At 43.5% G+C, this 144,179-nt stretch overlaps 1 protein-coding gene across 1 annotated transcript; it reads left to right on the top strand.

Annotated features, from left to right (window-relative positions):
* The first annotated feature begins 68,891 nt into the window (after positions 1-68,891).
* On the top strand, positions 68,892-128,151 carry EHD1 (EH domain containing 1). Its single transcript, XM_082270767.1, has 5 exons — positions 68,892-69,368; positions 90,918-91,015; positions 120,748-121,160; positions 125,131-125,295; positions 127,361-128,151. The coding sequence occupies exons 1-5, from the start codon at positions 68,965-68,967 to the stop codon at positions 127,883-127,885; spliced, it is 1,605 nt and encodes a 534-aa protein (XP_082126893.1). The 5' UTR covers positions 68,892-68,964; the 3' UTR covers positions 127,886-128,151.
* The last annotated feature ends 16,028 nt before the right edge of the window (positions 128,152-144,179 follow it).

Below are 144,179 nucleotides of genomic sequence, written 5' to 3'. Positions count from 1 at the left end.
GACACTGGCAGGGAAGGGTTAACTTTATTGGAGAAGGAGGGGTTAAGTGTGTCCCTAGGGGCGTGCTTCTAACTGTGCAGGGATGTGGCTTTTCATGTAACAGCAGAGATCTATGATCCTACATAGCAGGACCATATGATCTCTGCTGTTACACAAGGGAAAATGACAGGTGGCTTTGTTTACATTAGCCGCCTGCCTTTCTCCCTCTGTAACTGACGATCGAGAGTGACCGGCGGACATCGAGTCCGCCGGTCACACGCGCGGGGATCAGAGTGAGCGAGCGGGGGCGGGAGCGCGCCTTCGGCGGCGCGCGCTCGCCCCCTATTTGCTCGCAGGCGAGTTACGTGCCGGTACGTCACTTTGCCTGCACGGGGCTGACCGTTGGCAAGCGGTTAAGCTTTTTTAAGCTTTTTCACGCACTTTTGGGCACTTAGGTGTAGTTTCTGCTCGAAAGCTCTTCTCAAAAACAAGAGTTTGGTGGGTTTTTTCTGCCTGTAAGAGCATATGCCTGTAAACTCCTGAGAAAGTCATAGTCTACATGGACACATTGGCTAACATGGGGGAGAGTTTCCAGGCAGAAAAAAATGAGAGCTCAAAAGCCTGTAGGAGCAGCTTCTTTGAGATGCAGTGTGCATGAGCCCCTAATGGGGACATGTGCATTCCGGTGCGTTTCTGATGCATTTTACTGCGTTTCGGTACAGTTCAGTGCAGAAAAAAATGCAACATGTTCTACTTTTTTTCCTTGAACTGAAACATACTGGAACTGACCACACTATGCCATTGTTAACCATATAGCCTACTTTCCATGCATTTCTGATGCAGAAAAAAAATTGCACTGGACTGGATGTGGCGTGAACCTTAGTTTATACTTGAGGTTGGGTGGTGGTAAAAATAGGTGGTTGAGCCACATTTTAATTGCCCCCTTAAGCTGCAAAGGCAGCTGGATGGGGTTGCACACATAGCAGCACAGCCACAATGCCCTTTTCGTATTAGGCGAACAGAACTGCTGTTGAACTGCTGTCAAACATGCAATATCAAAAACCCAGTTTGGCTGTCAAGAGAAAAAAAAACTGGTGAGAATGCCACCTCCTGAATGCCCGCCAGCCGCACCTGCACCAGTTTCTTAAAAGTGATCCACGGTGGATCACTTTTCAGAGAACAGAACCGATGTAAACAAGCCCTTAGTAAGGCATTCTTTGTCCTGCATTTTTTTTTCACATATTGTCAATTTTCGTTACTTATAGCACAGTTGGTTTGCTGCTCTCTAACTAGCTGTGTCTACTGTAACACATTGTAAGCAATGGGCATTTATTTCAGCCATGCACTGTGTGAGGGCATAAAAGAGAATGGGGCCTCTGAAGACAAGTCTTATATACAGTAGCCTCTTGATATATGTCTGTTTTTCTATAGAGAATACCTAAACACAAATCATACGACCGTAGAGTTTACAAAAATGGTGAATGAAATGAAGGATATATTATGCTTTATAGGCTTTAAAGGTCTGCTAATTCCACAGCCCACGTTATTGTGTATATTTAAAACCATTTATGGTAATTAGTGTACATTTCCCAAGTAAAGGATCGCAGACTGAAATGGTTTTGCAAAAATGGTTTAAAGTGATTGTAAAGTCTCAGATTTTTTTTTTTAAAAATAACTAACACATTATACTTTTCTGCTCTGTTGCAGTGGTTTTGCACTGAGCAGCACGAATCCTCCTCTTCCTGGGTCCCTCTTTGCAGCTCCTGGCCCCTCCCTTAATTTGAGTGCCCCCATAGCAAGCAGCTTGCTATGGGGGCACCCAAGCCGAGTCATAGCTCCCCTTGTCTATTCAGACACGGAACTGCCATTCAGCCCCACCCCATCTCTCTCCTGATTGGCTGACTGACTTTGATGGACAGCCACGGGAGCCAATGGCGCTGCTGCTGTGTCTCAGCCAATCAGGAGGGAGAGGTCAGGATGGCCAAGGGACTCGTGGACATCGCTGGACAGAAATCGGATTCAGGCAAGTATCAGGGGGTGCTGGGGGACTGCTACACACAGAAAGCTTTTTAACTTAATGCATAGAATGCATTAAGATAAAAAACCTTCTGACGTTACAACTCCTTTAATCAATCGATTGGGATTTCACATAGATTGCATGGCATTCTTAACCCAGCTTGCAGAGTTTGATTGGTGGCACCTCCTATTCCTATCCCTATCCCTAAATATATTCCTTATGTACAATATTTACACTTAAAGTGGTTGTAAAGGCTCAAAGTTGTTTTACCTTCATGCAGTAAAAAACCTTCTGTATGCAGGAGCCGCCCAAACCCCCCTAATACTTACCCCAGCCCCCTCTCCATCCAGCGATGTCCACGAGAGCCTTGCCTCTCCAGGGACTTGTCTCCCGATTGGCTTTTGACAGCGGCTCCTGCTGCTGTCAATCACAGCCAGTAAACCAATCAGGAGACAGAGAGGGCAGGGCCAAACCACAGCTCCATGTGTGAATGGACATACAGAGTGGTGGAGTCAGGAGTGTGCCTGCTTGGGTGCCCTTAGAGCAAGCTGCTTGCTGTGGGGGCACCCGGGAGGAGGGAGGAGCCAGGAGCACCAGAGAGAGACCTGAGAAGAGGAGGATTCAAGCTGCTCTGTGCAAAACCAGTGCACAGAACAGGTAAGTATGACATGTTTGTTATTTTTAAACAAGCCACTAAATCCTCTGGCCTTAATAATGCCTTTCAAGCCATCCTTAAATTCTTACACCCATTTTGTGGGTGTTTTGGTAGATAATAAGCCTAATAATAGCATGCAATGCTAAGCTGCGGTTTCCAAAGCGAGAAAAGTCCTTTTTTATATTAGGAAAGGTATGGACTCCAGAGAGTGAGATATAATTTTGCCTCTGTACAAATCATTAGTAAGACCTCATCTGGAATACGCAGTTCTGTTTTGGGCACCAGTTCTTAAAAAGGATATCGGGGAACTGGATAAAGTGCAGAGAAGGGCAACCAAACTGATAAGAGGCATGGAGGAGCTCAGCTATGAGGAAAGATTAGAGGAACTAAATGTGTTCTCTCTTGAGAAGAGGAGATTAAGGGAGGATATGATCAACATGTATAAATACATAAGTGGTCTATATAGTAAACTTGGTGTTGAGTTACTCACTTTAACCACTTAAGCCCCGGAAGATTTTACCCCCTTCCTGACCAGGGGGTATTTTGCGATTCGTCACTGCGTGAATTTAACGGACAATTGCGCGGTTGTGCGACGCTGTACCTAAACGAATTTGGCGTCCTTTTTTTCCCACAAACTGAGCTTTCTTTTGGTGGTATTTGATCACCTGTGCGATTTTTTGATCATGCACTATAAACAAAAAAAGAGCGTCAATTTTGCAAAAATAACAATATTTTTCACATTTTTTTATATAAAATTCCCCCAAAAAAATGTAAAAATGAAATTTTTCTTAACATTTTCGGCCAATTTGTTTTATGCTACATATGTTTGGTAAAAAAATCGCAAAAAGCGTATTTTGATTGGTTTGCGCAAAAGTTATCGCGTTTACTAACAAAGGGAAAGATTTTTGTCATTTTTGTTGTTTTTTTTTTTAACGCGTAATGGCGGCGATCTGCGATTTTTTTTGCGGGACTGCGACATTGCGGCGGACAGATCGGACCCTTGACTGACATTTTTGACACTTTTTGGGTTACCAGTGACATTTCTACAGTAATCAGTGCTATAAATATGCACTGTTACTGTAAAATTACACTGGCAGTGAAGGGGTTAACTTTTTTGAGAGGGAGGGGCTATGTGTGTCCCTAGGGGCGTGATTCTAACTGTGATTGGCTGTGGCTTGAGATGTATGAACAGTGATCAACGGTTCTACTATGTAGAACCGTATGATCATCATTCATACACCGGGAAGAATGACAGGTGGCTTGTTTACACTAGCCGCCTGCTGTTCTCCCTCTCCACCGACGATCGTGAGTGACCGGCGGACGATCGGGTCCGCCGGTCACACGCGCGGGGGGGTCCGTGACTGCGCGGGAGCGTGTCTCCGGCGGCGCGCGCTCGCTCCTGAGAACCTCACAGGCTAGCGACGTAGATCTACGTCGCTCTGCCTGTTAGGGGCTGACTGCCGCAGTAAATATTTAAGGTATTTACAGAGGACAAGGGGGCACTCTCTATGTCTGGAGGAAAAGAGATTTCATCACCAAATACGAAAAGGCTTCTTCACAGTAAGAGCTGTGAAAATGGGGATAGATTCCCTCAAGAGCTGATTCTGTCCAGTTTAGTAGATTGCTTTAAAAAATGCCTGGATTATTTCCTAAATATACATACCATACTTGGATACTAATATTTATAGGTAAAGTTGACCCAGGGAATATCCGATAGCCTCTTGGGGGATAAGAAATTCATTTTTCTGTGCAGACTAATTTGTATTATTAAGTATGTAATGTATCGGGATTTTTACTTTTTAATATTGTAATAATAAAGACAATCTTTTTAACATACTCATGGTGTGGTACCAGTAAAGTTCTATCTAGTTCTGTTTTGTTTAGGGAATGTATTTTGTACCAATGTGACAATAGAGGATGTGGTACCAGTAAATCCATCGAGCAAAGGAGAAGGCTTACCCTTTTACACATTAATGTGAATAGGAGTGCACCACAACTGCAAGGCAAACGCTTGGCTCTCAGTTGCAGTGTGGTATTTTAACCAATTGAAGACTGGACTAGTTCACCCCCTAATAGTCCAGGCCATTTTTTCAGCGCTGTCACACTTTGAATTACAATTACTCTGCCATGCAACATTGTACCCAAAATTATTTTATATAATTTTTTGAGAGATATAATGTTTTCTTTTGGTGGAATTTAATCACCACAGGGGTTTTTTTAACCACTTAAGCCCCGGAGGATTTGGCTGCTAAAGGACCAGGGGTTTTTTTGCGATTTTTTACTGCGTGATTTTAACGGACAATTGCGCGGTCGTGCGACGCTGTACCTAAACGAATTTGACGTCCTTTTTTTCCCACAAACAGAGCTTTCTTTTGGTGGTATTTGATCACCTGTGCGATTTTTTGATCACGCGCTATAAACAAAAAAAGAGCGTAAATTTTGCAAAAATAACAATATTTTTCACATTTTTTTATATGAAATTCCCCAAAAAAAAAGTAAAAATCAAAATTTTTTAACATTTTTCGGCCAATTTGTTTTATGCTACATATGTTTGGTAAAAAAAATCGCAAAAAGCGTATTTTGATTGGTTTGCGCAAAAGTTATCGCGTTTACTAACAAAGGGAAAGATTTTTGTCATTTTTGGTGTTTTTTTTTTTAACGCGTAATGGCGGCGATCTGCGATTTTTTTTTCGGTACTGCGACATTGCGGCGGACAGATCGGACCCTTGACTGACATTTTTGACACTTTTGGGGTTACCAGTGACATTACTGCAGTAATCAGTGCTATACATATGCACTGTTACTGCAAAAATGACACTGGCAGGGAAGGGGTTAACTTTATTGGACAGGGAGGGGTTAAGTGTGTCCTAGGGGCGTGATTCTAACTGTGTAGGGACATTCCTATTGGTGTAAAAGCAAAGATCAACCGTTCTACATAGTAGAACGGACAGATCTTCACTTTTACACAGGGAGAACTGACAGGCAGCTTTTTTACACAAGCTGCTCTGTCTTTCTCCCTTCACAGGAGCGATCGCAGTGTGACTGGCGGACATCGAGTCCGCCGGTCACACGCACTGACTTGCCTGTGAATGAGCCGCGGCGGGCGCGCGCCTCGGCGGGCGCGCGCCTCGGCGGGCGCGCGCCCGCCCGCGATAGGCTCGCAAGTCAGTGACAGGCGAGTGACGTACCGATACGTCACTCTGCCTGGCCGGGGCTGACCGCCGCAGTATATAGTCGTGCGGCGGTCGGCAACCGGTTAATTAAAAATGGAAAAAAGACAGCAAACCTTGAAAAAAATATTTTTTTTGTTTCTGTTATAATACTATGCAGGAAAAAAAAAATCAGCGTATATTATTATTTAGTCTGTGTGAAAGTTATTGAGTTTACAAAATATGATATATGTATAATATATATACTGTATATATATATATATATATATATATATATATATATATATATATATATATACAGTATCTCACAAAAGTGAGTACACCCCTCACATTTTTGTAAATATTTTATTATATCTTTTCATGTAACAATGCTGAAGAAATGACACTTTGCTACAATGTAAAGTAGTAAGTGCACAACTTGTATCACAGTGTAAATTTGCTGTCCCCTCAAAATAACTCAACACACATAACTCTAAACCGCTGGCAACAAAAGTGAGTACACCCCTAAGGGAAAATGTCCAAGTTGGGCCCAATTAGCCATTTTCCCTCCCCAGTGTCATGTGATTCATTAGTGTTATAAGGTCTCAGGTGTGAATGGGGAGCAGGTGTGCTAAATTTGGTGTTATCACTCTCACTCTCTCATACTGGTCACTGGAAGTTCAACATGGCACCTCATGGCAGAGAACTCTCTGGGGATCTAAAAAAAAAAAAATCACTGCTCTACATAAAGATGGCCTAGTCTAAAAGAAGATTGCCAAGACTATAAAAACTGAGCTGCAGCACGATGGCCAAGACCATACAGCGGTTTAACAGGACAGGTTCCACTCAGAACAGGCCTCGCCATGGTCGACCAAAGAAGTTGAGTGCTGGTGCTCAGCATCATATACAGAGGTTGTCTTTGGGAAATAAATGTATGAGTGCTGCCAGCATTGCTGCAGAGGTTGAAGGGGTGGGGGGTCAGCCTGTCAGTGCTCAGACCATACGCCGCACACTGCATCAAATTGGTCTGCATGGCTGTCGTCCCAGAAGGAAGCCTCTTCTAAAGATGATCCACAAGAAAGCCCACAAACAGTTTGCTAAAGACAAGCAGACTAAAGACATAGATTACTGGAACTATGTCCTGTGGTCTGATGAGATGAAGAAAAACGTATTTGGTTCAGATGGTGTCAAGCGTGTGTTGCGGCAACCAGGTGAGGAGTACAAAGACAAGTGTGTCTTGCCTACAGTCAAACATGGTGGTGGGAGTGTCATGGTCTGGGGCTGCCTAAGTGCTGCCGGCACTGGGGAGCCACAGTTCATTGAGGGAACCATGAATGCCAACATGTACTGTGACATACTGAAGCAGAGCATGATCCCCTCCCTTCGGAAACTGGCCCGCAGGGCAGTATTCCAACATGATAACGACCCCAAATACACCTCCAAAATGACCTCTGCCTTGCTAAAGAAGCTGAGGGTAAAGGTTATGGACTGGCAAAGCATGTCTTCAGACCTAAACCCTATTGAGCATCTGTGGGACATCCTCAAATGGAAGGTGTAGGAGCGCAAGGTCTCTAACATCCACCAGTTCTGTGATGTCATCATGAAGGAGTGGAAGAGGAGTCCAGTGGCAACCTGTGAAGCTCTGGTGAACTCCATGCCCAAGAAGGTTAAGGCAGTGCTGGAAAGTATTGGTGGCCACCCAAAATATTAACACTTTTGCTTAATTTGGACATTATAACTTAGGGGTGTACTCACTTTTGTTGCCGGTGGTTTAGACATTAATGGAGTGTGTTGAGTTATTTTGAGTGTTTACACTTTTATACAAACTGTACACTCGCTACTTTACATTGTAGCAAAGTGTCATTTCTTCAGGGTTGTCACATGAAAAGATAAAATAAAATATTTTCAAAAATGTGAGGGGTGTACTCACTTTTGTGAGATACTGTTTATATATACTGTACTGTGCAAACGTTTTAGGCAGGTGTGAAAAAATACTGTAATGTAACAATGCTTTATATATATATATATATATATATATATATATATATATATATATATATATATATATATTAAATATTTTTTTGAAAAGCAAACACCACAAGGTATTTTCTGAAAGCTATAGTGAGTCTTTTGAAAATGCAATATTTTTAAAATGCAGGAAATAATGTGGAATGTATTCTATGCACAAAGTTATCAATTAATACGATATTTTTAACATACAGCATGGGCATACATATAATTACACCCCAAAACACATTCTGCGACTCCTTCTGAGTATGGGGATACCACATGTATGAACATTTTTACAGCCTAACCACATAGAGAAGCCCAAAATTCAAGGAGAACTCTCAGGCTTTATAGGGGCATAAATTACGCATGTCATTTCCTGACTATGTATATCATTTTTGGAGTACCTGAAGCACCAGGACAATGCAAACACCCACAAAATGACAACATTTTGGAAAGAAAACACCCCAAGATATTTTTTAAGAGGTATGGTGAATCTCGTTAAGACTTCATTTTTTTTGCGACAAGTTTTAAAAAATTAATTTCAAAAATGGATTTAAAACATTAATTCAAAAGAAATTTATTTTAGAATATTATCTTTTTTACACAAAGTTGTCAATTTAATAAGATATTTTTAACACTCAGCATGGGCATACTTAAAATTTTAACGAAATTATAAAACCTTCAGTGCAAAACAATATTATAAATTATAAGCAAAAAAAAACCTAAGAAAACATGTTGCGCTGTCCCTTCAAGTGCAAAATATCCCAATAATACAATCTCAATGCAAGATTCAAAACAACCACAAATGGAACAAATGAAACCGTGATAAACAAACTGCACACTTATAGTGTCAAACTCTAGTGTGTAAATATAATAAACAATAGTGTACACGCAAACAAGTGTCTATCAAAATAAGTGCAATGTCAACCAGAGCTGTGTCACTACTCAGTGTTAAAATTTGGTGTTCCACCACCAATTACACACAGTAGGCTGCTTACCACGCCTCTGAAGAAATCCCATTGGATGAAACATGTCAGGCGGGACATTTTGATGCTGGTACGTCTTTGGAGCCACGGCCACGGACTGTTACTTATATTTTGATTTTATCCTCCTATGCCTGAATTGTCAACATTCTTGTAAGTAAGACTTTAGTAAACTTTTGAACACTGGTAAACGGGGCTTCACTATCATCGCTTTATTGTTTTATGGTGATGGCCATCTTAGAGCTTAGGCAACATGCTACAGGTCTGTGGGGACTTTCTGATGAGAAGAGGATAAATGGAGCTTAGAGGTTGATGGAAGTTTGTCTCCTTCGTTGCGTATTCCCCCTCTTTCATATGCCTCAAACTCATGGAAGTCTGGTAAGCAGCCCCTACAGAGCACTGTTTGGTGTTGAGTGCTATCACCTTACAAGACTGATGGTGACGGGATTTCATGTGCTTGGATACTGAAGATTTATCATCTCATATTTAGCACTGCATTTGGACTTTTCATTCTATTTATCTGCCGTCAACAGATTTATGCTTGCTGCTTAATTAACTATTCTATTGTGCTTTCTTTGACTTGCACGGATTGTTCTCCTTTTATATTTTGCTTACCAGATGCTAAAACTCCAAAATGTGAGGTCTTAAAAAGCTTAGATATTTTTAAGGTACTCCAAACAGTGGCACAGATGCCGTCTCTTCCACCTAGAGCCCCATAGATTCATTTCAGGTAATATCCAACATAAAGGATAAAACAGAGGAACTCCATAGTGTAACATGAAAGCATACTGTTTATTTGTAAAAGAAAGGTATTCATATAATAAATACAGCTCAAAAGAAGAGTTCTGGCGCTACTCCAAAAGGTAGTCTCCTGGAGAATACATACGAATATGTGGAACACGAATGTCCATGAGAACACTGTTCGCCCAATCCTATGTATTGGATAGCTTGTAAACGTGATGAAGAAAAAATGAAGGATGGCGCTCAAGTGTATTAATAACTGATGATTACCCCAAAAGAGACATAGATAAATGGTCCAATAAAAGTTTATTCTGTGAATCCAAAAATAAAGAAGCAATATGTGTATAAAAGAAGTAATTCCTCCTACCAGTCCATGAAGCCTCTGTGTGTCACTGCTGCCTCAGCACGACTCCCTGATGTCAATCCCAGGGAAGGGAGAAAGCTGAAAGATGGAAATGGAATGTGGCATAAGTCAGTGGAGAAGAGGAGCGGGTCCCAGCGGAGGTGGGGGCTCACACGGTCCTGTGCGCAGCCGCTTCCTGGACCGGAGCCCACGCTGTACTACGCTGACGCCCGCTGTGAGCGCCGAGGGATCGCACACTGATGACGTCACCGCTGTCGGCCGGATGTGTGTCCGCAGCCGGCGGGGGAATCACCTGGAGGACCGGGAAACTGGAGGAAGATGTTCACTTGCTTCTGCAGAGCCTCCCGATTGTCAAGACAAAGCTATGTCTCTTTTGGGGTAATCATCAGTTATTAATACACTTGAGCGCCATCCTTCATTTTTTCTTCATATAATAAATACAAGAGACCAGAATAACAAAAAAAACACTGCTCAGCTGAATGGGCACGATGACATCACCACTAAGCTCCACCTGATGCATTTTGTCACAACAAACTTTGTCCAAGGGCATAGGAAACTCCTATGCCCAGATCACACCTGCTCAACAGTAGCAAGCTGTTTAATCCCTTCCTGTGGAGTGTACGTGTAGATGTAGCCTCACGGAGGTGGGTCTTTATCTGAGTGACACAGTTATCTTCAAGTTTAGAAAATCCCCCCGAGAGCCCAGAGTCACATACTAATAATGGGAACAGAGAGGCCTGGTTTCTGATCACCTTTTCCCTGTAATAGCCTTTGATTGGTTATCACAGTAATCAGTCACTGTTCAGCCTGCTCCTTTGTTTTCATCTCCTATTGAATAAAGAAAAAAAAATTCTAGAGAAGCAAAGTGTTAACAAAGAAGTGTGTGTAAAAAAAAGGAAGAAAAAATTGCTAGATCAGGGTTTAATCTAGGTAAGGGTTAGGGTCAAGGGTAGGGTTAAAGGTCAGGGTAAGTGTATTTTAGGTGAGATTAAAGTGATATTAAATTCAATTTTAATCGCTTGCCGACCGCCTCACGAGTATTTACTGTGGCAGTCAGCCCCTCACAGGCAGAGTGACGTAGTACTACGTCGCTAGCCTGTAAGGGTCTAGGGAGCTCCCGCGCGCCGTCACTGACCCCTCCCCGCGCGCGTGTGACCGGCGGACCCGATGTCCGCCGGTCACTCTGCGATTGTCGGTGCAGAGGGAGAAAGGCAGGCGGCTGATGTAAACAAGCCGCCAGTCATTCTCCCCTGTGTAGAAACAGTGATCATACGGTTCTACTATGTAGAACCGTTGATCACTGGTACTACACCTCAAGCCACAGCCAATCACAGTCATAATCACGCCCCTAGGGACACACACCACCCCTCCCTCTCAAAAAAAGTTAACCCTTTCACTGCCAGTGTAATTTTACAGTAACAGTGCATATTTATAGCACTGATTACTGTAGAAATGTCACTGGTAACCCCAAAAGTGTCAAAAATGTCAGTCAAGGGTCCGATCTGTCCGCCGCAATGTCGCAGTACCGCAAAAAAATTGCAGATCGCCGCCATTACTCGTTAAAAAAAAAAAACAACAAAAATGACAAAAATCTTTCCCTTTGTTAGTAAACGCGATAACTTTTGTGCAAACCAATCAAAATACGCTTTTTGCGATTTTTTTTACCAAACATATGTAGCATAAAACAAATTGGCTGAAAATGTTAAAAAATTTGGATTTTTACATTTTTTTGGGGGGGGAATTTCATATAAAACAAATGTGAAAAATATTGTTATTTTTGCAAAATTGACGCTCTTTTTTTGTTTATAGCGCATGATCAAAAAATCACACAGGTGATCAAATACCACCAAAAGAAAGCTCAGTTTGTGGGAAAAAAAGGACGTCAATTTCGTTTAGGTACAGCGTCGCACGACCGCGCAATTATCCGTTAAAGTCACGCAGTGCCGAATCGCAAAATAGGCCCTGGTCAGGAAGGGGGTAAAATCTTCCGGGGCTTAAGTGGTTAAGCAGAAGAAGGGCAGAGTTCAGGATATATTGATACCACAGTGCCAACAGGGCATTTGCTGCATCCACTGCCAGATCCTGCATTCTGGAAACAAACCTGTCCAGCGTCTTGTTAAGCCCAGACTCTAGAAAATCCCCAAACACACACATATACACTATATTACCAAAAGTATTAGGATGTCTGCCTTTACACACAAATGAACATTCATGGAATCCCAGTCTTAGTCCATTGGGTTCAATATTAAATCTGCCCACTCTTTGCAGCTATAACAGCTTTAACTCTTCTGGGAAGGTTGTCCACAAGGTTTAGGAGTGTGTCTATGGGAATGTTTGACCATTCTTCCAGAACCCCATTTGTGAGGTCAGGCACTGATGCTAGACAAGAAGGTCTGGCATGAAGTCTCTGCTCTTATTCATCCCAAAGGTGTTCTATTGGGTTGAGGTCAGGACAAACAAACAAGGTTCATAAAGACATGAAAGAGCGAGTTTGGGGTGAAGGAACTTGACTTGCCTGCATCTGATAGAATACCTTTGGGATGAATTAGAGCAGAGACTACGAGCCAGGCCTTCTTGTCCACATCAGTGCCTGACCTCACAAATGCACCCATAGACACACTCCTAAACCTTGTGGACAGCCTTCCTAGAAAGGTTGAAGCTGTTATAGCTGCAAAGGGTGGGCAATCTCAATATTGGACTAAGGCTGGGCTGCCATTAAAGTTCATGTGCGCGTACAGTCAGGCCTCCCAATACTTCTGATAATTTAGTGTATCTTGACAGCTCTTGATGAGGAGATTTTTCCCCTAGGTCCATATGTCCACTACTGAGGAAATCTGTCTGCAAAGTTTCCAGCCAAAAACATGTGCTGAAAACATGAAGCTCTGTCCATGACAGAAAACTCTACCTTCAATCCAATTGCAACACTTCTGGAGCCTTCTTCTACTGGATGCCTTTTCAAAGTTTAGAATCCATTTGAAGTTCCATAGCAAGGTCAGGTATGTCTGTTCTCACAGCACCAGATTGTTCAGGTATCTGATGTCTGGAATGAAACAAAGAGGACCTTGTGTGATTGTAGACTCTCTTGAAGCTGAGGTAAAGCAAAGGGGAATAACCGAGAGTGGTTGTGGCATACAGCAAAGCAAAGAATTGTAAAGACCTGGAAAGAGGGATCTGTAAATATGCATCCCTTTTGATGATGGATGTAAAGATGTTTCTACGATATAGGGGGGACAATAACTGACACTCAAGAAGTTTCCAATTGAAATTTTAAGGGCATACAAAGGCATTAAGAGGCTTTACAAGGAAAAAAGGCTCCTTGAGTTTTGGAACTATAGAACAGGTTTGAATAAACACTAAAACCTTTTGTTTGGGGAAATGGAACTGATAACACCCTGGGACAGCAATCTCTGAAGGACTGAAAAAATGTCCAATGGTGCTTATGTATTTGATACCACCTCCCACACCTATGAGTTGGCTATGTGAACTTCCCCAATCTCTGTGAAAGCCTTTATGTTCACCCCCACCTCTGATTAAAAACAGGTGGGGATGGACATTGGATTTATCCATAAGCTTGGATCCCTAACATTGCCACGGATGTTCAAAATCCTCAGAGCTTGAGTGTGTGGAAGAAGACTCATGGGTCCAGGCAGGGCTGGTACAAGAAACCACAGGGCCCTGACACTGTTGGGGGGGCTTTGGCGAAATTCCAGGGGTTTAAACAGACCCCTGATATCTCACTTTTGAGACAGAGAAAGGAATTGAGGACATAGATCCCCAATCCTTTCTCTGCCTATGTACAGAGGATCCTGTTCGTTCATAAACTGAAGTTATAGTAAACAATGTTTACTGTGGTCCAGTTATGAATGAACACAGTGAGTGATTGGTACTGATCACTCACTGTGCTTATTCAGAAAAAGGGTCTGGTAAATATGACATAGTTCTTGCCCCCCTGCTCTCCATCCTTAAAATGATCCCCCTGTGTCCCTGCAGCAGCCTGAAAGAGGGAGAGTAGGGGAAGTTATCAGTACTGTGGGGTAAAGATGCACACAGGGGGCAGCAGGGGGAATAGGATCATGGAAGGGGGGTGATTACTGCGGTGGGGGGAGGGTTATAGGAGCGGATCCCCTGTGTGGCTCTCCCTACAGCAGCTGAAAGCTGGCAGGAGGGAAAGGAGGAAAGCCAGCTTTTAACTGCTTCAGGGTGAGCCACACAGAGGATTGGTTCCTGTAATTACCCTCCCACCAATCACCCCCCTGTCCATGATCCCATTCCCCCTATTGCCTTGGCCCCCCTGATGAACTGACGGGGCCCGGACCCTATACAGGAGGCCTGGCTGTACCCTCTTATTGGCGGCCCTGGGCCTGGGAACTGGAATCTGAATTGAAGAAACATTTTAATGTACAACAGGAAGCTGCTGACCTGGGTCATTGAACCCTAGCTTTGTTGTCCAGAGAAGAGCAAAAAGGACAGTTTCCCATAAAAGGTAGGTGTAACAACAAGGTCTTCGTACACTGTTACTCTATGGATCCATTTTCACTATTGTAAAGCTCTTCCACCCATCTCTATTTACTTTATGGCTCTGCGCTTAAAAAAGTTTTGGAAAAGTGGTCATAAAACTGGAAAACATAAAACAATTTGATCACACAATTAAATCAAGTTTATCTGCAATAAGCGTTTGAACTTCGTTTTCCATCTAGAAGCACTCCTGTTCCCCTGCAATAATCCCTGCTCTGCTGAATTGACTCAACCCTACACCAGAAAATGTATGGAGACGTCCCTCTCCTTCTCTTCTTCTAGATGTACCATGCGTGTTCATGAGCTGAGTCAGTTTTGCTGGAGAGCCTCTCCAGTCCTAAGCCACACTCACAGATCGGCAGTTTTAGGAGGGCCGTGACAAGCTGAGGCTGCATTTTTAATGTGATTTATGTTACTTCTATAATATCTATTAAATATCTATTAAATGGTGCTAGAGGGTGTACTTTTTTAGATTTACAGTAGGTTTACAACCATTTTAAACCTCAAATGCATGTCAAGCACAGGAAAACAATGCCAGTTGACATGAGCCTGAATACTTGCAGGAGATAAGCAAAAAAGCAGCCACTGGAAGGTAAAGTATATTTCCTCTTCTGAAAATGGTAGTTGCCTAGCTGTCAATCTGGTGCCCTGCCTTTAATAATTTGAATCAATGACTCATAGAAAGTATGCAGATAAGGCCTTTTGTTTGACTTTCCTTAAATTTCTTACTGTTTAGGAACTCTCCTGGACAGGTGGGAGCATTATAACTAAATTTAACTAACTATAAATACTGTTGGAATGGTCATATCTATTGGCAATATCCTATGAGGAAGTCAGATGTGACGAAACGCGTCAGACCATGTTATTTGCCATCCGCCATCATTTCTTTATTCTATATGCTGGTTTACATGGATGTTTGTAAGTTTTTTTTGATCCCTTTTTAATACATTTTATTGTAAGCGGTATTACACTATGTTTGTGTTTTTTGGCTTACTTCCACATATGGACACCTAATTAGGAGATTTAGCCATCTTTGTTCAAGAATATATCGCTACTTTTGGGAACATCCTTGGATACAGCCACCTTTCGGAAAACCCATGGATAATATCAAGCTCAATTGACCCATTTGCTATACGGTACTTGGGTCCATAACCTCTGGTGAGTGCATTCATTATCCACTTCGTTGGTGTGGGGACTCTTGTTCATTTGATCACCTGCATAAGTTTTGATGGTTTCACACTTATGGTTTAACCTTCGAATACCTGGGACTCACTAATCTATATCAATTATTTTCTCCCCTTTTATTATCTTCGATTTACTATCACTGGATTGTATCTGTTAATTTAGCGCTGCACTTATTTGTATAATTAACTAGTGATATTGTGATTGAATGTTATTAAAAATTACCTTTCATTTTCAATCTGCAGCTCTGTAATTATTTTGTAAAATGCAGTGCAATATGGCTACCTGGAGGTCTTTTGTACACAGAATGTGTACTGACCACCCCCCAAAAACATTTTCCTGCTTGTGTGATTGGCTCACTGATTTTTCCAGAAGGCTGCACTAAGAAACAAGTCAGGTTTTTGGCATCCCCTGCAATACAAATGTAATTTTTGGTGCGATACTCCCAATAGAAAAGCACGTCTAAAGGGATGCACACCCAGCAATTTTCCTCATTAGAGCTCTGCAGGTGCAGCAGCTGGTTGATAATTATGAAACTATTCCCATTAGACCCACCCAGAACATGGGCACAGAGAAACAAATAGTGCTTTCTTCAGAATAACAAAAGGTAGGAATCTGCAACAAAGTATTTTTTTAAATCAATGTACATAGATTACCCAGAGGGTAATGTTTTTTTCTAAACAAAAGTGGAGGTGCTCTTTAAATGCTCCAAAGTGCCCAAAGACATTCCTTGAAATTCACAAAAACTGGCGCAGAAATATTTTGCGAAAGTATCTCGCGGGTGTTCTAAAAGTGGTGCAGCGTGCATCAAATTCATATACCTGTCTAGAACTTATACTTAAATTTGGCGCAATGCTTTTACAATTGTAGTAAATTAAGTTGGAACTAATTAGAACTAACTAAACAAATTAGAACTGCTTGAATTTCACGCACAAGTTACTGTTGGAACCGAAACTGTCATAGATGTTTCTTTAATTAGGTACAAACTTTAACCACTTTACGACCGCTCACAGTAATATTACTGCGGCAAAGTGGCTCGTTATCGTCTGACGACGTAGTTTTCATTCACAGCGGGAGTCGGGCCAGGGGAGGAGCAGCGGCGATCGCCGCTGCTCTTACCCGATCGTCGGGGATCGAGTCTGGAGATCCGCCCGCTGTGTGTAAACACAGCGGGCGGATCTCCATAGTGACAGGGAGTGACAGATCGGACTGTTCAGCATAGCTTGACATCCGATCTGTCCATGACTCACTCAGTCACCTCCCCCCCTACACGTCAGTAAGCACCAGGCATACATTAACCCCTCCCTCTCCAATAAAATTAACCCCTTCCCTGCCAGTGTCATTTTTACAGTAACAGTGCATATATATAGCACTGATTACTGCAGTAATGTCACTGGTACCCCCAAAAGTGTCAAAAATGTCAGTCAAGGGTCCGATCTGTCCGCCGCAATGTCGCAGTCCCGCAAAAAAAACGCAGATCGCCGCCATTACGCGTTAAAAAAAAAAAAAAACACCAGAAATGACAGAAATCTTTTTTGGGGGGAATTTCATATAAAAAAATGTTAAAAATATTGTTATTTTTTCAAAATAAACGCTCTTTTTTTGTTTATAGCGCAAAAAGTAAAAATCGCACAGGTGATCAAATACCACCAAAAGAAAGCTCTGTTTGTGGGAAAAAAAGGACGTACATTTCGTTTGGGTACGGCGTCGCACGACCGCGCAATTGTCAGTTGAAGTCGCACAGCGCCGAATCGCAAAAGGTGGCCTGGACGGAAGACAGCAAAATCCTCCGGTGGTAAAGTGGTTAAACAAAAGCCATCAGTACCAGAATAGCTGTGCAGCAGCTTTACTGATTCCCCTCATTGTGAGAAAACGAGCCTGCTTTCCATTTTTATGGAAAAAAAAACACTGCAAGCAATACATTTGAAATTTTAGATTTTTTTTGTGCAATTATTTAGGTAAGTGACTGGTTCACTTTAACCACTGGCTGCCAAATCATGCACCTTTTAGGGTTGCCACCTCATCCCTTTAATCCAGGACACATATTATTTACACAGGTTCTGAGGCTGATATAATGCACATAAGGCATTAAGTAAGTTTAACCTCTTAACGACCACCCGCCACAGTTTTACTGCGACAGGTCGGCTTTGTCCTGTGAAACGACGTAACTGTATGTTGCTTCGTGGGACTGCTAGCGGGAGCACATGCCCACGCCCATTCGCCACAGGGGAAGCCAATTGGCAGGTCGGGCAGCTGTGATTGCCGCCGGGCACCCGCGATCGCTCCTCGTGGAGACAGAACAGTGGACTGCCGCTGTAAACACGTAAGACCGCTGTTCTGTCAGTAATGAACACAGGTATCCTGTGTTCCCTTTATTTAGGAACACAGGTCTCTGTGTTCATGAAGAAAGCCCATCATTCCCCACATTTAGAAAGCACCCCTAGGGACACATTTAACCATTTGATTGCTGCTGATTTTAACCCCTTCCCTGCCAGTGTCATTAGTACAGTAACAGTGCTTATTTTTAGCACCGATTACTGTAGTAATGTCACTGGTCCCCCCCAAAAGTGTCAAAAACATCAGTTAGATGTCCGATCTGTCCGCCGCAATGCCACAGTCCTGCTAAAAATCGCTGATCACTGCCATTACTAGTGAAAAAAAATAAAATGATATGAATCTTTCCCCTAGTTTGTAGATGCGATAACTTTTGTGCAAACCAATCAATATACGCTTATTGGGATTTTTTTTTACCAAAAATATGTGGCAGAATACAAATTGGCCTACAATGATGAAAAATTTTGATTTTTTAATTTTTTTTTTACTGGGAATGTTATATAGCAGAAAGTGAAAAAAATAATGTTATTTTTTTCAGAATTGTCACTCTTTTTTTGCTTATAGCGCAAAAAATAAAAATCGCACAGGTGATCAAATACCACCAAAAGAAAGCTCTGTTTGTGGGAAAATAAGGACATCAGTTCCATTTTGGTATAGCCTCGCATGACCACGCAATTGTGTTGCAGTGCTGTATTGCAAAATATGGCCTGGTCATTAAAGGGGTAAATCCTTTCGGTCCAGAAGTAGTTAATTACCACCTTAATCAGCCACAGAGCCTGTGTAATTATTGTTTCCTGGTTTAAAGGGATGAGTACCTGTGTGTCATTGGCTTCAAGTGGTTGGTTTTTATAGCCAATGTCTGTAAAAACAACCAATGTGGCTAAGCAGCTGCTCGGCTGTTATTTTGGTTTACTCGGCAGCCAATGGTGCCAGTTTTAAAAAACCCAAAGTATTAAAAAATGCAGATCTTGGCGTTTTGACTACTTTCAAGTGCAGAGGAGGGGTTTGGGGTGAAATATAGATTAAAAACTCATAATTGGTAATTATGCCTAAGCAGTACTCTGAAAGTGGCCCTTCTCTTGTATTCCCCTTGAAAAATAGCAGTGCACTTCCTTGTTGTGAATGTGCCCAGGCACTTCTGTCCCTATAAACAAAACAAGAGAGAGCACACAAGCGCACATGTATAAAAATGTTTATCGACTGATTTATTAAAACCAGCATCCAATGCACTCACATTTAGTTGAATGGCATAGGCACATAAATGCTTTCCTTATGAAGTGGTCCCACTTGGCAGTCTATAGGGGAGATGCTCAAACTAGATGGTAACAGACGGCTGCTGGCACACAGCCTTGGACCCACATCCACTGCCGGTAAACCCGCCACCACACAACAGAGCGTGCAGGACCTAGTGCGTATGCCCCCGGCCCAGATCCAGGCAAGCGCCTTATGGAGGCACACTACGAGAGCTGTCGGCAAAGCAGGAATAGAACATATGTTTGATTGCTATAATGATGTGTTTCTGAGGCGTGGTCTCCTTCCGAAAGCTGAAAACGATAGGTTCGGCAGGTGCTGACTGACTTTCGGCCCATGTGTACAGCTCCCTTTTCTATAAAAGCTGGCCTCCTGATCTGTACTTGTGGACTCAGGCTTCCATTAAAGAACATGACACATGCAAGCAAAGCCCTGCCCCTACCAAGATGGCCTCCTCCACAGAGAGACACAGTACTGAATAAGGCATGATAAGTAGTAGGAAAAAGATCACCCGCAGGGAAACCACAGAAAATACTAATGACTAGTCCTTTGCCCTCTGCCAACCTATTTATAGGCACAGCTTTCAATGTTTACTTCCTCTTTAAACCAAAGATGTTGTTTGCATTTTTCTGATATTTCACTAACGTATTTACCCTAGTCAAAAGTGCATTATAAATGTAATTAGAGTTTTTATTGCATTTTCCATGTATTGCTGAAACAGTTTGTGCTGTATAAGGGTCATGTGGGCGTTGGGTCTAAAATACACAAATCCATGAGAAAAAGCTCCTGAAACTCCAACAGAACTTGAAGCAGCTGACTCTCAATGTTATTTTCCATTACAATTCTGCTTTAACAGACATACCATGAGCTATCCATATGCACATCAACAGAAATTTTTGTTCATTCATGCTGATTTATGAAAAATTTTCTATGGATACATCCTTCACACTAGTTTTTTTAGACTGCGTGTCCTTAACACACAAAGCATAGTCTGAATTTATAAGATGACCAAAACATTCCCATTGCTAATCAATCAGCTATGTTACACATATGCACCAACTAAAAAAGGGGAAAATTCCCATGAAATTGCTAAATGCTTAAATACAAGTGCCCAAAGACATTCCTTGAAATTCTTCTAAGTGTCCCGTGGGTGTTCTAAAAGTAGTGCAGCATGCACCAAATTCATGTACCTGTCTGGAAGTATGGCCTCATGCACACAGGACGTTTTGCAAACTCTCCTAAATGGCTTTTCCTCTTGGTAGCAGCGTTTTGGCAGAAAAAAAGCCTGAAGCCTGTAAAAGTGTGTAGGCATACAGGCATCATTCGCTTGGGCATTAATTTATTTTATTCGCCAGAATAATAATTTATCCTGGCCATTGAAATAAATCAATGGCAAAACTCTGCTGCTCTTCGACTGGCCAAGATTCGATGCATGGTATGGGCAGGCTGGTTGTACTTAAGTCAATTAATGAAGTCGATGGACTGCTGTCAGGAAGGGCATGTCAGTAAGCAAGATGTCCCTCTGGGTGGATTCCTGTGTGCAGTCGCAGGCCAATTACCTACCCTTCACATGCACTTAGGAAGTGTGCGCATTCCCATGTGGCCACATCAGTGTGTGCACGTATGTGCATCTGTGACATATAGTGGCGCCAAACAGGCTATTTAAACTGAACCAGTATTCTTCTCCGATGCTGTCTCATCTACAGCATTTCCATGCACCCTTTATCTTTTTTTCAGTTACTGGCTAATTTTGACCATTCCTTGAACTCTGCCTGCACCGACCCCGGCATGTCTCCTAATCTCCGCTTCTGCCTGCCCCCTTTGCCCCTGCACCTATGATCTGTTACAGACTCAGGCCTGTACCCTGACTGCACTTTTGCCTGAGAATTTGCATCTGATCTAGCTACCGGTATCTGACCCAGTTTGCCTGACTCTGCTACTGTCCTATCTGCTGCTGGTCCTCCACTGCAAGCATCTGTCTGCAACCTGTCAAGTGCCTACTCATCACCTATCTGCTACCAGTCTGCTGCCACCCGTACCATCCTGTTCCTGCCTACAGTTGACCTGCCACTGTCCAGCTTACCTGCTGCACTGTGGCTTCCTGCTGCTTGGCTTGGACATCCTATCAGCTCTGCTGCTAGCAAGACCAACAGGCACTCCTGCAACTCTGCGCTCCTGCGCCACCTGCCTATTCTATCTGGGGCCCTGAGCCAGAGGTGTAAGAGAGGCCTTCCTGGGCACATCAGGCTCTTCCGCCAGGTTTGTGTGAGCTGTCAATGACCAACCCAGAGTAGAGTGACCTGATTTTTAAAACAACTTTCCATTTACTTGTAAAGCGAAATCTGACAGATTTGAATGTTTGGCTATAAGGTCAAAATTTCTTTTAATAAGATGACTAGGGGCATAGCTTTGCTTCTTACAAAGGTCAAATCTCAGAAGAGATGGGAAATCTGTTTGTTCAAACCAGGTGCCTTGGGCTGCATTGATCAGCATTAGTTAGCACAAGGACACCAAGAAAACAATTGTTTTCTTTGTTCACACATACAGGTGCAACGCAACACACAACAAAGTTACAGTGCATCTTGAAAGTTTTCACAGCACTTCACCTTTTCCACATTTTGTTATGTTACAGCTTTATTCCAAAATGGATTAAAATATTTATTTTCCTCAAAATTCTACAAACAACACCCCATAATGACAACCTGAAAGAAGTTTGTTTGAAATCTTTGCAAATTTATTTTTATTTAAAAAAAAAGAAGAAAAAAATCACATGTACATAAGTATTCACAGCCATTGTCATGACACTCAAAATTGAGCTCAGGTGCATCCTGTTTCCACTGATTATCCTTGAGATGTTTCCACAACTTGATCGGAGTTCACCTGTGGGAAATTCAGTTGATTGGACATAATTTGGAAAGGCACACACCTGTTTAGTTTATATAGGGTTCTACAGTTAAAAGTGCATGTCAGAGCACAAACCAAGCCATGAAGTCCAAGGAATTGCCTGTAGAGCTCTGAGACATGTTTGCATCGAGGCACAGATCTGGGGAACGGTAAAGAAAAATGTCTGCAAAATTGAAGGTCTCAAAGAGCACAGTGGCCTCCATCATCCATAAATGAAAGAAGTTTGGAAACAGCAGGACTCTTCATTGAGTGAGCCACCTGGCCAAACTGAGTGATTGGAGGAGAAGGACCTTAGATAGGGAGGTGACCAAGAACCCGATGGTCACCCAGACAGAGCTCCAGAATTTCTCTGTGGAGAAGGGAGAACGTTCCAGAAGAACAACCATCTGTGCAGCACCCCATAAATCAAACCTGTATGGTAGAGTGGCCAGATGGAAGTCACTCCTCAGTAAAAGGCTTATGGCAGCCTGCCTGGAGTTTGCCAAAAGGCACCTGCAGGACTCTCAGACCATGAGAAACAAAATTCAATGGTCTGATGAAACAAAGATTGAACTCTTTGGCCTGAATGGCAAGCGTCATCTCTTGAGGAGACCAGGCACTGCTCATCACCTGGCCAATACCATTCTTACAGTGAAGCATGGTGGTGGCAGCATCATGCTATGGGGATGTTTTTCAGCGGCAGGAACCGGGAGACTAGTTGGGATCGAGGGAAAGATAAATGCAGCAATGTACAGAGACATCCTTGACGAAAACCTGCTCCAGAGCGCTCTGGACAGGGGCGTAACTACAGGGGTTGCAATTGCAAAAGGGCCCCATGCTCCAGGGGGCATTTGCGGGTTCCCTGTACACCTGGATAGGAGGGGCAGTGGGGGCAGCATGTAGAGAAATCACTGTCCTCCTTTTTCCTCCAGTAGCTGCAGTAGGAAAATGGAGGAGATTGGTTCCTCTGTATGCTGCCCCCGCCACTCCTCCTATTTAGTTCACTTGTGTTCAACTGTCTCTGGGCCCCTGTGTGCTACCCTGCCCCCCCCCCCCCCACTGAGCTCTCTCCCCTCTCCTGCCGGCTGCTGCAGGGGATGTGTCACAATAGAGAACCAGAAAGAGGTCGGTAAATATGTAATTTACCAGCTCCTTCCTTTTCTGAATGGACAGAGTCATAGTCAGTGACATTGTAAAAAAATAAAATAAAATGATAAAAAATAATACAATTAAAATACCAAAAAATAAATACTACTGACACCAGTGGGTGAACTTCCAGGATCACAAGGGTCACACTTGCGACCGGGCCCTGGCATTCCACCACCGTGGGGAGGCCCCAAGATGGCAGGAAGGGGGCCCATTGCAGAACTTGTGAAAGGGTCTCGCTGCAGGACCGTAATAAAGGGCCCTGCAACGAGAGTAAAGGGCCCCAAGATCAGCAGGAAGAGCCCCAGGCTTGAAGGGAAGGGCCCCGACCAGGTGAAGAAAAATGGGAGTGCTTCAAGAGCATACTTAACAAGGGGGTGGGCCAGTGCATTCCACAGGGAAATAAATTTAAAAGAGCAAAACTAAACCCTGGGTGGCTAAACTCCAACATAAAAATGTATATTAGAGCTAAAGAAAAGGCCTTCAAAAAATACAAGACTGAGGGGTCATTGGCAGCATTTAAGCACTACAAAGAGTGTAATAAGAAATGTAAAGACGAAATCAGGGCGGCTAAAATAGAACACGAGAGACATATAGCGGAGGAGAGTAAAAAGAACCCCAAGAAGTTCTTTAAGTATATAAACAGTAGGAAAGCGAGGCCAGAGCACATTGGCCCCATAAAAGATGATAAAGGAAAAATGGCCACTGAGGACAGAGAAAAGGCGGAAGTGTTAAATAATTTCTTTTCTTCAGTCTTCACAAAGGAATCGGGGGGCTACACGAACCTTGCTTGTAAGGCCGAACTAAATAATACACCTCAGGAAGTGCCGCCATGGCTAACAGAAGATAGACTTAGAGCTAAACTAGAGAAACTTAACATAAATAAATCCCCGGGACCGGATGGCTTGCACCCGAGGGTTCTTAATGAGCTCAGCCAGGTGATTGCCAGACCATTATTCTTGATCTTTAAGGATAGTTTACAGACGGGTATGGTGCCAGCTGATTGGAAAAAAGCCAACGTGGTACCAATATTTAAAAAGGGGCCGAGATATATCCCGGGTAACTATAGGCCAGTCAGCCTAACATCAGTAGTCTGCAAAATTTTGGAGGGGATGTTAAGGGACCACATACAAGACTTTAGTAATGAAAACGGTATTATAAGTAGTAATCAGCATGGATTCATGAAAAATCGTTCGTGCCAAACCAATCTATTAACCTTCTACGATGAAGTGAGCTGCCACCTAGATAAAGGGAAGCCTGTGGATGTGGTGTATCTGGACTTTGCAAAGACCTTTGACACCGTTCCCCACAAACGCTTACTGTACAAACTAAGGAAGGTAGGTATGGACCATAAGGTGAGTACCTGGATAGAGAACTGGCTCCAGGGGAGAGTACAGAGGGTGGTGATTAATGGGGAGTACTCGGATTGGGCGGGTGTGGAAAGTGGGGTCCCCCAGGGTTCTGTCCTGGGACCAATCCTGTTTAATTTATTCATAAATGATCTGGAGGAGGGGATATCGAGTACAATCTCAGTATTTGCAGATGATACTAAATTAGGCATGCCAATATCTTCTATGCAGGATGTGGAAACCTTGCAAGCGGACCTGAACAAAATAACGGGGTGGGCAACTACATGGCAGATGAGATTTAATGTTGAAAAATGTAAAGTAATGCACTTGGGGGCCAGAAACCAGAAAGCAAGCTACTCACTAGGGGGGGGAACCTCTGGGTGAGTCTAGGATGGAAAAGGACTTGGGGGTACTGGTAGACAACAGGCTTGGCAGTGGCATGCAATGCCAAGCCGCCGCAAGCAAAGCCAACAGAATACTGGGTTGTATAAAAAAGGGGATTCACTCCTAAATAAATAGATTATTCTCCCGCTCTACAAGACTCTGGTCCGGCCACATCTGGAGTATGCTGTCCAGTTCTGGGCACCGGTCCTCAGGAAGGATGTGCTGGAACTGGAGAAAGTCCAGAGAAGGGCAACAAAAATAATTAGGGGAATGGAGGACATCAGCTATGAGGAAAGACTACAAGCACTGAATCTATTCTCTCTGGAGAAGAGACGATTGAGGGGGGATATGATATCAATGTACAAATACTGTACTGGCGACCCGAGCATAAGGAACAAACTATTCAGAGAAAGGAGATACAATAAGACACGTGGCCACTCACTAAAACTTGAGGAAAGGCGGTTTAACCTTAAAGTGCGTAAGGGGTTCTTCACTGTAAGAGCGGTAAGGATGTGGAATTCTCTTCCACAAGCAGTGGTATCAGCAGGGAGCATTGATAGTTTCAAAAAACTATTAGATGGACACCTTAAAGACCACAACATACAGGGGTATACAATGTACGGTTAAAAGCAAACACACACACACATCATAGGTTGAACTGGATGGACTGATGTCTTTTTTCAACCTCACTAACTATGTAACTATGTAACTATGTAAAAAAGATGGAAGCCTCTGTAGCAGTGATAGCTCACTGCTGGAGGGCTTAACTTCAAGGTAAGTCTTTCATAATATGCTAACATGCATTGTATACTAGCACGCTATGCTTTTACCTTGCAGGGAGAAAGTTTTTTTTTTTTGTTTTGTTTTTTGTTTTTTTTACTACCGTTTTAACTAGAGGGATAAACGCCAGAAAAGTGTCGCAGCAGAATTATTGAATGCCCCCCATGTGTTTCTGCTGGCTGGAATAAGTAGATATTAAATGTTCATATACAATATTTTATATGTACTACATTCCCTAAGATGAATATTGTGTATATATTGTATAATCAAAATCCCGAGTGAGTATTCAGCAAAGTACTTGACCTAAAGCTGGCCATACACATATAGATTTTTTTTCCTGCTCAGCCTGGAAAAAAAATTAACAAATCCTCCATCCACACTATACTTCACGGATGGACAAATCTTCTGCCAGGGCAACTGTATTTTGACAGCCCTATTTGGCTGACATTTTTTTTCTGCCTGATTCCTTTGATCTTTTAACCAAGGAAAGTTGGGCAGGGGGTGGCCATCCTGGCCACCAACAAAGCCAATTTTACCTGGTTACTGTCTGTAAAAGAATGACGCTGTTAAAAAATGTGCCCAAATTTCAGCCATCTACTGTGTACACAGGATGTGTGTCCCAAAGGGTGACCTAGGCGAAGTGAAGTCTGTGTCATAACCGATTAGCAGAGCTTGAAAGTTCCATGTAATTCTTTATTAATCTCTGGTGATAAAAAGAAGATACACACAGTTTTTGTGGGTTGCAGTAGGGTAAATGTTTTATATATTTTGGTCAGTGACTCCTTTGCAGAGTTGTATAAAGTACTCGAAACCCATACTTGAGTAAAAGTACAAGTGCTCAATCAAAAAGTGACTTGAGCAGAAGTGCAAGTGGTCGATCAAAAAGTTACTTGAGTAGAAGTACGAAAGTATTCAACATTTTTTGTACTTAAGTACTGCAAGTAGTTTTTTTTAAAATTTTGCTACTCAAGTACTGAAAGTAAAAGTACTGTGTTATGTAGTTATTAAAGAAAGAAGTCAAAAGTTTGAACATCATATTGTTTTTTTATTATTTCAAATGCAGCTTTTATTTATACATACAGTAGCATTTATTTTCGTATGCGCTGATAATACACATGTTTTGAGCTTCATGAAACCTGCCATCTACTGTTCTGGCAGTGGTAATTTTTATAATTGTAACGAGTAACTATGCAGCACAAAAAAAAAATATCAGAGTAGAAGTATTGAAATCATCGAAAAAATGTAGTGAAGTAAAAGTGGAAGTAGGAGAAAAAAATTATACTCCAGGAAAGTACAGATACCGCCTTTAGGTACTTAAGTACAGTAGTGAAGTAGTTCTACTTAGTTACTATACATCTCTACTCCTTTGGCAACATTTTCTTGCAGTTCTTTATGTCTCTATCCCCTTCCAAAAGGCCATAAAGAAGGTTGGACTCTCTTGCAGCTGCAGTTTTATACTACTTTGTGTTTTACATTATAGAAATTCCACTTGGGAGCTGTAACACTCCTTTATTTGGCTTTGTAATATCTGCAGAAGTTCATTTGAGAGGCACTGAGACACTGGGGTTGATTTACTAAAGGCAAATAGGCTGCTCATCCTGTAAGGAATATTTCCCTTAGCTTAGGAAATGGGGTGAAGCTCTGCTGACTTTCATCAAGCAAAAATACTGTTTTTTTTCCCCTTGCGCATGATTGGGTATTCTCTGAAAAGTGAATTTACACCACATTCACATAGGAATGGGCAAATGCTTTTAGTAAATCAACCCCACTGCATCTGAAGTGAAAATATTGGCAATAGAAAGATAGTAGAAGTAAGCCATTTAATTGAATTTTGAGGTCATTTGCATGCTAGCGGACTGCAGGGAAGAGAGCGTCGGTAGCGATTCATGATATTTAAACCACAGGACGGATATCTGTTAATTGGAAGCCTTTTTTTTGTATGAGGAAAGAAGATGTTTTCACCACTGGGCTGGTAAGAACAAAGTGGAGCATTTCTGAGCATGTTGAGCTAGAATGCTGGGTGTTCATAGGTTCCATATTCAATCTCTACCGTGATGTTGTCAGATTGGAGTATCATACACTATTTTTAATCCTTATGCTGCTAGCACATTAGTAACTACATAGGAAGATATATTATATTTACTTGCTTTAACCTTTTTTTTTTTTTACTTCACTTGCTTTCTGGTTTTTGATTTGGGTCAAAATTATGTCATACATCCCAGGAGTCTTCACGGGTATTATTTTTTCCGTTCAACTGGAGGAGGGGCTAAGCACGCCCCCTGCCTGCATGCCTGAGCTAAGGGCAGATCAGATGGATTCCAGGAAGCAAACTGTGGTTGTGGGAAAGAAATTTGCTCTGTGTGAGAAATTTGCTCCTGATAAGCTGTTAGTAGGTGCATATTGCTGGAAACTGTTCTTAGCGTTGTGAATTTCTAATATTGTATATAAAGTAGTACTTCATGTTTACACATGCTTTCCAGAGTCCTTTGACATTGATTTTTTTATGCAACTGAACTCAGCAGCAATTACAGAAAAATGAAAAATTAGATTTCAGCAGAGTTTGCCTTTAAGGCAAAATAAAGAAGATGTCTTACCACTCATGTATTTTCTTTATGCTGTCCTCCATGGCACAAAGTGTATTTAGCACCTTGTACTGGGGCTTGCCTGAGGGAGTGACTGTCTGGTAGTCATTTACAGAGGTGCTTGCAACAGAAAGAAGTAACAATCAAGGCAACTCTGCCTGAGCTCCGCAACAGTCATGTTCATTTAAAACAGGGGTGGGGAACCTACGTCCCGGTGGGGCCGGATGCGGCCCTCAAAGTCATTTGGTCCGGCCCCCCGTGCAGCTGAGTCTGTGTCTCTCAGCTGATCTGTCAGAACGGAGCAGATGCTTCCTGCATAGTTCCAGCTCCATTGTAACAGTCTTAGTGAGTCACAGGTGGAGTGATATCAAATGCACTCCGCCTGTTATGAATACAGGAAACACCGCCTCTTCCTCCAGCGTGGCGCCGTTGCTAGCCAGCATTTCACGCCAGCAACACACACAGCAGTACCAGCCAGAGCCATCAGTACCAGCCAGAACCAGCATTACCCACAGCAGTACCAGCCAGCTGTACCCACCAGCAGTACCAGCCAGCTATGGTACCAGCCAGCTATGCCCACCAGCATTACCCGCCAGCAGTTCTTTTCAAAACTTACCACCACAAAGTCGACTGCACTTCAGACTGACCGACGCAAACCTGGAAAACCAGTTGCGAGTAGCAACATCATCAATACCAGCTAACATCACACACCTCACCAAAGAGAAGCAGTTGCAGCCATCACATTAGGGGTGAGTTAATTAAATGTTTGACCAAATATAGCAGGCACATTTTAAGTTGATCATTTTGTACGGCCCCCAAATGATTTTATAAATACCCAAATGGCCCTTGGCAGAAAAAAGGTTCCCCACCCCTGATTTAAAAGATATGCAGGGAGAGAGAGCCTGTGAGGGCCCTCCTCCCATTCTCCATTTAGACTGATATACACAGAACCGTCAGCAGCACGTCTACAATGATGAGTTTAAATGCAGTCAGTGCTCACCAATAGGAACACCCACAATTAGGGCTTCTGGAAGGGGAGGAGCTGATATTGGAGAAAGTAAAGAAGGTCTGATCTCCATAATCATTCAGCATTTCTTTGATGAAGCAAGGACAGGTATTTCAAAACACATCCATAGACCAGTACTGAATTTTTCAAAGCTAATGGACCTTCTTCTTTAAAACATCATTAAACCCACATCATTAAAATCTATCAATACATTTTGTATTACATGCTGTTCATTACTATGGGGTTCTTTTTCTGGATTCTGCAAAAAAAACCTGGTTGAACCCACTGTTCTCTGTCTCCCCTTCCTGTCCACGTCCACACTGCAGTTGGGGATTTTGCAGAACAATGTTGGCAGCTAATTAACATGCTCAATTTTCAATGTATTTTCTACCCTGAGCATTTCCTCCCTATCACATCTGAGCAGCCCATGTGACTAAAGAGTCAATTATGTGGGCATATACACAGTGGTAAATGACAGCCCACTTCCTCCCTCCTCCCCCATGCCCACTAACCAGCTAAACACAATGGGGATGGGATATTACATCTTGATTGATGGACGCTTCACCTCCCTGTTATTTTAGGATACAGGCTGGAGGTGCGTGACACAGACTGGGACTTGCAGAAATCTGCCCACACCATATTATTGCCAAAAAATAATAAAGATTTGATTTAAAAACATATATTTGTATGACAATTTAAAACAGTTTATTGATATAATGATTTATTTTTACCCTGCATTCCAAAGACTGTTTTTTTTTTTTTTTGAACATTTGACCAGCAGCAGTGGACTGGAAACTCCTCCTGCCACTCTTTCCCTGCAGACAGGCTGGGTAAGAGCTGGGTCATATTACAGCTGTATATCAATGAGGAAAACTTAGATTTTTACAAAAAAAATAAATTACAGTGTCGTCATCCACATACAGAAAGAAAAAAGGACAATGTAAATTAAACAGTGTGTGTGTGTCATTTTAAGCAAGTATTATTCAAATTTAGAACTGAGTAAATGGTAGCATGTGAAAGCATGCAACAGGTGCCTATAGAATTTTGAGGCTAGCTGTCAAGCTTGCAAGCCAGTGAGACTCACGAGCTTGAAATTCTAAAATTCCTGACCATCCCCATGTCACTGCCCTTGCCATAGCAGTCACTTAGGATAACTGCACAATGCTGTAATAAAACTCGCCTCTTAAGTGAGAAAGACTGCTGAGTTAAGCAATTTATCATTTTTTATATAATATACTTTAAGTATAGAAATATTAAATATACAGATTGGTAGCCCTTTAAAAATAGAGAAGTAGACCAAATGGTTATAAACTAAAGGTACAGAAATGATTCTTAGCAAAACTTGTGCACAGGAAATGTTTAGATTGCAGTCACTTCTCATTTCCAGACCTAATTTAGCAACATATGTGCAAAGAGACAGTGATACTTCAGACTTGGGAGAAAAAAAAAAGTATTGTGGTATGAATTCTTATTACGGAAACCACAGCTTGTCATCTGACTTGGCTTTGAACCTATCATCATTGCTGTTTTTGTGTACTACACCCTTGACAATCTCTGAAGCACCCTTATAACATACACATTCATATGGACAAAATAAGATGACTTTAGAGTACATGGACAGATTCTAAGAGCCATGTCACACTGGCAACTTTGTAGTAGAGACGTGTTTCACCTACACACCATTCTTTTTTTTTTTTTTTTTTTTCACCATTCTGATTATTTTTGTGGCAATTTGTAGCTAGATATATCATTACTCCTATACAGGGCTGCTGTTAGAAATCACGGGGCCCTGTACAGCCTACCTGGCAGCCCCCCCCCCCCCAATATATCAAGACAATATTTTTACTAAAAATACACTAAAATCGTTATTAGCAGACACAAACATAACAGTAAACTTGCGTGAATTAGCTCTTTTTTTATTCATTTATAATTATAATTTATTTTCAAAATGTTTACAAATATTTTTTTTTTACAATTTTCTAATTAATTTATTACAATATTTAATTGTTATTTTTTTTTTTTACAATTTGTTATTTTTTTATACGACAGCGAAGCCTGCAGCGCTGCAGGGCAGGGGGCGGCACAGTGAAAGGGGGGCACACGGGGAGAGGGGGGGATCAGAAGCAGGCAGAACAGGGAGGGGTATCGATGTCAGTGAAGCAATTACAGGAACTATGCCCTGTGTCTGTGTCTCTCCCTGCAGTAGGTGAAAGCCGGCAGGAGGGGGAGAAACTGTCTTTCAGCTATTTGGCTAATTGGGCCCAATTTGGACATTTTCACTTGGGGGTGTACTAACTTTTGTTGCCAGCAGTTTAAATATTAATGGCTGTGTGTTGAGTTATTTTGAGGGAACAGCAAATTTACACTGTTAGCACCCATTCAGACTGGCGCGACACGACTTGCTGGGGCGACCTGTGAAGTCGCGGTGCACAGCGTGCACCGCGACCTCGGCATGACTTGCAGGGACTTCATATAATTTAAGTCAATGCAAGTCGCCTCCAGGTCGCCCCAAAGTAGTACAGGACCCTTTTTCTAAGTCGGAGCGACTTGTGTCGCTCCTATTAGAACGGGTCCTGTACTACTCAATTGCGAGCGAGCGAGCGACCGACCGTGACTTGTCAGGCGACCAAGTCGCCTGACAAGTAACGCTAGTGTGAATGGACCCTTATACAAGCTGTACACTCACTACTTCACATTGTAGCAAAGTGTCATTTCTTCAATGTTGTCACATGAAAAGATATACGGTAATAAAATATTTACAAAAATGTGAGGGGTGTACTCACTTTTGTGAGATACTGTATATTCTCTGCAGGAAATGCATTTGAAAGGGTGATAATGCAGGGGAGTAATTAGGAAACAGGGACAGAGCATTGTCACCCATTTAACTAGAAGTGTCTGAACAAGGACATTTACAACAAGATTACCAGGTATTATTTTAATTAAAGCTGTAAATTTATATAAATGTGAAATTACTATCATTAAAATTGAATAACACATTAAAGATTATACGAGATTTTAGTCACTGGATTCAGGCCTACTTTTAATATTATTAACACTCTTAAAGTAGGTCAAATCCATTTGCCATTATCAGCTGTATGATGAAATTATCTTGCATGCTGTCATTCCTTTTTCCCTTATGACATGGGAAAATATCTAAAATTCTGCTTGAGAAGGACATTTCTTTATCAGAGGTCATGTCCCAGGGAAGCAGGATCAGAAAATAAAAGAGGAAGCAACAAGTGGTATAACCACATCAATTCCTGACACCAGAAATGGGAAGTGGTTTTCTACAAATTAGTAACCGCATGGAGTTCATACAATACAGGGAAATAAGACATGACACCAGACTGGCACATACCAGTATGCAGTGGCGGCTGGTGAAGTTTTAAGATGGGGGGGCGCAAGACCCCGCCCTTCCATTTTAATCCCTCCCATTTCTCAGAAGCCCCACCCATTATAGACTCCACCCATTTTGCCCCCTGTATTTTGCTTGCGTGAACCAATTCTCCCAATATATCCCATATTAAGGGGTCCATCAGTGCTAGTATATCCCATAATAGGGAACAGGGGCCCTATTATGGGATATACTGTGAGAGACATCCTATTATGGGATACATGGACTGATAGTGGCACAAACCCCACAGTACAAACCCCTCAAGCACAAACAACTCAAGCACAAACCCCACAGTACAGGCCCTCTAGCATAAACCCCACAGTACAGGCCCTCTAGCATAAACCCCACAGTACAGGCCCTCTAGCATAAACCCCACAGTACAGGCCCTCTAGCATAAACCCCACAGTACAGGCCCTATAGCACAAACCCCACAGTACAGGCTCTCTAGCACAAACCCAACAGTACAGGCCCTCTAGCAAAAACCCCACAGTACAGGCCCTCTAGCACAAACCCCACAGTACAGGCCCTCTAGCACAAACCCCACAGTACAGGCCCTCTAGCATAAACCCCACAGTACAGGCCCCTAGCACAAACCCCACAGTACATGCCCCCTTCAATATAGTGACCAGTATAAATGCCCCTTTTCAATGTAGTGACCAGCATACATGTCCCCAATGCAGTGACCAGTATACATGTCCCCAATGCAGAGCTATGCGTGCGTGCCTCCAGTGACCACCAGTATACATGTCCCCCAATGCAGAGCTATGCGTGCGTGCCTCCAGTGACCACCAGTATACATGTACCCCAATGCAGAGCTATGCGTGCGTGCCTCCAGTGACCACCAGTATACATGTACCCCAATGCAGAGCTATGCGTGCGTGCGTGCCTCCAGTGACCACCAGTATACATGTCCCCCAATGCAGAGCTATGCGTGCGTGCCTCCAGTGACCACCAGTATACATGTACCCCAATGCAGAGCTATGCGTGCGTGCGTGCCTCCAGTGACCACCAGTATACATGTACCCCAATGCAGAGCTATGCGTGCGTGCCTCCAGTGACCACCAGTATACATGTACCCTAATGCAGAGCTATGCGTGCATGCCTCCAGTGACCACCAGTATACATGTACCCCAATGCAGAGCTATGCGTGCGTGCCTCCAGTGACCACCAGTATACATGTACCCCAATGCAGAGCTATGCGTGCGTGCCTCCAGTGACCACCAGTATACATGTACCCCAATGCAGAGCTATGCGTGCGTGCCTCCAGTGACCACCAGTATACATGTACCCCAATGCAGAGCTATGCGTGCGTGCCTCCAGTGACCACCAGTATACATGTACCCCAATGCAGAGCTATGCGTGCGTGCGTGCCTCCAGTGACCACCAGTATACATGTCCCCCAATGCAGAGCTATGCGTGCGTGCCTCCAGTGACCACCAGTATACATGTACCCCAATGCAGAGCTATGCGTGCGTGCGTGCCTCCAGTGACCACCAGTATACATGTACCCCAATGCAGAGCTATGCGTGCGTGCCTCCAGTGACCACCAGTATACATGTACCCTAATGCAGAGCTATGCGTGCGTGCCTCCAGTGACCACCAGTATACATGTACCCCAATGCAGAGCTATGCGTGCGTGCCTCCAGTGACCACCAGTATACATGTACCCCAATGCAGAGCTATGCGTGCGTGCCTCCAGTGACCACCAGTAATGTACCCCAATGCAGAGCTATGCGTGCGTGCCTCCAGTGACCACCAGTAATGTACCCCAATGCAGAGCTATGCGTGCGTGCCTCCAGTGACCACCAGTAATGTACCCCAATGCAGAGCTATGCGTGCGTGCCTCCAGTGACCACCAGTAATGTACCCCAATGCAGAGCTATGCGTGCGTGCCCGACTGAGAGTGCACTTACCTGTGAGTCACGGCGGCTTCTCCCTCTCCTCTTCTTCGTTCGGCGGCGGGAAGGTGAGCGGCTCTTCTCCCTCTCGGCCTCTTCTGCGGCTGGTGACCGGCGCCGGCTTCTTCTCAGGACTGGACTCCTCTTCGGCGGCGGGAAGCTGACCGGGCGATGACGGTGAGTGACTGATGCACGCACCGGCACCGCCCCCAACGAGGTCAGCATGGATGTCCTTAATCATGATTGGTCCAGGCTGGAGTCTGGACCAATCATGATCCAAGACATCACAAAAGGGGGGTGGTGTAGCGCCATGCTCTGCGCTACAGTTACGCCCCAGAAGGCTGCCATTTGGCGCCTCTGCGGGTGGAAAACCCCACCCCCCCCATAGACACCAATGGAGCGGGCTCCAAAAGGGGGTGGGTGTGGCGCAGTGCTCTGCGCTACAGTTACGCCCCAGAAGGCTGCCTCTCAGCGCCTCTGCGGGTGGAAAACCCCACCCCCCATAGGCACCAATGAGGTGGGCGCCCCTTGTGGGCAAAAATTATTATTATTTTTTTTTAATCTTTTTTTTTTCTTTTTCTTTTTTTTTTTGGGGGGGGGCGCCCCCTATGGGCCGGCCGCCACTGCCAGTATGATCATGTTACTTTGTATAATCCCCTAAAATATTTATTTACACATAGGGCACAAATAAAACTGTATACCACGCACAAAGGAGTGGAAGATTCACCCCATGATTTCTCCTGTCAGCTACAAATCAGCACATCAGGTCATTCAATTAAACATTAAAATCTATAGTTTTTGTTAAGCTGGCTATAGATGGATTGAAATTTACTGATTTAGCAGGGAGCGGACAAATTTTGATCCATGTGTTTAACAATTGACTTCTAACAAATGGGCTTGTTGGAAAAAACAGGGGCTGCAGCCCCTGATCAGTGTATTCTGACAGCAGAGAGAATATAATGTCCCAAAAGGGAAGATTCCTTTATCCACCTTGATTGTGTTCATAGACAGATGCGATCCTCTCACCAATGAAAAAACAGGTGTAAAATGTTTATTTATTTTTTTCATGTACTTATATAGCACTGTCAATTTACGCAGCACTTTACATATACTGTATATTGTACATTCCCTGCCCTCAAGAAGCTTACAATCCCTAACTCACATTCAGTTTGAAGAAGTCATAGTATTTAATATATTAACCACTTAAGCCCCGGAAGATTTTACCCCCCTTTCTGACCAGGGCCTATTTTGCAATTCGGCACTGCGTGACTTTAATGGACAATTGCACGGTCGTGCGACGCTGTACCCGAATTAAATTGACGTCCTTTTTTTCCCACAAACAGAGTTTCTTTTGGTGGTATTTGATCACCTGTGCGATTTTTTGATCATGCGCTATAAACAAAGAAAGAGCGACAATTTTGCAAAACTAACAATATTTTTCACATTTTTTTATATGAAATTCCCCCAAAAAAATGTAAAAATCAAAATTTTGTAACATTTTAGGCCAATTTGTTTTCTGCTACATATGTTTGGTAAAAAAAATCGCAAAAAGCGTATTTTGATTGGTTTGCGCAAAAGTTTTTGCGTTTACTAAGGGAAAGATTTTTGTCATTTTTGTTGTTTTTTTTTTTTAAAAGAGTAATGGTGGCGATCTGCGATTTTTTTTGCAGTACTGCGACATTGCGGTGGACAGATCGGACCCTTGACTGACATTTTTGACACTTTTGGGGGTACCAGTGACATTACTACAGTAATCGGTGCTACACATATGCACTGTTACTGTAAAAATGACACTGGGATGGAAGGAGTTAACTTTATTGGAGAGGGAGGGGTTAAGTGTGTCCCTAGGGGCGTGTTTCTTACTGTGATTGGATGTGGCTTTGTGTGTAACAGCACAGATCAACGGTCCTACATAGCAGGACCGAGTGATCAGTGCTTTTACACAGGGGAGAGTGACAGGCGGCTTTGTTTACATTAGCCACCTGCCTTTCTCCCTCTCCACCCGACGATCGTGAGTGACCGGCGGACATCGGGTCCGCTGGTCACACGCGCCGGCTTCTTCGGGTACGAGCGGGGGCGGGAGCGCGCCCCTAGTGGCACGCTCGCCCCCCTATTCGCTCCCAGGCTAGTGACGTACCGGTACGTCACTTTGCCTGGGAGGGGCTGACCGCCGCCGTATATAGTTGGGCGGTGGTCGGCAAGTGGTTAAAGAGGTAGTATTAAAGTAGTATTGTGACAACACAAGAAATGTTTTCAGCTAGATATGATAACTTAAAGGGGTAGCACTGTGAGTAGTGTTTTCAGTAGTTTTAAATGTATGCCCTAGTAACAGCAGCAAACCCATCTTCAGATGAACATTGTATATACACATAAGCCACTAGTGGGGGTTTAATTTTTAACAGTTTTTTTGGATTTCACAATTAACGAGAGATATAATTTTAGGTTAACACATTGAAATAAGGGGTAGCGCTGTAACCATTTGAATATAAGAATACGATTACTGCTGCTAGTGACTACATGTAGAAAAATCCAACAGGCTGTTTGTACCAAAGTCAATCAATCGATCGACTTAGGTACAATCAGCCTTGCCATATATGGATCGAAATTCGACTAGTCCCTGCTGAACTGGCTAAATTCTGACCCATGTATGGCCAGCTTTATTAACATGCAAGGGCTCACACACTTGAACATAATTAAATCACTTATATCAATGCAGAGTCTAGCTATAAAAGACTGTCAGAAAGATTCTGTGTTGAAAAATGAAATGGTCCTTAAAGTGCTTTGCTTTTACATCTGTACATGTCCGTGTTCAGAAGTGTAAGATTCTTCTACTTTCTTTACACAAGAAATGCATATATGCATGTAACCACATTAAATATAATATTTGAAATCTGGGTACTCCTGCCATTCCTCTGTCTCTGGATGTTGACTATGGACATAGTAATAGATGTCCTCACTCCTGGGTTGAGAAAGCACCACCATGTCCATGTAAATGTGGTGCCTATAATACAACTCTATTAACAACATTGGAACTTCTTAGTAAACAGCAGACACTCCCAAATGTTTCCATATAGCTGTCTCATAAATTGTTAGGGTGCTCCATTTCCAAGAATTTCAACATAGCCTCTGGGATATAGGGGAACTCCAAGTCAGAACATTTCTGGAACCTACTGTATGGAGTCGGGAGCACCGCAACAACTGCTGTCCAGGCCCAGAGGACAAACATTAAATAGGCCACAACGCTCCTGTTTCCAAGTCCCCCGCTTCTTCCAATACCAATTCACACAAGCTAGGGGCACCGTCCAGTACCTTGAGCTTCCCTTAGCCCCTTTACATTCCTTATGAGGCTTTGCAGCCGCCACTGCACTGCTTGGGGTGTCCCACAATGCCCCCAGCCATTCCTCAGGTTCTGTTGTACACTGCAGTTGGGACAAGTCCTCCTTCCTCGGACCCGGTCTAACGTCGGTGACTCTGTCTCTTGCTCTGCTAATATAGCTGTGGGGGAGGACTCAGCTGGTGACTTACTATCCTCTTCACCAATAGTCAAGCGGTCAACAGTTGGCAAAAGAGTAGCTGTTTCACAATCCTCCTCCCCAGACTCTCAGCAGACAGGCTCAACCCATTGTCCTTGGGGAAACTCTGGTGTGGAAGGCCCACCTCTCGCATCACCAGGTTGGTAGAGCCCAAATACACCTCCTGTGGCTGCATCAGGTCCATGGAGTCTCTGAAAATCTCTCAAGTGGCATCTTCCTTCCATGGCACCCATTACTCACATAGAGGCTCACTGGCAGGGACGAGGAATGCTCGGCATCCTCAGCAATTGGCCCAAGGCGCCATCACAGATGTTAGGTAAACGCACTCTGCACAAACCAGTCCCCGACTGACCTACGGCAAGGCCTTGCCTAGTATCACTCGCAGCCCGATTGTCCACTGTAATGTCCTTGATATGCAAGGATGAGAAGTGTGGCACCTCAGAGCCTGAATCTTTACAGCCATCCACTTGCCAGCGACTCACAAGCATGTGCAGCAGACCATTCCCAATCCTTTGCTCTCCTTGTCTCGCCCCACCTTCTGGCTCTACTCCGACTAAATTGTCCAAACATGCCCACAGGCAGTGACGTATTCCATTCTGCTGACTACGCCAAGTCAAAGGGTCTCTGATTGGGCAGCTGTTTGCACCATGATGACTCTGGACCCACCTCGCTTTGAAAAGAAAAGTCACCTACCTGTTGTTTGGAGATACTCTGCAATGTCCAGTCCAAAAGCCTTTTCCGGGCTTTACTGCAACATTTGTGTAATACACACTGGCAAAATGACACTTCTTATTTACAAGACAATAAACAGTTGACAACTTCCTGACAGCAGTTTCTGTTGCAGAACACCATACCTCATTGCATGACTTCCTGTCAGTAGTCCTTTTAGTGCAGAACACTAAAAATCATCTCAGTGTGTCAACTTAGCTATCTTCCCCAAATGTTACAGTCTCCTTTCATAGATGTTTAACACACACAGGGTGTACTTTCCCCTCACACAAAGGTAGATCCTCACATAGTCCCTGAGGTCATCCTATACCAAGCCACGGGACACGCTAGATGAGGGTCAAGGGTGGCAATGTTTCTCTTTCTGTCCCCATAGTCTCCTCCTCTGGATACACCGGTGGCTGAGCCCCACAGAGGACCCTCTCTCTTTCCTTCAGCATAACTCTACATCATGCTGGTCAGGGGTGTCCTGCTCGATACCCGATCTGCACTGGACCCCACAACTGGTATATAAAGGGGCACTAACTCTACTCACCACATCACTACAGGACGGGCTACAGATAAAGGGACACATATTTATATATGTACATGCCTAAAATACTGACAAGAGTCACCGATGTTTATTTTTTTTATACTACCGATCCTAATACAGCACACGTTTATGGATAAAAATGCATTGGCCAGAACACATAATACACTTGTGTTAAGATCTGTAAAAAAAAACATTGAACTGATGAAAATACATTATTTTTCTATGTCTGTATGAGTCTTACTTATTGTATTTTTTTTTTTTTTTTTTTATACGAAAAGGGCTATATATCGAATAAAACATAGACAAACTCATCTATATATGCTTAGTGCTAGGTTTAAAATTAATCAGAAGAGGGTGTGGGATGGAGTCTTTTTTTTTTTTCACTAAGAGTTGTAGCATTTATAAGACAACAGCTGAAATTACATGAATTCTTGCTGATAAGTGACAGGTCTGTCTGGAATTTCCACCTGTTTGATAATGCTTCAAACTAGAGCAGAGGAATGTGTCTGTATATATATCTCTCATACGCTTCTTGACACGCTTTATTAGTTTTAGCAGTGTATAGCACACAGAGCTATTTACATCAGACCCTGTCCTCAAAAGAGCCTGAAGTTTAGTGTCCCTACCAAAGTCACACACATTAGGATCACTCAACTCATTCAGGTCCCCGCTTTGCAGAACCACTCATTGGTTGTGCAAAAAGCTGAACTTCGGGCAACTTTTTTCTCCCATGCAGTGGGGTTGTGCCTTCACTGCATGGATTACCTGCCCATTTTCGTCTATCGAATTGGAGAGCCGGAATATACTCACCTAATCCTATGATCCTCTCAGCGCAAGACCAGTCTCTGCCCACCCCGGTCTAGGGTGGTAGAATGATTCTGACGTCATCATGCTCATAGACCAGCTCTGTAGTGAAGACGTCATAAACAGTCCCACTGCTGAATGTGGGGAAGCACCTTTTTCCAGAGAATTGAATAAGGCTTTGTGTTATCACCCCATGCACATCCCCACCACATGGGAAAAAAGTTGGGCTTTACCTGCTCCTTCTAAGGCTAGCGATACATGGAGCAATTTTTTTTTCTGAAACCTTGAGCCAGAAGCTATGGGCAACAATAGTAAACTAATAGACAGAAACACTTGCCTTATAATCCTTGCTTCTGGCCTACATTTGTAGCAGCTCCTTCCTTGTAGGACGTGTGGTCTCAGACCCGCTATCTCTATTTCTACTTAGTTCCTCATTCTGTGGTTTCTAACCCAACTAGCAGGGACAAGAAAGATCTGTCTATAACTTTGTGAAAATTAACAAGCAACAGGTATTTATAAATACCAACAATAGAGGGCAGCAGCTGAGATCCCTACAGCTGAACTCCAGGAATTCAGACACTTTTAAAAATGTGCTGGATTACTATGGGTTAAGTCCAACATGGTGCATGCCACCTCGTGGACTCATCCCTTTAATATACAATTTACATTTTTACTAAGCGTGGGTGATTTGAAATGGATTCTCCAAAACAGGGGTGTTTCTCCATAAACAAAAATGTCCAGAAGAGAATACCAGCATGGGGGAGGGGTGAATGTACCACCTACCTGCCCTTCATGGGGGACAATATTTAGTCACTGTCTCCTTGGTGAACTGGAGGTAAAAGCATGCTGGTTTTTTTTTAATGTTTTTTAATGTATTAAAAAAAATATTCTAGAAATGTTGAACCTGTTCTTAAAGCTCGGGTTTAGCACTTCATATGCAATATTTAGGTTGAAAATATTTTATTGCATTTCATCATAAAATGATAAGCAAAAAGAGTAAATCAAACTAAATCGGGAAACAGAAAAGAAGAAAAGGGGGAGGGAATAATAACAAATAATGGAGATTTTCAGCAAAATTCAAAGCAGTAAATCTTCAGTTAGATACAATGGGAGTAAAGAATAGGACTATAAAGAGAGGAAAGAAAGAAAAGACATGATAATGTAACCACGCATATATAGATCAAAAGTTAGGTTAATACAGTGTAAATCGTGGGTATTATAAAGATCTAGATTGCTGGTCTAGGTAAAAATGTGAGTAAGGAGTCCTAGTGGGGAGAAACAAAGACGTACATAGAGAACAGATTTGATCAGGTCACACAGTGCCTATACAACTTATCTGTATTAGATTAATGTAACTATCCATGTACCATAACTTCATGTGCTTTTCCCAACTGTCGTTTACTCTGGCTTGCTTCTCTTAAATTAGCATATAATCATTCATAAGCTCAACGCACAAAGTGAGGGGGGAGAGACAGTGGATTTTGAAAATCGGGGAATGAGCTGTGTGGCAGCTGATAAGAAAAAATGGAGAAGGCTGGACTTTTGTATTTTAACAGACCCTGGGAGAATAGACAGAATTCCTATCTTTGGTGAGGGAGAGAGTGAATCATCATACATCTCATTGTATATGTATGTGGAAGATCTCTTTCCAAAAAGGTCTGATACGGTCACACTCCCACCATATGTGCATATAAGTGCCTCTCACCCTGTGGCAGCACCAACACGAATCTGATGAGTTAGGAATTATCCGGTTTAGTTAAACTGGGTCTCGATACCATCTAGATAATACCTTAAAATGTTTCTCCTGGGTGTAGGAGGATATCGAGGAATTGTGTATAAACCTGAACGCTGTATGCCATTCCTCAGGGGATATCTCCATCTCCAGTTCCCTTTCTCACACCTTGGTATATATAGGCAATGGACCATGAGTGTAAGACATGATCTCTTTACAGATTATGGATAACGTATGGCGATGAACCCTCGGAAATGTACATAGTCCATCAAACGCAGTCAAGGACCTACAGTATGTGTTTGTCTTGAAGCATGTAAAGTGTTACAATACTTTGTCAGGCTCTTATTTGTGAGCCAGTCGATGGGCACAAATTTTGAGGACGTATGTGGCTGAAAGGGGCAAGAGGTAGGGTGCACGAATTTACGTGCAGTAGGTTAAGAAGATCTCTCATATGAGGCATAAAATGGAGTATGATTAAAACATAAGTAATGCACAATTGCTACAGGTCTCATAATGAATGTCCATAAGGAAGTCCATAAACTAAATAAAAAGCACTAATAGTCTATTAACTTAGGGCTGCCATCAGTAGGAGCAGAAGCCAGATTTCCAGCAAGGCTGCAGGTAAAAAACAAGTTGGAGAGGCACCTCTAAGTGTATGCTTTAAAATGATTTATTACAGTTTAAAATTGGCAACTCACATGTTGGGAGATAAAAACAGGCACTTCAAAAAACGTAAGACTGTCCCAAGGGTCATCAGTAGACGTGATGTCCATTCCCTGACAGCGCCATGCAGGGTTCACCTTGCTGGTCACCGTTTGTGTAGAAGCTAGCTGTGCGGTGGAGGTAGACTCAGATCAAGGCTTGAGGTGCAGGTGGCTCAGCGGCATAGGACAATGACGTCACCGGCATGCAACGCGTTTCCGAGCATGTGCGCTGCGGGTATTGCGGCAGCTGCACTCCTTCTTCAAGCCAGTGTTAATTTTGGCAGCAAATTTCAATTTAGTTTTAGTCTTAGTCTTAGGACTAAAATGGCATTTTAGTTTTAGTCCTATTTTAGTCTTCTGCAAGTGTTTTAGTTTTAGTCGTATTTAGTCGATTAAAACTCCAGTATATTTTAGTCGACTAAAACGCCCTACATTTTAGTCGACTAAAACTCATTTTAGTCATCTATAATCGAATGGGTGTAGTTCAAATGTAATTTGTAATGCATTATTTAAGCATTTCTCTACAATTTCCAAACTCATTATATACTACTGCTGGTCCTGGAGTGAAAAATCTAATATGTTATTATTTATGCTTTGAGCATGCACCAGTGTTAATTTTTGGCAGCAAATTTCGATTTAGTTTTAGTTATAGTCTTTTGACTAAAATGCCATTTTAGTTTTAGTCGTATTTTAGTCTTAAGACTAAAATGCCATTTTAGTTTTAGTCGTATTTTAGTCATCTGAATTGTGTTAGTCGACGAAAACGTTTTAGTCGGTTTTAGTCGACGAAAATTAACACTGCTTCAAGCATACTACAGGGACATGTCTGAAGCTAAATATACCACTAGGGGGAGGCGCTTAGAAACATCTAATGAATATACTAGATAAACAACTGGCGAGATGACCAAGGGTACAATGCATAGAGGCTAAAATGCTACAAAATAAAATATCACTTCCAAACTGAAAAAGTACATATTATTTAATAAATATAGCATTATTTTTAAATGGGGTGGTTAGAGGTAAATATTATACTCTGAGACATATAGAACACAATTATAAAAGTATATATATATATATATATATATATACACACACAGTATCTCACAAAAGTGAGTACACCCCTCACATTTTTGTAAATATTTTATTATATCTTTTCATGTGACAACACAGAAGAGCCGACACTTTGCTATAATGTAAAGTAGTGTACAGCCTGTATAACAGTGTAATTTTGCTGTCCCCTCAAAATAACTCAACACGCACCCATTAATGTCTAAACCACTGGAAACAAAAGTGAGTACACCCCTAAGTGAAAATGTCTAAATTGGGCCCAAAGTGTCACTATTTTGTGTGGCCACCATTACAGTATTTTCCAGCACTGCCTTAAGCCTCTTGGGCATGGAGTTCCCTGGAGCTTCACAGGTTGCTACTGGAGTCCTCTTCTACTCCTCCATGACGACATCACGTAGCTGGTGGATGTTAGAGACCTTGCGCTCTTCCACCTTCTGTTTGAGGATGCCCCACAGATGTTCAATAGGGTTTAGGTCTGGAGACATGCTTGGCCAGTCCATTACCTTTACCCTCAGCTTCTTTAGTAAGGCAGTAGTCATCTTGGAGGTGTGTTTGGGGTTGTTATCACGTTGGAATACTGCCCTGCAGCCCAGTCTCTGAAGGGAGGGAATCATGCTCTGCTTCAGTATGACACAGCACATTCCAATCCCTTCTCTGCTAACATTGTCTTTTTTTGGAAGATAAATAGATGATATTATCATTATATGGGATGGACCTACTGACTACATCAGTCCTTTTGTAGATTATTGTAATGACAATCCTTATGGGCTGTCGATTACATATGTACTAAGCATTGAGTACTAAGCTTTCTTAGACTTAGAACTTGGCCACTTTGAAGGCACAATATGTGCTAAAAATTACACCAAGCCAACTGGTGGCAACTCTTTTTTGCACTATAATAGTTGCCACTTCCCCAAATGGATTTGCAATATTCCCAAAGGACAATTCTGCCGACTACGACAGAATTGTACCCGTGACATAGACTACATAGAACTAAGCAACATTCTCAAAAGAAAGTTTTCTGGATAAGGAGTACCCTGAACCCCTGGTCAATCAAGCTTTTGAATTTTATCTTGGAGGAAACCCCCCCAAAAAAGCTGTGAACCTTTGGACCATTCTGCCAGGTTCACCACCACCTTCCATTTCCAATATAAGAAAATGGAAAAGATCTTGGCCCAACACTGGGGCATACTATTAGAGGATTCCCACTTAAAAACTATTATTCAGGATCACCCCAGAGTTACCTATCAAAGGGCCCCCAACCTCAAAAACAAATTGCTCCCAGCAAATTGAAGTCCTCTGCCCCTGTTTCTGTACAGCAAATTCTAATACCCTTGGTAGGGATGTATCAGTGCCACAAGGCCCTATGTAAAATGTGTCAATTCATCCGTCACGGCCGAAAAACCTTCCATAGAAAAGGGAATACTTTCCAGCTAGACAACTTTTATAACTGTTCCTCAGTCTTTGTGGGTTTATGGTCTGTCCTGTCCTGCCCTGCCCTTGTGGACTGATCTATGTGGGCCGCACTATGCGCGCCTCGAGGCGGCGCTTCTGTGAACAGATGCCTTATTGAACTAGGTAAAGACAAACATAGTGTCCGACGACACTTTGCAGAATTTCACCAAAAATCCACTGCTGGACTCCAAGTTTGGGTCATCGAACAGATGCCCAAATCCCTTTTCCGGAGGTCGAACGGTACAAGAGATTACTCTTAGGATTTACTCTCTCGATACACTCTCACCAGGTGGCCTCAATGAGGGAATTGAAATTGCCTCCATTCTTTAGTCCTTGCTCATAGTACCCCATATTGCACAAGAGTTTAGGAGAGTTTATGGGCATTTGCTTTTACAAGCATTTTTTTAAACTTTCCATTCTGCTGATTTTTTAACGTACAATTGAAAGCGCAAATGCTTTTAAACGTCGCATTTTTTCTTTCTGAAAGCTGCCCTCACTAAAGCGGTCAAGAAGATTTTTTTTTCTGCCTCTAAACGCTGACCTTAAATATGCCTCTAATGTGCATGGATACCTCTTCTACAGTGAGGAAAACTCCTCTAGAAGAAGCATTTTTTGAATCCAGTGTGCATGGACCCTTAATATCGTCAATGTTGCCCTGTTAATTGTGAGTGAATGTATGCCAAATGCCCAGATGAACCCTTTACAAATATACCCTTAACACTGGCTTCATACCTATGTATGTTACCAAACATTACCACAACGCATGGAGCGTTGCAGTGCCATTCATTTAAACACAGATACAGAAGCTGCCAATGAATGCTGCAGATGTGTTTTATTTCATGCAATAAGATCCACTGCCAGCCCATTCAAAATGAATTGGCTGTCTTAACGCAGTGCACCTAAAGTGGAAGCCCAGTCAAATACTAACTATACTTAAAGTGTTTGTAAAGCCAAACCACTTTTTTTGGTTCTACAGTTCCCTTTGTTAGATAACATGATGCTCCCCAGTGTATGTGATTTATAAAAATATGCTGCATAATACCTTTTTCCTGAGCGCCGCTCAGCGCTCACGTGACTGCCCACTGGTCTCCTCTCCCGATCTGATAGAGCTGCATGGGGAGGGGCTGGGTATCCCCTGCATACTTTAGCAGGGAGGAGTAGAGGAGGAGGCCAGTGGGCAGTCACGTGAGCGCCGAGAGGCGCTCAGAAAAAGGGTATTAGACAGCATATTTTTATAAATCACATACTCTGGGGAACATCATGTTATCTAACACAGTGGTCCCCAACCCTAGCCTACAGGGCCCACTAACAGGCCAGATTTGCAAGATAACTGAAATACATCCCAGGTGATATCATTTGCTGCTCAGTGATTGCAGTACTCTAGTCTGCATCTCCCCAAGGTAATACCTAAAATCTGGCCTGTTAGTGGGCCCTGAGGACCGGAGTTGAGGACCACTGATCTAACAGATGGGAACTATAGAACGAAAACACAGTTATTTGTACAGCAGGAGGGAGGGATCTAGGCGCAGACTAAGCTGACAGGCAGGGAGGGGAGAGGAGAGAGAGGACAGAGGAGGACAGAGACCAGAGACCACAGTGTCAGGGCTCAGCAGCCATGATAAACCGTGGTCAGTTTACAGGGGGGAGCTTTGTGCTGTCCTCCCCACATATTGGCGGCTATTGCTAGGGATCTCTCTTCCCCAGCCAGCCGCACCCACCTAACATTGGGTGGGGTCCAAGGGGGCTCGTTATAGGTACAGATAAGACAGCCCAGCCCTGCATTTGCCTTCAGTGACTCCACAATGTTTGGTGATGATGCATGTAACTTTGTGCCAGAGCATTGCTTCAATATGGTAGGTCACATTCATCCACATTTTTCTCTTTCAGACTGGTGATTTGGTGGCTGTGTATTCTCCTTTTTCTTTCTTCCTTTTCACATGCACTAGGTTTTCATTTTCATCCTCACTCTCTCTCCAACTCTCCTTTACCTATCCTATGCACTTAGGGAGTCTTGTTTATTTCACTTTGATTGCACAATATAGTACATTGTTGCGACATATTCCCACTTAGGTAGGTCACTTCTACTCACTATCCTTTCCTTTTTGAGGCCTCTGGGGCCATTTGCTTTGCTTCTTGTTTTGTCATTTCATTCAACTCTAATCGCACATCATTGATACTCTTTTACTTTATTGCCCACGTTTAGCATTTAATCTGAGCATCAGATACATACTTTTTTAACTCAGGCTCACTCTTTGTGTTATCAGTTGATACCCCTTCTTACTGCAAAGTATTATACTCCTTGTACTGATTGCTGATATTACTATTTACATACACTTTAGATGAGTCTGATGCATAGATATGTCTCCTTTAGCCATCATCGTGAATGCCACACCATGTTGGTCTGTGCTTGTGTTTGGCCCTGTTTGTCCTGTCGGGCCCTCGAGGATCCCAGGCACAGATCTTCCAGGATAGACATTCCCAGCGGCAGCCAATGGATCATGAGCATGCAATTTCTTTTACCAGATTTGTAAGTATGGGCCCCTTGGTGGCCCCTTAGTGTTTTGCATTAGCATAACATTATCTACTATCTTTATTACATGCCACAAACTGTTTATTTCTTAGAAACCATGGATTGCATCAACCCCTGAAGGAGTGAACGGTTGTTCACGCAACGCGTCAGGTTATCAGGATGCATTTTCATACCTACCATGGATTGCTCTATGGAATATCGAACTTGACTTTAATATTAATATACTATAAATAACATCACAAATCTGTTTCATAATATGGTACCTGTCTGTGTTTACTTGCTGACATTGTATGTTCCAATAAACTTGCTTTTTACATTGTATCATCGGGCGTGTCGCACCTCATTTAAAGTCCCAAGAGCAAATCTTTGTAACTTTCTATGTCATTGAGGGATGGAGGTGGGTCACGGGGTGCATCGGGGCATATTTTAATAGTTTACAGGGGGGAGGGCAGAACCAGGCAGAATTAGCCAGGTATTTCAGGTGATACAGGGGGTCAAATTGCACAGCATAAGCACTGTGCTGCATAACATGCTTTAAAGAAGCAGGATCCAATTTTTTTTTTTTTAGGGTAACAAACACTTTAAACCTACTCCCAGTCCGCATTCCAAGCCCTATTCTAACTTACATATAGAGCAGTGATCTCTAAGCTGCACCCCGTGGCCTTTTGCTTGCCATTTTCTGGCCTTGGGACACTGTTCCTCCCATTGATACAAGGCACAACTCCTTTCACTGAAACCAAGAATGGGGAGTAATACCTCCAACTGACACCAGCAATGGGGAAATATTCCTCCCACTAACACCAACAATGAGGTTCCTCCCCTAATATACCCAGGCACTATGTATTTTTTTTACTCCCACTGTCACTGGAGCACTTTCTACTACCACAGGCTACAGTCTGGCCCCTCAAAAGTCTGAAGGACAATAAACTGACCCTTTGTTTAGAAGGTTTTTCCTCTTTTGTAGAGAAAAGATGTCTATACTTGCCTATTCTGAGGGTTCTCTGGTCTGGTCACGTGATCAGGTCCCAGCACTGGCTTAAATGTAGATGAGGGACAGCCGACAACGAATGTCCCATAGAAAGCCTATGGGTGACCTCACCACACAGGCTTTGCTGTCATTGTTGGCTATCTCTCCTCTTTTTGAAGTTTGCTGCTGGGAAGATCATGTAACTTGACCATCCTCAGAATAGGTAAATACAGACATGTTTCCTTTACATAGTAGTTAGGCTAGACTTAGAATGGGTGTGGGAGCAGATTTAAGTATAGTTAGTATTTAAGTGGACTTCTACTTTAAGGCACAAAAATGTGCGCATTAATGTGCATTTGTTAATGGATGCAGAGGTGCGAAGGAGCCCACAATGTTCATGAATTGAGAGTTTGTGCCAGTGTTTAAAAAATTAGCTCCATCTATGTCTGTAGGTATTGGTAGATTCATTTTTTGTTTATTGCTGCATCAAATGGCTTTATGTGCAATTCTTGGGTGTGTTTACAATACTTACCATTTGGTAGCAGGCAGGTTTAAGTTTCTGATGTTGGACAAAATGTAAAAGGTACTTTGCCAGACAGTACATCTAAAATAAAAAACAAATTCAGTACCTTTCCATTTGCTCTACTTATTAGTTGCGCCTGAATATAGCACTTTATTTTTAGTTCACTAGGGGCTCTTTCACACGACTGCTCCGATTTCTTCTTCCGCTGCGGCACTTTTTTTTTTTTCACGGGCATGGATGACACTTGTGTCATCCGCTCCGTATGTCCGCATATCATCCCATCCGTTTGCGGATGATATACGGATATAATATATGTCTATGGGGATTGCGGATGTCAGCGGATGACACCGCTGACATCCGATTTTGCATCCGTTCCGTTTTTTTAACGGAAGAAAAATAGGGTTCTGTTCCATTCCAAAAAATGGAACAGAACTGAAAGGACGCAAATCGGATGTCAGCGGATGGTCATCGGCTGACATCCGCAATCCCATTGACATGCATTTTGGCCGTATATCACCCGCAAACGGATGGGGTGATATATGGACATACGGAACGCCCGTGTGAAAGAGCCCTTAGAGTGTTCACATACAATAGGGCCAAACAATGTAACACATACAAGCAATCATTCCAAAGGTAACTTCACTAATAGCATAATGAATTGGATGCCAGTATTACACATGACCACAAAGAGATCCTGCTGTCATTCTTTAAAGTGATTACAATGGTTTCTTTTAAAAATAAAAATAACAAACATGTTGTACTTAGAAAACCCTTTCACAGAGCTTCCCCGATCCTCCTCTTCTGGGGTTCCTCACCAGCGATTCTGGCTTCTCCGGCCTTCCAAGTAGCCCCGTAGCAAGCTGCTGGCTATCGGAGCACTAATGCAGGCTCGATCCAGAGCTGCACTGTGTGCATCTATTGACACACACCGTGCGGCTCGGCCCCATCCTGCTTCCTCATCACTGGCTTTTTTAGACAGCAGCGGGAGCCAAAGGCTTCCACTGCTGTCTAAAAAGAAGTCTACTTTAAGGCACTAAAATGCGTGCATTAATGTGCATTTGTGGTGCTGTTACTGGACAATAGAAGATACACAATGTAACATCAATTTTATTATTTGATTAGCAGCTGGCCTAATTGCAGGCCCCAAAGTGAACTGATACTTATCTGTTCGGTAGGTTAAAGTGGTTGTATAGGTTTTTACCTTAAAGTGGTAGTAAAGTCATGAATAAGAAAAAAAAAACACTGACAGGCAGGGTTATAATAACAGAAGAGACCGGGTCTCTTCTGTCATAAATGTACCCCTTGTATGCGCAGCTCAGATCACATTACTCGCTGTCAGGCAAGGAGTACAATTATGAAGTAACCTCTAGGGTGTCTTCTGTTATAAAAACCCTGCTCGCCAGCATTTTTCTTATTCATGACTTTACTACCACTTTAAGGTTAAATCCCTTGCAACTACTTTAACCTACTAAACAGATAAGTATCAGTTCACTTTGGGGCCTACAATTAGGTCAGCTGCTAATCAAATAATAAAACTGATGTTACACTGTGTATCTTCTATTGTCCAGTAACAGCACCTGAATGGTATTACCTTTTTTAAAATGAGAAGTTGTTAATTAAGCTTTGTTCGTAAATGTAATTAACCCACAATAGCCTATTGTTCTTCACTAGAACTCTAGTTAAACAAAGAGAAATTGCGTTAGCTGCTGTAGTATAGTGAGATTCCCTGCAAGAATAATGATAGCGTACAGTCAGTTGGCATAATGGAGCAGTGGTTGCTATTTCTACTTATGCCAGCGTTACTTCCGTTCCTATTGGCATGGCCTGGGGATTTTTTAAATGAAAATAATGGGTGTTTTTGGACCCTCTTGCCTTATGTGACTGCTGGCCATTTGTTGCTGAATCAGATGTTGGAGCTGGGGAGTTCAAGAACTGTTTTACCTGCTAATGCTGCAATCATATGAGTGTTAACCACGCTGTGAATTCCTTTGGCAAAAATCTACCGATTCCCACACAAAGTGCATCCAGCCACAATCGGCACAGGTAATCACTGGCTGTGCTAACAGTCATCAATACATGTGGCTATGCACTGTATAAGCTCAGCAGTCACAGATACACTATATTGTCAAAAGTATTGGGACACCTGCTTTACACGCAAATGAACTTTAATGGCATCCCTGTCTAAGTCAGTAGGGTTCAATATTGAGTTGGCCGATCCTCTGCAGCTATAACAGCTTCAAATCTTCTGGGAAGGCTGTCCACAAGGTTAAGGAGTGTGTCTATAGGAATATTTGACCATTCTTCCAGAAGCGCATCTGTGCGGTCAGGCACTGGTGTTGGACTAGAAGGCCTGGCTGGCAATCTCTGCTCTAATTCATCCCAAAGGTTCTATCGGGTTGAGTTCAGAACTCTGTGCAGGCCAGTCAAGTTCCTTCACCCCAAACTCGCTCATACATGTCTTTATGGACCTTGCTTTGTGCATTGGTTTAAATCATTTGGTGGAGGGGGGATTATGGTGTGGGGTTGTTTTTCAGGGGTTGGGCTTGGCCCCTTAGTTCCAGTGAAGGAAACTCTTAAGGCGTCAGCATACCAAGACATTTTGTAAAATTTCAACTTTGTGGGAACAGTTTTGGGATGGCCCCTTCCTGTTCCAACATGACTGCACACCAGTGCACAAACAAGGTCCATAAAGACATGGAGGAGTTGAAGCTGCTAAAGCTGTTATAGCTGCAAAGAGTGGGCCAACTCAATATTGAACCCTACGGACTAAGACTGGAATGCCATTAAAAATCATGTGTGTATAAAGGCAGGTGTCCCAATACTTTTGACAGAATAGTGTATCTGCACACAGCTGTCAACCCCAGCCACAGGAACTAGAAGATTCTTGAAGATACTGGGATTTGCAACATGAATAGAGACCTGTATAGCTAGACACCTGTATGGATAGACACCTGTGCAAATGCAGCTCAAAATACACTGCTCAAAAAAATTGAAGGAGCACTTTTTAATCAGAGTATAGCATCAAATCAAGTGGGATATTAATCTGGTCTGGTAAGTAGCAGAGGTGGGTTTTAATCAGTTTCAGCTGCTTTGGTGTTAATGAAATTAACAACAGGTGCACTAGATAGGCAACAACCCCCAAAACAGGAATGGTTTTACAGGTGGAGGCCACTAACATTTATTTCTCCACTCATCTTTTCTGACGTTTTTTTAGTCGTTTTGCATTTTGGTAGTGTCAGTGTGACTATTGGTAGCATGAGGCGATACCTTGACCCTATAGAGGAAGCACAGGCAGTCCAACTCCACCAGGATGGCACATCAATACGTGCCATTGCCAGGAGGTTTGCTGTGTCTCCCAGTAGAGTCAGACCATGGAGGAGACCATGGAGGAGACCATTGTCAGACCCTACACTGGTGCAGTGGGTCCTGGGTTCCTCCTGGTGCATGACAATGCTTGGCTTCATGTGGGGATTGTATGCAGCCAGTTCCTGAAAGGTTGAAGGAATTGATACCATTGAATGGCCCCCACGCTCGTCTGACCTAAATCTAAAAGTATACCCCTGGGACATTATGTTTCGGTCCATCTGACGCTGCCAGGTTGCACCTCAGTCGGTTCAAGGGCTCAGTGATGCCCTGGTCAAGATCTAGGGAGAAATACCCCAGGACACCATCTGTCCTCTCATTAGGAGCATGCCCTGATGTTGTCAGGCATGCATACAAGCACACGGGAGCATAAAAAACTACTGAGTACCACTTTGAGTTGATGCAATAAAATTTCAGCAAAATGGACTAGCCTGCTGCATCATTTTTTCACTTTCATTTTCGGGGTGTCTTTGAACTCAGACCTCTGTAGGTCGATCATTTTTAACCAAACGATGTGGCATCCTTTCATTCCTAACACATTACCCAGTCTATGTCAGTATAGATATCCAGCATGATATTTTTCACCATTGAAAAACTGATTTGTTTTTAAAGTGTTACTTTAATTTTTTTGAGCAGTGTATTTTTCATACATCCGTCTGCCCATTGACTAAGGCTGGCCATACATGGGTCGAGTTTCAAAATCATTTTCTTTTGGAAATCAGAAATTTAGTGTCTTTTGTGATTCGATGATGCCTTCAATTTCACCTCATATTGCTACAGAAAATAATTTTCGTGGCTGGGAATCTTCCTTTCTTTCCCAGGAATTTTCTTTTCTTGCACTCATGCGCACTTCTTTTTCAATTATATTTCTCGCACAATCCTCCCATCATTGATTCTAAAATCGTTTGTTTTTCACAAAATTTCCAACATGCCGATCACTAAAATTCCATGACTGCATTAAAATCGGTCGTTACAGCGGCCCACTAATGGTGCGAAATTCGAACGAAAATTCTTAGATACGTTTTTTGAAAGAAAATTATTTCGAAATTCAACCAATGTATGACCAGCCTAACTTTGAACTTCTGATCAGAACCATTTGAATAACCAGCATTTGGATCAATCCAGACCGCATGTGTGAAAGGACCTTATCAACCTCGTATTATCTGATCACCCAGATGTGTTGTAAATCCATAGATGTGAGCACTGGCGGGTGACTGGCCAACACTGTCCACTGGGGACACAGTAGAGTCCCTTCAGGATGACTGAAATAAATAATTGAGAACAGTTCCTCAACAATCTGCTGACATTTTTCTTAAAGTGGACCTTCACCCATTTTGATAAAAACCTTTCTACTGCCATACCAGGAGGTGGTTTGCTGAATGTCGCACATGTGCAGAACGCTGCGGGATCATGGTCAGTTAAATGGCAGTGTAGCCAGTCCTGTGGACAGAAAAACAATATACAGTGCTTCTCCTAATTATTACCCTTTTCTCCAGTGTATTATGTGCATGTATCATATAGGAGTTTATTTACCAAAGCTAGAGAGTGCAAAATTAGTCACAATTCTGCATAGAAACCAATCAGCTTCCAGGTTTTATTGCCAAAGCTTTAATTGAACAAGCTGAGGTTAGAAGCTGATTTTCTGTGCAGAAATGTGACTAATTTTGCACTCTCTAGCTTTAGTAAATAAACTCCATAGTCATTTAATGGTTTGATAGTTTGGTTGAGGACACAAGCAAACGTGACAGTTAGAAATTCCCAGCATTCCAGGAATGTAACTGTTTTTTTAAACTTTTAAATTAAAATTTCAAATCAATTCTGCTTTATGATATACTGCTGCTCAGGGCTTCAGAAAAATGGCAGCCTCCAGCAAGAAGAAACAGGAGCAATGGAAATTTACAGTAAACACTAATCTTGGTAGAATAATTATTAATATGGAATGTATGTTCCTTGCTAAAGAACATTATTTTTTATCAAGTTGTTATGGGTAAAGTTCCGCTTTAATAGAAAATGTGATCCATAAATATAATGAAAACTTTACAATATATCACAGTGCATCCTCTATATAATGACACAAAATATATCCTTAAAAAAATAAATAAATAAAAATGATGTCCATATAAATAAATCATAAAATTTGATAAATAAAAAAGAATTTTAAAAATGTGTTAAAAACTTGTATTCATGTGCATCAGTCATAAAAGGTCCCTCCTTTGGTCTTCTCCTCCTCTTCTTAGTAAACCACCACCTTATTGCTCTGTTACCACCTTGTGTGTTTGCAAATTGGATAATTATCCTCATGGATGGACCTCTTATATTACAGGAGTTCAGAGACAGCCTGTTGAGTAAAGCCCCGTACACACGTACCGATTGTCGGCCGTAAATATTCGGCCGACGACCGATCGGCCGATTGTAGGCTTGTTAGTATGATGCTTCCGACAGCGCATTTTCGGCCAAACAGAATCTGTCGTGCAGGCATTAAAATTTTTGTTGGCCAACACCAGAACGGCCGATTGTTCACCAGTCAGTACAGATTTCGGCCGACAGACAGCAGATGAGCAAAACTGGGCATGCTCAGAAAAGAAAAAAGACAAGGAAAGTTAACCATCACATGACATCACTTCTGCAGTCGGCTGTTGTTGGCCGACAAAATTCGTGTGCAGTCTTTTGCAGTTTTCAACAGACACGACAGCCCTGGACAAAAGACGGCCGATAGTTCGGCCGACGATCAGTACGTGTGTACGGGGCATTAAGCATCAACTCCCAGCATAATAGAATATTTCCCACAACCACCCTCCTCTGTCAGCACCACTTCCACTTTACACTCTAATACCAAAGAGGACCGGTTTTTCTCACAAGTAAAACAAATAGGGACATCTATTGAGTAACTCAGATATGCACTTAAATTAGGTAAATAAAAGATAAGCACATAAACATAATGGTCAGTGGCATTCACAATGATACATCCACCTCCCATCGCTCCCATCCTTCTCAATGGGTTCCTGAACAGATCCACTCTATTATGTAATCACGTTACCTATGGCTGCCCTGCTTTACACATTAGGTCCTAAGAAGGACTTCCTCAGAAGCTCCTGTAGACCTGGCAAAGATCCTCGCTGTGTGTCAGCACATGCACCGAGTCTCAATTCAAGAGGATGGCACTGGAGAAGAGCAATATAGGGAGAACTTTTCCTGCAAGCAAGACAAGCAGTGAGGTATAGTATAATCAAAAAAGGGTACAGCGCTAATATGTGCCAAGTATCAATGCCACAGTGCAAAATAAACTGGGTAAAGTGCTTGAAGATAATCAAAGTAGCCATGTGCACAGAAATGTATAAAGTGCTAAAAAATAGTGCAAAATTACAAAATAATGCGCCAAATAAATCACAGAGTGCATAAAACTTTCATAAAGTGCAATGGAATGTCCAGAATATACAGTCAGGTCCATAAATATTGGGACATCGACACAATTCTAATCTTTTTGGCTCTATAATAGATTTAAAATGAAACAAACAAGATGTGCTTTAACTGCAGACTTTCAGCTTTAATTTGAGGGTATTTACACACTTACACCAGGTCGAGTGAGCAGTTCCTTTAAGGGTTAAAGATCTCTCTCCTACAGATCGTTTTCCAAAAGGATCGCTCAATATATTAGTTGCTTCTGATCACTCCCAGCATCATCCGGTATAACATATAAAAGAGAGGCAGAAATGTAATGCTCTCTGTTTAAAAGTTTATTTTATTGGGAAATACAATGATAAAACTCACATGGGTTGGCACTTTCAAAGCAGTGCAGGCTTAAGCGCTTGTCTCATAACCTCAAACGGAGCCAGCTTTGCGCTGATTTATCCATTTTTTCACACAAGCGGTGATGTATCCTCCTTATGTGCAATGTGTGTGGTGTACACGGGCCCCAAGATATGGGGGAGTCCACTGTGCCCTTACACATTGCACGACATGGAGAAACACCGCTCAGTCTTGGATGTTAGAGGTTGGGGTGGGTGGGTGGGTGTCAGTCAGGGGTGTCAGTAGTGGGGGGTGAACCCTGCACCGCTTACTCCTGACCTACAAACTTTGCATAAATACTGAACCCTAAACTTTTCTGGCCAACGTCAGCTAGCATCTGAGCTTTGAATAGAGTGATTCCGGGTTCTGACCACTGACCTCTGAGTTACTTACTACTGACTCTTGAGCTTATTTCACTTACTACTTATTCCTGAACTCACTTCCCTTACTACTGATCCCTGAACTCACTTCACTTACTACTAACCTCTGAACTCACTTCACTTACTACTAACCTCTGAACTCACTTCCCTTACTACTGACCCCTGAACTCACTTCACTTACTACTGACCCCTGAACTCACTTCCCTTACTACTTATTCCTGAACTCACTTCCCTTACTACTGATCCCTGAACTCACTTCACTTACTACTAACCTCTGAACTCACTTCACTTACTACTAACCTCTGAACTCACTTCCCTTACTACTGACCCCTGAACTCACTTCACTTACTACTGACCCCTGAACTCACTTCCCTTACTACTGACCCCTGAACTCACTTCACTTACTACTAACCTCTGAACTCACTTCCCTTACTACTGATCCCTGAACTCACTTCACTTACTACTAACCTCTGAACTCACTTCACTTACTACTAACCTCTGAACTCACTTCCCTTACTACTGACCCCTGAACTCACTTCACTTACTACTGACCCCTGAACTCACTTCACTTACTACTGATCCCTGAACTCACTTCACTTACTACTAACCTCTGAACTCACTTCACTTACTACTGACTCCTGAACTCACTTCACTTACTTCTGATCCCTGAACTCACTTCACTTACTACTAACCTCTGAACTCACTTCACTTACTACTAACCTCTGAACTCACTTCACTTACTACTAACCTCTGAACTCACTTCCCTTACTACTGACCCCTGAACTCACTTCACTTACTACTAACCTCTGAACTCACTTCCCTTACTACTGACCCCTGAACTCACTTCACTTACTACTAACCTCTGAACTCACTTCACTTACTACTGACTCCTGAACTCACTTCACTTACTACTGACCTCTGAACTCACTTCACTTACTACTAACCTCTGAACTCACTTCCCTTACTACTGACCCCTGAACTCACTTCACTTACTACTGACCCCTGAACTCACTTCCCTTACTACTGATCCCTGAACTCACTTCACTTACTACTAACCTCTGAACTCACTTCCCTTACTACTGACCCCTGAACTCACTTCACTTACTACTAACCTCTGAACTCACTTCACTTACTACTGACTCCTGAACTCACTTCACTTACTACTGACCCCTGAACTCACTTCCCTTACTACTGACCTCTGAACTCACTTCCCTTACTACTAACCTCTGAACTCACTTCCCTTACTACTGACCCCTGAACTCACTTTGCTTACTACTGACCCCTGAACTCACTTCCCTTACTACTAACCTCTGAACTCACTTCCCTTACTACTGACCCCTGAACTCACTTCGCTTACTACTAACCTCTGAACTCACTTCTCTTACTACTGATCCCTGAACTCACTTCCCTTACTACTGACCTCTGAACTCACTTCACTTACTACTGATCCCTGAACTCACTTACCTTACTACTAACCTCTGAACTCACTTCCCTTACTACTGACCCCTGAACTCACTTCGCTTACTACTAACCTCTGAACTCACTTCTCTTACTACTGATCCCTGAACTCACTTCCCTTACTACTGACCCCTGAACTCACTTCACTTACTACTGACTCCTGAACTCACTTCACTTACTACTAACCTCTGAACTCACTTCCCTTACTACTGATCCCTGAACTCACTTCACTTACTACCGATCCCTGAACTCACTTCCCTTACTACTGATCCCTGAACTCACTTCACTTACTACTAACCTCTGAACTCACTTCACTTACTACTAACCTCTGAACTCACTTCCCTTACTACTGACCCCTGAACTCACTTCACTTACTACTGACCCCTGAACTCACTTCCCTTACTACTGACCCCTGAACTCACTTCACTTACTACTAACCTCTGAACTCACTTCACTTACTACTGATCCCTGAACTCACTTCACTTACTACTAACCTCTGAACTCACTTCACTTACTACTAACCTCTGAACTCACTTCCCTTACTACTGACCCCTGAACTCACTTCACTTACTACTGACCCCTGAACTCACTTCACTTACTACTGATCCCTGAACTCACTTCACTTACTACTAACCTCTGAACTCACTTCACTTACTACTGACTCCTGAACTCACTTCACTTACTTCTGATCCCTGAACTCACTTCACTTACTACTAACCTCTGAACTCACTTCACTTACTACTAACCTCTGAACTCACTTCACTTACTACTAACCTCTGAACTCACTTCCCTTACTACTGACCCCTGAACTCACTTCACTTACTACTAACCTCTGAACTCACTTCCCTTACTACTGACCCCTGAACTCACTTCACTTACTACTAACCTCTGAACTCACTTCACTTACTACTGACTCCTGAACTCACTTCACTTACTACTGACCTCTGAACTCACTTCACTTACTACTAACCTCTGAACTCACTTCCCTTACTACTGACCCCTGAACTCACTTCACTTACTACTGACCCCTGAACTCACTTCCCTTACTACTGATCCCTGAACTCACTTCACTTACTACTAACCTCTGAACTCACTTCCCTTACTACTGACCCCTGAACTCACTTCACTTACTACTAACCTCTGAACTCACTTCACTTACTACTGACTCCTGAACTCACTTCACTTACTACTGACCCCTGAACTCACTTCCCTTACTACTGACCTCTGAACTCACTTCCCTTACTACTAACCTCTGAACTCACTTCCCTTACTACTGACCCCTGAACTCACTTTGCTTACTACTGACCCCTGAACTCACTTCCCTTACTACTAACCTCTGAACTCACTTCCCTTACTACTGACCCCTGAACTCACTTCGCTTACTACTAACCTCTGAACTCACTTCTCTTACTACTGATCCCTGAACTCACTTCCCTTACTACTGACCTCTGAACTCACTTCACTTACTACTGATCCCTGAACTCACTTACCTTACTACTAACCTCTGAACTCACTTCCCTTACTACTGACCCCTGAACTCACTTCGCTTACTACTAACCTCTGAACTCACTTCTCTTACTACTGATCCCTGAACTCACTTCCCTTACTACTGACCCCTGAACTCACTTCACTTACTACTGACTCCTGAACTCACTTCACTTACTACTAACCTCTGAACTCACTTCCCTTACTACTGATCCCTGAACTCACTTCACTTACTACCGATCCCTGAACTCACTTCCCTTACTACTGATCCCTGAACTCACTTCACTTACTACTGACTCCTGAACTCACTTCACTTACTACTAACCTCTGAACTCACTTCAATCACTACTGACTCCTGAACTCACTTCACTTACTACTGATCCCTGAACTCACTTCCCTTACTACTAACCTCTGAACTCACTTCCCTTACTACTGATCCCTGAACTCACTTCACTTACTACTAACCTCTGAGCTCACTTCACTTCCTACTAACCTCTGAACTTACTTCCCTTACTACTGATCCCTGAACTCAATTCCCTTACTACTGACCCCTGAACTCACTTCACTTACTACTGACCCCTGAACTCACTTCCCTTACTACTAAACTCTGAAATCACTTCCTTACTACTGACCCCTGAACTCACTTCACTTACTACTAACCTCTGAACTCACTTCCCTTACTACTGACCCCTGAACTCACTTCCCTTACTACTGACCCCTGAACTCACTTCCCTTACTACTGACCCCTGAACTCACTTCACTTACTACTAACCTCTGAACTCACTTCACTTACTACCGATCCCTGAACTCACTTCACTTACTACTAACCTCTGAACTCACTTCCCTTACTCCTGACCCCTGACCTTACTTCCCTTACTACTGACCCTTGAACTCACTTCCCTTACTACTAACCTCTGAACTCACTTCACTTACTACTGACCCCTGAACTCACTTCACTTACTACTAACCTCTGAACTCACTTCCCTTACTACTAACCTCTAAACTCACTTCACTTACTACCGATCCCTGAACTCACTTCCCTTACTACTGATCCCTGAACTCACTATACTTACTACCGATCCCTGAACTCACTTCCCTTACTACTGATCCCTGAACTCACTTCACTTACTACTGACTCCTGAACTCACTTCACTTACTACTAACCTCTGAACTAACTTCAATCACTACTGACTCCTGAACTCACTTCACTTACTACTGATCCCTGAACTCACTTCCCTTACTACTAACCTCTGAACTCACTTCCCTTAATACTGATCCCTGAACTCACTTCACTTACTACTAACCTCTGAGCTCACTTCACTTACTACTAACCTCTGAACTTACTTCCCTTACTACTGATCCCTGAACTCAATTCCCTTACTACTGACCCCTGAACTCACTTCACTTACTACTGACCCCTGAACTCACTTCCCTTACTACTAAACTCTGAAATCACTTCCTTACTACTGACCCCTGAACTCACTTCACTTACTACTAACCTCTGAACTCACTTCCCTTACTACTGACCCCTGAACTCACTTCCCTTACTACTGACCCCTGAACTCACTTCCCTTACTACTAACCTCTGAGCTCACTTCACTTACTACTAACCTCTGAACTTACTTACCTTACTACTGATCCCTGAACTCAATTCCCTTACTACTAAACTCTGAAATCACTTCCTTACTACTGACCCCAGAACTCACTTCACTTACTACTAACCTCTGAACTCACTTCCCTTACTACTGACCCCTGAACTCACTTACCTTACTACCGATCCCTGAACTCACTTCACTTACTACTAACCTCTGAGCTCACTTCACTTACTACTAACCTCTGAACTTACTTCCCTTACTACTGATCCCTGAACCCACTTCACTTACTACTAACCTCTGAGCTCACTTCACTTACTACTAACCTCTGAACTTACTTCCCTTACTACTGATCCCTGAACTCAATTCCCTTACTACTGACCCCTGAACTCACTTCACTTACTACTGACCCCTGAACTCACTTCCCTTACTACTAAACTCTGAAATCACTTCCTTACTACTGACCCCTGAACTCACTTCACTTACTACTAACCTCTGAACTCACTTCCCTTTCAACTGACCCCTGAACTCACTTCCCTTACTACTGACCCCTGAACTCACTTCCCTTACTACTAACCTCTGAGCTCACTTCACTTACTACTAACCTCTGAACTTACTTCCCTTACTACTGATCCCTGAACTCACTTCCCTTACTACTAAACTCTGAAATCACTTCCTTACTACCGACCCCTGAACTCACTTCACTTACTACTAACCTCTGAGCTCACTTCACTTACTACTAACCTCTGAACTTACTTCCCTTACTACTGATCCCTGAACTCAATTCCCTTACTACTGACCCCTGAACTCACTTCACTTACTACTGACCCCTGAACTCACTTCCCTTACTACTAAACTCTGAAATCACTTCCTTACTACTGACCCCTGAACTCACTTCACTTACTACTAACCTCTGAACTCACTTCCCTTACTACTGACCCCTGAACTCACTTCCCTTACTACTGACCCCTGAACTCACTTCCCTTACTACTGATCCCTGAACTCACTTCACTTACTACTAACCTCTGAACTCACTTCCCTTACTACTGACTCCTGAACTCACTTCCCTTACTACATAGTTACATAGTTAGTGAGGTTGAAAAAAGACATCAGTCCATCCAGTTCAACCTATGATGTGTGTGTGTGTTTGCTTTTAGCCGTACATTGTATACCCCTGTATGTTGTGGTCTTTAAGGTGTCCATCTAACAGTTTTTTGAAACTATCAATGCTCCCTGCTGATACGACTGCTTGTGGAAGAGAATTCCACATCCTTACCGCTCTTACAGTGAAGAACCCCTTACGCACTTTAAGGTTAAACCGCCTTTCCTCTAGTTTTAGTGAGTGGCCACGTGTCTTATTGTATCTCCTTTCTCTGAATAGTTTGTTCCTTATGCTCGGGTCGCCAGTACAGTATTTGTACATTGATATCATATCCCCCCTCAATCGTCTCTTCTCCAGAGAGAATAGGTTCAGGGCTTGTAGTCTTTCTTCATAGCTGATGTCCTCCATCCCCCTAATTATTTTTGTTGCCCTTCTCTGGACTTTCTCCAGTTCCAGCACATCCTTTCTGAGGACCGGTGCCCAGAACTGGACAGCATACTCCAGATGTGGCCGGACCAGAGTCTTGTAGAGCGGGAGAATAATCTCTTTATTTCTGGAGTGAATCCCCTTTTTTATACATCCCAGTATTCTGTTGGCTTTGCTTGCGGCGGCCTGGCATTGCATGCCACTGCCAAGCCTGTTGTCTACCAGTACCCCCAAGTCCTTTTCCATCCTAGACTCACCCAGAGGTTCCCCCCCTAGTGAGTAGCTTGCTTTCTGGTTTCTGGCCCCCAAGTGCATTACTTTACATTTTTCAACATTAAATCTCATCTGCCATGTAGTTGCCCACTCCGTTATTTTGTTCAGGTCCGCTTGCAAGGTTTCCACATCCTGCATAGAAGATATTGGCATGCCTAATTTAGTATCATCTGCAAATACTGAGATTGTACTCGATATCCCCTGAACTCACTGCACTTACTACTGAACGCTGAACTCGCTGCACTTACTACTGACCCCTGAACTCACTTCCCTTACTACTAACCTCTGAACTCATTTCCCTTACTACTGACCCCTGAACTCACTTCCCTTACTACTAACCTCTGAACTCACTTCACTTACTACTGACCCCTGAACTCACTTCCCTTACTACTAACCTCTGAACTCACTTCCCTTACTACTGACCCCTGAACTCACTTCCCTTACTACTGACCCCTGAACTCACTTCACTTTAGGGATGCACCGAAATGAAATTCTTGGCCAAAGCCGAAGCCGAATAATAATGAAATGCTTGGCCGAAGGCCGAATACCGAACGCGGTGTTTCGCATTTTTTCCATTTATTTTGCCAATTTTTAGGGGGCACGCTGATGGGCACATTTTATGTCAGGGGGCACGCTGATGGGCACATTTTATGTTAGGGGGCACTCTGATGGGCAAAACAAAACATTTAAATCAGCGTTGCTCTTAACATAAAATATGCCCATTAGCGTGCCCCTTAAAATAAAATATGCCCATCAGAGTGCCCCTTAACATAAAATATGCTCATCAGAGTGCCCCTTAACATAAAATATGCTCATCAGCATGTCCCTTAGCATAAAAAAAGGGGCACGCTGATGGCCACATTTTATGTCAAGGGAGCACTCTGTTGGGCACATTTTTTTTTTTTTAAGGGGCACTTTATAGGGCACTCTAATGTAATGAGCATGGCAAGTGGCAACAACATATGGCAGTCTGCACACTAATGCTTGTGCAGCTGCCAGCTACCGTATTCTCCCCCAAATGTGCTCAGCTCCACATCACATACCTGAACTGCAGCCAGATCCAAAAGCCGCGAACAGGGGGGCGGGGCCTGGACCTAGTGTGAAGGAGCCGCAGTCAGGAGCAGGGGGCGGGACGCGCGCGTGACGTCACACCCCCTACTCGCGGCCGGACAGGACACCGGCGGCGTTTGAGAAGGGAGCCGCGAGCCGCAATGAAGAAGGTGAGCGGTCAGGGCGGAAGCTGACATTGTTCGGCTCAAAATTATTCGGCCTTTTGACTTATTCGGCCGAACGCCGAAAGTGCTATTTTCGGCCGCCAAATATTCGGTGCATCCCTACTTCACTTACTACTAACCTCTGAACTCACTTCACTTACTACCGATCCCTGAACTCACTTCACTTACTACTAACCTCTGAACTCACTTCCCTTACTACTGACCCCTGACCTTACTTCCCTTACTACTGACCCTTGAACTCACTTCCCTTACTACTAACCTCTGAACTCACTTCACTTACTACTGACCCCTGAACTCACTTCCCTTACTACTAACCTCTGAACTCACTTCCCTTACTACTAACCTCTGAACTCACTTCACTTACTACTGACCCCTGAACTCACTTCACTTACTACTGACCCCTGAACTCACTGCACTTACTACTGAACGCTGAACTCACTGCACTTACTACTGACCCCTGAACTCACTTCCCTTACTACTAACCTCTGAACTCACTTCCCTTACTACTGACCCCTGAACTCACTTCCCTTACTACTAACCTCTGAACTCACTTCCCTTACTACTGACCCCTGAACTCACTTCACTTACTACTGACCCCTGAACTCACTTCACTTACAACTGACCCCTGAACTCGCTTCACTTACTACTGACCCCTGTGTCACTTACAACTGACCTCTGAACCCTGCATCACTTACTACTGACCCCTGAGTCACTTACTACTGACCCCTGTACTCACTTCACTTACGATTGACCCCTGAACTCGCTTCACTTACTACTGACCTCTGTACTTGCTGCACTTACTACTGACCCCTTAACAATTCTGGCCACCGTCAGCTGGAATCTGAGCTTTGAGTAAATTCTGGTTCTGACTCCTGAATCACTTACTACTGACTCTTGAACTTATTTCACTTACTACTGACCCCTGAACTCACTTCACTTACTACTAACCTCTGAACTCACTTCCCTTACTACTGACCCCTGAACTCACTTCCCTTACTACTGACCCCTGAACTCACTTCCCTTACTACTGACCCCTGAACTCACTTCCCTTACTACTGACCCCTGAACTCACTTCACTTACTACTAACCTCTGAACTCACTTCACTTACTACTGACTCCTGAACTCACTTCCCTTACTACTGACCCCTGAACTCACTTCCCTTACTACTGACCCCTGAACTCACTTCACTTACTACTAACCTCTGAACTCACTTCACTTACTACTGACTCCTGAACTCACTTCACTTACTACTGTCCTCTGAACTTATTTCACTTACTATTGACCCCTGAACTCACTCACTACTGACCTATGGGCCCTGCATCACTTACTTCTGACCTGAGTCGCTTACTACTGACCTCTAAACCCTGCATCACTTACTACTGACCTACGACCATGCGTCACTTACTTCTGACCCGAGTCACTTGCTTTTGACCTATGAACCCTGCGCCACTTACTTCTGACCTGAGTCACTTACTACTGACCTCTAAACCCTTCATCGCTTACTACTGAGCTATGAACCCTGCATCACTTACTAATCACCTCCGAGCATGCGTCACTTAATTCTGACCCGAGTCACTTACTATTGACCTATGAACCCTGTGCCACTTCTGACCTCAGTCACTTACTACGGACCTATGAACCCTGTGCCACTTACTACTTCCTGCCCCCATGGCCATGTCCTCCCCTGGTGGTGCCTGAGAGTGTCATGTGACGTCATGGTGCAAGGGAGCTGAGCAGGATGGCCAGAGCCTTATGTGCAGGTCCCATGAGATGGAAGTGAGGCGAGCCAGGAGAGGGACTGTCAGTTGGAGTGGACTAGGGCTGCAACTAACGATTAATTTGTCTGTCGACTAATCTAACGATTATTTTTATTTTATTTTTTTTGCTTAATTTAGTGTTTTTTTGATTAGCTAATTAATCCTGTAATTAATACAGACCCCTCAGTAAGCCCCCCCCCCCACTACAGACCCCTCAGTAAGCCCCCCTCCCAGTACAGACCCCCACAGTAAGCCCTCCCACCTAGTACAGACCACTTAGTAAGCCCCCCTCCCAGTGCAGACCCCTCAGTAAGCCCTTCCACCTAGTACAGACCACTTAGTAAGCCCCCCTCCCAGTACAGACCCCTCAGTAAGCCCTCCCACCTAGTACAGACCACTTACTAAACCCCCCTCCCAGTACAGACCCCTCAGTAAGCCCTCCCACCCAGTACAGACCACTTAGTAAGCCCCCCTCCCAGTGCAGACCCCTCAGTAAGCCCTCCCACCTAGTACAGTATGTACTGGGTGGGAGGGCTTACTGAGGGGTCTGCACTGGGAGGGGGGGCTTACTAAGGGGTCTGTACTAGGTGGGAGGGCTTACTGAGGGGTCTGTACTGGAAGGGGGGCTTACTAAGTGGTCTGTACTGTACAGACCACTTAGTAAGCCCCCCTCCCAGTACACTAGTACAGACCCCTCAGTAAGCCCTCCCACCTAGTACAGACCCCTAGTAAGCCCCCCCTCCCAGTAAGCCCTTCCACCCAGTACAGACCCCTTAGTAAGCCCCCCTCCCAGTTCAGACCCCTCAGTAAGCCCTCCCACCTAGTACATACCACTTACTAAGCCCCCCCCCAGTACAGACCCCTCAGTAAGCCCTCCCACCTAGTACAGACCACTTACTAAACCCCCCTCCCAGTACAGACCCCTCAGTAAGCCCTCCCACCCAGTACAGACCACTTAGTAAGCCCCCCTCCCAGTGCAGACCCCTCAGTAAGCCCTCCCACCTAGTACAGTATGTACTGGGTGGGAGGGCTTACTGAGGGGTCTGCACTGGGAGGGGGGCTTACTAAGGGGTCTGTACTAGGTGGGAGGGCTTACTGAAGGGTCTGTACTGGAAGGGGGGCTTACTAAGTGGTCTGTACTGTACAGACCACTTAGTAAGCCCCCCTCCCAGTACACTAGTACAGACCCCTCAGTAAGCCCTCCAACCTAGTACAGACCCCTTAGTAAGCCCCCCCTCCCAGTACAGACCCCCCAGTAAGCCCTCCCACCCAGTACAGACCCCTTAGTAAGCCCCCCTCCCAGCTCAGACCCCTCAGTAAGCCCTCCCACCTAGTACAGGGCTTACTGAGGGGTCTGCACTGGGAGGGGGGCTTACTAAGTGGTCTGTACTGGGTGGGAGGGCTTACTGAGGGGTCTGCACTGGAAGGGGGGCTTACTGAGGGGTCTGTACTGTACAGACCACTTAGTAAGCCCCCCTACCAGTACACTAGTACAGACCCCTCAGTAAGTCCTCCAACCTAGTACAGACCCCTTAGTAAGCCCCCCTCCCAGTGCAGACCCCTCAATAAGCCCTTCCACCTAGTACAGACTGTACTAGGTGGAAGGGCTTACTGAGGGGTCTGCACTGGGAGGGGGGCTTACTAAGGGGTCTGTACTGGGTGGGAGGGCTTACTGGGGGGTCTGTACTGGGAGGGGGGCTTACTAAGGGGTCTGTACTGGGTGGGAGGGCTTACTGGGGGGTCTGTACTGGGAGGGGGGCTTACTAAGTGGTCTGTACTGTACAGACCACTTAGTAAGCCCCCCCTCCCAGTACAGACCCCCCAGTAAGCCCTCCCACCTAGTACAGGCCATTACAAGCCGGTGTAGCGCCGCAGCTGGGTGATCGGGGAGGATGGCGAATGTGTTGCGGCAGAAGCTGTGGCAGTACAGGGAGTACAGGGGTGCTGGAGACGGTCAGAGCTCACCTCTCGTCTCCGACGGAGCCCGGCGGGGGAATTTCACCCGGCCGGCAATGCTTCAAGCGGCGCGGTGGCCGGCCGGGGGCGTGTGATGTCACACGTTGACGCATCAACGCTTTTTGCGCACGTCGACGATTTTTTGTAGTCGACGCGTCGTGGCAGCCCTAGAGTGGACTGAAGGGACCCCCTGGCATGGAGAGAGACTGCACACTGCTGTCAGTGTCACTGTGAGAGGCAATTTCATGTATGTGTGTGTCCATTCTAACATACCCCCTCCCCCCCTCCAAGTCCTGACCCTGAACTACCTACTTACTATATCCAAAATAAAATAAGAAATATGTTTTTTGCCTTAATATCTATCTATAAATCATCGCTAATTGCATATTGTGCTTTGTTTGTGGCCTAAATATGGAAATTTGGCCGTAAAACTGTAATTTACATTTTGGAAATGACAGTAAAAATGTGGCTGCGTCAGTAAATTTTGGTTGCGGTGCCAGTAAATTTCAATCTGGTAGGTTGATAACACTGACTGGGAGTATACATGATGATGAAAGCTGTGTTCTGTAGAAGGTTCCAGTCATCACATATAATGAGACTAGTAGTGACGTCACACATCCTGTGAAGGAAGGGTTCTGGCTCTGACTTCCAGTGACTTGTCCCCCCACGTGTCACTATGAGTCAGGGGCGGGGTTGGGGGGGAATCCTCCCGATGATGTCATTGCTGAGGAAGGTGTTGGGTGGTCCCCTCTCCTCCCTGTCTCAGCTGTAATCACTGACTCACACTGACTGGACTCTGAAGGAACCCTGCCTGTGTGCGCGCCCCTCTACCTCTCTGTACCAAGGCGCGCTCCCGAGGTGTCCCCGCGCGTCCCGCGCCACGCCCAGCTCGCTCCCCGCCCCTCTCTCTGAACCCAGAGCCGGGTCCGTTAGAGAGAGCTGTTCGTTCCTCCGTCCGCCCGGTGTGCGCAGACATGTTCAGCTGGGTCAGTAAAGACGCCCGCAGGAAGAAGGAGCCCGAACTCTTCCAGACAGTGGCTGACGGTCTCCGCAAACTCTACCAGCAGAAGCTGTTCCCTCTGGAGGAGACTTACCGCTTCCATGACTTCCATTCCCCGGCCCTGGAGGATGCCGACTTCCACAATAAGCCTATGGTGCTGCTGGTGGGTCAGTACAGTACGGGGAAGACCACCTTCATCCGACACCTCATGGAACAAGACTTCCCCGGTATGAGGATCGGCCCCGAGCCCACCACAGACTCCTTCATCGCCGTCATGCACGGCCCCGTGGAGGGGGTCCTACCCGGGAACGCGCTGGTGGTGGACCCCAAGAAACCCTTCAGGAAGCTCAGTGCCTTCGGGAACGCCTTCCTCAACAGGTCAGTGTGTGGACTACAAGGCCCAGCATTCTATAGCACTACAACTACCAGCATTATATGCTCTGAGGCACTACAGGTCCCAGCGTTCCCCCGTCTCAGAGGCACTACATTATACCCCCTTATAGTTACCAGCTCCCCCCATCTCGGAAGAACCACAGGGCCCAGTGTTCCCCCCCCCCCATCTCAGGGGAAACACTAGTCCCAGCCCCCCCCCCAAAATCACGGTCCCAGCTTCCCCATTCTATATCAGGGGAACCACAGGTCCCAGCGTTCCCACCCCCCCCCCCCCATCTTGCGGGTGGAATTAAAGCCCCAGCGTTTTCCCCCACCATTTAAGGGGAACCATTGTTCTCCCCTCCCCCCCAATCTCGGGGGGAACCATTGTTCTCTCCTCCCCAATCTCGGGGGAGGAACCATTGTCCCCCCCCCCCCCAATCTGGGGGGGAACTGTTGTTCTCTCCCCCCTTCCCCAATCTCGGGGGGGGGAACCGTTGTTATCTCCCCCTTCCCCAATCTCGGGGGGGGAACCGTTGTTATCTCCCCCTTCCCCAATCTCGGTGGGGATCCGTTGTTATCTCCCCCTTCCCCAATCTCGGTGGGGATCCGTTGTTATCTCCCCCTTCCCCAATCTCGGTGGGGAACCATTGTTATCTCCCCCTTCCCCAATCTCGGTGGGGAACCATTGTTATCTCCCCCTTCCCCAATCTCGGTGGGGAACCATTGTTATCTCCCCCTTCCCCAATCTCGAAGGGGGAACCATTGTTATCTCCCCCCCCCCCCCATCTCGGGGGGAACCATTGTTCTCTCCCCCTTCCCCAATCTCGGGGGGAACCATTGTTCTCCCCCCTTCCCCAATCTCGGGGGGAACCATTGTTCTCTTCATGGGTTTACATGGGTTTTGTATTAGAGAATCACCTGCCTGACCTTACAATGAAGGTGACCTCTCCGGTATCAGTATGATCATCAACTGCCACACAGACGATTAAATTGAAGAATTATTGTAGTTAGTCAGAAACCTCCATCTGATCGATATCAGTGAGGGGTTAAACAATTTTAAAAATGACAATTGTCAGAGTTGTATCATTTCTGACTGATCAGATGAATATCTGTGTGTGTCAGACAACGGATCGTAACACAAATTAATTAAATTATTTTTTAACCTAGATCATTTCTACTTGGTTATAGTTTCAATTTGATACTGTATGTTTGATGTTTTAATCCAACGGTGAATCACGTGTTTGACATCACTCGTGTCTAGATTGATCACATCTCAGTACATGACGGCCACCTTTAGGATATAGATTATATATAGAGTGCGACCTGATGCAATTTTCATGTCTTGCTTTTCCCTATGTTTTGTTGTCTGTACTGGGAAAGTATTCCAGTCCTCAGTATATTCGGGCAATCTCCAGCCAGGGTCTGTCTAGCATGACCTTGTCTGTGCTGTCAAATATGTGGCTGCTGATGAATCTCCCATAATGGGGACACAGGCAGCAATAAAACCTGAACAGAGTTCTAATCACTCTCCAAAATAAAAAAATTGCTTTCAGTGACACTTGAAGACTGGGTTGTCTGGGGAATTAAGTGAAATCTGTTATCTTGGTGACCTATGCTGGGAACACTCCTGCACTCTGCCTGCTTGACTCCAGTCCTGTGATTTGGGTTGAAGTAGTTGTCCTAATAAAAGTCAAACATGGGACTTTCTCAGCACCAGAAACCATGGAAGAAAGTTATCCTTTAAGGTATGAGCACTCACTTTAGGCCCCTTTCACACAGGCGATCCGGTCTGCCTGTCATTGATCGGATGCTCCATACATCCCTATGGGGCAGCGGGTGTCAGTGGAGACATCTCTCCTGACACCCGCTGCTATCCGATCCTGTCTGTGAAATTCGGACGGATGGAAACCCTATTTTCCATCCATCTGGAGGATTGGATGGGATCGGACAGGCGGTCCGTTCTCATCCGATCTCCCCATTGAGGACAGCGGGGATCTGACAGCTCCGTCTCTTCACACAGAGCCGAGACGGAGCTGTCATCCGCCTGCTCAGCGGGGATCAGTGGATCGCTGAGCAGAACAAACTCCATCGGGCGGTGCGCCCATGTGAAAGGGGCCTTAGTTTGGCTTCTAATCCATTTGTGGACCGGTTTGTTTAGACCCTGTTCATACCTGTGAGTTTTTCACCTTGTAAAATGCTCAGCCCTGTAGCTCCAAAATGCCAAACAAGCAAAATCCCATTCATTTCAGTGGCCCTGTTCACATCTGGGCGGTCTGTCGCCTGAAGCTCAGAAGAGTACATGAGCTTCTTCTTGGCAGATTACAAGAGTTTTTGGCCCCATAGACTTCAATAGAAATGCCTGACTTGAGCAGAAAAACCTTGTAACCTGCTTAAATAGCTCTCCACCCCTAATTTTCTCTCCCTCTCCTCCCCCTAGTGTGTTCTATTGGCTAACAAAACACCTGAAGCTGTAAAACACTTGTAATACACTTTTAAATTGTCAGAAAAACGCCAGTAAATGGATATGCTAGGGTGTGAATGGAGCCTAAACTAAGGTGTAGCAACTCGTGATGGGTAATCTGGTTCCATCTTCAGCAGAGTGAATTCTTACTAGTTGTTATGGATATTATTTAAAGCCTAACTTCAGCTTTGCTATCACTTTAAATAGGCCCAATCAAACGCTTACTGATACATGAGGCCGCTGTGAGCGCTTTGTATAAACTGTATGACATACAGCATACTGTGCTCTGTTTCAGCAGTGATAAAGGGACTTCCCTCCCCGTTCCTGGAACAAAATAGAGTTGTGCAGAGCGCTGTGAGCGGTGCTCAGTCAGGGCAGTGATGCTTCATCTGTGTAGTCCAAATACCTAACATTGTACTTGTCAGTAATGATTGCTCTGTGATCCCCGAGATTGGGCAGGTCTCCTCACCATTTATAAGATCAACCTGTCTGTGGAATTCTATAAAATTATAGACAGTATTGTAATTCTGCAGCAGCTGGAGGGACACATGTTGAGCCACTTGTCAGTAATGTCAGCAGCTGACTTTGTGAATATATAATCCAATCATTCATTTCACAGATAACCATTAACTTTCTATTAGTGGCAATTCTTGGCCTTTTCCTGACACTTCATACACTGTGTGCAATGATCGAACTGGGGCATCATTCAGGCCAGTGAAGTGAGCTTGGACTCTGTGGAAACACAAATCGCACATAAAAGATTTCCCAGCTTTTTAACAAAAGTTCTCCACAAGGGGCTCTGTGTATGGTCATTAGCTGTTGGTAAAGTGCAATGCTATGAGGATCAGCTCAAGATGAAAAGCATGTAGCTATTCAGTAGACAGCAGGCTTTAAAGTGATTCTAAAGGTTCTAATTAAAGAAAAAAAAAAAAAAACTATACCTGCTCTGTGGAAAAATTTTGCACAGAGCAGCCACAATCCTTTTTCTTTTTGGGTCCACCGCTGGTGGTCCTGGCTTGTGCCTCCAATAGCAAATGCTATGGGGGCACTTGAGCAGACTCTCTCCTGAGCCACGACCCTGTGCCTGGACATTGTCCAATCACAAAGTGCGGTTCGGTGCTGCCTTCCATGCTTTCTGGCTCACTGTTTGTGATAGCAGCAGGAGCCAGTGGCTCCCACTGTTGTGTGTGCCGGTGAGGAGAAAGAGACCTGGGAGAGTGCTGCTCTAATGCGCATCGCTGGATTGGGCTCAGGTAAGTATAGGGGGATGCTGCGGGCGAGCTGCACCCAGAAAGTGTTTTTTTTATTTTTGTTTTTTTTTGTTTTTTTTAACCTTCGTGCATAGTGAATGTATTACGGCAAAAAGTCTGACTTTAGAAGCACTTTAAATACATGTTGTTTTAGGTGTCCTCTTATTTAGGTCTTTTGTTCACCACTTTAAAGGAGAAGTGCGGGAATGGCAAAAAAAACAAAAAAATTCCACTTGACCTAGATGGCTGCAGTACCAATGCCAACTGTAGCAGTCACCTATAAATTTATCAAAGGGATAACTAACCTCTAAAGATGATATACGTAAGCAAAACACAGCAAATGTTTATAAAAAAAAAAAAAAAAAAAAGCAGCAATAAATTACAAGCATAAAAAAGCCCAGGACGACGTCATTTATGACAAAATTCGTAGGGTGGACGACGCGCCGATGTCATCGCTAACCACAAGTTCCGAAAGTGTATTTGTTTTTTTTTTTAAATAAATGTTATCCTGATTTTACACTATGTGGAGTATCCTTTTGTTTTCGAGCTTGAATACACAGATACTCGAGTTGGATGCCTGACCTTTACAGTTTAACAAAGTCTGCAGGAATAGCATCCCAAGGCCCTGGCGGGGTAATCAGCCAAAAGGTGCTACTGGCCTCCTGTGACAAGAGGTCCAGTATTGTTGGTAAGCAGGCATTTGTTTACACCTAAGGTGGCGGTATCTTTAGTGGTCTTCTGTACACAGTGGTGGAGATGGGATGTGGGAAACTTTGATGGTGAATTATCTATGACCTAACATCTTTAAGCTCAAAATCTTTTTACAATTTTATCCTGCAACCTTTGCAGTCTATATGTCAACTCAGTTTGTACATGTCAAAATATTAGAATAAATATTAGACTAAAGCAATCAACACGTTTAGCGCAACTCTTCCTTTTTTTTTTGTAGCAGTCACTTTCTGGCTCCACCACCAAGAACTGAGCGATCAAACACCGCTGATTGCTCAGTTCTCCCCCTCTGCGATGAGCAAAGAGCAGTGAATGTCAGTCTCCAGCTCTCTGCTCTGCCCCGCCCCTCCAACACTCACTGGAGTGCTGGGCTGTGGCAGGAGGGGCTGGCTGAGGGTCTCAGTGGCACTTAAATGAAGGAGATTCTTGCCAAATGGGACAAGAATCCTCAATTTCTGGACAATCTGATCCTGTTGAGCTTGGGTGCGAGGGGATCCTTGATTTGATGACTCCAATCCCTGGCGCTTCAACAGGGGAAGTCCCCCCCCCCCCCCCCTGTACTGGACAGTGGTTTCCATGGATGCCAGCCTGTCTGGGTGGGGAGATGTCTTGGGCAGATTCAGCTCATGGCGTTTGGATTCGGGAGGAGTCCAGTCTGCCGATCAATATCCTGGAGATTCTGGTGATCAGGCTTTCCCTGTCCCTGTGGACAGATCGTCTGCAGGGGTGCCCAGTAAGGATTCAATCGGACAATGCCACGGCTGTGGCATATGTCAGTCATCAAGGGGGCAAAAGTGCCCTAGTGGCAAGAGAAGTAGCCGGCATTCTAAGGTGGGCAGATAGATATTTTCCAGCCCTCTCTGCTGTACACATTCCAGGGGTAGAAAAGTGGCAGGCGAACTACCTCAGTAGACAGGCGTTGGAGACGGGAGAATGGTCTCTTCACCCGGAAGTGTTTCAACGACTGTGTCTCTGGTGGGGGGCTCCCAATGTGGACCTGTTTGGCCTCTCATCTCAACCGGAAGGTTCAGAGGTTTTTTTGACAAGATATCGGGATCCTTTGACTGATGCCGCTGACGCTCTGGTGGCCCCTTGAGGTCAGTATTGTCGGATTTCCTCCACTACAGCTTCTCCTGAGACTTCTGCGCAGAATCGAGGCAGAAGGGATTCCAGTCATTCTGGTGGCTCCAGATTGGCCTCGCCGGTCTTGGTACGCAGGCCTCCTAAGGCTGGTACCCGATGCTCCTTTGAGACTCCCTCTCCGGGAAGATCTTTTGTCTCAAGGGCTGATCTTCCATCCTGCTTTATGGTCGCTGACCTTAATGGCCTGGCTATTGGAGCATTGCATGTTTTGGCGTGAAAAAATGGACGCCTGCTAACCACATTTGGGGTGCCATTAATTCTTAATGACACCTAAATGCATTGTGTGTTTAGCAATTGGGTTAGACTGAACACAAGGAGAGCACATGTTGTAGACACTGTGGATTCCTGCTGAGAGAACAGACTTCTTTCTCCAGCACATCCCTTCTGAGGACTGGTGACCAGAACTGGACAGAATACTCCAGATGTGGCCGGACCAGAGTTTTATAAAGTGGGACATGTCATTTGGGAGGGCTGAATTCCCATACGTGGATTCCGGTGTTAAGGGAAGGATTGAATCTAATAGGGCGAGATCTGTGGACACGCACACCGGGATAACATGCTAGGAGGAATTCTTATGGAATGTATATGTCTAAGCCTACCTTTATAATTTTGAGCTGGTAAGAAGCCATTCACACTAATTTTCTCACAATGCATGGTGAAACACGAAGAGGAGGGGATCGTTTTCTGTGAGGATCACGGGCTTATTGGTTGATGTTTTTGCACTATTCTGTTGTGGATCTGGAAAGGAGCCACCTTGCAGTGTATGTCCGGTCTCCTTCACTGTGAATTAAGTTGGAGTGTTTGAGTATTTATTGGGATTTGCACCCAGCCCATTTGTGTGAAGGAATCGCCTCGATTTACACCTGTTTGAAAGATATTTGTGTTATGTTGACACAGTGTTCATATGCATTTTTTGATAATATGTTGATTTTGTATTCAAAACAGTTTTTTAAATCTGGTGTCGTATGGGCTACATGTCCCATAATATATTATATCACAGGTAGAGCGCACTTTTTCTTTTTTATTTCTGTACTCTCTAGTCCTTAGAGTTCAAGTGCAGTCACCATTCCTATTGGTTAGCGCTTCCATTTACATTTATTTGGAGTCAGTAGCCTCCTGGTTGGAGGAGAGACTGAGCCGGGAGCAGTTCATAGAGTCGGGAGAAGTGTAAGGAGGTAATCCCCTGCCTGCCAGCATGTCCAGCCAGGGCACACACCAAATTATTATTATTATTTTATCAATTGGATGCAGAATTTCTAAATCTTTTTGATTTATTTTTTATTTTTTTTCCCTTGCTTTTATTATTATTATTCAGGATTTATATAGCGCCAGCAGTTTACACAGCGCAGTTACAATACAATAAAATACAAGAGGATTAAGAAGGCCCTGCTCAGAAGAGCTTACAATCTAATGGATCATACTTTATATTTTCCGGCAACAAAGTGGATACAGTCATTTTCATGTTAGCCTCATAATGAAAAAGGGGGGGGGGGGAGCCAATCCTATATACAAACCTACAAAAATATACATTATATATCACCTATACCCTGTGCAATGTATCAAATATTATTTAATTCATGTAGAAAAAACACAATATTGCTTAATTCATGTGCAATTAAAAACAACAAAATATTATTCTCTAATAAAATGCAAAGTGCCTTGTGCCAATAAACTGCATATATGAAAATGTCAAATTTTAAAGTACAACTACTTCATGCCCAAAAAAAAGTGCCGCAAGCCCCCCCTTTTTTTGAATATAAGAATTTTTGATGTTCTCAAAAACAGCATAGCAGCTGTTCCCTTTATCTTTTTTTTTTTTTTTTTTTTTTTTTATTTATGTATATCTTCACAGAGCTGTTGACACCCAGTATAGTCCAGTAGCACAGGTTTTCTTCTCTTTAAAAACCTTGTTAGCCCCATGTATGACATTGTGGTAGGGCTGGGCGATTTTGCCTAAAAAAAAAAAAGAAATCTTCGATTTTTTTTTTTTTTTTTTTTTTTTTTTTTTTTTTTTTTCCAATCCACTTAAAAAATGACTGCAGACATCAGATATAGTGTCAAAAGTGCAACTTTATTGCTATTTTAACTCCTCAAGAGTTAAAGTGGAGTTCCACCCATTTTTGGAACTTTAGATCTATGTAATCCCCTTTAAAACGGCTTTTACCAATGGAAACTTTTTTTTTTTTTGCTAGTAAATACCTTAATTTCGGCTTTATTCCTCCTCACCTCACTTCCTGGTCCGATTGGCGATGACGTCATTCGGCGATCCGCAGTGTCTGCTGGGATGTATTCTATTCCAGAAATCTCGCAGTAGCTGTATCTGTACGGAGCCGTGCCTGCCCCGCCTCCGACCCGCCTCCGCCTCGCCTCCTCTAATTGAGTTGCATTGTATGAATGTATTAAGGCTGTTCTCTGCCCCGCCTCCGCCCCGCCTCCTCTCATTGAGTTGCATTGTATGAATGTATTAAGGCTGTTCTCTGCCCCGCCTCTGCCCCGCCTCCTCTCATTGAGTTGCATTGTATGAATGTATTAAGGCTGTTCTCTGCCCCGCCTCCTCTCATTGATTTGTAAGAGGAGGCGGGTTGGAGGCGGGGCAGAGAACGGCCTTAATACATTCATACAATGCAACTCAATGAGAGGAGGCGGGGCGGAGGCGGGGCAGGCACGGCTCAGTACAGATACAGCTACTCCGAGATTTCTGGAATTGAATACATCCCAGCAGACACTGTGGATCGCCGAATGACGTCATCGCCGATCGGACCAGGAAGTGAGGAGAGGAGCAATAATGCCGAAATTAAGGTACTTACTAGCAAAAAAAAAAAAAAAAAAAAAAGTTCCATTGGTAAAAGCCGTTTTAAAGGGGATTACATACAGCTATGTATTCCAACCTATTAAAAATGGGTGGAACTCCGCTTTAAAATGCATAGAATCCCGACCCAAAACAAAAAGTACACGCTGCCGTGGTGTTAATTTTTTGACTGTGTTGTTTGTTCTTTTAATAGACTAGACATTAGACAGTAAAAGAAGACGCGGGGGCTGGCTCATATCGCGCTGAGCGGGGAGGGAGGAGAGCTCACTGTGTGGAGGGAGGACTGAGGAGAAGGAGAAGCGCTGCGGCTGTATATGTGTGTCTGACGGACCACCGCCGCGCCTGGATGTGATGTCAGCTGTGGGCGGTGCGTCTGTACAGGGGCTGCGGCGCGCTGTGATAGGGGGGGGGAGTGGAGGATCAGGTAAGTAAAACTTCTTCTGTCTCCTAGGCAGAAACAGCAGGTAACCCTTGCAGTGTTGGTACTGCCCTACTGAAAAGGATGGCTTTTTTAGTTTTCTCTGAGTCGGTCATTAAGATGTCAGAATCATGTTAAAAAAATGTAATTGCCTGGACCTTTGCTGCATTCATCTCATGATCAATGTGGATTTCATCAGCAGTCAGGTACACAGAGAACTCCCCGGCCTGGATGTGACGTCAGCTGCCGGGAGAGGAAGGGGGCGGTGCGTCTGTACAGGCCAGGGGCTGTGATGGGATAGGTACCTATCCTATCACAGCCCCTGGCCTGTACAGACGCACCGCCCCCTTCCTCTCCTTGCAGCTGACGTTACATCCAGGCCGGGGAGTTCTCTGTGTACCTATCACAGCGCGCCGCAGCCCCTGTACAGACGCACCGCCCGCAGCTGACGTCACATCCAGGCGCGGCGGCGGTGGTCCGATACTGGGGAGAGTTCGGTTCCTGTGCGGCGGACTAGTAGCTGGCTGAGCCCAGGTGTGTGTAGTTACGCGGGGGCAGGCGGAAAAAGGAGGAAAAAAACAATTGTATAAAAAAACTCTAGTTTTAAAAAAAAAAAAATCGTTTCAAACAAAATCGATTTATCGCCCAGCCCTACATTGTGGTGTACAGCCCTGTACATTGTCCGATACGGATTCTGGGCAGGTCTGAGAAAGAAGTTTCCTCTTTCCCCCGCCCCCCTAAAAATGTGCCACCACCCACCTATTGCCACCGCCCGCCCCTATGTACAGCCTTCTTCACAAGGACAATATATGACCTCAGATGTTGAATCTGACAGTTCCCCTGAGCAGGCTCGTCAGAGTCATAACAAAATAAACCTGGCTCCTTACTTTTTTAGCTGGTTCCTGGATTCAAAGCAAATTTGTCAAGCCCTGAGCTAAAGATAGTTTTCTATTTAAAATCCATGAAAAGGTTAGTTGATTCTGCATGAAATGGAGCTTAGTTATGTAGTATGAGGCTGTATATTCTGCAATATTTACATTTTTTGGAAACTCATTCAGTGAATCCAAGCTCTGCAAGCGGAGATAACATGCACTGCATTGATGCATTCACACAATTTCACACCAACTACCAGCAAGAATGAGTCCTTACATTTAAAGAGCACCTGTCATTTCAGATCCATCATGGCAGCGCCTGTTAGTTGGCATCCACTCACTTGCTGCTGCCATGTCACTGCCGTATCACCAGCCGTCCCATTAAAGTGAATGGGACTGTCAGTGAGTCAACAGCAGGTCCGAGATGACAGTTGCTCTTTAAAAATTATGATTTAAGGCCCCTTTCACACTTGTGCGACTTAAGTCCTGCAATTTTACAACGATTTTGACGCGACTTGAAGCAATGCCTATTGTCTTTGGACCTCAAAACGCATTAAAATCTGCCCAAAGTAGTGCAGGGACTACTTTGAAGTCGTTGTGACTTGAAGTCGTACAGATATGAACGCTACTCATTGAAAATCATGGAGTACGACTTATCTTGCGACTTTGCAGTCCCAAATAGCAGGACAAGTCGCACAAATGTGAAAGGGGCCTAAATCAAATCTACCCTATAAGCAACAGGCAGAAATTAAATTTTTGGTACTTTTAATTGAGACAAGTACATATTAGAGGGATATGTTTTGTTTATATTTAACTGGTTGCCGACTGCGCACAGTATATTTACTGCGGCAGTCAGCCCCGGCCAGGCAGAGTGACGTAGATCTACGTCACTCACCTGTCACTGGGATTTGAGCCAATAGCGGGCGAGCGCACGCCCGGCTCGTTCAGGGAGGAGTGCGGGCGTGTGACCGGCGGACCCGATGTCCGCCGGTCACACTACGATCGTCGGTACAGCGGGAGAAAGGCGGAGCGGCTTATGTAAACAAGCCGCCTGTCATTCTCCCCTGTGTAAAAATGGAGATCAGACGGTTCTACTATGTAGAACCGTTGATCTCTGTTTTTACACCAGTAGCCATGTCCCACTACAGTTAGAATCACGCCCCTAGGACACACTTAACCCCTCCCTGTCCAATACAGTTAACCCCTTCCCTGCCAGTGTCATTTTTACAGTAACAGTGCATATGTATAGCACTGATTACTGTAGTAATGTCACTGGTACCTCCAAAAGTGTTGAAAATGTCAGTCAAGGGTCCGATCTGTCCGCCGCAATGTCGCAGTACCGCAAAAAAATCGCAGATCGCCGCCATTACTCATTAAAAAAAAAAAAAAAAAATGACAAAAATCTTTCCCTTTGTTAGTAAACGCGATAACTTTTGCGCAAACCAATCAAAATACGCTTTTTGAGAATTCCCCCCCCCCCCCCAATATGTAGCATAAAACAATTTGGCCGAAAATGTTAAGAAATTTTGATTTTTACATTTTTTTTGGGGGGAATTTCATATAAAAAAAGTGAAAAATATTATTTTTGCCAAAATTACGCTTTTTTTTGTTTATAGCGCATGATCAAAAAATCGCACAGGTGATCAAATACCACCAAAAGAAAGCTCTGTTTGTGGGAAAAAAAGGACGTGAAATTAGTTTAGGTACAGCATCGCATGACCGCGCAATTGTCCGTTAAAGTCACGCAGTAAAAAATCGCAAAAAAACCCCTGGTCAGGAAGGGGGTAAAATCTTTCGGGGCTTAAGTGGTTAATGTCTGAGGTTTGTAACCACTTTAAAATTCTATGCTACTTAGCCCCACCTAGTGGCCAAATATAGTGTATTCCATATTTGATGAATGGGAATCATTCAACCAGCACAGAAAAAAGCCTAATGCATTCTTTTTTTTTTTGCCCCATTTGCACAGAACCAGTGTGCATGCACTTTTACTGGACAGTTTTTTAAATAAATACAGCCCTTAGTCTATGCACATTCATTTACATTTCCTATATTTCTAACACACTAACTTCAGTTTCAGGTTAGACTTGTATTGCAAAGGGAGCGCTTGCTGTGCTGAAATGAGATGAAAAGGACACGTTGAAATGACTGTAACAAGATTCTCTCTGCAGCTTTGTATGATCTACTCTGAAGATGGGCAGGTCAGATAAAAGCACAGGAGGGTCAAAGTTCAGTTATGTCAGCCGTGGGAATTGAAACTTGACTAAGTCACAATGTAAAGGGGTGTTTTTTTTTTCCCTGAACTTCAGGATAGAACATTTATACTGTATACAGATGGTGAGAGAAGCAAGATTATCTGGAAAGAGATCATATATTTGATGGACATGCAGTGGGCATTGACGTGATTCTAAAGGCTCAAGGTGTTTTACATTCATGCAGTCTATGCACCTTCTCTGTGCAGCAGCCCTCCTAATACTTACCTGAGCCGAATCTTCATCCTCGGCTCCCACTGCTGTCAATCACCAGTGAGCCAATGAGGTGAGCGGGGACGGGGCTGAGCCACGGCTCTGTGTGTAAATGAACACGCAGAGCTGCGGCTCGGGAATAATCCTGCTTGGGTGCCCCCATTGCAAACTGCTTGCTCTCGGGGCAGTTTGCAGGAGGGAAAGGCCAAGAGCGTTGGCGAGGGACCCAAGAACGGGGATCGAGACTGCTCTGTGCAAAACCATTGCAGAGAGCAGGTGGAGTATGACGTTTAAAAAAAAAAAAAAAAAAAACTTGCACTGCTTTGAAAGAGATTTTTTTTATTTGACTGGAATATCACTTGAAGGGCCAGTTTTTCTTTTTAAGTTTAGAACACTGATGCTTATTGCTTTGCCCATTCATTTTTTATTGTTCAGTCTGTCAAAAACTTCCCTGTTTTGTCTATGGTTGAACTATTTGTATTATCATTCCTTCTCCAGCTGGGGGATGTTATTTTATCTTTAAAACCTGTCTTCAGGATATCCTTACATCAGTAAAGCAGGAACTGCATGGACACATTTTTCAGTGTAAAAGAGGAAAAAAAAAATGTTTTTGGTAGGGGAACAGTGGTATGTCATTCTTTTTAAACTATTGCTTACTCTGGGGTTTTTTTTTATTACAGCCCCATTGTGTAAAACAGCCATGTACAGATATGAAGAATGTTAGTTTAAAACAGTGAATTCTAGCACACTCCTAATCAGTGATACTAGATAGTATACACACACACGTATCTGACAGCCACGGCATTCCCTGAGTTACCGCTATAACCGCACCCTCTTAGTGTGGGTTTTTTTTTTATTACAAGTCAATTCTCCCAACTTTTCTCACTTTCAAAGCCAGGGAGTGTTCACTTAGTGTGCACAGTAATGATAGCCATACACGTATAGATTTTTGGACGGGAATATTCTTTGAACATTCTTTGAACATTCTTTGAATAGACGAATGTCGTTCGAAAATTGTCTTTTGCTTTTAACATTTAATTTTAAAATGAATGTAATTTCTGAACGATTACCACATACACTGCCCGAAAATTCGTTGATCGAGAAAAGTTTTCCCTTCTGCCCCTACGAATTTTCCCGTCGCTGCAGTCGAAAAAGGACATCGATTTAACCCCACTAACGATTAGAAAATCAAACGAATTTTCTTGAAACGAAAATTTCCGGACGAAAATCTATACGTGTATGGCCAGCATAAGCCTGTGAACAAGGCCTTGGCATAGGCATGATCTACTCTATTTTTTTATATGTGTTCTCTTGCTAATGTGGGCTGCTGAATAAATGCTGAATGGGGGGAAAAAGATTAAAATGCAATAAAGAGTTCTTGCAAACACTTTATAAATCTTCTTACCAAAATTTTTACTTTTTACTGCTATATTGTTGTTTTAATGTTATATATCTATATATACACACGCAACTTTGTCATCAATTTCTTTATTTGGTTTGTTCTCTTTCTATGGCTGTGTTGTAAGTTTGTTTACTGGAAAAAAAAAGCAAGTGTTGCTAACATACAAAGACAGATTCCATGTATAAACAAGCTAAGTAATACAGCTGCTCTGTTCTTGTTTCACTGACCGTACCCACAGATAAGACAGTCTGCAGTATTACGAGAAGGTAGAATTTGGGGATCTCCAGGATTGCGATCACATTGTGTTCTGCTCTGAGTCATGGTTTTTATTTTATTTTTCTGGGAATGCCCTTTAATTCTTTACAATGTGCACTTGAATGAGCCATTGTTTGTGGAATTTAGTAACGGCAGTAAGCTGGACTAAAGCTGGTCATAGACATTAGACAAGAGTATGGTTGGACGTCTCCACGTCACAGCTTTTATTACTAACAGGAACCCAAGTGTTCAGGGACAGCTGTGCTCTCCACAGACAGTCCAGATTTGGTTTATCTTGAGGGTGGTGAATGGTATGATCGTGTAGGGGGGTGAATTGTATGATCGTGTAGGATTCCAGACTGATCATTTTACCAAAGATGACATACACAGTCATTGAGCATGCCAGTTTATATCTATACAGGAGGAGCTGAGAGAGTTGACACTTATTGGTGCTGGTCTATTGTGTGCTTCCAGCAGCGATCCCAGCATGTAATTGCTGGCAGGGTGGACAGCCACAGATGGCTGCGGCTATTCACAAATTGTCCTTGACATGTGCATGGCTTGGTGGCAGTAGTTATCTGCTTAAACATGGCTGAAACATTTTCAGAAATCCATAGATTCCAGCTTCTTTCATTCACACCGGTGCAACTTTTTGCAACTTTCCTGTGCAAATGTCATGTTTATTACATGTTTAAAACAATATATGCAACACCCCTCCCCCGACTGACATTTCTTGTAGTGATTGAATTCACATCATGCTCTTGTGAAAACAGACTGTTCCTGTTCATAGTTAAAATTGGGGCAGTTGCAATGTGCCTTATCTTACAGTGGCATCTTAAAATCTGTTATTTTTTTTGCTGAATGTTGTGAAAATGCAATGAAAGATTGGAACGTTTGCTTCTGATAAAGTACAACTTGTTTCTTCCAGATTACCCTATGTAGTGGCCTCTCTACTTTTCCCTTGCTCTCAGATGATTTTCCTTTGCTGCTCCCACCCCAGAGAAACATGTGTGAATCACCAGTAGGAACCGGGGCCAATAATGACTGTTGTAGCACACCCTGTCTTCAAGAACAAATTGCAGCGATTTCTTTCCAAAGAATATTTAGATTTTCTTTAAATTGGACCCTGCAGTCCACAGCACCTAAATGCAATATTGTAGCATTCCCTGTTCTATATTGCAAGGTGTTAAAAAGAAAAAAAATAAAGAAAATCAATCCTATTTGCAGGATCCTGAAAAAGCGGATGATACCAAACCTTGCAACAATTTTCTACTGCGGTAGGATCCTTGGCTTTTTCTTAGGCCCTGCAAATTGATTGGTGTGGGGGCTAAAGTAGTAGTGTCTACTTGCTGTGGACTGCAAAGCCCCACTATTGATGTATGCTTAAAGTAGAATTTTACCATAAACTTTATTTTTTATTAAACTTTGTTGGAGTCAGACAGGATTTTCGTCTGTGCTTCAGACAGTTAAAGTGGTTCTAAAGGCTCAGGTTTTTTTTTTTACCTTAAGTACTGCCAAATCTTCTTTGTCTGTACTTCCCCTGTGGATCACAAGAGTGCTGTGCGTTCTGCACTCCTGTGACCTGTTTTCAGCAGCAGGCAGGCTGAAGTCCGCTCTCTGCTGATGTCAGAGCTGGTCCAGGATCAAGCCTGGCGTTGGGATCCGCCCACATGCATGGACTGGCATCCTCAGTGAGCCACTGAGAGCCGGAGCCGGCTACTCTCGCCCGCCCCACAACCCAGCACTACACACACACACACACACACACATATACATATATATATATGTATATGTGTGTGTGTGCATGTATGTATGTGTGTATGTGTATGTATATGTATATATATATATATATATATATATATATATATATATATATATATATATATATATATATATATATATATATATATATATATATATATATAGTGCATTGCGAAAGTATTCGGCCCCCTTAAACTTTTCAGCCTTTTGCCACATTTCAGGTTTCAAACATAAAGATATAAAACTGTAATTTTTTGTGAAGAACCAACAACAAGTGGGACACAATCATGAAGTGGAACAAAATTTATTGGATATTTCAAACTTTTTTAACAAAAAACTGAAAAATTGGGCGTGCAAAATTATTCTGCCCCCTTAAGTTAGTACTTTGTAGCGCCACCTTTTACTGCGATTACAGCTGTAAGTGGCTCGGGGGAATTTCTCTATCAGTTTTGCACATCGAGAGACTGAAATTTTTGCCCATTCCTCCTTGCAAAACAGCTTGAGCTCAGTGAGGTTGGATGGAGAGCGTTTGTGAACAGCAGTTTTCAGTTCTTTCCACAGATTCTCGATTGGATTCAGGTCTGGACTTTGACTTGACCATTCTAACACCTGGATATGTTTATTTGTAAACCATTCCATTGTAGATTTTGCTTTATGTTTTGGATCATTGTCTTGTTGGAAGACAAATCTCCGTCCCAGTCTCATGTCTTTTGCAGACTCCATCAGGTTTTCTTCCAGAATGGTCCTGTATTTGACTCCATCCATCTTCCCATCAATTTTAACCATCTTCCCTGTCCCTGCTGAAGAAAAGCAGGCCCAAACCATGATGCTGCCACCACCATGTTTGACAGTGGGGATGGTGTGTTCAGGGTGATGAGCTGTGTTGCTTTTACGCCAAACATAACGTTTTGCATTGTTGCCAAAAAGTTCGATTTTGGTTTCATCTGACCAGAGCACCTTCTTCCACATGTTTAGTGTGTCTCCCAGGTGGTTTGTGGCAAACTTTAAACAACACTTTTTATGGATATCTTTAAGAAATGTCTGTCTTCTTGTCACTCTTCCATAAAGGCCAGATATGTGCAGTATACAACTGATTGTTGTCCTATGGACAGAGTCTCCCACCTCAGCTGTAGATCTCAGCAGTTCATCCAGAGTGATCATGGGCCTCTTGGCTGCATCTCTGATCAGTCTTCTCCTTGTATGAGCTGAAAGTTTAGAGGGACGGCCAGGTCTTCGTAGATTTGCAGTGGTCTGATACTCCCATTTCAATATTATCGCTTGCACAGTGTTCCTTGGGATGTTTAAAGCTTGGGAAATATTTTTGTATCCAAATTCAGGCTTTAAACTTCTCCACAACAGTATCTCGGACCTGCCTGGTGTGTTCCTTGTTCTTCATGATGCTCTCTGCGCTTTAAACGGACCTCTGAGACTATCACAGTGCAGGTGCATTTATACGGAGACTTGATTACTCACAGGTGGATTCTATTTATCATCATTAGTCATTTAGGTCAACATTCGATCATTCAGAGATCCTCACTGAACTTTTGGAGAGAGTTTGCTGCACTGAAAGTAAAGGGGCTGAATAATTTTGCACGCCCAATTTTTCAGTTTTTTTATTTAACAAAGTTTGAATGAAATATCCAATAAATTTCGTTCCACTTCATGATTGTGTCCCACTTGTTCATTCTTTACAAAAACTTTTTATATCTTTGTTTGAAGCCTGAAATGTGGCAAAAGGTCAAAGTTCAAGGGGGCCGAATACTTTCGCAAGGCACTGTGTATATGTATATGTATATATATATATATATATATATATATATATATATATATATATATATATATATATTGCAGAATTTTACCTAGTGGTTCTAAATGTTTTCCTTTTAAAATGCCAAACTTGTTTGCCTGCTCTGCAATTGTTTTGCACAGAGCCACCCCGATTGTTCTCTTCTCAGTCCTCCACTGGCACTTCTGGCTCCTCCTCTCTTCCCCTTCTGAGTGCACCCATAGCAAGCAGCTTGCTATGTTTGCTCTTGTGCAGGCTCACTTCCGAGCTTCGCTGTCTGCATCTGTTGACACAAACAGCAGTACTTGCCCCTGCTCCTCATCACTGGCTGTGATTGACAGCAGCGGGAGCCAATGGCTTCCGCTGTTGTCTCTGAGCCAATGAGGAGGGGGAGAGCCTCTCCTCTCGTGCACATCGCTGGATCGAGATCAGGCTCAAGTAAGTATGGGGGGGGGGGACTACATGCATTTTATCCTAAAACATTAAGGTGAAAAACTTTCTGCCTTTAGAACCACTTTAACCGGTTGCCGACCGCCGCAAGTACATATACTGCAGCGGTCAGCCCCGGCCAGGCAAAGTGATTTACCGGTACGTCACTAGCCTGGGAGCCAATAGCGGGCGCGCACGCGCGCCGCCGAAGGCGCGCTCCCGCCCTGGCTCATTCACGGACACCTCCGTGCGTGTTACCGGCGGACCTGATGTCCGCCGGTCACTCGTGATCGTGCGCTGTGAAGGGAGAAAGGCAGGCGGCTAATGTAAACAAAGCCGCCTGTCATTCTTCCCTGTGTAAAAGCACTGATCTAACGGTCCTGCTATTTAGGACCGTTGATCTGTGCTGTTACACACACACAGCCACATCCCTGCACAGTTAGAAGCACGCCCCTAGGGACACACTTAACCCCTCCCTCACCGACAAAGTTAACCCCTTCCCTGCCAGTGTCATTTTTACAGTAACAGTGCATATGTATAGCATTGATTACTGTAGTAATGTCACTGGTACCCCCAAAAGTGTCAAAAATGTCAGTCAAGGGTCAAATCTGTCCGCCACAATGTCGCAGTCCCGCAAAAAAAAACGCAGATCGCTGCCATTACTCGTTAAAAAAAAAAAAAAATTACAAAAATCTTTCCCTTAGTAAACGCAATAACTTTTGCGCAAACCAATCAAAATACGCTTAATGTGATTTTTTTTTTTTTTTTTTTTTACCAAACATAGGTAGCAGAAAACAAATTGGCCAAAAATTTAAGAAAATTTTGATATTTACTTTTTTTTTTTTTGGGGGGGGGGGGGGGGAATTTCATAAGAAAAAATGTGAAAAATATTGTTGTTTTTGCAAAATTGTTGCTCTTCTTTTTTTGATTATGATCAAAAAATCGCTCAGGTGATCAAATACCACCAAAAGAAAGCTCTGTTTGTGGGGAAAAAAAGGACGTCAAATTTGTTTAGGTACAGCGTCGCACGACCGCGCAATTGTCCGTTAAATTCACGCAGTGCCGAATCGCAAAATACCCCCTGGTCAGAAAGGGCATAAAATCTTCCGGGGCTTAATTGGTTAAACTCGATTTTCCCCATACTTATAGCATATTTCTTTTTTTCTTTCTTTTTTTTTTATCTCCTGATATTCAAGTAAGCAACAGGTGAAAAGCAGTGTGTTTGGGTACAGCTGTCTAAACGTCTTGTGCAGACTGGAATGAACAGCTGTCATTTTGTTGTACCACACATAGAGGTAGTATTGTTGCACATCCTAAAACAGTAGACTGAGGCCCTAGACATGTAGTATGTATGTATTTACACACATGAAGAGGTTTAACTAGAAGTCTCGGTTCACACTAGGTCGCTCCAACTTCGGGGGCGACCTGTGAAGTCGCGTGCACCGCGACTTCGGCGCGACTTGCATGGACTTCATATAATGTCTATTCAAGTCGCTCCGAGGTCGCCCCGAAGTAGTACAGGACCCTTTTTCTAAGTCGGAGCGACTTGTGACGCTCCTATTAGAACGGCTCCTGTAGCACTGCATGGACTGCGACTTGTCGGGCTGACAAGTCGCGGTAGTGTGAATGGACACGAAGACCTTATCTATGTGCATGATTTTAGGCAAGCTTTCACAGTATAACTTGTACCATTCCGTAGCTTCCAGTCTTGGGTCTTCTGTGATTATGTATGATAGAAACTCATTTAAAATGCACTTCTGGCCGCATTCTCTAAATGGTAGTTGTTTGTGTGCCAGTGCCCGGCTTCAGATTTTTACACACCTAGAACAAATGTGATGCAAAAAAGTCAGAGGAAAACAGTCAGAATTCCAACATCCTTTAACTTGTTCTGGCCAACCATTGAAGCTTGAGTTTAGCATGACATCCAGGCAAGTAGTATTTTCAGATCGAGAGGTCCGGATGACAGCCTCCACATTTCCCTTGTCACATATCTTTTGAAATGTTTCTATGTATCCCCTAAATCTGAAGTCAGGTACTAAATCTTTAATAATGCCTTAGTTAGGGTTTAGTTTTTTTTTCTCAGAATTGGTTTTCTTTTCCATTGAGGATGATGCCAAAATGCAAGTTTAAAGTGGTTATTAACCCACTTTATACAATGTTTTATATAATCCTCTGTGTAGTCTGATTACAAGTGCTCCTGTCTCTGTGTTTTATAAAAAAAAAAAAATGCTGCCTTTGCCGTATTTCAGAGCGGGTCCTGACGATCACGTGACCGGCAAGTTCTCTCCTCTCCCCGTCTTGACAGATGCAGGGGGCCGAGATTCCCTTGCTGAAGTCAGGTGGGGTGAGAGAGGAGAGAGAGGCGGCCGGTCATGTGATCGCCATGAGCCGCTCTGAAATACGGTCTTTTAATGATCATAGTAAACAGGACAAATAGAGAGGGTGAATCTCCATAACGTAAGAACAGCCCGCAAGAAAACTGGCAGGTGTGTCAGTCCCACTCCAAAAGGTTTTGTCTTTAGTTACACTTTAAAAGTTTACAACGTTTGGACAATGTTTTTGAGCGGGATTAGAACTCCTATTCGTGCCGGTTCACACTTCTACGATGCGGGAAGGCTGCGAATTCGCAGCCTGTTCCCGCATCGCAAACTCACCCCTGGCAGTTCACACTGCCATATGCGATACGCTGGGGGTGTCAATGTAATCTTAACGACACCCCCAGTTTGATCGCATATCGCAGCTCGATCTTACAGTTCGCACAGGATCGGATCGCACAAGTGTGAACCACTGTGCGATCCGATCCTGATGCGGCTGCAAAAAAGGGTCCTGTGCGTCTTTGCTGCGGGTGCGGTGCGAATTTAGCCATACAAAGTGTATGGCTAAACTCGCACCGCACAGCCGATCGCATGTAATGAAGGAGCAGTGCGCTCCGATATTACTTGCGATCGCCGCAGCTGCACTGGTGTGAACCGGCACTAAAGGTGTGTATTGTTTTTGTTTTGTCTATGTTCCTGTTAGGCTCAGTTCACATCCATGCTGGTGGCTGCAGGTGCGATTCCTTAACCCACAACCACCCGCAAAGGAAGAGGCGCTGCCTTAGGAAAAAAAAAGTGTGGCACTGCCATTCATTCTGGACAGCACCCTCACACATTTAAAAAATGCGACCATGCGATTTCCCTGTGGGCCGCGTTTTTAAAAAGATGAATGTACCTTTTTCTGCTTATAACGCAGTCATGGCAGCCCGTTCAGTCGCAGCCGGCACACACGTATAGCTATGAACCGAGCCTTAGAGAGATTCACCCTCTCGATTTTTTTTTTTTGTCCTGTTTACCATTATCACTGAAAGTAAAAGGAAATCCCAAATTTTGAGCTGTCTTCTGAAAAGTAATAGAGGGGAAATCTTCCATTGGGGGACACTAGTTCTTTTGACCTGGGAGGCCCCAAATGATATTTTTGCAGGGATTTCCGCTCACTTCCTGTTAAGGCGTTTGGACAGGAAGTGAAGGGAAATCTCTGCAATAGGAGACAGATTGGGGGGGGGGGGATCTGATAGGGTTTCTAACCCTCCCTTACCGTATCAGAAAAAAAATGCCTATAGTTCTACTATCAACAAGACAATTACATGTTTATACCTCCCAGCTGTTTATTACACAGTATGTAGATTTGATTACTAATTTGCCTTGTTGAGTACCCTGTGTGCTAAGTGTTTTTGATCAATAAATGCTTTTTTTTTTTTTTTTTTTTGTAGTTAACCTTTTCATTTTTCATTTTCTAGGTTCATGTGTGCACAACTGCCTAATCCTGTCCTAGAGAGCATCAGCATTATAGACACACCAGGCATATTGTCTGGGGAGAAGCAACGGATCAGCCGAGGTACGTGTTAATGCCCAATGTTTAGTTTAGATATTTTGTCAGAGGTTGTACAGTTCTTCTGTTTAATGATTTTTAAACTTTGCCGATTCATGCTTACGGTACCATTACTTTCTCAGGTTTTAGAACTGAAAATGTTTCCATCAAAGTTACTGCAGATTTTATGGGGATCCTGTCAGCATTACGCATGAAATTAGATCAAGTCTGCCACTCTGCTGGAATCATTTTTTGTCTTTCTGTTTTTTTTTTTGCTTGCTGTTTTGCATTACCAGTGTCCCAGTTTTTCTGCCTTCACTGCATATCTTTAGACTGAATTACCATTATTGTTGGGGTGCTTTTATGTTCACTCAACCCATTAAATTAGAATGGGCACGCAACCCGTAGCAATGAAGAAAAAATAGGACCAGCACCTTTTTCCATTAACTCTCCAGTGTGCGTTGTACAGTATAGTGTAGATCCGTATCCTATTGTACTTGGGTGTTATTCTCAATGAGATGGGCATACGTTTTAGCCATTTCTTTTTTGTAAAGCTTTAGGGAGACTTCTCTTTTTCGTTTACCAGGGTACACAAAGAGAGGAGAAATCCTCTTTGAGAGCTATATCCTCAGTGGAAAATTTCCTTTCACTTTTTATTTTGAGGTCAACTGTAACATTTTGAAATTCTTATCTTCTGTCCCAGAGACAGAGAGGGAGTATCCCGGCAGGGACATGAACCTCAATAACTCAACAGGGGTTTTTAGCCATCCCTAATTTATCCAAAATTTTTGGGCTTTAGAGAACAATTCAAATATCGGGGTATTCATATATGTGACCACTTTTTATGAATAGGCCAGCTTGGGCAGAGCACATACCAGCAGATTCACTGCTTTGCTCTGGTGTTGGGAAGCAATTTGTGTATTTTGTACTGCCAAGCCTGGAAAAATAAGGCCCAAATGTGAGAGATCCATCTTTTTATTACTTCGACTCTGACAAGTTTTGTGCTCAGTTTACAGGTTTAACCCTTTCCCTGACATTTTCCATTTGCCTTGGGATTGAAAAGCTTAAAATTAGCTCACAGCTGACACAAAAGCAACACAGATTGCAAATATATTTAAAGGAAAAGTTGATGTTCCCACTACTGCAGCCGCTGTTCGCTCTCCCTTTTGCAGCAGTACCCTGTACTAGCTGTCACTTTAAAAACAGCGTGGTAATGCGGGGCTCCGCCTGCATGGACGCGTCATTTATACGCATACATCTGTGTGTGCATGAACTACAAGTCCCAGCATCCTTTGCAGCGGACGGCTTGTGATTTTCGAAAAACTACCATGACGCTGTGGTAGTTCAGTGATTCTTCCTGTCAGAATGTATCTGCTACCCTCGTACTAGGTACAAACAAACCGATACACTGGCGCTGGGTGCAATGCTTTACTGGCCTTCAACAAAAAAGAATAAATGCACATTTTTTTTTTTTTTTTTTTATAAAGGGAACCCATCCTTTTAACATTCCACCCTCTGTGGAGTGAATCCGGAACTGCTTTGCTCTGAACACTTCCAAGTTCAGAGCTGTCAAACCCCAGTGGCTCTGGCTGGTACAACAAGAAAATTGAGCACAGGGCGCTCATTAAGGAGAGCCTTGCACTTACCCAATGCTATCACATAGGAGGCTTGTTGGCACCTTTGCAATAGCAATTCAAATGGAAAGAAGTGAAAATGAAAAATTTAAAAAAGCCTTTAATAAAAAAAATGAACCCCACCTACCCACAAATGCACATACCATACGTGCACCTAGGATGCCTGTTCCTAGCAAATGGTGATCAGGCTACCCATTGCATTAAAGCGGGTATAATAATTCCAAGGCCAATGTTTAGCCTCATGCACACAAGATGTTTTTTTTTTTTTTTTTTTTATTCACCTGGGTGCCTTGCTCCTAGGGAGAAAAAAGCAGCTTAAAAATGCGCCTAAAGCTAAGTTTTGCAAACGTTTTTAGGCGCATCAAGCTTTTGGGCGTTCATTCTTTTTATTGGCCAGAACATTAATGTACTCTGGTCATTGGCGTGAATGAATGCTAAAGCGCTAAGCGTGCCTAGCGTTTAGACGCATTCAGCGCGTCTCCCACCAAAACACTGTGCAAGTTATGGTGTTTTTTGTGCCTTTTTAAATGCTCTTGCCTCTAACTGCCTGTGTACACGGACACATAGACTAACATAAAGGGCATTCAGAGGCAGGGAAAAAAGGTCAAACCTCGGTAAAAGCAGTGTTTTTTATGCACAGTGCGCATGAGTGAACTGTAATTTGATCAGCTATGAAGGTTTTTAAGTGTTGTGTTTGATACATATTTACTTAAAATAGTCTTGGCTTTAAAATGTTACCAAAAATGTCTTTTTGCACAAAAATTTATTTTGGTTAATTTTTTACTGAAAATGTGTTTGTGAAAACGTTCCACAAATTTTGTGCAATATGAAAAATTGTGACTCCTTTTTCTTCAGGTTCCCTGCTTTCGTAAAATATGTATGATGGAATTCCATAAAGAGTTTTGTAGAATTAATTCACACCTCTGTACTTGTTAGGGACAGGCATGCGAGTTTGTCAGAGGAGGTGACCTGCCAGCACCGGATGTCAGAGTGTCCATGCTCGGCAGAGAGAGGTTTTATCGTCTAAACCCATAGCCTTGACCAACCTGCCTATTAGGTAGTGATGTCAAGAACTGTTTGCATATACACAGGGCTTTTTTTGACCATTTATTATGCCTGAAAAATCCTAACGGTTCTGGCCATGTACAGTTAAATTATTGCAAACAAGACACATTCTTTTCTTTGTATATAATAAACATATTTAGACAAAACTGAGACAGATCTGCAAAATGCAGCTGAACGACCTTGCCTTGATCTTTATCGATGTTTGTTGGTTCTGTCCCTCAGGTTTTACAATACATATAAACACTAAAATCTCTCTGGCATTTTTCATTATACTGAGGGTGTTAAGGCGTGCTGTGCATAGGACAGTATGCCAAGTTATAAAGACAGCTATTCAATCAAAGGGGATTTCTTTCCAAGAAAGCATTCCCTTCCCCGGAATGCCTGGGATAACTGTACTGTGCCAGGCAGTACCATTTAAAAATCCTCCTCGTGCTTGTGATATTAACATTTCAGTCTTGCATAACCATTCATTTGACCTTTTTTTCTGACATAGTAGTAGGGCTGCCAAATTGCATTGCTTGTTTAACATCTTTCTGAAGATAGTGGCACAAGGTGGAACAATTTTTTTATGCAAAATATCTCCCGAGAAGGAATAAAGGCATCAGTAAATTTGTAGAGTTCTACTTTAAGTATGTTTTTAATTTTAGCAAAAAGACAATATTCATTTATAAATCCAGTTGTGTTATGTGGCTACGGTGTCATATTGTTCTCCTTGCTCTAGAGCAGGGGTCTACAAACTTTCTAAACAAAGGGCAGTTTACTTCAGACATTACAGGGCCAGTGGGAATAGATGTCCTGGCATAAGTGGGGGCTAAATGGTGCCCCAATGTTGGTGTCAGTGGGAGGGATAGTGCCCCAAAGTGGGTGTCCATGGAAGGATTAGAACCCCATTGTTGGTGTCAGTGGCAGGAATAGTGACCCAAAGGGTCTCATCCATCCCCCGAGCTGCAGTTTTGAGGCTTTAGAGGAAGCTGTAGACATGCATTTTATTCTGTGGATCTGTACTTGTGCTTTTCTCTGCGTCTCTTGCTTTTTCTTGATCGTTACCCCAACCAAGTCAAGTCTGCCTCTCTGATGACATCAGGTAGCAAAGCTCTGCTCCTTTACTGATTTCACCTTTACTGATTTCACCATTACTGATTTCACCATCTCCACACAGAGAAACTTTATGTAAAATTGCATGGTAAGCCAGTCTTGGAGAAAAGATCAGCTGTAGAAAGCCTACAGGCAATACTGTATACTAGTCATTTGCCTTTTTGTCTTCCTTTTTTTTTTTGGGCATGGCTTCCACAGTATAAGTTCTTTTTAGGAACAAAGATTAGCAAAGTAGCTTTGTCTCGATAGATGCCTATGGGAGTTTCTCATCACATGGCTGGCAACATTGAAATGCATATCTATATGTAGAACTTGTGCTGCATAGCACTCATAAGGCTCCGTTCACATGTAGGTGTTTTGGGGCGTTTTTGGGGAGTTTTTCTGCTCAAGGATCAGCTCTCAAAACGCCCAACAAGACAAATCCTATTCATTTCAATGGCCCCTGTTCAAATCTGAGCGTTTTGACGCTGTAAGCAAAACGCCCAACGCTAAAAAAAGTACATGAGCTTCTTTTTGGGCAGATTACAGGCGTTTTCCATTGGTTTCTATTCAATCTAAAAACGCCTGCACAAAAAACACCTGTAAATCGTGGTAAAAAACGCTCAGGTGTGAATGTAGCCTAATAACCCACTATCCAAGACCATGGACATGCACTTCCTTGGTTTGGGGTTGTGGGCCACTCGGAGGGCTACGGGTTGAGCATTTCTGCTTTTAAGTCCTCATTCACACAGGCCTGAGGCCCGTACAGTGTGAATTGGCTGACTGTATGAGGCTGGAACCACTCGGAGTTGCGTATAGCGAATATGCAGCTCTATTGGGATTCAGCAGATCTACAGACTCAGCCACTCATCCTAATTTGACACTGCTTCAGAACTGCCCACCCTCTCCTGGATGCCTGCCCCAGATTAGAAAGTGTGGCTGTTGCCCTACAGCTGCTGTGTCTTCATAGAGTTGCATATTAGTGGCTCCAGCCGCATAAACAAATATCCAGTTTAAAGTGGTTTTAAAGGCAGGAGGTTTTTTTTTTTTTTTTTTTTTTTTAATCCTAATGCGTTTTTTTTTTTTTTTTTTTGCCAAAAATATGTAGCAGAACACAAATTTGGCCTAAAGAATGAAAAATTTGGATTTTTAATTTATTTTTTGGGAATATTTTATATAGCAGCATGTGAAAAATATTGTTTTTTTTTTTTTTTGTTTTTGTTTTATAGCGCAAAAAATAAAAATCGCATAGGTGATCAAATACCACCAAAAGAAAGCTCTGTTTGTGGGAAAAAAAGGACGCCAAATTAGTTTGGGTACAGCGTCGCACGGCCGTGCAATTGTCCGTTAAAGTCACGCAGTGCCCAATTACAAAATACTCCCTGGTCTTTTAGCAGCCAAATCCTCCGGGGCTTAAGTGGTTAAAGAAACGCACTGCCGAATTGCAAAAAAAAATAGCTTGGTCATTAAGGGGGCAAATCCTTCCGGTCCAGAACTGGATAACTAGACCCCTAAGTGTGTTCAGAGCTAAAGTACTGTAGTCCTGAGCATATGCAGAACTCTTGTATTGCAAATTAAATTTCTGATAGGCTAAAATCTAATGTATGCCTAACTAAAAAGCAGACAGGTTAAGCCCGGTACATGCGGCAAGTTTTTTTTTTTTTTTTTTTTTTTTTGTATTTAACCCAGCAGGTTGAAAGAAAAAAAACTTTAGAGATTGACATCTCAACACCAGCGATGTTGATGCAACAATCTCCCCCACGGTGCTTTTGTATTTTAACAGAGGGACTCTCACTGATCTGATGCTGGTTTTCCAGCTTGTCCATTTGATTCTGTCGGACAGACCTCTGTATACCCTGACTGAAAGTAAGCTGATTCAGCAGGAATTGTATACAAGCCAACAGGTGGAGCCTGCCTTTTAGTTACACAAAGCCTCAGGTTGCCTTATTGTGCATCATTACAACCTTCTAGCTGCCGGAGTCCTAACAACCAATGACCTCAGCAATTAAGGAGGACGTGCCCTATCAGGACTGGGGTCACTTTATCCATGTGAGGGAGAGAGGAGAGAGACAGTGGAATATTAGTACCAGCGTGCAAAGGTGTAGTGCAGGGATCCTCAAACTACGGCCCTCCAGCTGTTGCAGAACTACACATCCCATGAGGCATTGTAAAAGTCTGACATTCACAGACATGACTAGGCATGATGGGAATTGTAGTTCCTGAACAACTGGAGGGCCATAGTTTGAAGACCCCTGGTGTAGTTGCTTAGAATATAATCGCCTGTAGCGTTGGGTTTCCTACATGTCTGGATGTTGCTACGATACACAAGTTTTAGATTAATTTTCAGCATTTTAGAATAGGGTGCCTTGAGATTTTTGCATAATTTTACAGAGTGACGGAAAAAGGTTGAGAAACTCCGGCCTAGACAGTCATTACACTAGATCAGCTTGGATGCTTTGTGTCAGTAAGGATCTTTGTGGGGGAAGGGGAGGTACTCGGCTACTGTAATGACTTTAGCAGCTGGCTTTTACAATTGTTACCCACATCAATTTTCCACAAACTAACCACATCTCTATTGGTTGTTCCTGTATTTGTTTCACTCTTCCCTGCCTGCCTCAGTAGTCCCTTCATGCAGCTTACAGGAAGCATTGTGTGGGGGGTAGATAAGGGACCAGTAACCAATCTAGTAAGCTAAACCAAAGGAAGTTTCCAGAAACAATGCAGCAATCTCCTAAGAATGAAGGGTGTACACTGATTTCTTTACATTCATGTTTAAGGGTCTGACATGTATTCTGTTTACTCTTATTCTCCATAGCTTTCTTTTCAGAATTAAAATCAGCTAGATAGAATTTCATGATTTATATTTGGATTTTATCTTTGACGTGTTTCTGCTCTTTTTTTTTCCCCAGTCCTTTTTAAGTACATTTACAAATTGAACTAAATGAGTAGAAATGACTATTGGGGTAAACTCTTGGTTTGAAGTCTCAAAGTAAAAAATGGCAAACAATAATATGCCTTCACTTACCCATTCCATAACCACTAAAACCCAAAATGCATAGAAATAATTTTACACAAAAAGTGTGATTTGTATTGTATAGTATAAAATGCCATTTTCTATTTCCTGTCAAACGCTGGACAATGCTTGTGCCCATTCAGCTTTACTCCCTCAGTAGGCATGCTCCAACTCCCAGTCTTTTTTCCTCCTTGGTATTAAAGGATAAGTCCAATCAAAACCTAACTAACGCTAAACCTGCTCTTTGCCACATTCTAAGACTATTCTATCTAACCCTTTAAAGCAAAAACCAACGTACTTACCTTTTCTACACCCGGTCCGGTCTCCAGCGAGAGAAGCTCTGTGCGGGAGAGAACCCACAACGGCTATGAAATGAATGGGAAGTGACGTCACCCATGGACTTACTATGGGGTTTCCGTTGTCGAGTGCCTCTCCTGCCTCAGCGCAGAAGGCGCTGCTGAGCGTGGGACCCGACCGGGTGCAGAAAAGGTAAGTAGAGTCATTTTTGCTTTACAGGTTTAGATAGAATAGTCTTAGAATGTGGCTCAGAGCAGTTTTCGCATTAGGTTTTGACTGCACTTATCCTTTTGAAAGGCTAATTCTGCCTTTTGCAAAAAAAAATATAAATATAACCATACTGGCAGCTAAACAATGCACATTTTGTTATTTTTGTAAATGAGCCTACAAAGCATTGCAACTATGATCGGTGGATTGTTGGTACAATGCATAGACTTCTGCAGACTATTCCTCCAGCTCCTTGGCTATACTGAGGTACAAACTTTTGTTACTGAGCTGGTGGGAGTGTCAGTGGACTACGCAGCCTCAAAAGGTGGAGTTGGCCTTTAACGCTCCCCTTCTAGATATCCTTTGCAGAGGGGCACTTCCTGTATCCTGCCAGTAGTTCTGGAGGCTTCCTGTGCAGGTTCAGCTTTTCACTCCAATGGCTCGCACAACACTTGCTCTATTCTATATAATATTATACAGTATTTTCCTCCCGCATGTCTTTTTTTTTTTTTTTTTTTTTTTTTATTACTGGAGTACTCAGACTGTGGAATGATTGTACACCCACAAATTGAATGCTGTGCACCACCCCCACATACAGCTGACAGCAAAGGAGATAAACACACTGTCAGGTCAGACATGGGCAGAACCAGCACTGCCGGGTCAGGCACAAGGCAGTGCAGAATATAGGGGCACACATATACTGTCCTATATCGCTTTTTTGGTGCAATAAGCATTTGAAACGTGAGAGCCACAAAGTGGAATGACTGTTTCTGCTTTCAGCATAGCACTGGGTACCATCCCTAAACCAACCTAAGGTTGTATTATTTAACAAAGTATACCTTGCATTCTTCAACACTGCATTTCTATACATAGTGCAGCTAAGTTAGATCCTGAGTACAGCAGTCTTTTTGAACGAATGGGTAAGATTCTGTCATGTAACATGAAGAAAATGCCCTTATCAGCGTATTGTGTAAATGAGATGACTGTCCTTTTTGTTTACTCTCAATTTTGATAACAGGATTTCGGACCATGGTATTTTTCATCTGTGCAATAATACCTATAACATTAGGTTGCTGGTAATTAATAACCTACCAAAATAATTTGCTAAAAATAAAACGGTTACGTATTCATATATAGTCTGACTTTGACCTGGCTGTGGAACAAAGGTTTCCTCAGATTTTTCTAACCACATTAGAAATACCCAATATGTATATATTATGTGATATGATGCTGTATAAAGAGAAATTCGCTTTAATCCCTTCCATCCAGTTCCCTGGATTTTGCTGTATTTTCAAGGATTAAGTGTCCCCAAGAAGATCAACTTTTTCAGACTGACTGGCTGTGGGGTCTGTACTTTGCTCATTTTAAAGCTATTTTCACTTTTTATTAAAAAAAATAATATATGCACATTTTTGCAGGTTAAAACAAAATGTGCATTTAGTTATTTTTTATAACGGTAGCCTGCAGAATATTGTACCTGCAATCAGCAGATCGCAGGTTTGAATGAACTGTTGATCAGTGTGCCAGCAGCTCATTCAAACTACAAGTCCCTCTGCCAAGGTTATTTTTTCATTCACAGAATACTGTAAATGAATGCCGTGACTTCATGGGTGGTGATCTGCATAGCCGTACTGTTTTCAGAATCTGACAGTGGGTGTGGGGGGATAGCAGCCTTCACATTTTGCATGCTTCCCTGCTCTTCTATTAACCTGCTGGAACCTCAAGAGAAGCATGTTACACTTGTCCTTGCCTCCCAGAATAAAATGATGACCCTCTAAAATGTTTTTACAAGTCCACCTTTGTGTAGGAATACTTAATAAATGTGTAATGTGATTGTAGGGGGGGTGGTATTATATCTTAACTGTAGATGTGTCATGTATATACAACCCAAATTCCAAAAAAAGTTGTGATGGTGGGTAAAATCTACATAAAAACTAGGGATGCACCGAAATGAAAATTTTGGGCCGAAACCAAAAATGCAGGATGCCCTTGGCCGAAAACCGAAAATTACTTTTTCCCCCAAAAAATGTTAAAATGGATAGAACAGGGGCATACACCAAAAACAGGTAGTGACGTACACCTGTCGCTACCACCCTGTCACAGTATATGTACTGTGATGGGTTGGCAAGAGGTTAATTTAATTACCAATGGTATTTGTATTATGAAGCATGAGGGGGTTAATGTATTGTCACTGCTGGTCACTCATCTATTAGTGACCGACCAGTGGCAGGTAATTAACCCCTTTGTGCTGCATTAGTGCAACCAGTATCGGTGCAACCAGTGTTAATTAACACTGATACTGGTTGCACTAATGCAGCACAAAAGGGTTAATTGCCTGCCACTGGTCGGACACTAATAGATGAGTGACCGGCAGTGACAATACATTAACCCCTAATGCTTCATAATACAAATACCATTGGTAAGCTGCCTCATCTCCCCCCCCCCCCCCCCCCCCCCCCCACTGCCTCAGCGTCCCCCTCCTCGGGTGTCCTTCATTCAAAAGTCCCGCCTCTGGCCGGCGGCACCGCCTCTCAATGACGTCCCTACTACGATCTGTGCATTAATGAATGGACATACCAGGCGGGGGGGCGGGGCGAGCGGCCGCTATAGATAGGACTAATGTGATCCATCCCTGTCAGCTCAGCACGACTATGGTTGAATGAGAACAGAACTGACCTGACACCGGGCGGGGGGAGCGGCCGCTATTAGCTGTAACTATGTGAGAGCTTCACTTCCCTGACAGCGGAGATACATGCCTGTCAGGGAAGTGAAGCGCTCACATAGTTACAGCTAATAGCGGCCGCTCCCCCCGCCCGGTGTCAGGTCAGTTCTGTTCTCATTCACACATAGTCGTGCTGAGCGGACAGGGATGGATCACATTAGTTCTCTCTATAGCGGCCGCTCGCCCCCCCCGCCTGGTATGTCCATTCATTAATGCACAGATCGTAGTAGGGACGTCATTGAGAGGCGGACGGCCGGCCAGAGGCGGGACTTTTAAAACCTGCTCTGCGCTGCGCCCTCCTCCTTCCCCACGGCGGCCATATTTATTTTCGGCACTGTTAACCCATTATCGGTCGAAATGAGGCTCATTTTCGGCCGATAATTTCGGTGGCCGAAATTTCGGTGCATCCCTAATAAAAACAGAATGCAATGATTCCCAAATTTCATAAACTCATATATTTTATTCACAATAAAAAATAGAAAACATAGCAAATGTTTAAACCCGGGGAAAATGTACAATTTTAAGAAAACAAATAGCGTAACTTTAAAGTCGATGGCAGCAACACATCTCAAGAAGTTGGGACAGGGCCAGGTGTAGAATCCCCTATTCTTATAACAACACTCTGTAAATATCTGAGATCTGAGGCGACCAGTTGCTGGAGTTTTGGGAGAGGAATGCTATTCCTTTTTGCTTTTTATATAGGACTCTTAACTGCTCATTACTCCTAGGTCATCTTTGTCCTATTTTTCCATTTTTTTATATTTCCAATTGGTGAAAGATCTGGACTGAAGGCATGCCATTTAAGCCCCTGAACTCTTCTACTACTAGGCTATGCTGTTGCCATAGACACAGTTTAACAATTGTTTTTGTTTGTTAAAATAAATAAGGGGTACTTACCCGCTTTATGCAATAGTATTGCTCAGGGTGGTCCCTTGCCTATTTTGGTAGAGTCCCTTGCTAGCACTGTTCTCTCCTCTCCTGCTCATGCAAGCTGTATGCTATGGATGCACACTTTCAAGCCTGCCTGTGTGCGTCTATAGATCAATGGCTCCCACTGCTCAAACTATCCTTTGAGAGCAGAATGTGAAGAGAGGTAGCTGGGCACAGCATTGGATTGATAGAGGAATCACGTAAGTATCTGGGGAGGGGGGCGTCAAGTGGTGAAATATTTTTTATTAGCTGTAGCTCCACTTCTCCACTTCCTGGTCCCACATGAGACACAGGCAGCAGTGGGAGCCGTAGGCCATTGTTGCTGCCAGACTCCTGTGAGGAGGGAGTGGCTTACTGGAACTGTGTGTGTCTATGGATGTACACTGCCCAACTCAGGAGCGTGCTTACATTGGTGCCCCCTTAGCACAGGTTTGTGGAGGGGGCATTTCAACGAAGAAGGAGCAGACCGCGTCACAGGATGACTCCTGAAGAGTTGCTAAGGGGCAATATTGTTGCACAGAGCAGCTAAGTATGACACACATGCACGCACCACACCACACAAACTGCTGCCACTCCCACACACACGGCAAGAACACTTCACACAATTTCCCTGGAAATTGTATGTTTTCTAGTTGTTGTTATTATTGTATATTATCATCACTTATAATATTCGGTGTCCCTGATTGGCTAAATTAAAGTGAACCTTGTATCAAAATACAACCAACTTGTTCTTGGACCTACCGCCACGTAGGCGTAAATTAAAACAATATATATTTATCTTTACTACAGCTTCTGCCCATGAAGCCTAGAGAAGGATGAGGTTGCAGACCTTCAGAAAGATTGTGGGAATGCTGCGAATCCTAAATCTGGTGAGAAGACACCCCTGCACCGTGCTGGAGTATCTTCTCAAGTAGTTTAGATTGTCCACTTTTCCTTTATCTTGCTGGAAGGCTCCTGATATCACTCTCTCACCAAGGTGCTGCAGGCAAAAGCCAGGTGGTACATTTGATTTTATTTTTCTGCTTTGGTGTTCGTGTGTTCCTTTAAAAGAAATTGTAAAGCCGGAAGGTTTTTTTTATCTTAATGCATTCTATGCCTTAGGATAAAAGACCTTTTGGGTGTAGCGACCTCCCTCCTCCCCCCCCCCCCCCCCCTAATATTTACCTGAGCCCCATCTCTCTCCAGCGATGTCCACGAGTCCCTCGCTTGTCTGGGACTCTCTCCCCTGAGAGACAGCCGCACTGTCATTGGCTCCCGCGGCTGTCAGTCAAAGTCGGTTAGCTAATCAGGAGATAGAGGGATCGGGGCCGAACAGTAGCTCGGCTCAGGTGCCCACTTAGCAAGCTCACTCGATAGGAGGGAGGGGCCAGGAGCAGCGGAGAAAGACCTGAGAAGAGGAGGATCCAGGCTGCCCTGTGCAAAATAAACTGCACAGAGGAGTTTGTTATTTAAAAGAAAAACGAGACTTTATAATCACTTTAATACCACGAGGGTGTTGGTGGAGGAGGGAGTCCTAATAAGTGGACTTTGATGCAAGCTTCACTTTTAATCGTATTCATTTTATCATAATCTGTGTTGCTATAATGTTGCTATGCTAACTATAAACAAGTTAAGTGCCAACATTTTTCGAGATTAAAATTAGAGGAAACTTTGTTAGTTTAGCCTGTAATAAAAGCATCAACAGGCCAGATGTTGGCAAGATGTTTGATAGCGGTTTTATTACCTTTTCTCCGTTGCATTGGTATTTGAACAGGAAACTGAAGTCAGTGGGAACAGGCAAGCTATTGTGTTTATTGCACCCTGGGACACCTATTTAAAATACAAACTTCTTCCACTTCACTGAACGGAAGATTCATTGTGGGGAGGAGGTTTATACAATGTCATAGTTATGAGAGCAAGAAGAAGTGTCCTGCCTGTTGTAATATGGACTAGAATAGCAATATCATAATGTATGTATTCCATAACTGTGCCATAAGTAAAAAAAAAAAAATCAGACAAATTCAATTCAGACCTATGTGTTTGAGTGTTTTCCCCAGTTATCTTGGTAGAAAATATAAAATTGTAATTAAAGTAAAGCTGGCCATACATGAATCCATCGATCATCGATGATAACTTGGCAATTGTCTGTGTAATGCATTCCTTGTTACGTTAAATAATGCAGAGACCTTGTCTTGCTTATTGCTTTAAAGTGGAGTTCCGGCCACAAAATCGACATAACTGATTTTGTGGCCATCCGCTTGCTTTTCCCCACCTGAAACAGAATTGGATAGTTAGGATATATTTTTTTTTTTTTTTTACTTGTTATTGCAGAACGAAATACTCACCTGTCTTCCACTTCCTCCCTCGGCGGCCACGGCCCGCGGGTCACTTCTGGTTTGCAATGATTCCTGGGAGCTGAACGTCATCCCTCCCAGGAATCAATGCGCCTTCACCGGCCCCGCTCGTCACTTCCAGTGCGACACCGCATTCCTTGCAAAACAGCTTCTGGGCATGCCCAGAAGCTGTGGAGGAATGCGGCGCCGCATCAGAAGTGACGAGAGGGGCCGGTGAAGACGCGGAAGTGGACGCAGAAGAGGATTGCGCTGGCTTCAGCTGCCCAGAACAGAGATGGCAACGCTGGAGAAGAAATTTTAAAAGTAAGTATTTCTTCTTGCAGGTAAGTGCGAACCGGGACAGATCAGAGGCTATCCATTGTGGAATGTGCTAGCCCTGACTGTCCCGGGGGTATGTTTGTTAAAAAATGACTTCTGTGCCCGGAACTCCGCTTTAATTGAATATGAACAACATAGATGCAGATCTAAAGTCAGCCATACTATGGATCAAAATTCAGTAGGGACTGGCCGAATTTTAATCCATGTATGGGCACTATGGCTGAGCAGAATTCGGACTATTGAGCGATATATGCTTCTGGATCAGCATCCTCAATAACTGAAAATGTATATCCAGGAAGCTATAAACATACCCCCGGGACAGTCAGGGCTAGTAAATTGCACAATGGCTAGCCTCTTATTACAAAGGAAAAGGGATTTACCTCATGCATAGTTGAAATGATTTTAACATATTCAGTCCTCCTTGTTTCATTTGCAGTTAAAAAAATAATAATAATTAAAAAGCAAGTTTAGTTGTTTACTGAATAAGCTGTACTTTTATTTCAAACGTAGTAACTTTCAATTTGTAAAACTACTCCAAATATAATTTTTTTCTGTGAAAAACGTATATTTTATTTAGTTTTTTTCCTTCATGGCTTCAAAAAGAAACATGTCAGATGTAATTTTTTTTTTTTTTAACCTCTCCCTGAAATTTTGGTTGTGTATAGTGCATGTGTAGCCCAATTCTTCTTCTTTTTTTTTTTTTTTTTCTTTTTTTGATGAGTACATTGGGCTTAAAACCCTTTCAGTTTTTTTTTTTCTTGCTGTCTGTGACCCATTGGAAAGATTTCCCTTCACTTCCTTTCCCAGAGATGCAACAGTAAGTGAGAGGAGAGCTCTACAAAAATAGGGGAAATCTCCTCCTAGCCAGTTGTCATTGGAACCGATTTTCTCATTCAAATGTTTGCCTTTGCCTATTATTCTGAAAACCACTCTAAAATTTTGGATTTCCTATCCACTTTCTATCTAGGTAACAATACACCTCCAGACAATTACAGTTGTAAATCTCCTCAGCAGGAGCACAGAGGGCAATAAAAACTGGTGTGAGGTACAAATCCTTCCCTACTCATAAGATAAAAAAAAAACAATGTTTTGGCTATACATGCACTGTGACCTCCCCAGGGCAGCTATGGCTGCATCGCTGTTTCTCATAGTACAGATTTGACCCCCATACCTTTTTATTGCACTTTTTGTTTACATGTACCAATCATTTATTTTTTGCCAGAAAATTTCTTAGAACACTTAAACATTATATATTTTTAATAAGCAGAGGCCCTGGAGAATAAATTAGTGGATTTTGCATTTTTTTTATGTGTCACAGTATTTGCGCATTGTTTTTTCAAATACAATTCTTTTGAAGAAAATTAACGTTTTTATATTTTAATGCAAAAAAAAAAAACCCACAATACATAACCCAATTGTTTTTGTAAAATATAGAAGATGACGTTACACCAAGTAAATGGATACCAAACATGTAATGCTTTTAAAATTAAAATTACTTGTGCAACCGCACCAATCGACGTAAGTTGTATTATCCGTAGGCGATGCTATAACAAAATTTTACAGGTTACCATTTTAGATTTACACAGGAGGTCTGGTGCTAGATAATACTGCCCATGATTTAAAGTTCTTGGCGATACCTCACATGTGTAGGATGATCACTGTGTGCGTGCGGGACTGACGCGTGTTCACTTTGGGATGGGGGGCACTTTACTTTTCTTATTCATTTTTACACGGCTTTAATTTTTTTATTTATTTTTTTCTAGATCACTTATTGCTGTCACAAGGAATGTAAACATCCCTTATGACAGCATTCGGCATTTGACAGGTACTCTTTGTGGAGAGATCTGGGGTCTATAAGACCCTTAAAAGCATTTGATCACATCAAGACTTTTTTTAAAAAAATGGTGCCGTTTACATTCGGGTAAACCGTAAGTAATGTCAGAAAATAGTCAAGGACTATGCAGCACTTGCTAATATCCTAGTGCGATATATAAGTGGAATGTGTAAAATAAATTACTTTTAAGTTAATTATTTGTATATATAAATATAGATAAAAATCAATGTAATCAGAAACGCATAAGTGTCCATTCGCACTACTGCGACTTGTCAGCCTGACAAGTCGCGGTCCATGCAGTGCTACAGGACCCGTTCTAATAGGAGCAACACAAGTCGCTCCGACTTAGAAAAAGGGTCCTGTACTACTTCGGGGTGACCTCGGAGCAAGTTGCGCCGAAGTCGCGGTGCACGCAACTTCACAGGTCGCCCCCGAAGTTGTGCCGCTTCAGTGTGAATGCGGTCTAAATGGTAAAATAGTAAATAAATAACTTATAATAGTGGCAAATAATATAGTATGACAAATGGTGCAAATTATCGTGCAGAATAAAAGTCCAACAGGTAAAACAGTCTTTGCCAGGATCTAAATCAAAGTGCAGGTGCTTCGTGCTCAATATTCCAACAGTTTGTGACTTTGGTGGTGTGGGTTCCTTTTTCCAGTGACGTATGGTAAAAGTGGATCACTTACCAGAGGTAGTGGGTCTTATGTGCTGTTTAGCACTAAGACCAGACATGCTTGTGGGCCTTCCAGGCCAGTAGTAAAAGGCTCCCTGTGTCGCTCATAATGGGGGTGCAGACTAGATTCCTACTCACCTGGTTCCACTCCTCTGGGTTTAGGGGCCAGGGTTATGCAAAAAATAAATGCTCCAAATGGTGTAGAAGGTTTTAAAATTTTATTTCCCACATAGGGCAATCATTCAAAGAAAAACGGCTCCAAAGTTACAAAACCTCTGACATGCAGAGTGGCGAGCGGAGTATTCCGGCTTGCGTTCCACTGCGCGGTTGCATCTTGCCGTGTGTTCCAAGAACTGACGTGTTTCGTCACTTCCTGAGAGCGGCTTCCACACAGAGCAGAGATGGAGCTGTCATCTGCCTGCTCAGCAGGGATCGGCATATCGATCCCCCGCTGACCAGAGAACGGACTGCACCGTGTGAATGGACCCTAAAGCTGGATACACACTATACAACTTTTGTTGATCGATTTCCATTAGATTTACCTTCAACTATATAGTGCAAGGGCCTGCCTGATTGCATACAAATTGAAAGTGTTTAGGTTTGACCTCATATTATATGGTTTTGGTAAGTCTGAAAGAAAAAATCTAAAGAAAATTGTATAGTGTGTATGGCCCATTACTCTATGCAAAATTAAAACTTGAACTTTGTTTATTTTAAATTCTTTAAATGTAAATAAAATAAACATTTGTAAATTTGAAAGGATCAGTGGGGAGGGACAGTAGGTAAGGGAACATGTAGGGGGTGAAGCATTAAAGCGATATTAAACCCAACAATAAAATGTCTCATCTGAAAGTTAACACAAATCGAGGAGCCCTGTCAAAAGGGCCTCCACACCCACTAGTGCTGAATGTTCTTCCATGTCTGAACATAGCCCTAAGGTCATACAGATGTCAACAATTCGAAAGAAAAGCACTGCGTATGGGCATTCCTTCTCTTCACCATGTTGTCATTGCTGTAAGTGGTGGTGCAGGCACTGACGCAGCGTCTCTTCATCCCAGAATAGATCAGATTACTGACCTGTTGACAACATGAGCATTTTCAAAAGAAAACATTTTTTACTTCTGAGTAATATTTCAGCTTTTTTTCTTTTTATTTTTTGGAAAAAGTTTAGAATTTCTGTCTGCTTCTAGCTTTCATTTTCAGAGCGAAACTGAACAAGCTGAAGATGGAAGGTGATTGCTTGTCATGTACTGCGGCTCCACATTCTGGCTACGCCAGCCTCCATTGTATGTCTCTTCAATGAGAAACCTGGCAGTTTGCACTTTTAACCACTTCTGTACCGGATGGATTTGCCCCCTTAATGACCAGGCCCTATTTCGCTATTCAGCACTGCGTTACTTTAATGGACAATTGCGCTGTCGTGCGACGCTGTACCCAAACAAAATGTATGTCCTTTTTTCCCCACAAATAGAGCTTTCCTTTGGTGGTATTTGATCACCTGTGCGATATTAATTTTTTTTTTTGCGTTCTAAACAAAAAAAAAAGAGCAACAATTTTGAAAAGAAAACAAACAATATTTCTCTTAAGCTCATTGACAGACGTAGTCCTCCTTGATTAATATCAACTCGGGTTATACTGCCCTCTACAGGAGTAGGACTAGACAGGAAAGCAAACGTTCTGGCCACACCCTAGGGGCAGTCCCAGAGGGTATATCCTCTCACTTCCTGCTACAGCAAATCAGTTTTTTTCTGTCTAGTTAGGAGTAAGAACCTAGATTCCTTGCTAGGATCTTCGGTCCTGGCAAGATTTTTTTTTTAGAAATACTTTTTTAGACAGCTTTTTTTCTCCAGTGTTCCTGTGAGATCTTCAAGCAAGTACGCTGAAACTGGGCGACGGGCTGGATGTTGAGATCCAGTGGTCACCCCAGTTCAGCCTACGAGCGCGTGCAGGCCATAGCTCTGCGCTGGGTCAGCCGCGACATAGTCCCACTGGACGGGGACTGACCCTGCGAGTTAAACGTCTCGCCTGGACGCCAATGACCAACAGAGTCACGGCGTCCGTATTGGTCGACAGCCCCCCCCCCCCACCCCGGTGGAGAGGGGTTCTGTCAGGAGTTGGCGCCCGCCTGGTTCCGGTATGGTGAGTAGAATGTTCCCCCTCTCCCCCTGTCGGGTTTGTTGGTGGACGTGGGCCCCTCTCTGGGATGGTCGGACACTCGGTTTTCTGGGTCTCCCCTCTATCCTATAAACAGGTCACAGATCCCCCAATTTGAGTGTGATTTTTGTGAATAGAAACCAGGAGGCTTGGTTTGGGAGCTGACTATCTAAAAGTCACTATATGACTGTAAGGGTGACTGAAGTCAGTGGCAGACTACTAAGAGGCATTACTATTGAGGTATAGAGGTATCCTACCTGTCTAGTGTGTACACAGGCCGATGCCTATGCCTGAGTTACTGAAGCCACAGATCGCCATCCCTCCAGAAAGCCGGTCACTTCCACAGGCCACACAGCCTCCCGCAGGCCGAGGCCACCTCCCGCAGGCCGAGGCACTTCCGCAGGCCGCACAGGCCGAATGCACACATCCCGCAGGCCGCTGCTAGCTTGCAAGCCGCCGCTATCCTACACAGGCCGCCGCCATTTTCCTGCAGATCGCACGAGGCCGCCATATTGGCGTAGCCTCGTGTCTCCAGCATGGGGGCGGCCATGTTTGAGGTGACCAAACACCTCGTGGAGTAATTGGGAGGCGCCTGAAGGAGTGTAAAGGGGCGGAGCCGCCTCCTTGGCCCAGGGAAAGCAAGCCAAAGACTTCCTGTCTGTAACAGACAGTGCTGGAAGCAGTTTGATAAGAAACTTCTGTGCATCAGGTGAGCTTTGGGGTCTCTTTCTCTTTCTGAGGGGTCCAAGCAGGTAGACTGAGGGGCGCTACTGCGCTGGGGGACTAAGTTAAAAAAAAAAAAAATGTTTTTTTCTTGCAATTAATTTTTTTGTGTTTGCTGGCAAGTGTCTTGTTACATGAACCCTGCCACTCATGTATCCCCACCTGATCCCCTCGGGGTGGCCGCAGGACCCTCCAGTACCCCACTTGATGATGCATTATCAGCAGCTTTGGAGTCTTTTGTATCCCGGGTGGAGGTAGCCTGTCAGGGACGGGGGTCAAGAAGAGCGACCCCCGCCTACCCCTATGTCATCTGATACTTCAGATACGGATTCTGAGCTTGTCATTGCCGGGAAACCTTAAATCTTGAGGTTACACCGGCAGAGGTAGCTGAGACTCATATTCCTTTTTTGGTACTAGCAAGCCTACCAAAATGGTGAAGGGTTTCCCTTGCCCAAATGGGGTCTTCCATAAACGAGCCCCTGCTATTTCCAAACGCATTGCTAGGCGCTATCATTTTGAGGAATCCCTCATTACAAAGATGGACGGTACCACCAATAGTGGACTCACCGATTTCCAGACTAAATAAAGCCACTGTTATCTCGTTGGATTGACAGAATGGGCCCCACCCATCTTTAGGGTGGGGGGACGTCTTCACCGGTTTCCGGATCCAGGGCTTTCCAGAATCCCGGATAAAGGGGTTCGCAAGGTCATATGGTCGGGATACAAGATCGAGTTTCGATCACTTCCACCGGTGCGATTCTTCCCTTCCAATATTCGACATCCCCGGGTCGCTTAAAAAGCTTTGTGGGGAACAGCTTGATGCAACAAGCAGTGGTAGTTCCCATTCCTTGGAGGAGTTCTAGTCGAACCTGTTCACAATGCCCAGGAAAAAGGGCTAGGTGCGTCCAATTCTGGTCTTGAAGAGATGGGAGTCCATCCATACAGTGGTGGCCTCCCTGCATCAGGGGGATTTCCTGGCGTCCATAGACATTTAGGATGCCTATCTTCATATCCCCATCTTCGCAGGACATCAGCGTTTTCTTTGCTTTTCCCAAAGATCATCCCTGGTTCCCACCAGGAGACTGAACTATCTGGGCCTAATTTTGGATACATCCTTGGCAAGAGTGTTTCTCCAGGCGGAGAAACTCCAGAAGATTCAGTCAATGATTCGGATGTTGCTGTCCGTCAACTGGCTGGGATTGATGGTCGCCTCCTTAGAGGCAGTACCGTTTGCCCAGTCTCATACCCGAATTCTCCAAAGAGGAGATTCTTCTCATATGGAATCGGAATCCCGATTCCCTGGACAATCGGATCTGATTGAGCGAGCAGACCAGGATAGCTCTGGTCTGGTGGCTTCGGTCTCCGATGCTCAGCCAGGGGAAGTCATTTCTTCTGATAAATTCCAGGTTACCGATAAAGGTGTTGGAACTGAGAGCGATCAGACTTTGTCTGATTTACTGGACCGAGCAGCTCCAGGGAAGTCCGGTTCGGATCCAATCGGACTATGCCACGGTCATGACTTATGTCAATCACCAAGGGGCACCAAGAGTGCCCTGGCGGCCATAGAAATGGCCAACATTCTTTATTGGGGGAACAGTTGTTCCAATTCTCTCCGCGATATTTATCACGGGGGTGGACAGGCAGATTATTTCAGCCGTCAGATTCTGGATCAAGAGGAATAGTCTCTTCATCCAGAGGTATTTCACCAGCTGTCCCTTCATTGGGGCACCCCGGATATGGATCTGTTGGCAGGTTGGCTCAACAGGGCTCGCGCCCGCGATCCTCTAGCGGACGCAGCAGATGCGCTGAGCGCCCCGTAGGGGCAGTATCAGCTACTGTATGTCTTCCCCCCCCCCCCCCTCTCAAGTTACTGCTGAGATTTCTCCGCAGGATAGAGGTGGAGGGAACTCCCAGTTATCCTGGTAATTCCGGGCTGGCCTCGTCAAGCCGGGTACGCCGACTTGGGCAGGCTAGTCGCAGACGCTCCTTGGAGACTTCTTCTCAGGGAGGATCTGCGGTCTCAAGGACTGATCTTCCATTGTGCTTTACAGTCGCTGGTTTTAATGGCCTGCCCATTGAGACCCAGGTACTGAAGGACAGGGGATTGTCAACTTCAGTTATTCCTACTCTAATTAAAGCAAGGAAAGCGACTTCTAGCAAAGTCTATTATCGCACATGGAAGACTTATATTGCGTGGTGTGAATCGTTGGGATTTCCCCCACGTACCTATTTGGTGACCCGAATTTTGGCTTTTCTGCAAAAGGGGGTTGAGCAGAAACTATCCTTGAGCACTATCAAGGGTCAGGTTTTCAGCGTTAGCAATCTTCTTTCAGAAGCCGCTGGCTACTCATTCCTTGGTGCGGAATTTCATCCAGGGGGTGCGGCACTTGGCTCCGCCAGTGTGCGCGCGCCCTTACCGCCCTGGGATCTTAATTTAGTTTTGTCGGTTCTGCAGAAACCTCCCTTTTAAATATCAGGGAGATACCCTTGCTTACATTATCCCAGAAGGTGGCCTTCTTGGTGGCTATCACTTCTGCACGCAGGGTGTCAGAACTGGCTGCATTATCATGCCATTCCCCATATCTTGTGGTTCATAGGGATAAGGTAGTTCTTCATCCGAAGCCATCCTTTCTTCCTAAGGTGGTTTCAGACTTTCATCTGAATGAAGATATTGTGCTACCTTCCTTGTGTCCTCAGCCCAATCATCCTCGGAAATATGCGTTGCATTCCTTGGATGTGGTTCGGGCAATCAGGGTATACCTGAAGGCTACGGAATCGTTCCGTAAGACGGATTCACTTTTTGTGATCACGGATGGCCCCAGAAAGGGGTTGCCTGCATCTGCCGCGACTATCTCCAAATGGATCAGACAGACGGTGGTACAGGCTTATTCGATTAGGGGTCGGAATCCTCCGTTCCCTCCGCACTCCAGCGCTCAGTACTTCCTGGGCCTACCGCCATCGGGCGTCAGTGGTCCAGGTGTGCAAGGCGGCTACCTGGTCGTCGGTTCATACCTTTACAAAATTTTATAAAGTTGATGTGATGGCATCGGCAGATGCCTCATTTGGCCGCAAGGTTTTGCAGGCCGCAATTTGAGGAGACCGGTGGTCTACCTCGAGGGTTTTTTTCCGTTGGAATTTCAGTTGAGTCTCATCGTGTGATTGATGAGCCTTTAAAACTTCTAGTTGGCACCGGTTGGGCCTTCTAGATTGGATTTTGATTTCCATTATCCCACCCCTCATTTGTGGCACTGCTTTGGGACGACCCGAGTTGATATTAATCAAGGAGGACTACGTCTGTCAATGAGCGACAGAGAAAAATGGATTTTTGTAAAATCTTACCGTAAAATCCTTTTCTCTTAAGCTCATTGACAGACGTAGTACCCTCCCCTCTGTTTTTGAGTTGGGTTGGGTTAAATTCTCTAAACACTGCTTTGTGACATAACTGATTTGCTGTAGCAGGAAGTGAGAGGATATACCCTCTGGGACTGCCCCTAGGGTGTGGCCAGAACGTTTTCTTTCCTGTCTAGTCCTACTCCTGTAGAGGGCAGTATAACCCGAGTTGATATTAATCAAGGAGGACTACGTCTGTCAATGAGCTTAAGAGAAAAGGATTTTACGGTAAGATTTTACAAAAATCCATTTTTTTCACTTTCTGCTATATAACATTCCAAAAAAAAAAAAATTTTAAAATCTAAATTTTTTTAACATTTTAGGTCAATATGTTTTCTGCTACATATTTTTGGAAAGAAAAATCGTATTTTGATTGGTTTGCGCAAAAGTTATCGCGTCTATTAACTACAGGAAAGATTTATGTCTTCTTTTTTTGTCCGGGATTGTGACATTGCGGCGGACAAATCAGACCCCTAACTGACATTTTTTACACTTTTGGGGGTACCAGTGACATTACTACAGTAATCAGTGCTAAAAAATATTTACTGTATCAAACTCAAAACACAGCGCAAAAAAAAAAAAATTAAAATAAATATAAAGGTGTTTGAAGTAAAATAATATATGTGTATATATACTTTCACCAAATATATATCAATTAGAACAGTGACTAATAAGCAATGATGTGCAACACGTGTGCAAACCAAAAAATGTGTACCATAACAATTGAAATCAGTGAATCCAGTGTAACAAATAATAAATTATTAAATTAGTGACCAAACTGTGTCATAAAATACGAAATAAGTTAAAAAGGCAAATGTCCAGTGACACGATGTCCAAAAAGCCCAAAATTGAAGAAACATCAAAAGTGTCCAGTGAAAACATAAACGGCATGCTCTGTGCTTTCTTCAGAAAAGGTTTTTATTCCGTGGAAAAACAGTGGACGTGCACCCCCAATAGATAACACAATTACCAGACTATATGGACCCCTTAGCTGTATAGCATGTGGGTTTTTCAGATTTTTACGCCTGGTAGTGATAAGACGCTTATATCCTGGTACGGTGTGGACACTTGTATATTCTCCCTCAGTGGTAGGTGGACTTTATTGCGGTTATAGGTGTCCCCAGTGGACATCAATCGGGCAGATAAAAGAAAAAAATCTCCATAGTGTAATCCTGTATATGGCTTTCATTATAAATGAAGAGGAACACTTGCATAATATAAAGTACATTCGCTCGTAGTATAGGGTGGCGTGGAGGCGTCCGGGTCTCGTGGGAACGTTAAAGGGTGCGCACTTCCTTGTTTGCTTTCCAACCCGATCTTGGAAGTGACGTATTGGAAGATGCCATCAGCCGGAAATTGAGTTGACATGTTTCGCCCCTCCCAGTGGGCGTTATCAGACATATATATGTCACTTCTTTCTGGGCAGAGAGAGACCGAACATCCAAAGAACAGCAGCTTTTCTGTGCTGAACGGCATTTGGAAGTTGCTGTATTCTGTATAGTGGAGAAGAACACAGGGTGAAGGACATGGGACTTCTCTACTGAACAGCATTCTGCAGTTGCTATTTTATGTGGAGTGGAGAATAGCATATAGGGGTTGAACACCAAAAAGATTCAGTCAAGCAAATATGTACTGCAAGTAGAAAAGTCTGATGCATTCCCCAAACCGGTCGGTGTCCTTCAGGGCAACATCCAGGACCAGATTGTTCAGCAGTGGTGGGAGGGGAGGCAGTGAATTGGATGGGATTACTTTATTGACCATGCCCAAGTAACGCCCAGCCAGGAAACAAACATTCTGGGACATGTAGTTTCCTGGGGCGGAGGAGGGAGAAGGGGAAATTACATGTAGCATTAAATTCTGCCTGCCCACCTACAATGGGGAGATAACAGACATCACAGGTACCTATACATCTGGATTTTCTCAGACTTTGGAACTTGAATGAATACAAAAGGTTCACATTTAGTATTAAGATAAGCTGGCCACAGATAGATAGAAATCAGCCACTTTAGCAGGGACCAAATTTTGATTGTGCAGCTGTCCCTATTTGATACTCTATTGTTAGATCCACTTCTGCCAAACTGACAGGTTGCAATAATCCTTTTGCTCAGCACTGTCCTGCTGTCAGAATAGAGTGCTGAGGGGGAATTCCTCTATCCACCACACTGGTGTGGATGGAGGAATCGTTTTTTGTTTTGTTTAGCCTAACGGCTGAATGAAAAAAACTTTCTATCTCTACCCAGCTATAGGAATGGGTTTTTCTTCTTCAAATTTGAGCCGCTGTCTTCTGCATGTAAATTCTCCTCAGAGCTGCATGCAGGCCGCCCATAGAAGTGAATGCACAGGCAGCGGCTGCACACACGATCACATGTCAGATTTTGGGTCTCATTGGATCCATGCACCCCCTTCTGCCTGCATGTCAAAATTTGACGTGATTGTGTCCGTGCAGCTGCTGTGTGGTGTTCCACTTCTATGGGCTGCCTCTAGACAGGTCCAAGGTGGATGGAAGTACACACAGACAGAGGCTCAGGGTCTGAATGACTGTCTAAAATAATCCCTTATGTTTTCCATTAACAAAAATTGGGCGAGGCAGATAGTTTGTTTTTTTTTTTTTATAACACATGTCCTGCAGATTTTAATTATGCATAATTTAGAGCCTCAGTAGAATCATAAGACTACTACAGTGGGATCATAAGGATACGACTTGCAGTGAATTTGCTAGCAGGGTTTCTGTTTATAAATAGGGACTGTTTTTTGTTTGCAGCCTTTTAAGGGAAACTGAATTTGACCATCAACCTCTGGCACTCTTCTCATCCCATAGGATTACACAAGTTACATTTAAAAAGAAAAAAAAACTGCAGATAAGTTGAAGGAATGCTCTCCAATTGGAGAGACTGGGAAGGCCTCTTTCATTTAACATGCTTTTTTTCTGTTAATTTTGTCAAGGTTGAAAGTCCAAGTGTTCTTCTTTGGGTAAGAAGTGGGAAGTTCTGCAAATAATGTAAGCCTAAATTCATTGTGAAATGCATCTCAGGCCTACTTCTCGTGACAAATTGGTGCCACTTACCTGTGCAAATTCAGCAAACTGCAACATGGAAATGATTCAAACAAATCTAAAGATTGTAATGCAGGTTTCATGACATTGCTCTTTTTTTTTTTTTTTGCTATTTTTATTCAAGTGGAATTTTACCCATAACAGTTTGATAACAATGAATTCATGTACTTTAACAAAAGAACATACTGTACATTCCACATTTAATAATTATGATACCAAAATTAGTGTGTCCTATAAACTGCCTCCAGCATTGTTCCGGTTTCATCTTGGACGCTGCCATTTTCTTGAAGCCCAGAGCAGTCACTTTCTTACTGAGAACTTTCCCCCTCTCTTTGGACTCAAAAACGATATGTCACTTTCTTAAAATATGTACATTTCTGAACTAGTAGATTAAAGTTTGAGAGTAAGAATGAAAGAAGCTTTAGGTCTTTTTCCACAGGGTCGGGTAGCTGCGGCCGCAGGATTCCTGCTGCATGAATCAGTGGATTCTTTCTGCTGGAATAACTGGGTTATGTGATCAGCAGCTGTTCACATGTAGCCACACAGAAGAGTTAGCTGCAGTTAGGGACAGATGTCCAAGCCTGGACGTAGTTGACATCTCTCTGCTTTGCGTGCGGCTACATGCAAATAGCGGCCACTGTCAGACCGCCATTAGTTTATATGGGATAAGCAGCCACTGCTTATTGCATAACCCGGTCATTCCAGCAGCATGAATCAGCCGATTCTTGCTGCAGAAATCCAGCAGCCACAGGAGCCTCTAAGATTGCTGAAGCTCACAGGCTGCCCATAATAGAGAAAGGCAGGCCAAAGATGATAAACAGAAACCACTGCGCTAATCTAACCAAATTGCATATGTGAAGCAGCGACTTCAAGTGTGACTACCACCCCAAGGAACAATAATAAATAAATACAAGTCACGCTACCGCTAAAAGATGATGCAATTTTTTTTTTCCCCCATGGGTTGCAGGCAAGGAAGTCGCTTGATTCCCCCAACAGTCAGTGTTGATGAAGGAATCCCTCCCGCATGTAAAAATCCAACATGTTGGTTGTACCCACGATAGATCGACTTAAGTACAATCAGCCTGCCCATAGATGGTTTGAATCTCTAGATTCAACCCTTCTAAAGCTGGCTAAAGAGGAGATCAGGGAGATGAGACACCATCCTTGTAAGATTTAGCCCTGGTGCGATTTTGTCATGCGATTTGACGATTCAAAAAAAATGCTTGCAGTGGAACCAGTCAAATCATTGCGACTCAAGTCACAGAAACTTTATAAAAGGTTCTTGTAAACAGCAAATGGTCCCAAGCGCTTGTCTCTCTGGAAATCCACACTGTATACTGAATCGCATGCAGCTGTCAGAATTCAGTACAAAATAACCATCCAACACGCAACCAGTGGAGACAGTACTATCCGAATATGGGTGATGTAAATAAAGCCTCCAAATGGAAAAGAGCCATTGAAAAGTCTGAAAGTATTTATTGAACAAGCCGTGGTTCAACACTATTGTGAACCTGGGCTAACAATTTTGTCTCCCTGGCAGCAGAGTTTGCCTTGCTTTTCTCCCTCCCTAACCTACATTCCCTTTGCATAGTCTGTGTCATTCCTGTTGCTTTCTTCCCCCTTCAGCAGCTGTAAATCTAAGGCTCCATGCACACTATTGTTTTTTTAAAGCTCAAAATACGCTGGATGAAAAATGCTGATGGTATTTTTGTGCCAGCTTCTAGTAGCATTTTAGTAGCTTTTAGGAGCATTCGCATTTTTGCAGTATATGAAGGGGAAAAAAAGCTTTTAGGAGCATTCAGCGGTTTTTGTTTTTTTGCTGGAAAATTGCTCCAGGGAACTCTACAAAAACATTTTTTTTTTTTTTTTGCTTCTCGACGCTGAAGCTCAAAAAATGCTAATAGTCTAAGGTCGTGTGCATTGACACATAGAATCACACGATTTAGCTTCTAGGAGCAGAAAAAAAAAATGCTAACAGCTTCTCGGAGCATGGAGCCCTAATATTGTAATAGTGTCAGCTGTCAGTCTTTAGCCACAGTGCTGAAAATAGAGAGCAACTGAGCATGTGCAGAGCAGGGTGAGGCAGTGTATTACTGGATATTAAACAGTACAGGCCCCTATTTGTAATTTTTTACATAGCTATATCTGCAAAAAGGGGCCAACCTGAAGTGATCCAGCAGGACCTGATTTTTTTTTCCACTTTAATCATTGCAATTTCATATATTGAGTATTTTATACAATTACCCAAAATGAATAAAATAGGTCAATCTCCATCAGTAGCTAGAATTGTACTGGAAATAATTATTTCATATACAGAAAAGTTTTGGGAGTTGGCAGATTGCCCCGCCCCCGCTCACCCACTCCCAGCCACTCCGCAGTACACAGTGAAAAGTGAAAGTTGCATACCTAACGGAGTGGATCATCATTGACTTGGCTAAAGGCAACATCAGGAAAAGTGATCTTAGGTTTCAAAAATATCCACCCTTGAAATTTCACCCTCCTTTATGGATATATCGTGTCATCCCACGCTAGTCACTGTGTTAATAAGTTTCGCTGGTGCAGCCGGGATCACATATTCCTTTTTGTACATACTGGCTTTCTTTATGGTTACATAAGGATTTATACGTTTTGAACACTCTGATTTTTTAGAATATAGGCTGCTCATAGTCTAAAGCTGGCCATTTTCAACCAGCAGGTTGAACAGATTCCTCCATCCACAAAAAGAGGCTGAGATCCATCTATGGACGACTTTAAAAGGGTTGAAAACCTCAGACCATGGAATATGAACAGAACATATCCCTCTTTTTTATATGGTTTACAACCACTTTACTAGTTGATTAGTCACGTTTATTTATTTTACACAAACTTAAATAGTGTTGCGTGAAGACTATCCTAAAATAAAGCAATGCCATAAAATCTGTGAGTTCCTTGGCTATTTTTGCAAAAGATCTTATTTCGTGTTTGTTATAGTCATAGGGCAGTTTGAGGGTCATAATTTTTATATTCATATACCCTGTACCTGAAAGCATTGCTTTATATTACCTAGCATAATCATGTAATCCTCAATATTTGATTTCTTGGGAGGATAATTAATTTGTGTTTATAGAACAAGCATTTAAACCACACACAACAGAGGTGTTTGCCACCAATCAGATGCGACTAACTATTCAAACTTGCTTTCACCGCACAACCTGTGTTCATGCATTTCAAAACACCAATTAAAGTAGAACTAAAGACAAAACTTGCGAAGGTTTATAACTCGACAGGTTTTTTTTTCCCGGTCTGTTTCCCTTTGGATTCCTCTTCACTTCCTGTCCCATAGGCAAAACAGGGAGTGAAAGGAAATCCCTCCAAATGAGGGAATCCACAGGGTGTCACGAGAAGTGTCCCCAATTTTAGATTTCTCTTCCTTTCCTGTTTTGGTGAAAACCCAAAATTCTTTTGCTTTCCCTCTTGGTAATGTAATAGTGGTTATATCATCTAATAGTACCCAATTTTGGATTCGACTTCTTTTTTCAGCACATCCCACAGATGCTCAATTGAATAGAGATTTGGAGATTTTAGAGGCCAAGTCAGCACCTCACTTGTGTCTCTCAAACCATTCTAGAATTCATCAGACCAGGCCACCTTCTTTCATTGCTCGGTGGTCCAGTTCTGATGGTCACATGCCCATTGTAGATTCTTTTGGCTGTAGACACAGGTCAGTATGGGCACTCTGGCCAGTGTGCGGCTGCACAGCCCCATACACTAAATGTACTGTGTGTCCTGACACCTTTCTATCGGAACCAGCATTACCATTTTCAGCAATCCTGAGCTGCAGTAGCTCTTCTATTGGATCAGACTACACAAGCCAGACTTCGATATTCACATGCGTCAGTGAGCCTTGGCCGCCCATGACCCTGTTGTCAGTTAACCAGTTTCACCACACGTGCGGCAGTTTTGTTGCTCCATCCCAGTCATCTAGCCATTACAATCTGGCCCTTGACAAAGCTTCTCAAATCCTTGCGCGTGACCATTTTTTTTCCTGCTTTAAACATAAACTTCAGGGAGAATGTGTTCACTTGGTGCCCAATATATCCCACCCACTTTCGGATGCCATTGTCATGAGCTAATCAAGGTTATTCACTTTACCTGTCAGTGGTCCTAATGTTATGGCTGATGTGTGTGTGTGTGTATGTGTGTGTGTGTGTGTGTATGTATGTTTGTGTGTATATATATATGTATGTGTATATATATATGTGTGTGTGTGTGTATGTATATATATATGTGTATATATATATATATATATATATATATATCTCTTGCACGTAGCCTGAAAATCTCTTTTCTGTTCTTACAGGCTATGACTTTGCTGCAGTCCTGGAGTGGTTCGCAGAGCGTGTGGATCGAATCATTCTGCTCTTTGATGCCCACAAGCTGGATATATCGGATGAGTTTTCTGAAGTTATCAAAGCACTCAAAAACCATGAAGATAAAATCCGTGTTGTGCTTAACAAGGCAGATCAAATTGAAACCCAGCAGCTTATGAGAGTATATGGAGCCCTCATGTGGTCATTGGGCAAGATCATCAACACTCCAGAGGTGGTGCGTGTGTACATTGGTTCATTCTGGTCCCATCCACTGCTCATACCAGACAATCGTAAACTGTTTGAAGCAGAGGAACAAGACTTGTTCAAGGACATTCAGTCACTGCCAAGGAATGCTGCTCTTCGCAAGCTAAATGACCTAATTAAAAGAGCTAGGCTTGCCAAGGTGAGGAAAGGGTGTAACATCTTATATTTATGTAACAACTCCATAGTCCTTTTTATGTTTTTAGGTATATATTTAATGCTTGAGCAACAGTGAAGGTGTCTTCATAAGATGTGTTTTTTATTTAAAGATTAACTCCATTTTTGTTGAGAAAGAAAAAAAATATTCCCTTCTGGGTAATCCATATATGTTGCAAGCAATTTAACAAAGTTTCCTGCAGATTCCTACCTGCTTCTGCTTTGAAGAAAACTTTTGTTCCACTATGTATTTTTGATACTGGTACTGAATGGCAGTGACTAATATATTTTAATCATCTGGTGCACTTTCGGTGTTCAGATGAGAAAAGTTGTAGTGTCTGCATCCCTTTATTAGTCCTTAGGGAGTATCTCATGGAAAATTACATTTTTGTTGCAGAGGATGTCTAAAACCTTGGGCAGTCCCAGGAGGTATACTCCCTCTCTCTGCTATAGGATGTCAGTTTTATTCTGCCATGTCAGGAGTGAGGACCTAGTTCCTTGCTGGGATCTCTGGTTCTGGCCAAAGTTTTTTTTTTTTTTTTTTTCTAGTTATCTTTTTTTTTTTCTCCGGATTTTTTTCCTGTGAGATCTACAAGCAACTAAACCTGATCTGGGCGATGGGATGGATATATAGATCCAGTGGTCACCCCAGCCAGCCAGCGAGTGTGCGCAGACCCCATCTCTGCGCTAGGTCGGGCGCGACATAGTCCCACTGGATGGGGACTGCCCCTGCGAGTTAAACGTCTCGCTAGGTCGCATACGACCAGGTCTAGGCCCGAGCCTCAGCTCGGATCTTGGCTTTCCTTCAACGGGGAGTTGATCAAAAGTTGGCCTTGAGTACTATCAAGGGTCAGGTTTCGGCCTTGGCAATTTACTTCCAAAGGCCATTAGCCACCCATTCCCTGGTGCGTAACTTTATCCAGGGGGTGCGACACTTGGCACCACCGGTGCGACATTTGTTTCCACCTTGGGACCCTAATTTGGTGCTGTCGGTTCGCCAGAAACCTCCATTTGAAAATATTCGGGAGATTTCCCTGCTTACCTTAGCCCAGAAGGTGGCCGCCTTGGTGGCTATTACTTCTGGGTGCAGGGTGTCCTAACTGGTGGCGTTGTCCTGTCGTTCTCTCTATCTGGTGGTTCACAGGGATTAAGTGGTGCTTCGTCCGGATGCGTCCTTCCTTCCGAAGGTGGTTTCCAGTTTCCACTTAAATGAGGACATTGTGCTACCCTCCTTGTGTCCTAAGCCTAAACATCCTAAGGAATTTGCACTGCACACTTTGGATGTGGTTGGGGCAATCAGGGTGTACTTGGCGACTACTGAGTCATTTCGAAGTCAGATTCGCTCTTTGTACTCATGGATGGACCAAACAAAGGGCTGCCTGCGTCTGCTGCAACGATTTCCAGATGGATCAGACAGACGGTTGTGCAGGCTTATTCAATTAAGGGTCAGGTTCCTCCTTTCCCTGTTAAAGCGGAGTTCCGGCCTATTTAGCAAGTTTAGTGATTCCTGGAGTGCTCGTTATGCGGATCAACAGTTGGGCATTTTCAATTTTTTCAGGGGTCCCTTACCTTTTTTTCAGGGCATTTTTGATTGTACTTCCTCCTCCCCCCCCCCCCCCCCCCCTCTGTGGCCACGGCCACTGACATCACTTCTGTCTTTGCATTGCATCCTGGGAGTGGTTTGTCATCACTCCCAGGAGGCTGGAATCGGGAAGAACTCCCAGAACACTCCCTGGGGAATCAGGAAGAAGGACACAGCAGATTACCCTGCACCTTCAGATCCCCACGACTGAGACAGCATTTTTAAAAGTAAGATTTTTGACTAAAATCCAATACTGTACACCTTGTAAGTATGAGAATAGCAGTTCTGTAAAGGCGATGGATTCGTATTATAGGGGTATTTTTAGTTAAAAAAGGTATTTGAGGCCGGAACTCCGCTTTAAGGCGTATTCTACTCAAGCGCTTAGTGCTTTTTCCCAAGTGCCTTTCGCCATCAGGCATCTGTGGTTCAGGTTTGCAAGGCGGCTACCTGGTCGTCTGTTCATACCTTCACAAAGTTTTCTAAGGTGGCTGTGCTGGCATCTGCAGATGCCTTCTTTGGCCGCAAAGTTTTGCAGGCTGCCGTTTAAGGGTATTTTAGTCTCCCTTGAGGGTGTTTAATGTTTTTTTTTTTTTCCGGTGGGTCTCATCTTGTTGTTCTGCTGAGTCCTATGTTGCCTGGTTGGCTGTGGTTTAGCCTTGGGGAATTTTCTGCTGTTCCCACCCCTCATGTTTTATGACACTGCTTTGGGACGTCCCTACTGTCATGAGGAACAGAGACTGCTTCTGTCAATGAACGATAGAGAAAATTGGATTTTTGTCTTACCATAAAATCCTTTTCTGAGGTTCATTGACAGACGCAGTACCCGTCCCTCTGTTTTGAGTTGGGTTGGTATTTTTCTCTGACACTGCGTTGTTACAAAACTGACATCCTATAGCCGAGAGAGGGAGTATACCTCCTGGGACTGCCCATAGGCATAGTCAGAACTTTTTTTTTCTGCCTAGTGTCCTACTCCTGTAGGGGGCAGTATAACCCTACTGTTATGAAGAACAGAGACTGTGTCCGTCAATGAGCTTCAGAGAAAATAATTTTACGGTAAGACAAAAATCCAATTTTATTTGCTGCATTTTTGCACAAAGATGGAGGTTACCCTATAAATATTAAAGTATATTAACACTCTTACAGTCAAATTATAGGAAACCGCACGGTGTTCCTAGTTAGACACCATACCTAATGATTTAAAAAAATTATAATAAGCTTTCTAGGTGTGTATGGAGCAAGCCTTTTGCATACGGCAAGCTACTCTGAACAATTTCAGATCAGAGGAATCCTGATCTGTCTCCACTGACAGAGGGACACTTGGGCAGGCCATACAGGATTCATTTTCTTTCGATCAACCGGGTTGAATGACTCACGGGGGGAAGGGGAGGAACCAGGACCACGGGCAGGGAAACCGAGAAAGGGATTTTCGGGGCTTCTCTGTGCAAAACAAGTCTTACCTACTGTATATACTCTAGTATAAGCCGACCCGAGTATAAGCCGATGCCCCTACTTTTACCACAAAAAGATGGGAAAAATGATTGACTCGAGTATAAGCCTAGGGTGAGAATGCAGGGCGGCGGGCATGGTACAGGAGAATGCAGGGTGACTGGCATGGTACAGGAGAATGCAGGGTGACTGGCATGGTGCAGGAGAATGCAGGGTACTGGCATGGTACAGGAGAATGCAGGGTACTGGCATGGTACAGGAGAATGCAGGGTACTGGCATGGTACAGGAGAATGCAGGGTACTGGCATGGTACAGGAGAATGCAGGGTACTGGCATGGTACAGGAGAATGCAGGGTACTTGCATGGTACAGGAGAATGCAGGGTACTGGCATGGTACAGGAGAATGCAGGGTGACTGGCATGGTACAAGAGGATCCGGGGTTGTGGGCATACTACAGGAGATGCAGTGCTGTGGGCATGGTACAGGTTGACCATGCCCGCAGCACTGCATCCCTTGTAGTATGCCCGCAGCCCTGCATAATGGCAGGTAGTGCAGCTGTTTCACTTACCTGTTCCAGAGGCGTCTTCATTTTAAAAATGGCGCCGACACGTCATTGCGCACGCGCCGCCGCTGCTCTTATACTTTCGGCTATTCCCGGCCTCTCCCGAGCGGCGGCGCATCCGCGGTGACATGTATGCGCCAGGCGGCGCCATTTTTAAAGCTTAAGCACGTCGGAGCGGCCAGGGACTTTTTTTTTTTTTTTTTCTTGACTCGAGTATAAGCCGAGGGGGACATTTTCAGCACAAAAAAATGTGCTGAAAAACTCGGCTTATACTCAAGTATATACGGTATATGACATGTTTGTTTTAATTTGAAAAAAATATCTATAGCATTTACAATCATTGAATTGTTAATTTGCCTATTTCAGGTTCATGCCTATATTATCAGTGCATTAAAAAAAGAAATGCCAAATGTATTTGGGAAAGAAAACAAAAAGAAGGAGCTAATTAACAACCTGGCTGAAATCTACTTGAAACTTGAAAAGGAACATCAGATCTCTCCCGGAGATTTTCCAAATCTTAAGAAAATGCAGGTGAGAACTGAGATCAAAATCAAAAATAGATCACTGAATGAAATCCTCAGTCATGTAGGTCAAGCACTTCCTTATCTGTAATTATGAGATTCTCTACAGATGTTTACACTTCATATGTTTCAGAAATTAGTTTGCATTCTGATTACAACCTTTTAAATGATTAGCAGTTTACTGCACTAAGAGTTTCAGTACAGGTGGTTGATGGGTCTGACAAAGAATTCAGTTAAACAGTTATATGTATTATAATACAGTACATTACCTTAAAGCAAACATTTAATCTGCTTATAGTTTGGGTCTCTGTGCTTCTCTTTGCACTGCACTGTGTACAAAAGCACAGTTTTTTTAATAGAGATCACCAACAGCTGTGTAGTGAATATTAGCAGCAGGCTGAAAAAGAGGTTTACAGTCCATATTTCCCTTTTACCATTATGTAGATCATGTGAATTAGAATGATCGAAAATGACTTCCCACTGTCATGTGATATGCAGACTGGCTTTTAAATTCTGCTTTTTGACCCATTTATTAGAGCAGTATTGTATTACCTTTCCCCACTCCTCAGTGATCTTTGCTAGGAGGTGCTTGTTCTTGACAATCTCAATTTTTTTATTCTTAATATGAATTGGTGGGGTTTTGTGTTTTTTTTTTTTTTTGTTTTTTTTTTACCTCATAAAAAATATAATTTGGATTAACATTTGTTTACTATGACACTATTATTCACACACAGAATAGATTTAAAGTGGTATTAAACCTCAAAATACAAATCTGACAGGCAGCGTTTGTGGTAGAAGACTCCATGGGTCTCTTTTGCAATAAATACTCCTGCTTGTCAATGGTAATGTACATTGAGCTGCACATGCGCACAGCTCAGAGTACGTTACTGCATCCACCTAATGCATACACCGAAAAAAGGAAAGGTATTCCAGAATGGGAGTAAAGCTCCCTCTAGTGCAGGCATGTCCAACCTGCGGCCCGGGGGCCGCATGGGGCCCAGAGCCCCAGGCAATGTGGCCCACTGCCCCCTGACAATTATTATTTTTTTTTTATGGGGAAGAAGGAATTCGGGTCGGGGGCAGGGCCACAGCGGCTTCCAACTAACTGTAGGCAGAGGCTGCCTCGGAAGGGATCATCCTCTAGTTGTGTTAAATTAGTGCTGGGGGGGGCGGAAGCGCGGGAAGGGCGCGGCGGCGTTTTATTACTTGTATACCTTAACTATAGTATATATTTTATATGCGGCCCGAGAAAATTTCTCTACACTCAATGTGGCCCAGAAAAGCCAAAAGGTTGGACACCCATGCTCTAGTGCAACCAAGTGGTTATTCAGGCAGATACTTAGACCTAACGGTTTATAAAACATGTATTTATTCAAAGTGCAAAGAGAAAAATCTTACATTACATTAGCCATACTGTGCTACAAAAACTTTTCCCCACACAAATTAAAATGTCACCCTTTGGGTGGGGAACTCCCATTCTGGAATACAACCTTTCCTTTTTCTGAAGGTGGAAGTACCCTTACTGATGGCGCAGCACTGGATGTCTTCTTTTAAAGGGTAATGGGCCATACACACTATAAGATTTTCTGAAGACTTTTTCCTTTAGACTTACCAAAACCATATAATATGAGGTCAAACCTAAACACTTTCAATTTGTATGCAATCTGGCAGGCCCTTGCACTGCATAGAAAAGGTAAATCTGAAGGAAATCTAACCACAAAAGTTGGATAGTGTGTATCTAGCTTAAGTCTGTCATAATATGCTAGTATACAATGAATACTAGCACACTATGGCATTAAACTGCAGGGGGTCTGTATAACAAAACATGTTTAATACTGCTTTATGAATAAATTGAGTTAATAGTATAGATATTATTCTATCAGAAAATGGTAGGAGAAAAAAATGGAAACATTTTTGTGACCGCAAAAAGGGTAAGAGAAAGGTCCCTATATGTACTATTGGGTACAAATTTAAAATCTGGTAAAACTTTTATAAACTGTGTGCTTAATTGAAATAACATGGTCAACTTCCTTTTTAAATTGCAGAAAAAAAACTTGTGTGTTCTATTTTTTTAGGAAGTTCTAATGACACAGGATTTCACCAAGTTCCAGGCCTTAAAGCCAAAATTGCTGGACACAGTAGATGACATGTTAGCCAATGACATTGCACGGCTTATGGTCATGGTTCGGCAGGAAGAATCCCAAATGACAAACCAAGTTGTTAAAGGTGGTGCATTTGAAGGAACCATGAATGGTCCATTTGGCCATGGCTATGGCGAGGGAGCTGGAGAAGGTATCGATGACCTTGAGTGGGTAGTAGCCAAAGATAAACCAACGTATGATGAAATCTTCTACACTCTTTCACCTGTCAATGGAAAGATCACCGGAGCTAGTGCCAAGAAGGAAATGGTGAAGTCCAAACTCCCCAACACAGTGCTAGGTAAAATCTGGAAGTTGGCAGATGTGGACCATGATGGGCTTCTTGATGATGAAGAATTTGCCTTAGCAAATCACTTAATAAAAGTAAAGCTAGAAGGGCATGAATTACCAGCTGATCTACCTCCACATTTAGTTCCACCTTCAAAACGTAGAGGAGAATAAACACTGTGCTGCCTTTTACTTTCTCCTCACCTACAGAGTCTTCCACACGTGTCTTCTTGAACGCTTCCCTCACAAAGAACTCCAGCATTGGGAGGGGAAGTCTGGGACTTAAATTTAATCTAACACAGCTTTAATAAAATAAATTAAACAGGACTGGGTTTTGAAAAAAACTGAGTTATGTGTTAGTGGTAAAATTCAGTTGTTAGATTTGATGAGCAGCCTGTGAAATAGTTGGTTTAATTACACCTTCTCTCTTAGTTAGTTTGTGTTTTGAAGAAATGTCAACCATTTTATTATAGCACAAGCTATGCTTTGAGCCACTCTTCATGCCTAGATTTTGAACAAAAAAATCCTCTTGCATCAGAGGTGTCCTCCCTGCATGTTCTACAGCTTTCTGCAACTATTTTGTGAACCTCCATAACATAGTTGCATTGGTGAACAGTATCGCTTACTACCTCTCAGGATACTGAAACAAAAGCTACAAAGGATACATTTGAACTTGCCAAATGGACTCTACAGTCCTTGATAACCTGATTACTTGTATGTATTTAAAATGAAGGGTCAGGTAACGATAGTAAAAACCATCTGGGGGACTTCCTCATACTGCTATCCATGGCTCTGGCAGAGGAATTTCCCTTCCCGTAATGTCACAATGACAGTGGTTTCCTCAGACAGAAAGTGAGGGAAAATCTGCAACACAGATGGAAATAAAATGTTAAAGAGGTTCTACTCCTATACTTGCAAAAAGATTTTTTGTTTTACAGATTTTTCCTCAATTCCTCTTGGATCAAACAATTGGCAATGGGATAGTAAGTGAAAGAAATCTCTCTAATGGAGCCCCAGATAGCATTAGAAGCCTGACCGGTTCTGATCCATTCTCACCAAAAAATCAGTTTTGGTGGAAATAAACTTGAATCAAGGCCTCCTATTTTATTGTGGTTGTCTTGCCCAACAAAAATGTGCAGTTGCTAAGAAATTTAACACTTTGTATTTAATGCCAAGAAATGTCTTTATGCTAACAGTATCCTCCTTAAATTCTTCCCACCAGCTTGATTTGTGAGCTGTCTCTGGTAATGAACATATTAGCTTGGTGATTTCTGGTGTATCAATCCAGCTTCTTGTTTCTCATTCCACCGTTATGTCAGTATTAAACAGTGTTGAGCTAAGTTTTCCTACAGCGCTTCCAAAACAATTGAAGTGTAATAATCTGCTGTTCACTACAAGGGTACAAAATCATTTTTTTTCTTTTTTTTTTTTTTTTTTTTTTTTTTTATAGAATAATTGTGTTCATTTGTAAGAAAGCAGTTAATCTATATTTACAATGCACATCTAAACACCAATCGGTGCCTTTTCACCCATACTTAATTTTTTTTCATCACTTATATCTGTAATATACCGTAATTCTATTTTATTTTTTAACAAAAAGCTTTTATAAACTATTTCTTGGTAAACTGAAGTCTTTGCTTTAAAATGTTTGAATGATGTGGTGGTATGGCTCCATGTGTCTGTCTTTTGAAAAATGTAAAGTTTATTTGTAGTTATAAATTAGGAGTTAAAACACCTGTGCACCATTATGAAATCTGGAAACCCTGCATAATAATGACCATTTTAGTAATAAGAGGCAGGCACAGGACAAAGGACTACTTATCTCACCTTTTCCCCCCACTAATGGCTTACATTCTATATACCCTGTTCTGCACTGGAGGTGTTGAGTTGACCATCTTGGTAGAAGCAGTTTTGGTTCTTCATTTCAGAGCTTTCAGTAGAGACAACTATGATCAGCAAACTAATGGCATCACAAGTTCTTACACTAAATCTCCTAAAGCTAGCCCTTAGAGGCTGCAGTGCCCTTGTATCTGATACGGCAGATATACAGTGATGAGGTTTTAGGCACATAAGTACTTTGACACCCTCAAAAACAGGAAGTGTAGTACTGATTTATTTTTTTTTTTTTAGGAAGCATTACGGACAAAGGTACATTTCCAGGCTACTCCTTTGGCACATTTAACAATCAAGATGTTTCTTATAGCAAATTTTCACATTTTGAGTTCAGGTCCACTTTAATATCTTGCATGGCTAAAGTAGAAATTCTGTGGTTGAAGAATTAAACTGTACCAATCCTACACAGCAAGATGTTAAAGGGATTGTAAGGCTTATTAAAAAAAAAAAAAATTGTATACTTGCTCTGTGCAATGGTTTTGCACAGAGAGGTCACTGATGCTGTGGGCTCCTCTTGCTTTCCCAGCTCCCATATAACAAGCTGCTTGCTATGGGGGGCACTCGTGTTGGCTTGATCCTTAGCTGGGCTGTGTGTGTGTCTTTTCAGATGCACAGTTCAGGTTGGCCCCACCCCATGCTTTCTGGTCACAGGTTTTTACTGACAGCAGCAGGTGCCAAAGGAATATCAGTAAAAGGGAAATCGGTAATGGCATTCTCATTGACCTTCTCATAGGTTCACTTTACTGACAGAAGTACAGTGGATAGACATGCATTGGGGCCTATTTGTCTATGAAGAAAGATCTGTTTTTTGTTTCAATGGTTTTTATTGAAATTTTACAGGTACAGAAAGGAATACCGTCAACATGAGCATAAGTTTCAATTGTCCTACCGCAATTACAAAACATTAACGTAGAAAAAGAAAGCTCTTGCAGCATAGGCAGTCACTACGTAACATATTCCGAATATAGCGAAAAATTTACATGTAGTACAACAGGTTACATAACAATGAAAGATCTGTTTTTATTGCTGATGGGAACTAGACAGATTTGCCATATTGAGTAAAAACAAAAGTATTATTCCTGTTCGAGGCATTGAGGTTAATTTTAAAAGTGTAAAATGCTGCTTAGTTGGCAATGCAAATATTGATGAATAAGGTGAACCTGACTTCACATGGAATATCCAAGCGTGTAAGGGGGAGGGGGGAGAAACAGGTCTTTAAATGAACACATTATACTAATTACTATCCTTCATTTTGCCTAGTGAGCAGCCTCTACTCCCTTAGTAAATTGACACCATAGTCCTCCTTCAGCTACTGATAAAAAAAAAAGTATATCTATGAATATGTATAGTATATAGATAAATTGTTTATTGGATGTTTATAGACTTAGATGGCTGGCCTTGTCCAGGCTTGAAACAGGAGAGCCTTGTTGTGTAAATAGAATACATCGCCATGCCTATGAAGATGGATGTCAGTGCTATACATGGAAAACAATGAAGAAAGCAAGTAGTCTGAAGGCTCTTCTTACAAGCTCTGGGAAGTATAGGGCCATATTGGATAAATCTAATGTGTTCCCTTATTTTCTCCAGACAATTTTAACAGTGGCTTTTACCACTTTCTACATAGAGCGAGAGCATATAAAAGTTATGTGGCATGTCCAAATGGCTGCACTAATGATATCTGCCCTTGTTGAACTGGGGATCCCAAGACAATACTAGACTTTCTTCTGTCACTGTCAAATTAGACCTCTCAGCACACTTTCCTCAACTCTGTAGAGCAGGCAAGCCAAACTTCTGTTTCTGAGCTATCTCTAATTCTTTGGGATCCTTGGAAGTTAAAAGGGTAGTTATTGGATCACTTATGTGATCAAATTTGAAGTGCATGTTGCCCTAAACTTTGCATGTAGTGTATGTGTATTTTTATATCTAGTTACATAGTTGGTCAGGTTGAAAAAAAAGACACAAGTCCAACTGACTCAACCAATAAACAGTAAAGAAAACACAACCATACAATCCCATATACACAATCCTATACCTGCAGTGGATCCAGAGGAAGGTGAAAAACTCCAGCAAAGCATGATCCAATTTGCTACTGCAGGGGAAAAAAAAAACATCCTTTCTGATCCCCTGAGAGGCAATCAAATATTCCCTGGATCAACTTTACCTATACAATATTAGTACCTAGTTACCGTATATTCTATACACCTAAGAAAGAATCCAAGCCTTTTTTAAAGCAATCTACTGAGCTGGCCAGAACCACCTCTGAAGGGAGTCTGTTCCACATTTTCATAGCTCTTTTACTGTAAAGAAACCTTTCTGTATTTGGAGGCAAAATCTCTTTCTTTAGATGTAAAGCGTTCCCCCTGTCCTCTGTGATGACCTTAAAGTGAATAACTCAACACCAAGTTCACTATATGGACCCCTTATGTATTTATACATGTTAATCAACCCCCCCCCCCCCTTAATCGCCTCTTCTCAAGAGAATAAATTCCGCTCCTCCTAATCTTTCCTCAAAGCTGAGCTCCTCCATGCCTCTTATTAGTTTGGTTGCCCTTCTGCACTTTCTCTCTGATATCCTTTTTGACAACTGGTACCCAAAACTGAACTGCATTTTCCAGATGAGGTCTTACTAATGATTTGTACAGGGGCAAAATATCTCTCTCTGGAGTCCATGCCTCTGTTAATACAAGAAAGGACTTTGCTTGCTTTGGAAACCGCAGCTTGGCATTGCATGCTATTATTAAGCTTCTGATCTACCAGAACACACAGATCCTTCTCTGCTATGGATTCCCTCAAATCTACTCTCCCTAGTATGTATGATGCATTCATATTCTTAGCCCCCAAGTGCATAGTGCATAACTTTACATTCATCAACATCAAACCTCAATTGCCACATAGTTGCCCAATGAAACAGTGCATTGAAGTCAGCTTGAAAGTTGGAGACATCCTGTAAGGAAGTTATTCCACTGCAAAGCTTGGTGTCATCTGCAAAGACTGAAATAGTACTTTTAATCCCAGACCATATATAATTTATAAGGATATTAACCACTTTACCACCAGAGCATTTTGCTGTCTTACGTCTGGGCCACTTTTTGCGATTCGGCGCTGTGCAACTTTAACTGACAATTGCGCGGTCGTGCGACGCCGTACCTAGATGAAATCGACGTCCTTTTTTTTCCCACAAACGGAGCTTTCTTTTGGTGGTATTTGATCACCTGTGCGATTTTTTACTTTTTGCGCTATAAACAAAAAAAGAGCGTTTATTTTGAGAAAATAACAATATTTTTCAAATTTTTTTATATGAAATTCCCCCCAAAAAAGATGTAAAAACCAATTTTTTTTTAAATTTTTGGCCAATTTGTTTTCTGCTACCCATGTTTGGTAAAAAAAATCACAATAAGCGTATTTTGATTGGTTTGCGCAAAAGTTATTGCGTTTACTAACAAAGGGAAAGATTTATGTCATTTTTGGTGGTTTTTTTTTTTTTAAACGAGTAATGGCGGCGATCTGCGATTTTTTTTTTTTTTTGCGGGACTGCGACATTGCGGCGGACAGATCGGACCCTTAACTGACATTTTTGACACTTTTGGGGGTACCAGTGACATTACTGCAGTAATCCGTGCTATAAATATGCACTGTTACTGTAAAAATGACACTGGCAGGGAAGGGGTTAACTTTATTGGAGAGGGAGGGGTTAATGTATGCCTGGTGCTTACTGACGTGTGGGGGGGGGGAGGTGACTGTGTGAGACAGGGACAGATCGGATGTCCAGCTATGCTGAACACTCCGATCTGTCACTGAGGAGATCCGCCCGCTTGTGTTTACACAGGCGGGCGGATATCCACACTAGATCCCCGACGATCGGGGCAGAGCAGCGGCGATCGCCGCTGCTCCTCCCCTGGCCCGACTCCCGCTGTGAATGAAAACAGCGGGAGCGCGCCTCCGGCGGCGCGCGAGCGCCGCCTACAGGGGAGGAGTCTGGCGACGTAGGTCTACGTCGTCAGACGGGAACGAGCCACTTTGCCGCAGTACTATTACAGTACTTAGTGGTAAAGTGGTCAAAAAGTAAGTGTCCCATCAATGATTCTTGGGGTACACCACTGATAACCTTAGACCATTCAGAGTAAGAATCATTAACCACTACTCTCTGAATTCTATATTTTAATCAGTTTTCTAACCATTTCCAAGCCTGTAGACTTTACCTTACACATTAGCCGTGTCAAACGCTTTAGCAAAATCCAAGTATATTACGTCCACGCCACCCCTCTATCCAAGGTAACACACACACACTAGAAAATCTACCCCAAAGTTTTTATTTAAACGTTCGCGTTTAAAAAAACTGGTGATCCTGTCAGTTCTTCTGGGTTTGCATTTAAACTATGACAAGCATGGAAGCAGACCTATGCTAATCCTGGGAATTGCAGGACAAGCCTATATCTCATGTGGTCAGTTTTGTGGTCATGCCCCCCCCCCCCCCCCCCAGCTCATTTTAGGGAGGGTTAAAGGTCTCCTTTACACATATACACAGGGAGGAAATTCCCTGCCTGTGGATATCATCACACACAGTGGGCAGGATTAGGTCATACAGCAGCCTGGAAGGTGAGCAGGTTGACATTTAACAGCATACAGGCAGACGCACAGCAGGGAAGTAACTTCCCCAGTCTGTGTGCTTTGTTCCACAACCAACTACAGTAGTGACCGCGAGGCTCAAGCTGGTTTTTGGACAAAACTCCTAGATAGGTAGGTTACTTCCCTGCTGTGTGCATTTGTTAGCCTGGATTACACCATCTGCCTGCTGTGTGTGTAGTAGGATAGGGAACTTCCCCAGTGTGCATGTGGAAATAAACCCAACTCCTTACTAAATAGACACACCCTCTGCTCTGGTGAAAAAAAAACAAAACAAAATGAATGCAAACTAATCTAACCGAAACGGTAGACACGTGTAAACTGATGTATCATCAATCAGGTAACCTACTGTTTGTCTGCCTGTTGTTGACCATGACTTGTACCTTGGCTATGTATTTGTCTGCTCCATCTATACGTGATCTGCCTGCCTGGTAGTGATCTAGGTCTGAACTTTGACTTTGTACCTCATCTTCCCTATTCATTATTGACCTGGCTTGAACTCAAGTCTGCACCCCGTCTGTTGTCCATACTCGAACAGTGCATCATCCTGCTATTCCTCTGACCATTCATCTGGCTGCCATCATCAAGAATGGAGTATACTTTGTCTCTGACCAAAACTAATTCTCCAGCTCGATGAGGGGCCCTGGCGCTGAAGAGTTGATCTGCAGGCTATTTGCAGTCAACACTAGATCAGCATTAGATGTGATCTGTTCCTGCACAGCTTTATGTGGCACCTAGATCAGGTCTCCACTGATCTAAATCTGCCCCCCCCCCCCCATGAAAAAAAAAGTGTTTAAAGTGGAATTGTGGGATAACCCTAACTACTCTCAAAACTGTCCCCTCCCTCCTCCCAACACCTATACTTACTACCCTGTGTATGAAAGATGTGTTTACTTGCATATTTTCGGACTACTCTGGTCCAATAAGAGCTGGTCACAGTCTCCTGCATCTCCCGCATCCAGTCTCCTCCATCTCCCGCATAAGACGTTGGTATTACCCTATCGTTGGTGTTAGTGGATACAATAATAACTTTCAATACTTATGTCAGTGAATCTAATCTAATAATCCTCGACATTGGTGTCAGTGGACACAATAACAACTCCCAACGGGAGGCAGGAGGAGCCGGAAGCACCAGTGGGGGACCCCAGAAAAGGAGGATTAGGGCTGCTCTGTGCAAAACCATTGCACCGAGCAGGTAAGTATGACAAGTTTGTTGGTTAAAAAAAAAACAAAAAAACAATGCATTTAGGCATCTAGATGTGCTGAAGACAACTTGCTGAAGTTCAAACCGAGCATCAGAATGGGGAAGAGAGGGGATTTAGGTGACTTTGAATGTGGCGTTGTTGGTGGCAGATGCACTGGTCTGAATATTTCATAAACTGCTGATCTACTGGGATTTTCACGTACAACCCATCTCTAGAGTTTACAGAGAATGGTCCGAAAAACAGAAAATATCCCGTGAGCGGCAGTTGTATGGACATAGAGAGTGTGCGTGTATGTATGTGTGTATATATATATATATATATAATAAGTATTCCTTTCACTGTTGACCCCTTTATAGCAGTTTTTTTTAACCCCATCATGACAGGTGATTAAAAAAAGCATGCTGCTGCTACTAAATGTCTAATGACTAGTACATACAGAGAAAATCAGACAAAAAACACCTAATTTGGGGCGATTATATGATAATCTGATCGTTGGTGCACAGCTTTCAAGAGCCGATTACGACAGTTCATGCAAAATTAGCCAAAGTGACAAGCATGAAAACTTTTCTCATGATACCAGAGTGAATGATTTTCTTTCAATCAATATAGCATTTATATGAAAAAAGAGTGACCAAGACTGTGCATGCTCAAAAATGAAAGAATATATTACATCACTTTTGAAGTTGTATTCTGTTATATGACATTTTTTGGAACTTTAGTGTAACCTCTTCATTTTCGCATGCAAAAAAAAAACGAAAAATTGTCCGATATTCTCATCGTATGTGTCAGAGACTCAATACCCTGCACAACGCTTCCTGAGCACACTGATGTGCTGTCATGAGTCTGCAACCTAAAGGGTTAACCGAAGGCAGACTAATTGCAATAATTGGCAAACAGGCTGCCTTATTTAAACAGCCTAGCAGCACTGCACTTTGCTGTGTTGTCTTCAGCCCTCCTGTATCCTGTGCCTGTTATATCTGCTGTTCCTGTTTATCTGACCCGGCTTGTCTTTGGATTCCGATTGTTCCTGTTTACCTGACCCGGCTTGTCTTTGGATTCTGATTACCTGCTGCCCGCCCTGACCTTGGCTTGTCCTGACTATCCTCCTGTCTCGTCCTGATCTGTTTACCTGCTACCGGCTATTTGTCCTGGACCTGTTCCTGGCTCTCCCAGGGAATCTGGGGGACCGCGACCTGGTGTTAGCAAGCAGCCAAATCCATCCCCACCATCTGGGGCCCTGGTGAAAACCGGCTAACACTTAGACTCCGCGCCTCTGGTGACCCTGTGCCACGCCAGTTACCCGGTAAGCCACTCCTCTTACGTCAGGCTCTGCCACGTTACCCCGTGACAGTACAACACAGCCATGACTGAGCCTGCTAGAGGAGCCTCTCCTATGGACGACATCTGCCAGCACCTTGCGGCCCTTACCCAAGCCGTTAAGTCCCTGCAAGAGGGCTATACCCAGCTGGAGGGACGCGTTCAGTCCCTAAACCCCTCCACGGACCCTACAGTTCCTGCTGCTTCCATGGCTCCCTCCGGGAATCCCTCCGGTCCGACGGTGGTGATGCTGCCTCCTGATCCAAGGGTCCCTACGCCGGAAAGGTTTTCTGGGGATCGGAGCAAGTTTAGAGCCTTCCGCAATGCCTGCGATCTGTACTTCTCCCTGCAACCCCGAACCTTCTCCTTGGAAGCAACCAAAGTGGGGTTCATCATATCCCTGCTTCAAGGTGAACCTCAGTCCTGGGCTTCACCGCCTGCTTGAAGAGCGCAGCGACCAGCTGGACTCCATGACGGCTTTCTTTAACGCAATGGCGCAGTTATACGAAGACCCGCAGCGCACTGCTACCGCAGAAACCGCGCTCACTTCACTTCAACAGGGCCGTAGAGCCGTAGAGGATTACGTCACTGACTTCAGGCGTTGGAGTACAGACACTCACTGGAACGACGCAGCCTTGCGACATCAGTTCCGCCTGGGTCTTTCAGAAAACTTGAAAGATGAACTGGCCCGAGTGGGTATACCCGAGACCTTGGAGGCATTAATCACCCTGGCCATACAGATAGACCGCCGGCTCCGTGAGCGTAGAGCAGAGAGGTCCACGCAGCAGATCCGCCCAGTCTGGATGTTGCCACGGGTTCCTAATCCCATCCACACCTTCTCCTCCGGTGCCCGTTCCAGCAACACTGCTCCGGTTACTTCTGAATCGGATACGTCAGAGCCGATGCAACTTGGGCTTATGCGTCCTTCCTTATCAACAGAAGAACGCTCACGACGACGTCAGAACAACCTGTGTCTGTACTGCGGAGAGGCCGGACACTTTGTACGCTCATGCCCAGCAAAGATGCGTAAGTGTCTTTCTATATCCCCCTCAAGTTATCCAGTTTCTGTCAACAATACCCCTCACCTGGCTCTCTCTATCTCATTCCAGCTCCCAGAAGGCCCGATTCCGGTCACCGCTATTATTGATTCCGGGGCATGCAGCTGCTTCATTGACCTTACCTTTGCTGCCCATCAACGCATCCCACTTCGACCCAAGTCGCAGGGACTCTCCATCTTCCTAGCGGATGGGTCCCACATCAAGTCTGGGCCAGTTACCCAAGAAACCCCTCCATTGCCCGTGGCCACTCTCGAAGGGCACAAGGAGTTGTTGTGCCTGGATGCCATCTCTTCTCCCTTGTTTCCTGTTATTCTGGGGTTACCCTGGTTGCAGGCACACAACCCGCAGATTAATTGAACTTCTGGAGACGTCAAGTTCCAGTCCCCTTACTGCCAGAATCATTGCCTGCCAGTACGCCATAGTGCTCCTAGCACCCTACTCTGTATGGACGCTGATAAGGAGATACTTTCCTCTGTCCCAGTATCTTATCACGAATACTTGGACGTCTTCAGTAAACAGGGGGCTGAGACCTTACCCCCCCACCGCCCCTATGATTGTCCAATTGAATTGCTTCCGGGGGCCGAGATCCCTTTCGGACGTATCTTTCCTTTATCGGAACGAGAATTGGGTACCCTTAAAGACTATGTGACGGAGAATCTAGAGAAGGGATTCATCCGACCCTCTACTTCTCCGGCAGGAGCTGGGATCTTTTTTGTGGAGAAAAAAGACCATTCACTTCGGCCATGTGTCGATTACCGTGAGTTAAATAAAATTACGGTCAAAAACCGGTACCCCCTACCCTTGATTCCTGAACTCTTCCAGAGACTAAGAACCGCCTCTGTATTCACCAAACTGGACCTACGGGGAGCCTACAATTTGGTCCGTATTAGGGAGGGGGACGAATGGAAGACAGCATTCCGCACCCGATTCGGGCATTATGAATATTTGGTGATGCCTTTCGGGCTCTGCAACGCCCCGGCCACCTTCCAGCACTTCGTCAATGACATCTTCAGAGACTATCTGGACATCTTTATAATTGTCTACCTGGACGATATCTTGGTCTTCTCTTCCTCACTGGCCCAGCACCGAGAACACGTTAAAAAGGTACTCCACCGACTCCGGCTACACCGGCTCTATGCAAAACCCGAGAAATGCGAATTTGAACAGCAGAGTAGCCAATTCCTCGGGTTAATAATCTCCTCTGAAGGGGTCAAAATGGACCCTCAGAAGGTCTCCGCCATCCTGGATTGGCCCGCACCGGTGGATAAAAAGGGGATTCAGCGTTTCATAGGATTCGCAAATTTCTACAGGAAATTTATCAAGGGGTTCTCTTCCATCATCGCCCCTATTACCCTGCTCACCAAACAAGGTACCCGCTTCCACTGGTCTCCCGAGGCGCAAGTCGCATTTACAGCCCTGAAGGAGCTGTTTACTTCTGCCCCTATCCTCAGCCACCCGGATCCCGCCCTGCCTTACATCCTCGAAGTTGACGCCTCGGAAATCGCAGTAGGAGCAGTCATCTCCCAGCGTCAAGGTCTCAAGGACCTAATTCATCCGGTAGCCTTCTTCTCCCGTAAGCTTTCTCCTGCGGAGAGGAACTATGATGTAGGGGATCGGGAGCTCCTTGCCATCAAGACCGCCCTGGAGGAGTGGAGGTATCTATTGGAAGGGGCGGCACATCCCATACTCATCTTCACGGATCATAAGAACCTGGAGTATTTGAGGACGGCCAAACGCCTGAGACCTCGCCAAGCAAGGTGGGCACTTTTTTTTTCCAGATTTACGTTCCATATAACGTACCGACCGGGTTCCAAGAATACCAAACCAGATGCTCTCTCTCGAATGTACGACAGCTCTAAAGAAATCATTGTACCTGACACCATCTTAACACAAGGTAACTTTCTGCTATTACAGTCTGACCTTCTTACCGCTCTGAGACAAGCCACAGTAAATGCTCCCCATCCTGCTGGAACTATACTGGTACCCAGAAATGGACTGCTATGGAGAGGGGATCAAATTTTCGTTCCAGAAAGTGCTCGTGTGTCCATCCTAGGACTGTGTCATGACCACCCGATGGCTGGTCATTTCGGGATCCATAAGACCCTGGATCTTGTGCAGCGCACGTTCTGGTGGCCCAACTTAGAGAAGTGTTGTAAACAATATGTTTCCTCCTGTACTGTTTGCACACGAAGCAAGGCAACCCGAAATAAGGCATGGGGCCTGCTCAGACCACTACCAGTCCCTGACAGACCATGGAAGATGATTGCCATGGATTTTATCGTGGAACTTCCTCCATCAGGCGGTTATTCTGCAATCTTCGTGGTAGTAGACCGTCTGTCGAAAATGGCTCACTTCATACCACTAAGAGGTACACCCTCCGCGCTTGAGACGGCGCAGGTCTTCATCAGAGAAATTGTAAGACTTCACGGGGTCCCAATGAACATTGTGTCGGATAGAGGTGTCCAATTTACTTCCCGCTTCTGGAGGGCTTTATGTGATTCACTGAAAATCAAGCTGTCAATGTCCTCCGCATACCATCCCCAGACTAACGGGCAGACTGAGAGGACCAACCAGACCCTCGAGCAATATATCCGATGCTTCACCACCTTTGTTCAAGATGACTGGGTCTCGCTACTACCATCAGCAGAGTTCGCATACAATAATGCCAAACACTCGGCTACAGGTCAGTCCCCATTCTATGCTAACTACGGGTTTCACCCATCTTTCTTGCCCTGCTTTATTCCTGAACCTACAGTGCCAGCAGTCCGGGATATCTTGGAGTTCCTTAAGGAGAACAACAAAATCTTACAGGATGCCATGACCAAGGCTCAGTCCTCCAATAAAGAGTTTTTTGACAAAAGAAGAAGAGGTGAGTTGGTTCTCCAGCCTGGCAACCTGGTATGGTTAGCCACCACCAATCTCCGATTGGCATGCCCTTCCAAAAAACTGGCACCCAAGTTTATTGGCCCGTTCCCTGTGAGGAGAAAATTAAATGAGGTATCTTACGAATTGACGCTTCCCGATTCCCTCAAGATCCATCCAGTCTTCCATGTTTCACTCTTGAAACCTGCAGTACCTGATTCCTTTCCTGGTAGAAGTTCGGAACCACCTGCCCCTGTCACAATCAACGGGGATGAAGAATTTGAGGTGGAGGCCATCCTAGACTGCAGAAGGCGGAGGAACCAGCTACAATACCTGGTTAAGTGGAGGGGCTACGGTCCCGAAGAAAATTCCTGGGAACCGGTACAGAATTTCCATGCCCAGGACTTAATCCGGAAATTCTTCCGCAACCATCCCCACAAAAGGAACCTTTTGGGCACCCGGAGGTTGCCCTTAAGGGGGGGGGCAATGTCAGAGACTCAATACCCTGCACAACGCTTCCTGAGCACACTGATGTGCTGTCATGAGTCTGCAACCTAAAGGGTTAACCGAAGGCAGACTAATTGCAATAATTGGCAAACAGGCTGCCTTATTTAAACAGCCCAGCAGCACTGCACTTTGCTGTGTTGTCTTCAGCCCTCCTGTATCCTGTGCCTGTTATATCTGCTGTTCCTGTTTATCTGACCCGGCTTGTCTTTGGATTCCGATTGTTCCTGTTTACCTGACCCGGCTTGTCTTTGGATTCTGATTACCTGCTGCCCGCCCTGACCTTGGCTTGTCCTGACTATCCTCCTGTCTCGTCCTGATCTGTTTACCTGCTACCGGCTATTTGTCCTGGACCTGTTCCTGGCTCTCCCAGGGAATCTGGGGGACCGCGACCTGGTGTTAGCAAGCAGCCAAATCCATCCCCACCATCTGGGGCCCTGGTGAAAACCGGCTAACACTTAGACTCCGCGCCTCTGGTGACCCTGTGCCACGCCAGTTACCCGGTAAGCCACTCCTCTTACGTCAGGCTCTGCCACGTTACCCCATGACAGTATGTAAGAGGCTTAATGCTGGCCATATACACGTTGATTTTCAGACGAGAATATTTGTAAAAAAAAAATCTTTGCACGAGCGATTAATGAACGAATGACGTTTGAAAATTTCACTTGCTTTTAACGTTTAGTCTTATAATGAATGTAATTTTTGAACGAAAACCACATACACTGTCTGAAAATTTGAGTTTTCTATTCTGCTCCTTTGAATTTTCCCACTGGTCAAAAATGTACATCGATTAACTTCACTAACTATAGAAAATCAAACGAATGTTCTTAAAATGAAAATATTTGAAGGGAAAATGTGTGTATGGTCAGCATAAGTGACAGCACAGGTAGCTTGCATTAAGCTACCTGCCTACGACAAGGGAGTCTGTTGTGCATAATATTATATTACAATCCTGTCTGAAAATCTGCTTTTAAAATTTTTGTTTCTTTGAATAAAAATTTTAATCTCGGAGTCTGATGATATGTATCAGAGCCGGTTCACACTACCACTACCAGAAAGTCGCCCCGTGACTTGAAGAGACTTGTTTAGAGACTTGGAAGAGACTTGTGCACTACTTTGAAGAGACAGGCGACTTTGTCTGTGGGGAATGCCTGGCTAATCTTTCTTCTTCCTGGAAAGTCTGATTACAAGTCGTGTCAATTAAGATAAGGAGGCAACTCCCATTGAAGTATATGGGACAGTCGGATCACAGGTCGCTTCAAAGTAGTACAGGACCCTTTTCTGAAGTCGGAGCAACTTCAGTAGTGCCAATTAAGACAGCACTGATTGATTAACATTGCTTTTGTTATGTCAAGCTACCTGGGGCAACACAAGTTGCCTCACAAGTCGCGCTAGTGTGAATGGGCTCTCAGATTCAACCTCTCATAGTACTGTGTATATAATATATATATATTTATATATATATATATATATATATACATATATTAATCTCTTCTGTTGTTCTCAGAGTGGATTAGATATTTTGCTCCCCAACCATATGGATGGTTATTTATATTTACCACTACATATAGATATTCAAGAATAAATTGTCTTTTTTTTTTTTTTTTTTTTAACCTTCACAAAATAACTAAATTATATACCCCATTTTTTAGGTTTTTATTTGATTAATTGAATCAATAATCGGACAACTGATTATGAAATTAATTGTGAGTTGCAGCCCTAGTGGTCATACAGTGGGGAAAATATTTATATTGATCTCCTGAAGATTGTAAAAGATTGCCCACTTACAAAGAAACGAAGGGTCTATCATTTTTATCATAGGTGTATTTTAAATGATGGAGACAGAATATTAACCAAATATCCAGAAAAACATATGATACAAATTTTATAAATTGAGTTCCAGACCAGTGAGTAAAATAAGTATTTATTTGATCCCCAAGCAAAACATGAATTGCTACTTGGGGGAGAAACCCTTGTTGGCAAGCACAGAGGTAAAACATTTCTTGTAGTTGGTTACCAGGTTTGCACACATCTCAGGAGGGATTTTGGTTGACTCTATACAGATATTCTCTAAATCCTTAACGTTTCTTGTCACTTGGCAATTTCAAATTTCAGCTCCCTCCATATATTTTCTTTTGAATTAAGGTCTGGAGACTGGCTCGGCCACTCAATGTCCTTAATTTGCTTCTTCTTAAGCCACTCCTTTGTTGCCTTGGTGGTATGTTTTGGGTCATTGTCATGCTTGAAGACCCATCCATAACCCATCTTTAGTGTTTTGGCTGAGGGAAGAAGGTTCTCATCCAAGATTTTACAATACTTGGCCCCACATTGCGGCAAAGTCGACCTGTACCTTTAGCAGAGAAATAGCCCCAAAGCATAATGTTTCCACCTTCATACTTGACTGTAGGGATGGTGTTCTTAGGATCATATTCAGTATTTTTCTTCCTACAAACATGGTGATTTGAGTTAGTCACAGACCTTAATTTTGGTCTCCTCTGACCACAGCACTTTCTCTGTATCATTTAGCTGTTCACTGGCAAACTTAAGACGGGCCTGTACAAGTGCATTCTTGAGGAGGGAAACCTTGCGGGCACTGCAGGATTTCAATCCATGGCGGTGTATTTTGTTACCAATGGTTTGTTTGGTGACTGTGGTTCCCAACTGTCTTGAGATCATTCACAAGCTCCTCCCATGTAGTTCTAGGCTGATCCCTCCCTTTTCTTCATCCTTACCCTGTGAGGTGAAATCAAGCATTAAGCTTCAGACCAAGGGCAATTGATGGTTATTTTGTATTTCTTCCATTTCCGAATAATCGCTCAAACAGTTGCCTCCGTCTCACCAAGCTTCTTGCTGATGGTCTTGTAGCCAATTCCAGCCTTGCACGACAGATTCTTTTCGCCCGAAAGTGCGCTGTCGGAAGCATCATACTAACAAGCTGAAAATCGGCCGATCGTTCGGCGGCCGAACATTTTCGGCCGACAATCGGTACGTGTGTACGGGCCTTAA

This window comes from Pelophylax lessonae (assembly GCF_965119305.1).
Source record: "Pelophylax lessonae genome assembly, chromosome: 10".
NCBI lineage: Eukaryota > Metazoa > Chordata > Amphibia > Anura > Ranidae > Pelophylax > Pelophylax lessonae.
This window is presented reverse-complemented; position numbering and strand designations above follow the sequence as displayed.

Bases quoted from the DNA above. Each gene is read 5' to 3' on its own strand.
- EHD1 (XM_082270767.1), top strand. From the start codon at position 68,965: ATGTTCAGCTGGGTCAGTAAAGACGCCCGCAGGAAGAAGGAGCCCGAA. The intron at 69,369-90,917 runs GTCAGTGTGTGG...TTCATTTTCTAG, and splicing joins GGGAACGCCTTCCTCAACAG to GTTCATGTGTGCACAACTGC. The intron at 91,016-120,747 runs GTACGTGTTAAT...CTGTTCTTACAG, and splicing joins GAAGCAACGGATCAGCCGAG to GCTATGACTTTGCTGCAGTC.